The sequence below is a fragment of the Heptranchias perlo genome, chromosome 2 (assembly GCF_035084215.1).
Source record: "Heptranchias perlo isolate sHepPer1 chromosome 2, sHepPer1.hap1, whole genome shotgun sequence".
In the NCBI taxonomy this organism is placed as follows: domain Eukaryota; kingdom Metazoa; phylum Chordata; class Chondrichthyes; order Hexanchiformes; family Hexanchidae; genus Heptranchias; species Heptranchias perlo.
Window position 1 is genome coordinate 48633101 of NC_090326.1, and position 144179 is coordinate 48777279.

At 41.8% G+C, this 144179-nt stretch overlaps 2 protein-coding genes and 1 long non-coding RNA gene across 7 annotated transcripts in view; 2 read left to right on the top strand and 1 right to left on the bottom strand.

The window, feature by feature from the left end:
• The window catches only part of rnf152 (ring finger protein 152), a 6968-nt gene extending 5577 nt beyond the window's left edge, over positions 1-1391 (top strand). For all 3 annotated transcript variants that reach the window (XM_068001871.1, XM_068001872.1, XM_068001873.1), the window contains exon 2: positions 1-1391. This exon is cut by the window's left edge and continues 1696 nt beyond it. The gene's annotated coding sequence lies outside the window, so the exon portion shown is untranslated.
• Positions 1392-29467: 28076 nt separating this feature from the next.
• Positions 29468-83516, bottom strand: LOC137339123 (cadherin-20-like). Of its 3 annotated transcripts, XM_068001874.1 has the most exons (11): positions 83091-83516; positions 80736-81030; positions 76543-76662; positions 74550-74717; positions 63130-63317; positions 59159-59412; positions 44938-45074; positions 42912-43033; positions 38608-38725; positions 34197-34448; positions 29468-31588 (listed from the first exon to the last, which is right to left on the bottom strand). In XM_068001874.1, the coding sequence occupies exons 1-11, from the start codon at positions 83292-83294 to the stop codon at positions 31092-31094; spliced, it is 2355 nt and encodes a 784-aa protein (XP_067857975.1). In that variant the 5' UTR covers positions 83295-83516; the 3' UTR covers positions 29468-31091. The 3 variants fall into 3 exon arrangements, with proteins under 3 accessions (XP_067857975.1, XP_067857976.1, XP_067857977.1); XM_068001875.1 differs by lacking the exons at positions 63130-63317; positions 74550-74717; positions 76543-76662; positions 80736-81030; positions 83091-83516 and adding an exon at positions 60694-60875; XM_068001876.1 differs by lacking the exons at positions 59159-59412; positions 63130-63317; positions 74550-74717; ... (1 more) ...; positions 80736-81030; positions 83091-83516 and adding an exon at positions 58395-58494.
• Positions 38862-87588, top strand: LOC137339159 (uncharacterized). The gene is made up of 3 exons (XR_010966621.1): positions 38862-38986; positions 39181-39375; positions 87161-87588. It is a non-coding gene; the product is annotated as an uncharacterized lncRNA (long non-coding RNA).
• The last annotated feature ends 56591 nt before the right edge of the window (positions 87589-144179 follow it).

A 144179-nucleotide genomic window follows, 5' to 3' on the forward strand; every position in this document is an offset into this window, starting at 1 on the left:
TTTTTTGACAGTATGAAGCAGAACTATAAAAGTGGATTGTTTTCATTCCCAATTCACTATAGTTTAGCTCATCTATTTAGAAGGCATATTTGATATGTCCAATTGGATATCATTTTAGATAGAGATGACTCTCAAATGAATAGTTAACTTAGCAGCAAAGTCAGTTATCATTTTACTGTATCAAACATAGTATGTGACATAAGCTGATCTTGTATCTGGGGCTTTCAGGCTGCTTGGGGTTTTGTACCATTCTGCCAGATTTGTTAAAATCATTTATCTTTGAATGCATAACATTTTAAATTAGAAAAAAACCATGAATTAATTCACTATTGAAGTTGTAATTTGGTGTCCTGCTGTATAGTCCTAGTTGTTGGAAAATGCTGAATGGCATTGTTGGACATTTGTAAAGTGACTGCAGAGTGTGGCAAGTAATATTACAATAGCAATGTTTGGTGAGCCGGTTAATATAGGGAGAGAAGAATGATCTGTTATGACTTAAGATGACATGGCAGAAAAATGTAATGACAAATCATGGGTGGAGCTAGGATGAGGTTGTTAAAGGGGTATTGTCAGACTGTGTTCAGATGGTATAATTGTGCACTCTGTTTTAACTTAGATTTTGTAATCTTTCTTAACAGGAAGTCAAAATCCTATTGTCCAAAATTTTCTCCCTTCCAGTTTTGTAAATAGAAAGTTGATTGAGGTTTTGAGGATGAAAAGCTAGAATTTTCCTATAAACCATTTTAACCAATTATCAAGTTATATCTGTGGTGCCATTGTTCATTCCATTTATTTGGATATTTTAATGTACAGTTTTAATCTTGACCTCAGTGGGCAACTGGACCTCAGGCTTTACCAGGCCTATACCAGTTCAATAGACACAAGTGGTTAACATATCCTATTTCTTACAAAACTGGTTAATAGACCAGTAACATGCCTCAGCTAATAACCCACAATCACTGCTGCCTGTACATGTTATTAAATGGTTTAATCTTTTCACAGGTTATTTATTTTACAGACATGTCTTTGTGACTAAGCAAACTGTGGTATATGAGCTGCCCGTGTGTGCACATACTTGTGATAACCTGCCAAAAGTTGAGTTTGTAAGAGATGGCAAAGCTGCTGTTTATAGCTGCCGACTGTTGTATAGTCTTTGTGCTTACTCTTTTGTAGCAAAATAATGCATGAAGCTGCAATAGGGTTTTTTCCCACTGACTTATTTTTACGAGGCAGTGTTCTAAACCTGCCTCTTGTTTGTATAAGTGTTCATTTTAGTTTAATGATGATTGTAAGGAGCGCATTGATATAGTTTAAAATTGACCATTGTACTGTGATTCTGGTTGTATTGACAACATTACTCAACAGTTTATAATAAACTTCAATAAACATTATCCTAGTCATTTATTAAAGCAATACACACTTAAGAACCATTCCTGGAAAATATCAATTATTTAAATGATTGTCTAATTCTGCAAATGTACAAGAAAAAATGGCAGTGGAGATTTTTATTTTGTTTTAATTTTCTGCCACAATCCTGTGGAATAATGCTTCCTCTGAGGTTCTTCAGCAAAAAGAGAATTCTGAGGTACAAAATCTGCACCAATTACATTTTTTTTACAGGGCAAAATTATCATAATTGATCTGTATTTTATGTACAATACAAGATCACCCGGGCTAAATAGAGAGAAACTAAGTACTCACTAAAATGACTACCAGCTTGTATTCTTTATTTCTAACTAGACAATGAGTAATGCAGTCTTTAGGCCTGGAAACTTTGGATCATAACCTATTTTTGCCAGTATCTCTTACTATAAATCGAGTTGGAAGTTTTAACAACTTGGAATATCTATTCTGGTTGGAAGAAAAAAACATTGGGCCAGAAATTGCTCCTAAAATAACAGAGGAGCTCAACAGCGTTCTCAGTTTTTAGTGATGAATCGAAGGAGCATGTTCCTGTGATCGTACATGCACAGTAAAACACGGAAGTTGTGAACTTGCTCCTAGTGGTTTGCCAGTGATATGACAGCTTTGAATTAAAGGGACAGCGCAAGCTGCAATCAGAGAAATCATTGAAAAAGTGCAAACTTGCTAATCTGCCCAGCTGGAAAGTAACTAATTACACCACCAAACAGGTATGCGTAAAAATACCAGGTCTAAACTAAGTTGTAAAAGCATGGTTAGTTTTAATGGCTGCCAAACAACTAAAAATTAACTTTTAAAAATGTGGGGTCTCATATTACACCTTATTTGAATCGTTTTTGGTCATCAAAATTTTTTTTTTAAATTTAGGTTTTTTTTTTACTTTCCCCTTCTGTCTCTTTAATTTAATTCAATTATTTCTTTGGCTTTTTATTAAAAATTTTTTTATTATTTACAATGACATCCAGAATACTAACTTTAAATGAATGAAGTCTGCTTGCCTGCTTGAGCAATGCAGCCTGAATCTGTGGGCGTGTCTTCACTTCCTGACAGATTTTGTGGGCGTGTCTTCTCCTCACAGACTTTTCCAGCCGGGTGGCAACTCACACTGCTCAGAGGCTGGGTTGCTGGCGCACAATTTGTTGAAAGTTCAAATTCAAGCAATTGGACACCCAGAGCCCGCAGTAAGTATTTTCGTTAATTAAATTTGCAGGAGCTGCGGTGAGCATTGCCTCGCCATTCAGCATGATTTGCGGCCCATTGTTCAAAACAATTTTTTAACGGTGTACGGTAATTAGAAAAGTTCTGGTTCTTTTTTCCACATTTAATTGCGAGCGCTAATGAAGAATACCAATTTTGAGGTGGATCAACTGTTCACTAGCTGTGGGATTAAAGGTGGGGATGGAGAAATGATTACAGATAACCATTTCCTCCTTTGAGAAGAACAGGTCAGCAGGCAGCAAACTCCTCCAAACCTAGCACCAATGTGATTCAATAGATAGTATTGCAGGAGATGCTTCTTTTGGGTTGAAATGCATGACGTCTTCCTCATCTTCTTTGTTGTACATCAAATAACTTAGGTATAAACTGTTGACGTTTACCACAAATTAGTTGACAGGATAGTGCCCATCCTTGTCACTGAAGTCTTTTGTGAAATACTTGCAGTACACCTCACACTTGAATCGTGTGTGTGAGCAGCATTGGTCTAAGTGATTACTTGATGGTTGAGTAATGTGTTGTCATAACCGCTAACTTGGATTATCCAGAGCTGTGTTTGGCTCAATCACAGTCTATTGCTTTTAGAAATCCTGAGAAAAATTGGCCAACTATCAGAAGGCTTTGCTAGTGCTACTGCACCACTTAGCATCCAATCTAGTGTCATGAAGCAGTGCAGAAATTATGCTGCATTATATTTACAATAACACATACAGTATTAGCCAGTATTAAGTGTTACCTTGGATCAGTGGTAGCACTCTTGTTTGTGAGTCAGAAGGCTGTAGGTTCAAGCCAGGGTTTGAGCACTCCAGATCTTGAGTACTTAATCTAGGATGAGACTTTAGTGCAATTCTTTTTTTTGTGGGGGGAGGGGGTGTGGTGGTGGTGGCGGTGCTGCATTGTTAGAAGTGCTGTCATTCGGAGGAAGTGTTAAGCTGAGGTCATGCCTTCCTGTTCAGGTGGAAGTAAAAGATCTCATGGCAGCTTTTCAAAGGACAGTGGGGAGTTTTTGGCCAACATTCTCCCTCAACCAATACCAGAATAAATGATCATTCATCTCATTGCTTTCGTGGGACCTTGCTGTGTGTAAATTGGCAACCATGTTTGCCTACAAAAAACAACTGCGATTACACTTCAGATTCATTGGCTATGGAGCACTTTTGGATGTCCTAGGAATGTGAAAGATGCTATATAAATGCTAATCTTTCCTTTAATGCTCTCAGCCATTGGCCAAATATCTAGCCTCAGTGTTCAACCTCATGTTGGCCTCAAGCAGCATTATTTATGGGAATATCATTTTAATTTTGTGAACTATCCTAGTTCTATGCAGGTTACTGATCTTTTATTCTTTAAATCTATAATTCGTAGCAACTCTGAACATATCTACATTCTCAGTGGTGCTGTATGGCATCGTAACTCCAACACAGTGCTTCACAGTGCTCTTTTCACTTAACAGTAACTGACAAAGTAAGATTAGCTTCCTAAAAAAACAACTTGGATTGAAAAATCAAAAACAGAAAAAAGTTATTTTGTGAATAGAAGCAGTTGTAATAACAGCTTCCGACGTGACTGGCAAGCTGTTCCTCCCAAGGGAACAGAAGAACATGACAACATGCCACATCCATCCTAGATATCGCAATGTCATAATTATTTCTTGTCAAAGGGTCACCAAAAAACGTCTTCAAAAACAAGTCCTTAAAAATGTGGGCAATAGGAACGTCAGAATTGTATCACTTAGACTTTAAATAGGAAGGAGGCAAGGTCAAATCCCAGCCTTGACTATTGTTTAAGCTCCTGTGCTCTCATTGACCAGAGTTATAGCCTCAGCCTCGCTGCTGTGAGGTTTGTCTGATCATGGTAGAGCACTAATCTCAATAATGAGAAAAGAGCAAAGCTGCTATTCAAGTGGCATTGATAGCATTGCTGAAAACTCTGTCCTTCTGGCTATAAACAGCATGTGAGGAAAGAAAGTGTTACTAAAACATATAAATCCCTCTCTTGTCCTAAAAAATTATAGCTTGTCTTAACAAATTGCTAACTCAAAAGATGATGTATAGAAGCTAAGAAAGGAAATTGGTCAGGGAACTAAAAGCATAGTTTGAAAAACAGGCAAAAGTTCAATAAAGATTCATAGCCATGCTAGAGAAGATGTGAAAAAAAGTCTTTAGTGAATGCTTAGCCCATGAAATGGAAAAGACAAGCACTATCCCATTATCGTAAAAGAAATGGCAGTATTGAGGGGCCGAACATTCTGGAAAAGTTATGAAGAAAGGTAAATCAGATCCTCTAGTGACATGGTAAACATTATCAAAAGCTGAAGAGCTAAGTGTTCAATGTGGATTCAGTAGTTTAAAAGTAGTGAAGAACACCATTAAACATGAAAAAGGGCAAGGCTTCAGGGCTCAATGACATGACATGAGAGATGAAACAATTACTGATCTCGCCACAGGGCAACCACTAATCTTACAACATGAAGCAGATGCTCACAATGATGGAACAGTGGGTCAAGGACAGTGGCATGATGTTTGGCATTATATAAAAAAAGCTGGTGTGAGTGGGAAGGATGCAAGGGAAGATCTACAATTGAAGGATCTCTTTTGGCTGTCAGAAATACTCTGAAAGTCAGAGATCAATTGTTACAAGGTGTATTGCCTTTTAAGATGTGCAAAAATTGTCCAGGATAATTGGTTAGAATTTCAAAGATCACTGCTCCGGACTTCAGAAGCCTAAAATATCCATTTATTTAAAAAAATTGATTCTGGATTAAAATCACTTTAGGCAATAATAATATACAAAAATATTGTATTTATTTCTACACATTTTCTTGGATCATACATATGTTCCTGTCTTTCAATTTAAAAACATAATTTGATGGTTTTAGTTAAGATAATTGCATCAGCTATAATGGGGCAGAGGCTCGAGTGTTTTCAGGGTGGTTGGGGATCATGGTCTACAAAGTTCACCTTTAGTCTAGATAAACAATCATATAAATATGATCTTAATAAGTGTTTGTGATTCCCATCTAACATTATTTCCAAAGTTCAGTTGTCCTACTTCATAATTCCTTAGCTAAAACCAGATTATAATCTAGGAATACCGAAGTAGCATTCTACACTTATATATTCTTGGCTGCTGGTGTGAGTATGATCATTCAATATCAAATAACCTGAGTGGATACCTCTGCCTTTCTGCATTGTACCTATGGTGTTCAGACAGTAATTTTTTCTTCTTTAGTGATACTGTGAACTAGATAAACTCATATTTACTACAGTTGAGTAACGTCATAAAATCTCTGTGTTACTCTTATAGTTGAAACATGACTGTGTCAGATGTGGCTCAGTAGTAGCACTCTCGTCTCTGAGTCAGAAGGTTGTGGGTTGAAGTCCCACTCCAGGAACTTGAGCACATAATCTAGGCTGACAATTCAGAGCAGTACTGAGGGAGTGCTGCACTGTCAGAGGTGCCGTCTTTCAGATGAGATGTCTGCCCTCTCAGGTGCTTGTAAAAGATCCCATAGCACTATTTCGAAGAAGAGCAGGGGAATTCTCCCCCGTGTCCCGGCTGATATTTATCCCTCAACCAACACCACTAAAACAGATTATATGGTCATTATCACATTGCTGTTTGTGGGAGCTTGCTGTGTGCAAATTTGCTGCCGCGTTTCCTACATTACATAGGAAACATAGGAACAGGAGTAGGCCATTCAGCCCCTCATGCCTGCTCCGCCATTTGATAAGATCATGGCTGATCTGTGATCTAACTCCATATACCTGCCTTTGGCCCATATCCCTTAATACCTTACAACAGTGACTATACTTCAAAATTGTAAACAATTTTACAACACCAAGTTATAGTCCAGCAATTTTATTTTAAATTCACAAGCTTTCGGAGGCTACCTCCTTCCGCAGGTGAACGATGTGGAAAATTTTCCACATCGTTCACCTGAGGAAGGAGGTAGCCTCCGAAAGCTTGTGAATTTAAAATAAAATTGCTGGACTATAACTTGGTGTTGTAAAATTGTTTACAATTGTCAACCCCAGTCCATCACCGGCATCGCCACATCATATACTTCAAAAGTTAGCTGTAAAGCGCTTTGGGGTGCCTTGAGATCGTGAAAGGCACTATATAAATGCAAGTCTTTCTTTATTTTACTGGTGAGACCTGCTAACTTTCAAATATCTATTAGAGCCCAGTTTGTTCTCTGAGGTGACATCTGGCCAGCTTAATATAGTTTCTGTAATGTTAACGTGACCACTGTTTGTGGGATCTTTTCTTGCGCAAATTGGCTGCTGTATTTCCTACGTTACAATAGTGACTACATGTCTAAAGAACTTCATTGGCTGTAAAGTGCTTTGAAATGTCCTGAGGTTGTGAAAGGCGCTATATAAATGAAAATCTTTCTTTTTATGGTGTTCAGACAGCTTTTTTAATTCTTTAGTGATACTGTGAACTAGATGAACTCATATTTACAAATTTGAGTATCAAGTAACATCATCTAATCATTCTTCAAGAATGGTCTAAATGGAGTCGCCTTTTAAAATTCACAATATATGCAAATCTCTGTGTCACACTGTCTCCTCTTTGGCTCAGATATGAAAAAGATGGAATACTGAAATTTTACAGTTTGAAGCAAGATGGAGGTTTGCTTCTCTCACAGCAGCTATCTACTAAAGAATATGTTAGTCCAAGAAGAGATATTGGGATAGATTATCATCTTCGCTGCCTGGCTGGTAATCTGGCGGAGCAGATCACCTACCCGTTATAGAATCTGCCTGCTTTTTCAAATAAAAAGCAGGAGGGGTCTCCAACCGGCAGTTGATCCATCTCACCAGATTACCGCCCAGGCGGTGAAGGTGAAAATCTAGTCCAATGACTGGTTACAGCTAAGAAAGACAAGGCTATAATCCCTGTTAATCCACTGATAATGTTAGACATTAATTATAATAAATGCATTCTGTATCTAAGAAAGTGCTTCATACAGAATCATGACTGGATTAGGGTAGAAACATAAGTTAGAATCCCGATTCATAATTGCATTTTGTGTTGCACAAAATATGCAGAATACAGTCAAAACTGTTACTCAAAGGTGTTCTGACAGATAATGCAAAGATGTGAAAGTGGAAATTGCATTTTAATATGCATGATGATAAGAACAGAGTTGATACATCCATGGCAATTTCAATCCACATGATTCACTTGACATTCTGAAAGCTTCAAAGTCACTGTTGCAATTATTGAATACAAAGAAGTGCAAATTCTACAACAAGGTGTTAGGTGTCCTGGAAATCTGCCAGCTATTCAGCTATAACTACCTCAGATTATCCTAGCGCTGGTAATATGCCAACACAACCCCTAAATAAAATGGTTCATCATAGATTACAAACAAACCTCAATGTTCTCAAAGAGTCCAAAAAGGCCAGATAAGCATAGGCCACTAGAGAAGGACCACAAGGGGCACTGTATTCTAATACTGAGGCTGAAGATTGATTTCTCATAGCATCATCAACTCTACCTGTATACTTATGCCATTAAATCACATCTTGAAAGAATTCTTATTCTGGACAGATTGTTTAAGAGAGACATACGATGAATTGATTGTAAGGCAATTGGAAAGCTCAGTATCACATTTAGCCTACAGTTTCTATTGGGGTGACTGAGAAACAGCTATAATTACTTGCTCTGTGAACAGTGAAATGATCCTTTTAAGTATTCAATATAATATGGCTTATGCAAACATGTTTTGCCCCCTTCCCCCAATTCTGGGCATCTGAAATATGGACACAAGCAAAAAAGGACAACACTGCTATCACTTTGACATATATAGGCAAACCATTATTTCTAGCAGAGTTGGGCTCAGAAGTCCCCTTTTTTGCTCACCTTGGAGACTTCAGCTGATTGCATGTGTCTAACTGGTCCAAACAAGAAATTTGTAGATAAAGCACCTTTTCTTAGCCTTTTCTACAGCTGTTTATATTCTCTGTCAGATATTAAAGTGATATCAATGTTTTTGTTAAAGAACGAAAAGACTTGCATTTATATAACGCCTTTCACAACTTCAGGACGTCCCAAAGCACTTTACAGCCAATGAAGTATTTTTGAAATGTATTCACTGTTGTAATGTAGGAAATGTTACATTTGTAGATAATTGATTCGGGACTGGAGACTCCTGTAGCTCTACTTGCCATAGGTTACTGATAAGTGGGTCTACAGAGCTTTATGAAAATCCACCTGCAGACGATTAATATTGTGAAATGGAACTGCCCTTTCCCCACCTTAAAACAGATGTTTTGCCAAAATTCTGCAGCTGGAGAAATTTGCAGTGAGAAGATATTCTTGCATAATAGAATTGATTTCTGAAAAGGTTTCACGAAACCACAAAATCAGAGGGGTAATTTGACTTTGTGCTGCTGGCTTGGAGCCTTGGCCACCAGGAGCACATATTGGAAATTCAGGGTGTGTGCAGCTGTGCACAGTTTTCTGACCATTGTTTTAAAAGGTTGGGAAATCACGGCTAGTGAGCATCCAAATTTTCAAAATGCACTCCTGCCATCTGAGGCTTGCTACCAGTAGCAGCAAGTCAGAAAATTACTCCTCAGATCAGCAGATTAATATGGGCTGCACTTAAAAATAATCGAGTTGAAATATTTGTCCATTTTAATAATTCACTCCACAAACAAACCTAACTGTAAAATCTTGGTTAATACTCTACTGTTGTCTAAACTGTTAGGGTGTTAAATTTGATAACAATACTAAATGCTATGTGGTTTGATGCGGCTGGAATTCTACCCTTGGATCAAATTTACTTGAAATCATCTGTAATTTTTCCAGTGATCAAAATTTTTAATGGGTTTTGAGTATATTCAATGGTGCAGTCAATGCTGATGAGTTTCATGATTTTCCATTGTTTATTACTGCATCTCATGTTTATCAGAATTTTAGTAAAGAACCTTTCTGTGTTGGCTGAGAGCTGGCCAGCATTAAGTACTTGAACCAAATTGCTGGTATGAAATCGTAGTTTGCAATAATTAGCTGGAGAGGCATTAAGTGACTAATTAGCTGCATTTGAGACAGACATGAGATGCGTGTTCCCTCTTACTGTTTGCCTACTGAGAGAGGTAGATTAAGTACCTGAAGCTCAATCAGCTGACTAAACTCAATTGATTATACTGGCTTAGTAATTATGGCATGCTTTTGGAGTGTCTCGGAAAGCATTTTACATCAGTTTCCCTTGCAAGAATTAAATTGTTAATAATAGGTCAGCAGAAAATAATCCATTTTGCTCATGTTCACTTCCCTACATGCCGTTCCATGAGGTGTGCTTCAGTCGGCATTGGTAATGTGTGCATTTAAATTATCTTTTATCTTTAAATTGCTCAAACACAATGCTTAACCATGAGGGCACCTGGTTCAAAATAATGGCTGATTGATTATGCAGTGAGTTAGATTGTGGAACGGTCCAGGTCACTATTCTTCAACTCTAAAGGCAAAAGTTAAAAGCCAATTCATGGTGTGTATAAATGCATATGTCAGTTTGTGCTGTCTGTTGTGAAAGGTCAGACTATAGGTGAAATGAGTTTTTAGTAATATCATATTAGTTATAGAGGACAGAATTGTACAGCAAATCACTTTCTCCTGACTTATCAGTATTGCAGTGACCTGTAATTTCAATTCTGACAGCCTTTAACTATATACTTGTGCAGAAATTGAGAGCCAGTTGTAACTTAAATGTCTATTATTTCATTTGCATTTTAAATATAAATTTGAGTTATATACTCTTAATTGCACCAATTGAAGCAAACAATGATCAACATGTGGAGAAAAATGTGATCATGAGCTCCCAGTAAGGTCAAATCTTGAGCTTTCAATATGCTGGAAAGGGGAATGTCAAAATCTCTATATTTAATACACATTAGCTGGAGGTTCCAAGTTAAGTCACCCCCCTCCCTTTTAACACTTTAGTAAAAGTGGATCAATATTTCTGTTTGTGTCTTAGGTTAATAAAGATGTCCACTTTGGCTCGCTAGAGCTATCCTATATCAGTTTAATTAACATTATTTAAATCACTGTTTGTTCAATAGCAGCATTGGTAGAAATCCCCTTAATTCTTAGCTCACTAGTGGTATTAAGAACTTAACAGGACACAGAGATGTATCACTAACAACTACTTTATTTCGCTACTTCTACACATGCAAGAATAATATGAATGTTACAGTTCAGGATTTTTCTCAACACCTTTATTCATGCAGATAGCTAGATGACAATTTCCACAAGCAGACCAAGTGTAGCATAAGCTGAAACCTGTGTCATTATTCTCGGCCATATTTGGGTTAGTATAGCCCAGGACTAAAAATTAATCCCAATCATTGCAAATTGCTTACAGGAGATTGTGTATGATGCCTATTATACCCTCATGTCTCATTGGAGAATGAAATATATCACACCACTGGTTGTCAAGCTAAAATGATGCAGATGTATTTACAAATAAAATGATAAATTGAAGCAAAACACATTGGCAAGCTAATAAACAGCAAACTACTTATATGAGAGAACAGGATTTGGTTCACAATGAGTTAATATAGTCTGTTACATTAGTCCCTTGTCCTGTAACAGTTTTGGAACAAAACAGCTGACCTTTCTCTTTCCTTGGTGTTGTTCCCATGTGCCTGCTGCTCTTGTCCTTCTAGGTGGTAGAGGTCGCGGGTTTGGGAGGGGCTGTCGAAGAAGCCTTGGCGAGTTGCTGCAGTGCATCCTGTGGATGGTACACACTGCAGCCACTGTGCGCCAGTGGTGAAGGGAGTGAATGTTTAGTGTGGTGGATGGGGTGCCAATCAAGCGGGCTGCTTTATTTTGGATGGTGTCGAGCTTCTTGAGTGTTGTTGGAGCTGCACTCATCGAAGCAAGTGGAGAGTATTCCATCACACTCCTGACTTGTGCCTTGTAGATGGTGGAAAGGCTTTGGGGAGTCAGGAGATGAGTCACTCACCGCAGAATACCCAGCCTCTGACCTGCTCTCATAGCCACAGTATTTATATGGCTGGTCCAGTTAAGTTTCTGGTCAATGGTGACCCCCAGGATGTTGATGGTGGGGGATTCAGCGATGGTAATGCCGTTGAATGTCAAGGGGAGGTGGTTAGACTCTCTCTTGTTGGAGATGGTCATTGCCTGGTACTTAACTGGCGCGAATGTTACTTGCCACTTATGAGCCCAAGCCTGGATGTTGTCCAGGTCTTGCTGCATGCAGGCTCGGACTGCTTCATTATCTGAGGGGTTGCGAATGGAACTGAACACTGTGCAATCATCAGCGAACATCCCCATTTCTGACCTTATGATGGAGGGAAGTTCATTGATGAAGCAGCTGAAGATGGTTGGGCCTAGGACACTGCCCTGAGGAACTCCTGCAGCAATGTCCTGGGGCTGAGATGATTGGCCTCCAACAACCACTACCATCTTCCTTTGTGCTAGGTATTACTCCAGCCACTGGAGAGTTTTCCCTCTGATTCCCATTGACTTCAATTTTACTAGGGCTCCTTGGTGCCACACTCGGTCAAATGCTGCCTTGATGTCAAGGGCAGTCACTCTCTCCTCACCTCTGGAATTCAGCTCTTTTGTCCATGTTTGGACCAAGGCTGTAATGAGGTCTGGAGCCGAGTGGTCCTGGCGGAACCCAAACTGAGCATCGGTGAGCAGGTTATTGGTGAGTAAGTGCCGCTTGATAGCACTGTCGACGACACCTTTCATCACTTTGCTGATGATTGAGAGTGGACTGATTGGGCGGTAATTGGCCGGATTGGATTTGTCCTGCTTTTTGTGGACAGGACATACCTGGGCAATTTTCCACATTGTCGGGTAGATGCCAGTGTTCTAGCTGTACTGGAGCAGCTTGGCTAGAGGAGCAGCTAGTTCTGGAGCACAAGTCTTCAGCACTACAGCCGGGATGTTGTCAGGGCCCAAAGCATTTGCTGTATCCAGTGCACTCAGCCGTTTCTTGATATCACGTGGAGTGAATCGAATTGGTTGAAGACTGGCTTCTGTGATGGTGGGGATATCGGGAGGAGGCCGAGACGGATCATCCACTCGGCACTTCTGGCTGAAGATGGTTGCAAACGCTTCAGCCTTGTCTTTTGCACTCATGATATTTCCCATCCCCTCATTCCATCCGCATTGCTTTTGCACTGCCTGTCACTTCTATCACGTCCACATGCTTTCAGCTTCGCATGAACTCCTCACATTCCTATCACCTCAATGTTGCCAATGCTTCCTGTACCCCTTTGAAGTATGCGGTGAAACACTGTACCATCTTCTGCATTTCGTTTCACTGTTGCCTTCTGCACATCTTTCTCCTCCATCCACTACACCTGACATCCTATTTGACCCCCGATGTGTTATGTTCCCTGAGGGAAGGGGAGCTGAGGGGATCTCCATAAAGCTATTACCTCCTCCTATCCCACACATTTAAATCCGATGTCTGCACTCTCTATCTCTCCCATTCCCAATCCTACTCCTACATTACATGCTATCTGCCTACAGCAGCATGAGGAGAAAGCATGGGGCCTATTGTCAACCTCATGCCCTTGCTGTCTTGCCTGGCTGGTCCAAGTCCTCCTGCCATTTGCTCGGCCTCCCTAAGCTGCCATCAGTGCACCCTGTGCCGGAGGTTGAGAGCCGAGCCAGGGCAAAGACTGGGGCCTGAGGCAGAGCCAGGAGCAGGGCCAAAAATCAAGTGGGGGGAAAGTAATGGTGCTAAGGCAGGCAGAGCTGGAAGCAGGGCAGAAGTGGGAGGGAGGTCTTTCTTTTTGTAATAAAATTAACAGAGCAATAGGTAGGGAGTACAAGGAGTGGGGCCTTTTTGATAATTAAAATTGCTGCAAGAGGGCCAATTTTCAGAAATAATTTCTATAAAATGTAATGAGGACAGAGGGCGGAGCCAGAGGTAATAGCGCAGCAGAGCAGCAGGCGTGAACAACAGGGCCAAAGGCAGGCGGGGCCATAATAGGAGCATGGCAAAGCTGGGAGTGGGCAATTTTCAAGCAACAGGACGGATGGACCAGAGGCTGGCTGAGCTGGGAGGGGGAGGTGGAAGTGCAGTACAGACAGGAGCGAAGCCATTTCTAAATAAAACGGCCAGAAATATGGCCAAATCTAATTTTAATAGAGGCAGAGTGGGGAGTGGGCCAGAGTTAGGAGCAATTTTTAAAAATGAAGTTTAAGGAAGATAGGAACTGAGGGAGGCACATCAAGGAGCTGTTGGGCCAGAGGCAAGCAGAGAGTTGTGTCGCCAAACACAAAGTGGCAGGTGGACCTGGGCGACTGGTTACACGAAGATCCATCTCAAAAGATGGTGTCCACCTGTGTTGCTTGAGGTAAAGGCTGCTGATGTCAAATTTAAATGAATGCCATTTGCTGCCATCTTGTTTTGGCCACAGCCAGGCTGAACTCAGCCCACCTGCCCAGGCCACCAATGAGATTTTTGCATTGTGGGCCTACACAGTTGTGATTTTTGAACAAAAGTGTGTGCATAAGATTGCACGTGTTCAGTTGTTTCATGTTGCAAGCATTGCTCTGAAATCTACCGGCTGCAATGTAAATGGGGCAAGTTCCAGGACATTAGCCCTTGTTTAGTGACATTAATTGGCATTGTGCTGGCATTGCCATCCAGGATTGGGAAGCATGCTACTCCCGGCTCCCTGCAACACTAACCAGATAAAGAAGTCCCTGATGGATACTTGATCAAGCAGCTCTTTTTTTTTTCTAACTTACTAACTTTCCCTTTTTTTTTCCTATGCTTTTCTCCAGCTGAAGCTAGCAACTCATGCTGAGGCACAGATCTATGAATACTGGCAGTCCTATGGTACCTCAACTAAATGACCTGTAGTCTCAAACTCAGCCCAGGTCTTAGTGGCACCGGGTCCACAGCACAAAATTGCTTAGCACTTTGTGCTCATCCCGAGTGAGGCTCCAGAAAAGTTTACATTTGTGCTGCACTTGACTGTTCTTCTGGGGTTGGGTTAATGCATGCCAATAGGGAAGACGGGAAGGAGTTGACTCTGAATCTGGCCTCAGCTATACTTTCCCTGGCAGTAGTTAATGGCGACAATGGATGAGGCGCTTCGCTGGCAGCACGGACTCATAAAATTAGTCGAATAGAATGTCCAGAATAGAAAAATATTTCATTTCATTGAGTGCAAACACTTACTAAAAAAAAAATTAGGGTAAAGAAATAAAACTATTTTGCTGACACCTTTTAATCCCCCAGCTTTCAATGGTTAAAATAAAAGTTCTGTACAGGGTAAATTCAGCATTGCTGCTCTCCTGGACAACTGGGCAGGCTCTGCTACTGGTCCACAATCCTCCCTGCCTGAATTTACTCAATGTGCTGCGCCCAGGCCATGAAATATGCTTAAACATGATGACAGTAAAATCTGCCCCGTAACTCACTTCTCTATTTTTTTTTTGAGGTTATTGCTATTCTTAATGTATTTTCTTCCATTTATTGTGGAACATTAACTGAATAACAATGGTAAGTCAAAATAAAGTGCACAACCTAAAATTATTTTCAATAAAGATAAATGCCTGGGGGTTCTCCGGCATCTATAAATCACTAAAAACTAGTGCACAGGAACAAAAAGTAATCAAAGAGGCTAATGGAACATTGGCCTTTATCTCAAGGGGGTTGGAATACAAAATGCTTCAGTTATATAGAGCCTTAGTCAGACCCCATCTGGAGTATTGCGTTCAGTTTTGGGCATCATACCTCAGAAAGGATATACTGGCATTGGAGGTGGTGCAGTGCAGATTCACCAGAATGATAACAGGGCTAAAAGAGTTAAATTATGATGACAGGGTACATAAACTTGGTTTGTATTCCCTTGAGTTTAGAAGGTTGAAGGGTGATCTAATCGGGGTGTTTAAATGATAAAGGAATTCGATAGGCTAGATACAGAGAAACTATTTCCACTAGTAGGGGAATCCAGAACATGGCGGCATAGTCGTAAACTTAGAGCTAGGGATTTTAGGAGTGAAATCAGGAAGCACTTCTCCACTCAAAGGGTGATAAAATTCTGCAACTCTCTCCCCCAAAAAGCTGTTGAGGCTGGGTCAGTTGAAATTTTCATGGCTGAGATCGATAGATTTTTGTCAGGTAAGGCTATTAAGGGATATAGATCAAAGGCGGGTAAATGGAGTTGAGGTACAGATCAGACATGAACTAATTAAATGGCGGAACAGGCTTGAGGGGCCTACACCTGTTCCTATGTTCCATCTGAGATACCAGACAAGTGTATAAGAACATAAGAACATAAGAAATAGGAGCAGGAGTAGGCCAATCGGCCCCTCGAGCCTGCTCCGCCATTCAATAAGATCATGGCTGATCTGATCCTAACCTCAAATTTAAATTCATCTCCAATTTCCTGCCCGCTCCCTGCAACCCCTAATTCCCTTTACTTCTAGGAAACTGTCTATTTCTGTTTTAAATTTATTTAATGATGTAGCTTCCACAGCTTCCTGGGGCAGCAAATTCCACAGACCGACTACCCTCTGAGTGAAGAAGTTTCTCCTCATCTCAGTTTTGAAAGAGCAGCCCCTTATTCTAAGATTATGCCCCCTAGTTCTAGTTTCACCCATCCTTGGGAACATCCTTACTGCATCCACCTGATCAAGCCCCTTCATAATCTTATATGTTTCAATAAGATCGCCTCTCATTCTTCTGAACTCCAATGAGTAGAGTCCCAATCTACTCAACCTCTCCTCATATGTCCACGCCCTCATCCCCGGGATTAACTGAGTGAACCTTCTTTGTACTGCCTCGAGAGCAAGTATGTCTTTTCTTAAGTATGGACACCAAAACTGTATGCAGTATTCCAGGTGCGGTCTCACCAATACCTTATATAACTGCAGCAATACCTCCCTGTTTTTATATTCTATCCCCCTAGCAATAAAAGCCAACATTCCGTTGGCCTTCTTGATCACCTGCTGCACCTGCATACTAACTTTTTGATTTTCTTGCACTAGGACCCCCAGATCCTTTTGTACTGCAGTACTTTCCAGTTTCTCGCCATTAAGATAATAACTTGCTCTCTGATTTTTCCTGCCAAAGTGCATAACCTCACATTTTCCAATATTGTATTGCATCTGCCAAATCTCCGCCCACTCACCCAGCCTGTCTATATCCAGTTGTAGGTTTTTTATGTCCTCCTCACTACCTTCCCTCCCATCTTTGTATCATCTGCAAACTTTGATATGTTATACCCGGTCCCCTCTTCCAAATCGTTAATATAGATTGTAAAGATATGGGGACCCAGCACCGACCCCTGCGGAACACCACTGGCTACTGGTTTCCAGTCCGAGAATGAACCATTTATCCCAACTCTCTGCTTCCTGTTAGATAACCAATCCTCCACCCATGCCAGAATATTACCCCCAATCCAGTGATTCTTTATCTTGAGCAATAATCTTTTATGTGGCACCTTGTCGAATGCCTTCTGGAAGTCTAAATACACTACGTCCACTGGTTCCCCTTTATCCACCCTGTACGTTATGTACGTATGCCTGTTCATCTGTCACCAAAACTTCCAGTTCCACCCTCAAATGTTAGTCAGCTCTTAAACACTTTTCCTATCTTATAATACACACATAGGGGCAAAGGAAAAGTGGGAGAGGTGTACAACGGGTGAGCTAAAAGTGGCCATATACACCATTTTTCCGGGGTTTCTGCCAATCTTCTGTCGAAGTGACATCGGGAGATCAGGAGATCAGGAGAACCCCACAGAAAATCTCCCCAAAGAGAAACAACCATGTACAAGGGTTGAGGGAGTGTTGTAAACATCTTTATTTACAAGGACACAAGTTTTCCTTGTCTCGTACTATATTTTTCTGCTTGGAGTAGGCCAACAGCTAAAGTTATTTCATTGTGTTTTTTGTTATCTCAGGGCAGACTAATCAATGCAGGATTTTTCATATGTTAGGCCAGGAACCATTGATTTTTAAAAATTATTTCAGACAAAATTTATAAATATTTTTGCAACTCCCGTGTTGTATTGTTTGCAGGTACACTGGCCGATGGTTAAATGGGAACAGTGAGACCTGATTGTTAATGGATAACTACAGCATACATAAACCTTATTTTTTGATCTCTATGGTTTGTAGTTGTTCTGAAAATTCATATTTGCTATAAATTTACAGCAGAGTGGCAGCATTGGACGATTGTAAACAATGGGGACTTAAAATATTTACTCTGATTAAATGGCAGAGATTAAAACTTTCATCTTACTCCATTTCAGTGATTTGTGATCATGAAGCAGTCTCCAGTGTGAATGACTAATGTGAATCTGAGCACTTATTCAAGAGCCAATGTTGGGCAGGTAAGTTAATATCAGCCATTACATGAACCTAAGCCCCACAGTCCTCACAAAAAGACTTGAGCTTAAAACAGTGGGAATGCAACATGAAACCTGAGAGTGCATAAGAACTTGACTGAAGGGTAGGAAACAGTAGGTTTTAGGGAAGCTATGTTGGGGTGGGGGAAAAGTGCTGAGTGGGATGCCCCAGACATTGGTGTTGGGACACCTATTATTTCTAGTTTATATTCATGACTTGGATTCAGTAGCTCTTGGTCAGATTTGTAAAAGATATCAAACTGGGGGAGGGGGGAGTTAATCCGAGGAGGCAGCCAGATACTTACCAACTAATTTAAACAAAATATGTAAGTGGGCAGAATAGTGACAAATAACATTTAATATGGACAAGTTTAAAGTATTGCTCATAGGAAAAAAAAATGAGTGGCATACGCACTCCACAAATGATGTAGAAATAGTTAAGAGTGAAATTGGAAAGATGCAAGTGGAGTTACCATTTCAGACACTCGAGCACATAATCGAGGCTGACACTTCGGTGCATTACTGAAGGAGTGCTGCTGTCTTTTGGATGAAATGTTACAACAAAGGTTCTTTTTGCCCTCTCAGGTGGACATAAAAGATCCCATGACACTACTTGAAGAAGAGCAGGGGAGTTCTCCCATTGTTCTGGCCAACATTTATTCCTCAATCAGTATCATTGGAATAAATTATCTGGTCATTTACTACTTTTTTTGTGGCATCATGTTGTGCGCAAATTGGCTGCCATATTTCCCTACATTGCAACAGTGAGAGAAAATCATGCTTAAAGTGTACATAGCTCTGGTCAGACCAGTTTGGTTACCGAAATGCAAGAGAAAGCTCACAAGACTGATCCCTAATGGCACATGATTCAGTTTAATCTTGAGAGGAGGTGATTGAGTGAGGATGTGGATGATGGTAGGTGATTTAGAGAAGGTAAATCAAAAACAGTACTTTAAATTAAACTGTGAAACAGGACAAGGAAGCACAGTTTCTAAATCAAAATTAGGATAGGTGTCAGAAGTTCTTCTTCATTCAATAAGGGAGAACACTTCCACATAAGATGGTAGAGGCAAAAATTGTGGAATAATTTAAGGAGCGTATGCTTCGACGTTGTGAGGAGCGGATTGTATATTCTTTCTGGATGGATGAGATAGGGTTGGCCAAATAGTTTTCCTCATCTGTATCTACCTCCTGATCTTGTGACTTTCTATTCTTACACCAGCCAACTCATATGGCCTTTATAAGAATGCCAATTTAGCTCCAGATATTCTAAATTATGGACAATTTGTGCTGTGGATTGATGCCCAGTTAGTGGTTTAAGTCTTCTTAGGACGTTTACAGCAGTCAGACAAAAGAAGCTTTGATTCATCAATTTGGGCTGGATTTGAACACAGGTCTTAAGGTGAAAGTGCAGAGTTCAACTCAATATGCCACCTAGACCACCATTATTACAATATTTATACAATGGAGAATGCTCAAGACGAATGGTAATGAAATCAAATCCTTGTGGAGATAAACAGTTTGGGCTCAATTTTAATACGGAGCCAGGAAGGGGGCGGGAGGTCAATTTGAGGTCGGGAAACCCATTAGTACAGGTTTCCCGGACGTCCTTACAATTTTGACGTAAGGACGTCTTTTATTTATTTTTGTCAGTTTCCCGTCCGATTGACCAGCTGATTGACAGGCTGGTCTCTGTCAGATGGGATACCAGCCAGGGAGAGGACGTCTTCAGGTAAGGCTTTGTTTGTATGGATGGGGGGGGCACGGGGGGGCATGGGTGGGCACAGGGTCAAGGGTGGGCAAGGGGCATGGGTGGGCAAGGGGTATGGGTGGGCATAGGTGGGCACGGGTGGCATAGATGAGCATGGGGGCCTCAAGTCATGGGGGATGGGATCGGGAGTCAGTCACGGGGTGGGCGGGTGGGATCAGGGGTCATTGCGAGAGTCCACGATTGTTGAGGGGGAGAATCAGGGTCGGAGGATCAGGGTTGGAAGATCGGGGTCGGGATATCAGGGTTGGGGATCGGGGGTTGGAGGGGGAGGGTCAGGGTCGGGGGTCTGCGATCGGGAGGGTTAGTCCGCAATTGGGGTGGGGGTCAGTGCAGGTAGGCTTATTGGGCCTGGGGGAAGCACTCCTGCTCCTCTGGGCCACAAGCTGTGCCTTTCTAGGCACCCACCTGTTAGTCTCGGGCCTTCTCGCCTCCTTTCACGAGGCGTAAATCAGAAGGCCCAGGAATCCTGACCCCCCGGGGGTTGAAATCGTGAATTAGTGAAAAATGGAGGCCTGAAGCCTTCTTGAAACGTTTTAAGGCCCGACCCGCATCCTGGGAGCAGGTTGGTCACCCACCCCTCATCCCGCCCCCGTGAAAACCGGAAATGGGCGGGTTGGAGGCGGGTTGGGGACGGGTCTGGAATGGTGGCAATTTTCAATGCCCCCCCGCCTCCAACCCATCCGTTTTTTACTTTTAAAATTGAGCCCTTTGTGTGTCCTAATCTATTGTGCTTGATGTATTTTCATACTCCAGAGATCACATTTGTTAAAATCAGTCCTTTTCTTTAGCAATGTTAAGTTGATTTAATCAAAGCTCCATCAATTAATACCTTAATTTACACTTTTTTGTTTTATTTTCATTTTACTGCCCACCCATGCACAGACACTCTCTTCAAAATTGCAGGGATAGCTAACTAGAACATAATGGTTTCCACCCCTGCCAAAGTCACAAATGACATCATCTAGGGCTGTGGTGCACTGTCCCTCCTCATCCTGTTTGACTTTTCTGCAGCCTTTGACATGGTTGACCACACCATCCTACTCCAACCCCTCTCCTGTGTTGTCCAGCTCAGTGCGACTGTACTCATTTGATGCCACTCTTATCTATTCAATCATAGCCAGTGATCTCCAGCAATGGCTTCTCTTCCCATTATCTCTGGGGCACCCCAAGGATTTATCTTTGGCCTCTCCCTCTTCCTCATCTACATGCTGCTCCTTGGCACTATCAACTGCAGACCTGGGACTAGCTTTCACAATGACACCTAGCACTATGTTTCCAGTACCTCTCCACTTCCTCTGTGCTGAACGACTACTTTTCTGACATCCAGTTTTGAGTGAGCTGCAATTTCCTCTAGCTAAGTTAGGGAAGACCAAAGCCATTGTCTTTGGGCCCCACCACAAACTCTGTACCTTCACCACTGACTCCATCCCCTCCCTGGCCACTGTGTCAGGCTGAAGCAGACTGTTCACAACCTCATCATGCTATTCGGCCCTGAGCAGATTATCTATCCTATATCCTTTTCGTCACAAAGACCACCTGCTTTCACCTTTGTAGAATCGCTTGCCTCCGCCCCCATCTCAGCCTAGCTATCACTGAAACCCTCATCCATTCCTTTGTTACCTCTATACTTGACTATTCCAATGCTCTCCTGGCCAGCCTTCCAGCCTCCTCTTTTGTAAAGTTCCACTCATCCAAAACTCTGCTGCCTATCCTATCTTGAACTAAGTTCCACTCACCCATCACCCCTGTGGTTGCTGACCTACATTAGCTCCTGGTCCTCCAACGCCTCAAATTTAAAACTCTCATCCTTGTGTTTAACCCCCTTCATGGTCTCGTCCCTTTCTATCGCCTCCAGCCCTATAATACCCCCACTCCAGAGCTCTCCATTCCTCTTATTCTGGCCTCTTTTACATATCCCGCTTCATCTGCTCAACCATTGGCGGCTGTAGCATCAGCTCCCTAAGCCCCATGCTCTGGAATTTTCTCTCCATACCCTCCACGTTTCCATCTCCCATTCCTCCTTTAAGGACCTCTTTTAAAATCCACCTCTTTGGCCAAGATTTTGGTCACCCTTCCTAATATTTCCTCCTTTGGCTTAGCATCCATTTTTTTTATTGCCCCTCTGTGAAGCGCTTTGGGACGTTTTGTTATGTTAAAGGCACTATATCAATACAAGTTGTTGTAGTGATAGTGCTTCCATGACTTCCTGTACTATTGTTATTCCATCTCCAAACTGCCATAGGAAGTGTCCCCATTGTAAGATATGTTTATGTTTTATTTTTTAACCCACAAAAGAGATATGCCTCATTCCCTGAGAAACAGCATCTCACCTTGTGACTCAGCTGAGAACTGATAAGTTAACTCCACTCTAGTACCAGGGATTTTTATAATTGGATTAATATTCCTCACCCCTTACATTCCATTTTGCATGTCAGCCTGACAATTGGTTTGTGTTCTTTAAGACTATCAGGATTATGCTGTTTCCGTGCTTCAGGAGGGAGGATTGCTATTGCACCCGAGAAAAATGGAATACCCCAAGCTGTTGCTCATGGGCTGGTTTTATCATAATCTCTGAAGCCTCACACAGACTGCGGTTGACAGGGTACTTTGCAGAGGACCTTATAGAGTAGAATCAATCCTAGCAGAAACAGTCAGTTATTCTAAAAATGGAAATAGAAGTATGAAGGCAGAAGATTAAATAAGAAATATGTAACATGAAAGATGAAATGTAGGAAGTACTGACAGAATAGATTATGAGAAGATATGAAAAAAGCAGACATATCAAAGATTATCTGGGGAGCGCTCTAACAGAAGGTATAGAAAGACCTCATGATTAACACCTATAAGGGCTGATAATGTGGTCCTCAGCACAATAGTACTGCTGTGCTTTGGACACTTGAACCTCATATTAATAGGCGCTGAGGCCTAATCAGAGAGCAATTCACAGTGTACGCAGCAGTGCACCAGAATTACTTGCAGCCTGTGCAAGAAGGCTCACCAGACCATTAAAATTTATGTAAAATATGTAAATAATGCACCTGAAGCACTTGAGATGCTGAGCGACCATGTGAAATAGATGGTTGAAGAATGTCTCATTCCTGCGTGGTAGTGGTTGCCCCATTCAATTACTGGCAGATCCTGCTGTAAGAAAAGACATTTCGCTTGAAACTGTTTAGCTGCTTTGGGACAAAGGAGCTGCATACAGTCAGCTTCTTAAAGCTCCATTCCATCTGCTACACCTGGTTGTTTCCTCTGTAATATTTCATAGTGTTTGCATATTTGGGTATCCCTCTCTATTTTCAGGATTTGGAATAAGAGGAGGAGGTTTAGAGGAAGCATGGCAGACAAGTGTATTTGTATCTAAGTCAACAACAACAGCTTGCATTTATATAGTGCCTTTAACGTAGTAAAACGCCCTAAGGCACTTCACAGGAGCTTAATCAGACAAAAATTGACACCGAGTCAGGGAGGGAGATATTAGGACAGGTGACTAAAAGCTTGGGCAAAGAGGTGGATTTTAAGGAGCATCTTAAAGGAGGACGGAGAGGTAGAGAGGCGGAGAGGTTTGGGGAGGAAAATCCAGAGCTTAGGGCCTAGACGATTGATTGCGCGGCCTCCAATGGTGGGGTGAAGGGAGTGGGGGATGCACAAGAAGCCAGAGTTGGAGGTACGCAGTGTTCTCAGCGGGTTGTAGGGCTGGAAGAGGTTACAGAGAGAGAGAAGAGGGTGAAGCCATGGAGGGATTTGAAGACGAGGATGAGAATTTTAAAATCGAGGCGTTGATGTACTGGGAGCCAATGTAGGTCAGCGAGCATTTGGGTGATGGGTGAAAGGGACTTGGTGTGAGTTAGGATACGAGCAGCAGAAATTTTGGATGAGCTCGTTTATTGAGGGTGGAAGATGGGTTGCCAACCAGGAGAGCATTCGAATAGTCGAGTCTGGAGGATTAGGGTTTCAATAGCAGATGGGCTGAGGCTGGGGAGGAGACGGGTGCTATTATCTGATTAGAATTAAGGAACAGTAGAGGAGCTATTAGGCTACTGGGTGTATACTCTTGGCTACCAAATAGTGGGAAGGGGATAAAGGAGCAAATTGGCAACCAAATTACAGAAAGATGCAAGAACTATAGAGTAGTAATAATGGGGGACTTCAATTATCCCAATATAGACTGGGACAGTAACAGTGTAAAGGACAAAGGGCGGGAAGGAATTCCTGAAATGTTTTCATGAGAACTTTCTGGAACAGTGTGTATCCAACCCAACCAGGAAGGTAACAGTGCTGGATCTAGTTCTGGGGAATTAAATGGGGCAGGTGGAGCGTGTTCCAGTGGGGGAGCATTTGGGGAACAGTGATCATAATATCATTAAGTTTAGAATAGTTATGGAAAAGGACAAGGAACAATCAAATGTGAAAATGTTTAACTGGAGGAGAGCTAACTTCATTGAGTTAAAAAGGGATCTTGTCCTGGTGGATTGGAATCAAAAATTGGTAGGCAAAATAGTAATTGAACATGGGAGGCCTTCAAGGAGGAGTTGGTTCGGGTACAGAGTAGACACATTCATACGAAGGGGAAAGGAAGGGCATCCAAAGCTAGGGCTCCCTGGAATACTGAAGACATAGAGATTAAAATGAAACAGAAAAAGGAGGCTTATGATGAATGTAAGGTTCATAATACAGTAGAGAACCAAGCTGAATACAGAAAGTACAGAGGAGGTCCAAAAAAGGGAATAAGAGGAGCAAAGAGAGAGTATGAGAATAGATTAGCACCAAACATAAAAGGGAACACAAAAGTCTTTTATAAACATATAAATAGTAAAAAGGTAGTCAAAGGAAGGGTGGGACCGATTAGGGACAAAAAAGGAGATCTTCTTGTGGGGGCAGAGGGTATGGCTGAGGTACTAAATGAATATTTCGCATCGGTCTTCACTAGAGAAGAGGATGCTGCCATTGTAGCAGTAAAGGAGGAGGTAGTAGCGATATTGGATAGGATAAAAATAGATAAAGAGGAGGTACTTAAAAGATTGGCAGTACTCAAAGTAGAAAAGTCACCCGGTCCAGATGGAATGCATCCTAAGTTACTGAGGAAAGTAAAGATGGAAATTGTGGAGGCTCTGGCCACAATCTTCCAATCCTCCTTAGATATGGGGATAGTGCTGAAGTTTATAAGATATTAAGGGGAACAGATAGGGTGGATAGAGAGAAACTATTTCCACTGGTTGGGGATTCTAGGTGTAGGGGGCACAGTCTAAAAATTAGAGCCAGACCTTTCAGGAACGAGATTAGAAAACATTTCTACACACAAAGGGTTGTAGAAGTTTGGAACTCTCTTCCGCAAACGGCAATTGATACTAGCTCAATTGCTAAATTTGAATCTGAGATAGATAGCTTTTTGGCAACCAAAGGTATTAAGGGATATGGGCCAGAGGCAGGTATATGGAGTTAGATCACAGATCAGCCATGATCTTATCAAATGGCGGAGCAGGCACGAGGGGCTGAATGGCCTACTCCTGTTCCTATGTTCCTATGTTCCTACTGGAGGAGTGCAAATGTTACACCCCTATTCAAAAACGGGGAGAGGGATATACCCGGCAATTACAGGCCAGTCACCTAATGTCCGTGGTGGGGAAACTTTTAGAGACAATAATCTGGGACAAAATTTATTGGCACTTGGAAAAGTGTGGGCTAATAAATGAAAGTCAGCACAAATTTGTTAAAGGAAAATCGTATTTGACTAACTTGCTTGAGTTCTTTGATGAAGTAACGGAAAGGGTTGATGAGGGTAGTGCGGTTGATGTTGTGTATATGGACTTCCAAAAGGCATTTGACAAAATACCACATAATAGACTTGTTAGCAAAATTAAAGCTCATGGGATTAAAGTGACAGTGGCAATGTGGATACAAAATTGGCTAGGGGACAGAAAGCAGAGAGTAGCGGTGAACGGTTATTTTTCAGACTGGAGGGACGTATACAGTGGTGTTCCCCAGGGGTCAGTATTAGGACCACTGCTCTTTTTGATATATATTAATAACCTGGACTTGGATATAGAGGATATAATTTCAAAGTCTGCAGATGATATGAAACTTGGAAATGTAATAAAAAATGTGGAGGATAGTTACAGACTTCAGGAGGACATAGACTGATGAAATGGGCAGACACAGGGCAGATGAAATTGAACACAGAGAAGTGTGAAGTGATACATTTTGGTAGGAAGAATGAGGAGATGTAATATAAACTAAATGGTACAATTTTAAAGGAGGTGCAGGAACAGAGAGACCTGGGGGTGCACATGCACAAATCTTTGAAGGTGGCAGGACAAGTTGAGAATGTTGTTAAAAAGGTATATAGGCCCTGGGATTTATTAATAGAGGCATCGAGTACAAAAGCAATGAAGTTATGCTAAACCTTTATAAAACACTGGTTCAGCCTCAGCTGGAGTATTGTATTCAATTCTGGGCACCACACTTTAGGAAGGATGTCAAGGCCTTAGAGAGTGTGCAGAAGAGATTTACTAGAATGGTACCAGGGATGAGGGACCTCAGTTATGTGGAGAGACTGGAGGAGCTGGGGTTGTTCTCCTTAGAACAGAGAAGGTTAATTGGAGATTTGATAGAGGTGTTCAAAATCATGAATGATTTTGACAGAGTAAATAAGGAGAAACTGTTTCCAGTGGCAGAAGGGTCGGTAACCAGAGGATACAGATTTAAGGTGATTGGCAAAAGAGCCAGAGACGACATGAGGAAGCATTTTTTTACGCAGCGAGTTGTAATGATCTGGAATGCACTGCCTGAATGGGTGGTGGAAGCAGATTTAATAGTAACTTTCAAAAGGGAATTGGATAAATACTTGAAGGGAAAAAATTTACAGGACTATGGGGAAAGAACAGGGGGCATTCTGCTTGGCCTCCCCAGAGACTGATTTTAACTCCTGGGACTCTTTTTTTTAATTCATTCATGGGATGTGGGCGTCGCTGGCAAGGCCAGCATTTATGGCCCATCCCTAATTGCCCTTGAGAAGGAGGTGGTGAGCTGCCTTTTTGAACTGCTGCAGTCCGAGTGGTGAAGTTACTCCCACAGTGCTGTTAGGAAGGGAGTTCCAGGATTTTGACACAGCGACGATGAAGGAACGGCAATATATTTCCAAGTCAGGATGGTGTGTGACTTGGAGGGGAACGTGCAGGTGGTGTTGTTCCCATGTGCCTGCTGCCCTTGTCCTTCTAGGTGGTAGATATCATGGGTTTGGGAGGTGCTGTCGAAGAAGCCTTGGCGAGTTGCTGCAGTGCATTCTGTGAATGGTACACACTGCAGCCACAGTTTGCCTGCGGCGAAGGGAGTGAATGTTTAGGGTGGTGGATGAGGTGCCAATCAAGCAGGCCGCTTTGTCCTGGATGGTGTTGAGCTTCTTGAGTGTTGTTGGAGCTGCACTCATCCAGGCAAGTGGAGAGTACTCCATCACAGTTAAGTTTCTGTCAATGGTGACCCCCAGGATGTTGATGGTGGGAGATTCGGCAATGGTAATGTCGTTGAATGTCAAGGGGAGGTGGTTGGACTCTCTCGTTGGAGATGGTCATTGCCTGGCACTTATCTGGCGCAAATGTTACTTGCCACTTATCGGCCCAAGCCTGGATGTTATCCAGGTCTTGCTGCATGCGGGCACGGACTGCTTCATTATCTGAGGGGTTGCGAATGGAACTGAACACTGTGCAATCATCAGCAAACATCCCCATTTCTGACCTTATGACAGCCTTTGCATGGCCCAGCACTGATTCCCACCCAAAGTCGGTAGGAATGATGTCAATACTGGCTGGTGGGAGTGGAAAGTTGCGGTGTTCAGGCTGCCACCAGGGATCCATGGAAATGGCCAGACAAGGTAAGTGAGGAAGGATCGCAATCGGGGAGGGGGAGAAACCCGGGGCAAGGGAGTCCCAATGTATCATTGAGAGGACAGGAGACCAGGCGGGAGGAGGGGAGGGTTGTGGAGTTAAAATGGAGTGGGGGAATTAGTCACTCCATTCCCGCCCCAATCTGCCCAACTGCAATTTTAAATTGCCAGCGGCAAGGACATCTGCCCCAAGCTGGCAGGGACATCTCTGGTGCACGATTTGCTATTTTAACTTGAAGCCTGAACGAAGGAGCAGTGGTGGCTTCCCTGCCAGGTCAAACCTCCCGGGAACAGGACCCAAGCCAACAGAGGGCAGCAAGGTAAGTTTTTAATATTTCGTTTTGGTTCTTTGTGGGCCAGGAGGAACAGGAAACCTTGGGCCTCCCTTGCCCATGGGACATCACCCCCCGCCACCCCCCCCCCCACATACCCTGACCTGGGTCCCCTCCTGGAGCACTTACCTTGTGCCGGGGACCGTTGCCTTGGGTCTCCGAGGCTGTCGCCTGAGCTTAACGACCAGGCAGCCACTTCACGTCAACTTCCCGACCATTTTGGTCCGGATGTCAGCAAGTGGCATGTTAATGAGGCCCGGCTGTTGAAATAGGCCGAGTCTCCCCGCCCGGGAGTTGTAATTGAGCCCCAGGTGTCATGAATTTTGCCTGGACTTGTATGCTGTGCAACATATCTATAGTAATTAGAGCAGAGTGGCTGGATATCAGAACTGATTTTATGAGTCCAGGCAGCTGGTGAGGAGTTTCACTGGCTGGCAACCAATAGGCCCTTGCCACCCATCATTGTCCTTGTAGTTACGGAGGCACAGGACTGGTGTGGCTTGGAAAACAGAGTAAGGAAAAAACAAAGTTATGTGCCCTGCATTATCGGGTAAAAATACTCAAGACAAGGTGAAGAAAATAAATATGTCAAATAGTGGATGTCTGGGAGTGGATAGAGCAACCTCACTGAGGAGCTCAGAGGACATCTTAAACTATGAGAGTAACGTTTGGATAACTTACATTTATCATCTTAAACTATGAGAGTAACGTTTGGATAACTTACATTTATCATCTTAAACTGTACGGTGAGATTTTCTTCTCCCGTCACAGAGCACATGCGAAGTACACACTGCCTGACTTGAACCCTCCTGTATTTCTGGGTTCAGGACATTTTAATTGGTCTGATTTACCTCAGGCACAGTCCCACCCCTGGGCAGGGGTTTGTGCCTGGAAACTGGGTTGAAAATCCAGGTGCTGCTGTAAGCCACAGGCTTCAATGCCTTCTGGCTGCTGTCCACAAACACTCCCAGCCCAAACTCTTTCTGCTGGCCTTGTATAATAAAGCTGACAAATGAACACACCCAGGAATCACGTGTGTATCTCCCTCTGGAGACTAATGGCAGACACAACACTTTTTTTTAAAGGTGCAACAGTGGTGTGTCATTTCGAGGAAATTCTTGACCTATTAGCGAATAATTAAAGGTCACATTGACCTCTTTAGATGAACAGCTAATGGATTCATATTTATGAAAATTAAAATGGAAATGATTAACCGCAGTGTGTGCGCAGACTGCAAAACTATTGTTTAAACAAAGGAATTACCCCACACATTATACACATTATAGAACAGGCTTCTGTTGAAATGAATGGAGTGTATCGGAGAGGAGATGTGGAGAGTGAATGGGGTGGGGCGCTGATTTAAACAGGGCACACGTTTCAGCTGTTTGACATTTAACTGGAGGAGATTGTTGCCTTTCATTCAGAGAATATATGAAGTGTTGACAAAATCGCTCATGTTTTACTTTTATTAAAACAACTGCTAATGTACTGACAATCAGTACATTAATATTAATTTTTTAAGAAATTAACAAATGTACAAAAAATTTCCATAAACAAGAAAATACACTTTTTGTTGTTTGAAGATGCACGTGTTCTCCATTTTATCTTTTGCACCAGAAAGCCTTTTTCAAATCCGATGGTCATCATACGGATAAAACGTGGCTCGTGATAAAACTGTCTCTATGCAGCAGTACGGGAAAAGCAAAGGCAGCAGTCTCTGAAGAATGCTCTTCTCTTAAATCTTGTGTGTACTATAAATCCAGGCTAAATTCAGATTGGGCTGATCCATTTGTTTCAAAATGTCTCCTGGACTAGTGAGATTGATCAGGTAAATAGCTATTTTCAAAGCCAGTTGTGCATCCCATAGCACTGGGGAGAGTGGAATCTGTAATTTAAATAAGCGTTGCTCATCTATTTACAGTTATTTGATTCCAAAATCATTTCAGCTGCATGCACAGTCAGGGAAAATGAGGTTTGCATTTTTCACTCTGATTTAAATGTCATTATTTTTGTGCCCTGTGTGTGTGTGTTTAAATATACATTTTTTGTTCCATTTTAAAATTCACCTTTGTTTGATCCCCCCCCCTGCCATCCACCATTTCATTCGGCTGAGATGGTAGGACAGTGTGAGTCTTGAATGCAGTGGCATCCAGTAAGCTGTTGTTTAACAAACATCTGGTGCACACGTAGCTTCTCCTCCTCTATGTCCTCTCTCATGACAATGAATGGTTTAGGATTAGGATATAGAGAAATGTGGCTGAGAACGATTTGACTACTGAAGGAAATCAGGCTCTAAAAAATGTCCAGACTTGCTTCACGTGCACGTTCAAACTTGGGGCCCTCTGGACGGGGTTGCGCCTGGAAGCTACTAACTCGCCTGTGTATTCAGTCTGGAATCTACAAAGCTGGAGCTTGCATGTAGATGGGCTTTTAGACGGAAAGGCATACATCTATATCATCGGTTTGTGTGATTCTTTCACGTACAGGGGACTTTTTTTAAACAAGTTGTAATTAAACCGAGCAGAAAAGCAGGAGTCTTGTTCGAAGCTCAACAGTCTGCAGAGTCACAACAGTATGGAGCTGTATGGATTTCCAAATTAAAAAAAGGCTGTTTGTAGTGTGACTGAAGCAGTGGCCGGATTAATAAGTGCTGCACTTGCGCACATATTTACAATGAGCTTTAAAAACGAAAAAGCAAATCTCAAATGTAGGTCAATCCCATTCCAATTGAAGAATGTATCTGTGTGTGAGGTGGCGGAGGCGGGGAGGGGGGATGTGAGATCTCGTTGCTCAGTGTTATAATTGTTTTCAGTGTAACCATTTTTATTTTCAGACACTGAGCTACCTTAATGTGTTTTATTTTCTGTTCTTTTTCCCTACAGGTGAATAATGATTTCAGCAAAACAGGTTATTTTACGTTCTTTGTGTCTCACATGTTTGCATGACTGTGTTGTCAAGGCTGCAGTTTCAGTATTTCTTACATGGTGTGTTGAAACCAATAGAAATCCAAAGGAGCTTCAGCTTGACTGTGGGTCTTTTGACCAAAATGGAAACAGTTCCACATTCACAGGTCTGGCGCAGTTCAAGAAGCTTCCACTCGCTGGCTACAACGAGTCTTCGTTATTCTCAGGACCTCCGTACATGTCTGCCAGCTTTTTGAACCGGGGTCCCCAGTCAGTGAGATAATCGTAATTTGGGTCTGCCTCAGTTGTGGCTGACTCTAAGGAGCTCAGAGATTCTGCTACAGAGCCATTCCCTTCAAAGGCATATGTCTGCAAGGAATCGAAAGGGGGAGCACTGGGGTCTGTGTTGGCGTCGTGCAACTTCGTCAAAATGTAGTTGTGAACATTGTCATCCCCTACTCTGGATTGTGACACATATCTGGAGAGACTTTCGATTTCTGGCAGCATATCCCTCCTGGATTTCGTCACCTGAACTTCTCTGGGATTCCACAAGGCAGCAATGTCAAAGGCCTCGGTGTCTTCTTCTCCCCCGCCTTCATCATCGTATCGCACAATATTTTCGTGGACATTTTCCTCATCATCAATGATTAGGGACTGTTTCTTGTGTTTTCTTATTGTTAAAATAAACAATATCAATACTGAAAGGAAAGCATAACAAATGGTATAAGTTTACTGAGATTGGGCCAATGCTCTTTTGTTACCTAAAAAAAGACAGTTGAGAGTTCCATTGGACCCAAAAAAATAGGGGGGGAGGGGGGAAGTCACTTTAACTTTGGGCGATAGTGTAAAATAAATGATATCGAATTAGCTGCCCATTATATACCACACCCGATTTTCCTTACCATTGAAGTCAATTCGATATTGTCTATTTTACACTTTCACCCAAAGTTAAAGTGACCCCCTAGGAATCCTGTCAGACTCCAGCTTTCTGAGTCCAATTACAATGGATTTGAAGAGCAAAAGTGGAGACAGTGCTGGTGCAGTAATGATGTCCTGCCCCATTTTTGTTTTATGATATGATCCAATACTTACTAAATGTGCTAATGAAACCTAGTCCCAGAACATCAGCAATGCAACGACCTTTCAGATATTCTTATTATATTGATTGGAGTCAAGTTGCTCACAATGGATATCCTCTCCATAATGACTAATTGGAAAGTCAGCCATGCGTTATACTGTTAGACATGTGACTAGATGTAACACAGGTTCCACCTAATTGCCACGATAATGCTGGCGTCTGATACATCTTTGAGCATTTAGTGTTTCGTCATCCTTTTGGTAAAACTGCTCCATTTATACTGTATGATGGTATCATGCAAAGGAGGGAGAAAAATGGCACAAACAGCAAAATAAGCAAAAAGAGCATGGCTGCCATCACCCTTCTGCTTCTGTTCTGACCTTTGTTCTTATGGTTTCTACTTGCCTCACTTGTTACTCTGCTTTTCTTGTTATTCATAGAATCTTACAGCACAAAAGGAGGCCATTTAGATCATCGTGCCTATGCCGGCTCTTTGAAAGAGCTGAGCAATTTAGTCCCACACCCTAGCTTTTTCCCCATAACCCTGCACATTAGTCCTCTTCAAGTACATGTCCAATTACATTTTGAAAATTCCTATAGAATCTGCTTCCACCACCCTTTCAGGTCATGCATTCCAAATCTTAATAACCCTCGGTGTGAAAAAATTTCTCCTCATTTCCCCTCTAGTTCTTTTGCCAATTATTTTAAATCTATGACCTTTGGTTACTGACCCACTTGCCAGAAGAAACAGTTTCTCCCTATTTTCTCTATCAAAACCCCTCATTATTTTGAACACCTCTATCAGGTCTCTCCTTAACCTTCTCTGCTGTAAGGAGAACAACCCCAGCTTCTCCAATCTTTCCACATAACTGAAGTCCCTCAACCCTGGTATCATCCTGCTGAACCTCCTCTGTACCCTCTCCGAGGCCTTAACATCCTTCCTAAAGTGTGGTGCTCAGAATTGAACACAATACCCCAGCTAAGGCCCAACCAGTGATTTGTAAAGGTTTGGCATGACTTTCTTGTTTTTGTATTCAATGCCCCTTTTTACAAAGCCAAGTATCCTATACGCTTTCTTAACCGCCTTATCAACTTGTCCTGCCACCTTCAAAGATTAGGAACAGGTCTGAAGAGAAAAAAAAGTGCAGATAAAATAAACTACACCCAGAAACACAAGGCAGGATGGAGGTGTGATGGCCATGTTACTTCACCACTGAAAACATCAGTGTTTGTAGCAGCAGTAACTTTGCTGTTACAAAAATGTGGATAAATTAAACCACCCTCTAATAAGTTTTTAAATGTACCAGGGATCTGAAATAACCAATTTTTCTTCTGCTGTTTTGGCACTCATTTCCTACTGCACAGAAAGTCTAAGTGGAACAAGTATTATGTTCTGATAAGTGACTTTGTATCCAAGGTGTGTAGTCAGGGAGCTGGTAAATAAAGGTGCCAATTTAAAAATGTCTTAGAAGGCGTAGTCCCACCCTTAGGTAACAGTTTCAAATGTATAATCTTCATGTGGAATTTTATCTGTGATAGCGCCTCTCCAAAACTATGCTGTTGCATTATCTGTGCCTGACGCACAGGTCTGTCGTGATCATTGATTTCTTTAGACTGTATGTTGCTTTGTATACTGAAAGTTCTGGAGTTCTAAACTGATTTTGATGCAGTAGAAGTGGAAATCCATGATAAATCTGCAGCCCATTATCTCATTCTATATAATGTGGTAATGCTATGATCTGGTGCTCCCAGGTCATATATTAATTTTGATGAATGGAAAATCATGGGGAATAATCAGTTTTCCCAATATGCACTCCCGGGGGGTGAAGCTCCCTGCCAGGAGCACAACCTCTTAAATTTGGCCTTTACTGTTCATCATACATCTTTGCAGAATTAGTGAACATCATTCAACTCTCGTATGCCCTGGCAAACAAAAATTATCTGCTGAGAAATTTATTAAGAATCAAAAGATAAGTTAACATGTCCAGAATAAAGAATAGGCTGAATTTTAGGCTGTTTGGGTTTTGAACGGTCCTTGTGTTGCAAGGTACAAAGGAAAACCCTGATAATCTCTGTGAATTTGGCTCTCGGCCCAATGTTATGGATTTAAATACAATAAAGGGATAAGTGGCACTGAATATTGATCAGTGGTATCTGGGAGTCAGCTGTTCAAATGTATTTATAGGTTTGGGCCAATGAGAGAACTAAGTATAAAGCCATTAGCTTACCCAGCAGTATGAAGATGCAGCCGAGAATTGCGATAAGTGCACCTCTGCTCAGGCTGACTGGAAGACTGTAGGCCTCGACATTACAGGACCTAACATTCCCATCAGTGTCACAGCCACATACTCTGATTGTCAGAGTGCTGGTACTGCTTTGCATAGGAAGCCCACCATCTGTGATGAGAATGGCCAGGTAATAGGTGCCCTGCTCTTGATGTTTGAACCCACCTCTTCTGGTCAGGATCCAGGCAGTATTATCTAAAAGAAAAACACAGGGCAGAATTTCTAACAGATTTTATATATATAAGTATAATGCACAGTTTGCAATTGTTCGGTTTATTTTTGAAATGCATTCCAGTTTTTTTTTTGTGTAATTTTTGTGCTCATCAATATGAACATTGTTAGCTCTTTCCCCGGTTTCAGCATCGAGTACTCCCAGGTCAGGTATAGCAGAGAGGTAAGAATGGAATTAAACTCTCAATGTGGCTCAGCCCCAATTTCAAAAGAATAAACCCTGCTGCAGCAGTGTGACATTTTCTATTTCCAACATCAGCCGTCCTTGTTGTCTCTCGATGAAATTACCAATTTAGTGTCAAATTAGAGGCAGTTTTATGCTGTGGACCCACACATCCTAGTGACTGGGTGAGTCTGTCCAAATTGTTTTCATTGTTTGTAGCCAACAATGAGTGGAAATTCAGCCCATCACACTGGGCTGGATTCAAACCTAGGTACCAGAGAGGAGGCTCCCATTCTAATTTTTTGCCTATAGTACACTCATTATTTCACATAATACGTTAAATATGCTAATCTCCCACTCTCGCATTTGCAAAATTAGCACACAAAAAAGAATGCTTGCTAAATAATGACTGCTTGTTGCTTTTTAAAGAGCATTCAAGACATACTCATTCAAGTTTGCTCAGGGTGGGTGTAAGAAAAGCACCAAACAAGCTTTCTTCAATATTGTAAACCTAAGCTGCATTAATATAAATCTTATGTTAAAGTAAAATACATGTTAAGTCAGCTGTGAACAAAAGGCTTGCTGTCTGTATCAAAACAAGTTTCTCACAACCTTGAGAGAAAGCCTTTTGGTTAATTAACACCTGGGCCATCTTAACGGCGGTATCATTGAAGGAATGCAAAAGGGAGTTAGGATAGGACTGTGAGAATTAATGTTGGGAGTATGGGAGTGGGACTGAGAATCCCTTTTTAGACAGAGGAGATGATTGATGGGAAGCTCAGACATACAGAGTTGTTTGTCTTTAAAACATATATAAGTGAGATGCTTTTCAATAACTAGCCAGAACATTCCCGGGGGCACGGCTGGACTGCCCATTGATTAGAACTCAGGGAGTGCACACTCCGAGGTCCTTGTTTCGTGAAAAATCAGCCAGGTTGAATCAATCTAACCAGCATACTTAATTGTACTATTGTATTTTAAACATCTTTGCTACTTGTTATAACTTCTTTATAAAGCTATTATACTTTGGCACCAACAGCCTCATGGCCTTTATCCAAGGACAAGAACAGTATAAGTAAAAGGCATAATGGTATATATATTTTTACTTACAGTGGGATACATACAAAAATTGCAGGTATTATTCACAATGATGCCTGTGAGTCAGTTTTACAAATAAATGGCAAAAGGTAAAAGTTTAAACAGAGCACTGACAGAAGCAATGGCAGATTGAAGAGTGATGTTACAGCATCTCTTATTAACCCAACTTAATCTAGATGGCCTGATCTACACCCCACCCACTGGAAGAACCATCCTGACTAGTTCGGGGCTGCCTCCAGGAGTCGGGTTGGGTCAGGACAGCCACTGGGGTTGGGTCAGAGGATCATGGATTGTAATCAAGCATTCTAATAGGACCACCACCAGGCAGCTAAAATCAGCCAACTCAGCACAATATGAGGGACCCACATCTGAAATCTTTCAGGTCTGTATTGCTCAGTACACAATATGTGATGCATTTATCCACTTCTCCATCAGGGAGTCCCTAATCATTAGTCATCTCATGGAATAAGGTGGGTATGTAACTTTGTGGTGGACCCTGCAAAGGGTATAGCATAAGCGATAGCTTTACACAGTGGCTGGTATTTTCTGCTTTTGCAGAATTCCAGTCCATCATAGTCGTGGCAGAAGCTGTGGGGGCACCCTTGACCCCAGCCGATTTTCTGAGATCGGGCTATCTTGCATCATTTTGGTGGGCTCCCTGGCCCCCCTCCGAGACCCCACCTGGGAGCAGCCAGAGGGCGGCCGAGGCCTTGGGGCTACGCTCAAACTAAAAACAATACGTTTTTGTTTTAAAAAACACCTAAGCCTATGAAGTTGATTGCCCTAAGGTGAACCGCATAGGCTTTCTGGCCCTTTAATTTTCAAACGTCCCTATCCGCATAGCAACGCTGGATGGCAGGAACGCACTGGCATTGCTTGTGCCTAGCATTGCTAAAGTGCAAATAACGGGAAATACGTTTTGTGATGTGTTCCCATCTTTAGCCTCTAATTATAATATGTTTGCTCATATTTGAGAAAAGTGTTAAGGGTGGAGCTTGCACAGTGGCTCCTGGAGAATGTTCTGGTGCTTTCTGCTAGAGTTACACTGGAGACCTGGTGTAATTGCATTGAAAAATCTCCCCTCACATTCATTCATTTGTATTGGAGGAAAAAAAACATAAGTACATGAAACCCTGAAGAGGAAATCCAAACGTTGAAGGCACAAAACTGGTGGTCCATTTCTTATGACCCTGTTCCTGACTCCCCCTTTAACAGTTCATGCTAAAACACTCCCTACAGCTAAAACCGGCACTCTTTTTACACCCCTTCCTAAAGCAATGCTTTCAGCTACTGGCTCCTTTCTTCATTACCACCTATTTCCTCCTCCCTTTCATTGTCTTGCCATCCACTTCTCCCCCTTTCACTAAAATCCATTAAATTCCTAAATTCCTTCCTCCCACTGCTACTGGAGTCTGTTGGCTGATCCACCACAACAGGCCCCTCTGTCCTCTCAGTGCCACTGAGCTAATGGCAGGAATTGCAGTCTGTGGATGGGAACTTCTGTTTTGTGAGAGTTCTTGTCTACAGTATACAGAGGCTGCAATCTCTGCCATTAAATTGGGAGTGCCTCTAAGAGTACAGGAGAACCTCTTTTGGTGCATTAGCCACTGGACCTGGGGAGGGGCAAGATGGTGGGGGGAAGGGGCGGTGGGGAGAGGGTTTTTGCTAACTTTTGTGAGCCAACACTGACCAGGCTCCCAAACTTGTCATTGAGAAAACACTTGTTTTGTATGAAACTGGTGCAGAGCCTTCTAAAACATTTATCTGACACCTGTCCAAGCTCATTGGCATAAATAAAACTAGTACAGGATCTTATAGAGCATTGTTATCTAAATTAGAGGATCACGGGTAAGAAGAACTGTCATTTAGACTTGTTTAAATTGGTTTAAGCTTTGGGTCAAGACCTAACTTCAGAGAAGTTACATTTCTGACGCTGAACACATTCCCTTCACTGTTTTCCCTAGTAACAGTGAAATTTCTTTCTCTGACTACAGGGTGATTATCATTGAATCAGTAATACAAATGTTTGTGCTTTTTACTGGGTAGATTATTGAAATGATCTAATCCAGTAGACCAAGAATGTGAACATTAATGCAAAGTAAAAACATACAAGCCTAAAGCAAACATACTACACAGAACATTTTCATGCTGCATTTCTAAGAACTCATATTAAAGCTGTTTATTCATTGTTATATGAATATCCCAGTGTTTTTCATTTCATAATTGAAACACCCATGACTTGTTTAAAGTACAAGATGCTCGGTCACTTATGGCAACATTAAAGATGGTGTAATATTGATTCTAAGTGTGTTGTGAAATTCTGTGGTCAGCAAACAATACAGATTGTGAAACCCAACAAGCATCATAATGAGAGTGATTTAACACCACTGTGTAAAACGAAGAATGTGTGCCTGGTACTGAGATAAAGAATGCGTGCCTGGCACTGCTTTGGTATTATATAAAATACCAACGTTTTCCTTTGGGGTAATTCTAATGCTCCCAACGTTCACTTTGTTTAAAGCAAGCTACTCTTTTGAAGCTGCTAATGTTTTGCCACAGTTCCAGAACAATGGGCTGCTTTGAATCTCCATCTCTGAAAATTCAGATTATCGTGAGGAAAATGTCATATAAAAATATTACAGCACCATAATTCCCCACAGAATAAAAATACTCCTCCTCACCTCCCCAAACAACAAATATCGACATAAACCAGAAAGCTAAATCAAATACAGAGATCAATCTCAAAAGGAACTTTACAAAAAATGTTATTGTGCTCTCTTGAGTACATCTCTCACTGAATCGTTAACCCTAAGGAAAGCTGCGATGTGGTATGAATGAGCTATGCAGGTAATCTCGATTTACCTTGATTATCACGCACAGTGAAGTTTGGATTATTGGCTGCCTCAGGAGCCAGGCTGTAGTAGAAGTGATGACCTCCCTGAGGGTTATCTTGGTCCACCGCACTGACAATCTGAATCAGCTGTTGAAAAGAAGCAAATTGAAACTACTCACAAAAGCCATTCTTGTGCCAACGTGCAGCCACAATACCTCATTCTGTGTAATTTTTTATTCCCAATGGAATGATGCATATTCACTCCAAACAATTACACATCTCAGGCATGACTGGTTTGTCTGCCTCTGAACCTGTACATGCAACACAGTTATCTGTTATTGTAACTAACAGAGGTTGGTTTAGTGTGATATCGCTGTAAATCAGAATTTTATACCATTCTTCCTGAAGGTAAAACTATATCATCCAACCTTGTCACATATCTAGCTGTAGGCTGGTCCCACTGCAGTTGGACATGTGACATTCCACTGTATCGTGCAGAAATGGCAGTCTCTACTTAAAAATTAGCATTGATGTCACACAGCTCATTTTGTTCCAAGTAATGGAGTGTGATTAACTTACTACACTCTGTGTTTCTTTTACAGAGAGCGTATTCTGCACAAATATGATGACAATGCCATCTAGCATCAAGCTATGGACTGCAAAAGGAATTACACCAAGCTGAACTTTAAAAAAAATGTGGGTGAAGTGGAAGTGAATTTCTGAGAGGAATATCTGTGCTTTTTCAACTTTTGTTAACAGCTTCAGTCTTAAGTACTCCCAGATCAGATACAACGCAGGTATGATGTTTCTGTCCTAACAAAGTTTATTAATTCCAAGCATATAAAGCTCTATTTCCCAAACTTTACAACCTCTCGGAGTGCTGAATTAAGGGTTGCGCTGTTTTGTCAACACAATACAGGTTGGCATGGGCCAAACCCATTCCACGTTGGACTATTTCCAGTGGCAGAATGGGGAAGCTCTGTGATGTTCAAACCCATTACCAAATATGTGTAAGGAGTACAGGTTTTGAAGGGTGTGAGTGTCCTGTTGCGTTACTTCATTATTTAGTCCTCATTGACCTCTGCAGTTATTCCTTGTTTTTTTCCCAAATTTTGGCTCTGAATTACTACTGCTTGCCATTTACGAAGAAAGAAGAGAGGAGGGCAGAACATTTCAAATTCAGAAGTAGTAACAATCATTTTTTCCTTCTCTCCTGACTACAGTTCTGCTGGCACTTCTGTTGAGTATCTTGCCCAAACGACTATTCTGCATACATCTTGCTGTACTTAATTGCTTTTATTGGTAGTTTTCTCCCTTGTTCCCCTGAATGCATTCACTCTTGTTGGGATATTACTCCACAAGGACGAGTTGCTTTCCACTGCCTTGCCTAAATAGCGACCATTCGTCATGTGAGTGTACATAAAGATTGTTGATTGACAAAAAAACACAGAGGAAATCAGAACTGAGCTTGATATTATCCAGATCCAATGTCCACACATGCATTTTCAAGCAGGGGATCACTGCATGGCGATCAGCTCCTGATTAATGTTCTTCCTTTTATGGCCCAGGGGCATTAAAGCCAATTGTAACATTCATCTGCTGCGCTGGTTATGATCAACTAACTTAGAACAGGCCTGGAACTGAACTTGCAATCTTCTGATATGTATCGCTTTGTACCACACCACACCATGTGATGTATTTACCTCTGAATTATCTTTTATGTTTTAGAATGCCAAGCGCATGGCTAAAAATTCCTCCAAAAGTCAGCAGTTTTTTAAACATTAAATGTTTGTCTAAAAGGATTAAATTTCTCTATTAATCAAAAATGGCAAAATACCTGTTTTCTTCATGATTAATGACCTAATAAATTGCATGTTTGAAAGCTGTGCATTCCTGCAATTTCGTTAGCGGAATAAAGCAAGCATTGTATTTCTTGTTGAAAGAGAAATTTCAAACCCCTCAGGCATCTCTTTAAAGGTAGAGCAACATTTAATAGCTTTCAACAAAGGTGGATGATGCTGAGAGACCAAATCTGATCTTACCAAAAAAACAAGTTGAACATGGATTATCTTTATGTCAGTGTTGGACAAACACTTTTTTGTTCAGAAGAGCCAGAACAGCTGTGCATTAGTTTTGTGATAACATCACATGCACTATGATGCAATAATATGTTTCACTGGGCCAGATTTTGCTATAGCAGGGCATCTAACGGCATCTGCCGTTAGTTAGACTTGGCCCTGCACCCTTCCGCTCAAAACATTTTGCCCACTACATTGCTGAAAGTGCGAACTGATAATGGTGTAGTGAGGGATACAGGGCATCTGGAACCTGAGTGAACAGGGCAAGCAACTGTGTATCTCCTTAAACAATCAGATTGAAGGATTGAGAAATAAACAGCGGAAGGACTGAAAAGGAAGTGTGAGTAGAGTGGGTGAATAAAATGTCAAATCAGGCACAGGAAAAGAAATAAAGAGAGGGAAAGAAGGATTGGATTAAGAGAGGGAAAGAAGGATTGGATTAAGAGAGGGAAAGAAGGATTGGATTAAGAGAGAGTGAAAAAAGAGATAGAAAGGAAAAGTAAATTTAAAAAAAAATGTTAAATTTGACATTTTTAAAATCTCCAACAACAATGAATTCCTGAAGGAATGAGACTCCACACTTGTAATAGTTAATTTTCAGTGCCAGAGAGGTTGGCTGGCAGTAATTAACACTTATCTTGTCATTAAAAGAGTACTTATGCTTGTAATGATAAGACTTAACTTTCTGTGGCGAGTTTAGTTCGTATTTACCATGCAAATGCAGCAACTTCATGCTATTCAATGCATGTCAACAGTGAAACAGTCAGTGAAATGCCATTTTCGCGAAGCTAACAGCACAACTTAGTCAGCAATTTTTGAATACTGACATTTAGTGAGCATCTGCTCCTCGCCTGAAGTTGCTTTTCCATTTATGCATAAATAATGGTGAACGCCATTAGCCTCACCTTTATTTTGACAGCAAAATCTGGCCCGATGTGATTTACGTAATTGTTCTTTTAAACAGATGAGAAAAAACGTTTGCCATTTTTAATCAATATATGGTGTCCATTTAACTTTAGATAAAAAATTAGATCGTGGGACGATTTTCAGAAGAAAAACTCAAGAATATGCATTGTAGGACCTCATCCAGGAGTATGAGGTAATCCAGGTAATGCATTTGGGGAGGGCAAACAAGTACACAATAAATGGGAGGATACTGAGAGGCGTAGAGGAACAAAGGGACCTTGGAATGCATGCCCACAGATCCCTGAAGGTAGCAAGGCAGGTAGATAAGGTGGTTAAAAAGGCATTCGGGATACGTTCCTTTGTTAGCTGAGGCAAAGAATATAAGAGCAGGGAGGTTATGCTGGAACTGTACAAAACATTGGTTAGGCCACAGCTTGAGTACTGAGTACAGTCTGGTCACCACATTACAGGAAAGATGTGATTGCACTAGAGAGGGTACAGAGGGGATTTACGAGGATGTTGCCAGGGCTGGAGAATGTTAGCTACGAAAAAAGATTGAAAAGGCTGGGGTTGCTTTCTTCGGAACAAAGGAGGCTGAGGGGAGATTTAATTGAGGTATATAAAATTATGACAGGACTAGATAGAATGGATAGGGAGGACCTATTTCCCTTAGCAGTGAGGTGAGTGACCTGGGAGCATAGATTTAAAGTAATTGGTAGAAGGATTAGAGGGGAGCTGAGGAGAAATTTTTTCACCCAGAGGGTGGTGGGGGTCTGGAACTCACGGCCTGAAAGGGTGGTAGAGACAGAAACCCTCAACTCATTTAAAAAGTACTTGGATATGCATTTGAAGTGCCGTAACCTACAAGGCTATGGACCAAGTGCTGGAAAGTGGGATTAAGCTGGATAGCACTTTCTCGGCTGGCATGGACACGATGGGCCGATTGGTCTCCTTCTGAGCCATAACTTTCTATGATTCTATGAGATATGAAGGATTTTCTGACTGCATTCCCAACAGGCAAAGGGTGCGCACATTGGGAAATCGCGAGCATACAAACAAAAATTCTCTGTTCATTGACAAAGTGCCTGTCTGTACGCAGTTTCTGGATATGCACTCCTGGGACAAAAGGCTTTTTGCACCAGGAATGAAAAGTCAGAAAGTTTATCCTACATATAAAAAAAACTGCAGGCTATTTTTCATAGTCATATTCTCTGCATTAATCAAAATATTAGGTTATCTTGTGAATATCTTGCAGAAGTACTGTAGTCAGGTTAATACACCTGCTTGAAGTTAAAGAATTCTAATTGCACTAAGGTTGGTAAAATGATACAAACAGTTTCTTCTCTTACCTGACCAGGTTTAGCATTTTCACAGATGTAGGCTTCGTGGTCCTTCACAAACTCTGGTGGATTGTCATTTATGTCGAGGACTTTAATAATGACTGAAATGCTCCCAATTTGTGTGGGGTTCTCTGAAATGAAATGAACTTTTACTAATGGGCCATCTACGCTGCTAACTTGGTCAATGTCTGTCATCTATCATTATACAAAATACTGTGGTGCATAGCAGTTCAATCCAAAACTTGTGTTATTCAATGCCACATTTTTTATTTTACACTGCAGTCTCATTTCAGGGTTAAATCAGTTCAAACTTTGCCAAAAGTAGTTTTATTCTGGTGTGTAAAAAAAAACTTGCATTTCTATAGCGCCTTTCACAACCTCAGGACATCCCAAAACACTTCACAGCCAATGAAGTACTTTAGAAGTGTAGTTATAACGTAGGGAAACACGGCAGCCAATTTTTGTACAGCAAGTTCCCACAAACAGCAATGAGATAATGACTAGATAATCTGTTGTTTTAGTGATGTTGGTTGAGGGATAAATATTAGTTGGGAGAACTCCCCCGGCTCTTCTTTGAAATAGTGCCATGGGATCATTTACATTCACCTGCAAAGGCAGACGGGACCTCGATCTAATGACTTATCAGTAAGACGGCACCTCAGACATTGCAGCACTCCCTCAGTACTGCACTGAAGTGTCGGCCTTGATTATGGGCTCAAGTCTCTGGAGTGGCACTTCAAACCATGATCTCCTGACTCAAAGACAAGAGCGCTACCAACTGAGCCAAGGTTGCAACCTTGTAATTGGTGCACAGCAAATAGATTAACTTGTCCCAAGAGTCAAAACAACTTTTACATCTGCATGCTAGTGTGTTACCAATTTGGCCCTGATGCGATACACAAATAAGCTCCCCCCTCCCCCAGCACGCAGCGGAAATCCACATGCACTTTGCCCGTGATTTCCTGCTCACTGCCTCGCCCGCCATCAGCGTATATCAGAAAATTATAGGTATGCTACCCGCAATTTCCTGAGATGTGCTGGTGACAGGTGGGCTTCATTGCCCTCCCAATACATACTCAGAAAATTAGGCCATAAAACCACTGCACACTATTCATCTTGATCATTTGATAGCTGAACAGAAGTGTTTTATACATCATGCAGCAGGAAGGGAGAGAATTTCTGACTCTTATGGGTTTTCAACATAGGTAAATACATAAGGGCAGGGTTTACAAATTAATGCTCCCAACACAGAGCTTTGCATTTCATAATGTATGGAAAGTCTTTTGGGGTGAGGGGCTGACCTCCACGCCCAAATTCCCGATATGTATTCCCGTCATGTGATGCTGTATGCCAGAAACACTATTTTGTAATAGTGGGACTTCAAACCACAATCTTCTGACTCAGAGGCAACAGTGATAGCAACTGAGCCAAGGTTGCAACTTTGTATTTGGTGTACAGTAAATAGATTAACTTGTCCCAAGAATTAAAACAGCTTTTACATCTGCAGGTTGGTGTTACAAATTTGGCCCTGATGCTATACAAAAATAAGCTCCCCCCAACCCCCCAGAAGCTTGAGCCCATTGTTTCTAGAACATAGCAGAATTTTCCATATAGGAAATTAATATTTTTTAAATGTTATATAATATTCCCATTCAAAGGCTTCTTTTCCTTTCCTCTGAAGGGGCACGTGACCCTGAAAGTATATTAGCTTTTACTTCCAGTACAGCAAGAGTGAATCCTCTTCGCCAGCTATTAATCAAAAAGTACTCCACTCATTACAAAACTTTATTAATGCAAGAAAAATGGTTTCATACGAGATAGAAACTAAACTATTGACAACTTGAAAGGCTCCTTGAAAATTGAGCTGATTTTCCCCTCCCTCCAGACAGAACACATTTTCCGCACCGTCTCCCTCTGTTGATTCTTCTGGCATTTGGCTGCAATATCTAATCAAACTGAATTAAAGCAAACAAAACTTAAACACAAAAAGGCATATTGTTTTTAATCAAATATTGAACAGTCTCCAGACACTTACTCATTTCCATTGCTAAGATTGTGATATTGTGCCAAGAGAGTTGTTCTCGGTCCAATGATTTTGCAGTCATTAAAGCCCCTGATGCTATGTCAATGTAAAAGAATCTTGTAGGATCGGTGGTCCGGTCAATTGAATATCTTGCAAAAAGGGAAAAAAAGGGAGGAAAATACACTTTTAATAATTCTCATAATTTTCCTGCATCTGCAGAAAGCAATCAGAAGTAATTTAGGATCAACCCAAGTTTCACAGGTAATTACTTTTCTTTTTAAACTTCACTGGCCAAGTATTATTACATGAGATTTTAAATGTAGTGAGCTCTTCATCCTTGAATGTCACATAAGGCCATGGAAAGAACAGAACTCGTGTCCATGCAAGTCTCGTTTCTGCGCTCACTAGACTCAATAAAATGGGAAATGCACGACCTGATTATAATACAATTAGGTGATATTCAACTCCTGGTAACCTGAGGAAAGGCACAATCGCAGGGCATTTCTAAATTACCAACATGAGAATTGCATAGAGTATAATGTACTTAGAGCATTAAATGTTGACTTGGTTTATGAACCATTAAAGAAAGAAATGAACAGCTTCTACAGAGAGTGGAGAGAATGATAAAGGCTTGGCTACAGGGCAGGATGAAGATTTATCTTCTCTCCTAAGCTAAAGAACACCATCATTCTGATGGTTGGTGGTACAAATAAGTTATTAGCCTCTTCACATAGGTGAAAGAATACCTGGAATCACTTAACATTTATGGGGGTCAGCCAAGTATCTGAGACAACTGGAAACCTGTCATCATGCTTAAGGAAAACTGTTGAGAAATATTCCAATGTAGAGTTAGTGGGGTTGATTTTAACCCTCAGCAGTTTTTGAGTGGGTGGGCTGGGGGCGGGGTGCTGGTGCTGGGGTTGGGGGTGGTGAGTGCAAAACACATTCGCCGGTCTAAGTTTAAGGTCTGGGACATTGTAACTCCTGGGTCTCATCTACATGCTACCTTCATCTGCACGCCCGAAATGGGTGGAAAGCAGCTAGCCGGTGGGTGGGACAGGAGGTTCGGGCTGGCACTAAAGGAAGGTTTGTCGCCAAGCAGGTAAGTGTTGGGTGGGTCTCGCGGGAAGGAAGGTGGGTGGAGGGAGGGGATTCCGGGACAGGGAAGGCCTCAATTTTGTTTGCGAGGCCCAGAAGAGCACTCCTGCTCCTCCTGGCCCCACAAAGGAAAGTTTTCTACTTACCTTGTAGGCATCTTCTGTCTACAGACCTGCTATAGACCGGAGAGAAAGATACAGTGGCTGCTCCGCTCAAGCCCAGGTGAAAATGCAATTGGGGCCCTATTGACGTAATAAGACCCTGCTTTGCATAAATTCATGAGGTCCTTGCCTGCTTTAGGCACGCACCTCATCCACCTGCAGATTAGCATCGGCAATGTAGGGACCGAGTCGAGTTATGAACGGGTAAGTACCCCCCATCATTTTTAATTGTCCATCCACCCAGCTTCTGCTGGGCAGGTAGGGTTAAAATTAACCCCAGTGTTTCCCTGATATAGAGTGCATACCCTCTCCCGTAAGGACACTTACCTACATTCAGAGAACTTAGGCACAGGTTGGCAAGAATGCAGGCTTGGGACTCCCAAGTGTGAGTAAGGATATTGATGGAGTTTAATTGGCTAAAACCACACAGCTTATATCAGCACAGAGTCAAAAGGAGCCTGAATTAAGAAACAAATTGGGAAACAGACATGGGATCTTACAGGCTCAAAACATCTTGGAGTTTAAAATCAGTTTATTGTTTCATTTTCCCCCAACAAAAGCTAACCAGTATCTGATAACATGCACCACTTATACTGACGGTCAGGTGGTTAATGACTAATGGTTGGTGGTGCCAATTTACAGACCTCACACAAGGTATAGTAGAATAAATTTTTCAAAGCCCTTTGTATGGAGCCAACGTATTGCCTGTGATTTTCCATCCACTGATTTAATATGGAGCCTTGCAAAATTTGCCCTAGTATGCCAAAGTCTGAAGGACCAATGGAAGGAATGTGGTAAGATGCACCGTTGCAGTCCCTAACATTTGCTGCAAGAAGATACTATAAAATTTACACATTCTTAATAGTTTCATCAAATAGAATCATGGGGGCCGACTTTCCTGGCTCTCTGCTGCCTGGGTGCTGCACGGTGTGCCTGAAGGACCCTGAAGCCCTTCAGAATGAGTGGGGGTGGGTGGAGGGCCGTGGCACAAGGGCAGCCTCGGGCTTCTTGGGGCACCCCTATGTTTTGGTGCCCCGGGCCGCAAACACTGGAAATTGAGGCAGGAAGACTGGGAATGAACTCCCAATCTTGCCATCAATGGAACATTGGACCTGCCTCTATTGCAGCTTCAAGCTCTATTTCAACCCTCTGGGATGTGCCCAGAAATGCCATGGCAACGCCAAGGGGGCAGAGACCTAGTGTAACGGATCTGTGCCTACTCTTTCCTAACATTTGTGCACATGGAACAGGCATTCCCCAACGGCAATTATCATGAAAAATTCATTGGGTCCATGGAACGTTACTAGACAGAAACAGACCATTTGGCCCATCAAATCTGCACCAATTTTTTTCTCCGCGGGTTCCAGCAAGTCTAATCCTATGCTCCTGATCACTCCTGATACCCTTTAATATTCCTCTTTTTCAAACAACTATTGAATTATCATTTTAAATAATTTGTGGATGTGCTTCAACAGTGTTTTTTTGGCAGAGTTTTCAAAATTCTAAGCACTGTCTGTGTAAGAACAATTTTTTGAACCTCCCCTATGATTCTAACGTATTGCTAATGGTAGAACTCAAATCACTCAGCAAGACTGCACTTACTTTGTACAAATCAACACAAAAACAACATTAGAAAGTATGGAATGAGAAAAGGTCATTCAGCCCATTATATTATGGATGTGATAACCTGCAATTATTTCATGGTTTGGTTTGCCCTAACTGGCTGAGTATGTCTGATTATGCATCCAGTGGTGGGAAAATAAAATCATTTTAGTTCTAGAGTAGTCATGAATTCTTAATAAATTGCACACCAGAGAAAAGGACAAGATTTCTACAGCTTAGTACTGTGACCTAGAAATTTGGTTGCAGCATACCTGTTTTTCGGGTGCTAAACGGCCTCCTAACCCTCCAATATGGCGGGGAGGAAATGCATGCTCATTATGAGCCAGAAGTGTGTCACCTGCCATATTGGTGAAAGTGAAAAAAATCGGCGTGCAGTGCCCACGCCCGAAACAGGCATTAGGCCGTTTGCATATGCAGATAAGGGACCTATTGCGTGTTTCAGACTTCTACTGCAAGATTGGTTTTCCCTGAGGCACTCAGGAAAACCAAGCCTGCATCTGGCCTAACAAGCAGTCCTTAAAGGGCCTCTGATTGCAGCCGCTCTGTTCCCCCCACCCCCGATCACCACCGCTCCTTCTTCACCTGGTCGTGCCCCTACCTGGTTGCCCCCTTCCTCACTTACCTGACGGCTGCTGTGATGCCAGCAGTGGCCTGATCTTCAATCGCGCTTCGCCGACGACCTGCCTGCTACTTTTTACAGCTCGCCCGCTTGATGGAAATGAGGCCCATGGCCCAATATCGGGGACGCCTTGGGCCTCACCATTCAGGTGCAGGGTCCCTGCACCTTCCGTGTGCCCAAAGATGGGTGTGCCTGAATTCCTAGGCCTGTGTCTTTTGGAATGGGAAACCAGAATGGTAGTACAAACCAAAAGGATTTCTGAATGGGACGAATCAAGGCAGCACTTAGCCATTGACTGTTGGAACAATGGCCCAAAGCAAAGTGCATTAATGACACTAATATCAGTATGTCCCAGTGAGAACAAAAGCTTATATCTGTACTGTTAAAAACATTTGATGACAACAAGGACAAGTTATTAGATGCGTTGAAATGTCCACGATCAGTTCATCACAGACTGACATTGTAAATGTTTGCCAGTAAATTCTGGGGGGAGGGTTTTAACTGCCAGCGGGTTTTTGGCACTCAGGTGATTGTAGGGACCCGGGTTCCGGGGGACAGGTGAGGGTTGTCTCCTGCTCCTCCTGACCCCATAAAGGAAAGTAAAAAACTTGCCTTGACTGGTCTCTTATACTTCCAAACCTCTCCTCACTTGTCTTTACCTGGCGGGAAAGCCACAGCAACTTCCTTGCTCAGGTCAGAGTTAAAATAGCAGTCACGATGATGTCATCCGACCCCGATCTGCATATTTAAAGAAGGACCCCACTGGCTCTAGGTGGAAAACTTTACCACCTGCTCAGAAGAGCAGGTTAAAATTGAAGATGTTGGGATCCAGGTGGGACATCGGCGGGTAACTCACCCGGTGGATTTCAACTGCCTACCAGCCCAGTTTCTGCCAAGCAGGTAAGGTTAAAATCGATCCCCCTGTTTTGCTACAGGAAAGTGGGAAAGAGTGAATTTGTTGCAGATTATATCACAGCACTGAAGCAGCTGTAAATTTGGTGGATTTTTCAATGAAGTGCCAGTTGACAGGTAAGTGTATGGTTTAAGGAAGAATAACATTGATGAAATTGCTGTCAGAACATAATTTAACATTCTAGACAGCGTGGGAGTTGAACTCTCATGAAATATAGGCACCCACAGCTATCTGTCAACAGGTGCCAGTGGACAGATATAAAGTGAAATACGAAAGAGTGTACCATTCAATAACCTGTTATCGATGAGGTGGGAACACTTGCCAGTTCATTGTTGCTCTTGGGCGAAGCATTTCTGAAGGTCAGACAAATGGTTTACTGTCAGCAAGAATTAGAAGAAGAGTTTGGCAATGAGTCAATTATTTGAGGTAGTCTCTTTGGGGTTGATTTTGAGTGGCCTTGCCTGGTGTTATCGGGGCAGTAACAGCCTCAAATTGGGGTCGCTAGCCTTACCGCCACATTAACACCGGCGATGCGGCTGGCAGCATTTTAAAAGGGGCTTATTGCCGGGTGTCCAAAGTGCCCCCTGATTCAGGTGATAGACCATTTTTAACATGGAAATCGGGGTCCTACGATGAAACAGGACCCTGATTGCCATTTTAGGTAGGAACTGGTCTGAGCTTGTGCAGCACAGGCTCCGATCAATTCCATGGGCGACAGAAGAGAAGAGGCCCAGCAAAGGTTAAGTCTTGAATTAGTTTTGTGGACCTCGGAGGAGCAGGAGTGTACCTTCGGGTCCCACAAAAATAATCTGGATTGCTACCGTCATGGGGCCCCACTCTCCATGATCGCGATCCCCCCTCCCCATAACTTACTTTACCGGCGGCAGCTCCGGCATGTTTTCCTGTGCTGAATCTGGCGAGCTGTGTTGGAACGCTTGTTTGGTGCCTTGCAACATGCCTGCCGAATGTAAATGAAGCCAGAGCCTGAAAATTACGTGGGCCACTTCACCACCAGAATGGGCAGCTGACCAGCGCGCTCCTCCTCCTCGGCTGCCCAAAGGTCAAAATCTACCCCCTTGTGTCAATGGCCATTAGAGTGGATAAGGGTTTTAATGTGAAAATGAATCTTGCCAGAATGTTTGTAACAATGCTGACAGAAACCTTAAACAAAGATTGTTCAACCCAACTATCTCTATGTGGGGCACTGAAATGAAGTTAAAAGCATATTCCAGCAATAAAATATTACTACATTTGGTGATGGTTGTGCCACAACATTTATGGAACAATATACAGATGCTGCCTGATTTGCTGAGTATTTCCAGCATTTTCTGTTTTTATTATAAACTAAATGGTACAATTCTAAAGGGGGTGCAGGAACAGAGAGACCTGGGGGTGTATGTGCACAAATCTTTGAAGTGGCAGGATAGGTTGAGAAAGTGGGATCCTGGGCTTTATAAATAGAGGCACAGAGTACAAAAGCAAGGAAGTTATGTTGAACCTTTAGAAAACACTGGTTTGGCCACAGCTGGAGTACTGTGTTCAATTCTGGGCACCGCAATTTAGGAAGGATATGAAGGCCTTAGGGAGGCTGCAAAAAAGATTTACTAGAATGGCTCCAGGGGTGATGGACTTCAGTTACGTGGATAGACTGGAGAAGCTAGGGTTGTTCTCCTTAGAGCAGAGAAGGTTAAGAGGAGATTTGATATAGTGTTCAAAATCATAATGTGTTTAGATAAAGTAAATAAAGAGAAACTGTTCCCATTGGCGGAAGGGTTGAGAACCAGAGGACACAGATTTAAGGTGATTGGCAAAAGAACCAAAGGCGACATGAGGAAAAACATTTTTATGCAGCGAGTAGTTATTATCTGGAATGAGCTGCCTGAAAGGGTGGTGGATGCAGATTCAATCGGGGCTTTCAAAAAGGAATTAGATAAATACATGAAGGGAAAAATTTGCAAGGCTATGGGGAAAGAGCAGGGGAATGGGACTAACTGGATTGTTTTTGCAAAGAGCTGGCACGGGCTGAATGGCCTCATTCTGTGCTGTAACCATTCTATGATTCTATATCCCATCTTGCAGGAAACTTTGTTTGTAATGCTGGCTGGGGAGAATTATTCACTAAGTTAAATCTGTCACAGGTCAACCATCTGTTGAAGTTGAGTATTAATTCAGAACAATACCTAACCAGAAACATCCATAGAGGGTGATATCAATATAGTCAATTGGACTAGAGTGACTTCAGTTCCCCAACTATCCTCAAAGAAGCTAAAAATCAGAATCTGTAAAGACTGGAACATTTGCTTTTTAGATAACATCTAAACTCCTCAAAACTAGAGGGGAGAAACTTGAAAACATTGTACAGCGTGCCAGAAGAAACTGCTGGGCACTGTATAACATTAGAAACCTTTACAACTATATTTATGGTTGCTAATTTTACCCTGAGACGGTTTTATCTAGTGATAACTGAAATTAGGACCAAAGTCTGTGGCATCTATGCTATTTCTGGCCATACTGGGATATTGAGACTCCAAGCACACGTTTACAACAGAGAACTGTTGGTTAGAAATGCATGGCAAATCCGATGCACTGTCTTGGCCAATATGAAAGAAGACAAAGACAAGGAAAGAAAGGTAAATATTTTACTCCTCATATCTTTATGAGTTTCTTGTTTGTACTTGCAACATAAAACGCCAATTGTAAGGACTCACCTTGAGTTAGGAATTTTGCCCGTGTGGAGGGTAAACACAGATATGGACAGTTGGGTCGAAAAACCTGATTCCATGTTGTAACTTCTATGTATTAACTTTGAAGGAATAAGCCTTATGTCAAGGAAGAGGAACCCTGTTCTTACTTTAGACATTAAGATCATTTATCCCTTGCTCTTGGTTGTGTATTATGGGGACTCCATGTGATAATGCCTCTAGGCTACTGGGAGTAGCTTGTAAATTATCTCAATGAAGACCATCTAAATGTCTGCAGAATGAAGGCACCCACAAGACATTGCTATTAGTAGCCCAATTTGGACAGGAAAGTTTAAGCAAGTGTTTAGTTGTGGACTTTGTATATGTCCATCCAAAATGTATCACCTGAGGCATTGATTAGCCCAATACAGTGGCTATCACAAATATGACAGAGGTTCCACATTGATTTTGTACAGAACTATGAATTCCTGGTCATGATTTTTAGCCAAAGTTTTTTGAAATTTCCACTATAGGGTAGAGCTTTCAAGTCTTGACTTGTAATGATATATCTCGCCCTTTGCAAGTGTGTAACACCGGCAGAGCAAAAACAATTGTATCGCTATCAGATAAAAGTCCGGAGCCTGTCTCAGTTAAGGTTAGGCTTTTTGTGAAAAACAGTGCAAAATACTCGTGACTTATCTTGCATCGAATAGAATTCCAGGATGATCAGTAAAAGCTGCTAAACAGGCCTGACAGAAGCACTGGGTAGGAATCATGAAGGCCAAATTCATCACACCATGTGGTAAATTTTCTAATAACGTACAAAAATATGCCCTATGTAGTTTTTGGTTGTTCACTTGCTTAGTTGTTCCTCACGCTCCATCCATATCCTTAGATCGAATATGTCCAAATCAGTGAAAGAAAACAGGAGCAACAAAAGAGAACATCATGATGGAGGTCATACCATGATAAGTGGCCTGATAAGTGATAGAAGTGGATGTTGGAGGAGGAATGGAAAAGTGACTACTATTGACTGAAGGTTGGGTTTATTAACTACCTGATAAGTGTTGTTTCAAGGTGCATTACATGGACATTGATCATGTAATTATAGCTGGTGAAAATAACAAGGTCATTCTGGAAATGAGCAATGAGCCTTTATACCTTCTAACTCAAGTTGGCATGTCATTAGAATCGTTATATTACCCATGCCAGGTGTGGAAGAATGAGATATGTCCCATGGCTGGGAATTTCCTCTATATAGTGCCCCTCATGTAGAAAACACTTTGGATTTGTTTGCAATGGGGTATGGAGGATTAAGGGGAGGAATGAAAACAAAGGCACTGTTGAAGAGATAGATCTTAAGGCTTTTAAAGGAAGGGATGGATGTTGTTTTTGGAGAGACTCCCAAAAAGCAGGGTTGTATTGATTGGTCAGTTTCAAATGCAAAGTAGTTCAGTTATATGGAGAATGGACCACACATTATAGCACTAGTTTGGAAACACTCTCGGAGCAGTAAATTCTGATGCCGAATCAGAATATATCTTAAGAACTGTCACCTTATTTTGTGGAAAGCAATGGAGGGGTGTGGCATTGTTTGATAGTCTGACCAGTTAATCCATGTCCATTGCTTGATTGTACATGTGTTGAGAGTGTGAGTAGTGGCAAATGAAGAAAATAGGTTCAGGCCAGTTCAGACATTGCTGGGACTGTGTATTTATTTATATCGACCTTTGATATAGTGCAATGGTCTCGATCCATCTAATTTCCTGCGAGAGCTGACTAGTCACAGGTAAAGCTTTTGTACAGATAAAGCTGTGTGAAATTTCTCCCTGACCCCCAAAGGAAAGCTAGCAAAAGTCCACCTTATATTACAACCTACATGATTTAACTCTGACTAGCTGCATTCTATTGATGTTTCCAAAGTCGCATTTACACTGGAACCATCATGTTCCATGTAGTATTTGATCATCTATGTTTATATTTATCTTTATAACATTCAACCCTGTTATTCAGCTTGTTAGCAGCTTGGGGCCAGAGAAAGAAAATCTGTTAAATTGGCTGGATTGTGCTGATGATGAAATCCAGCATGTAGTAGCCCGAATCCCTAAACTCCTCGCTGGTAAGGAAAGAAGGTGACTGGACTGTTTGCTTATTTGCACAATACTATGGATATTCCTCACCACCCGACCGTTAAATATCCTTAGGTTTTCAATATAAAAAGGTTGATATTAACCCCCTAACAATGGGCAGGCGAGGGTCGGGAGGGGGGTAGGGTTAAAAATTAAAAATCACAATATGCGACCCCAACCACTGGGTATGCGCCTGCCGCCATTTTTACAGCGGTAGGTTGCAAGCCTTGTCTGTGTCCCACTTTCGAGAGGTGGGACATCTCATTATAATATTTAAACTGGGCTCCCACAGTGCAATTGGGAGCCTGATTTAAATTTAATGCTGGCCGGCTGGGTTTCCCAGGGCTTGGGAAACCTGACAGCTAAATGGAGGTGGGAGCAGCTGGCTGTGGAAGGTAAGTGCTTTTTACAGCACTGCTTGTGAGCCAGGAGGAGCAGGAGTGCTCCCCCGGCCGCTGAAGCAAACCTTCTGCTGGTTGCGGCCTCTCCTCGTCCCACATGGTCCCCGGCTGTGGTCTTATACCGCTGCCTTTTCCTGCCCGGCAGCTGGCAGCCAGGGATTTCCGCGTTCCTCCCATGCAAACACGCTTCCTTGCTCCCTCTCCGCCTCCCTGTAAATATCGGGGCCAAAGTTTCTGAAAATAAGTTACAGACAGTTGTTTCTGTACAAGCCCAATGTGACCCATTTCTGTACTGAACCTCAAAATGGTTCAGACTCCAGTGTTTGCGTATCCGATAAACAGCTACCACTGTGACCATGTTCGGGCTCATGTCTATGTTTTCCATCTTTATATCCTTGCAGCGAGACACCAAAATAACCTTTGTGGATATTTTCTAAAGGTTTGGTAAAAATGCAATAAAAATATAAAACATCTAAACTTTTGTTTCTTTTGTAAATTTTGAATTGTACTTTTTTTGCTTGAAAGAACAATCCCAAATAAAGCTGTGAAGTGCAAACTGGGACCATAGTATTTATTTTTTGGTTTCCCAGGAATCTGGAATGCTGCAGAACTATAGCTGGGAAGCAGGGGAGCCCAACACTCCCACATAGTTGCTGATTTATATGTGAACTAATTCCACCATTTTAAAACACATTCTTAAGAGCACAAGAATTAAATTTATGTGGCATCACAAAACCGAGTTTATACGATTACTCAAGAAAGGGATCACAATTAAGTTAATACTAAAACATAATACTGTGCTTACATTTTACAACCATGTAAAATGCTTTTGACAGTGTCTCTAAAATAGTGAGGTATATTTATGTGGAAAGTAAAACGAAAATTTCTTTATAGAACTTATTGTTAGAAACCAATTCCAGTTTAATAAAATTATCGAGGCCAGAAATTGCGACCAGGGAGCTGCATCGCCCGGCTGTCTACTCCAGCGATGATTTTGTCCCAAATCCTGGGAACAGGGTCGCTTCTATAATACAAGCAGGCACCTGTGTCATTTACAGCCCTGCAGGGATAATGGGATTTGGGAGGAGCACTGCTCTGGCTTAAGTGTCCAAACATAAAGACTTTACATGCTGGCTGCTCCATTGTTATGCCACTTCCCTAATGGCAATTGATCTCATCATGAGTACCACTGGGATATGGCATTGTGGGCCCCACTTACCAATGTTGTACAGTGAGTACACCTGCTTCATGCAGATATACTTACCGTTGGCTGTACATTAGTTGGAACTTGTGAGATTCCTGGGGGAGCCTCCAAATGTTACATCTGACAGGGGGCTGAGTGGAAAAAACACCCGCTCCGCATCTCCCTCAGAATTTCTCAGACTGGCCAGAAAGGGGTTCCGTCCAAATTCCTGCCCCAGATTACACTAATTCCATGTCCAAAAGAGACTGGAATTTCCAACTTTTTTTTAACTTTACTTACAGAGGAAGATATACCTCAGTGTTATCATTGTGAATTGTCTTCTGGAGAGTGCATAGTCATATTTGTCAGTGTTAATTTATTATATACTAGTCGATCTCCCATGGCATTGCACACAGGGAGTCAAGTGAAGTGGGGTTAGAGGGCGGAGATATTTGTATCAGGGAATGCATAATTCGGTCCCCATTTTAAACTCATGGATTCTATTCTTATTTTTATCTAATACTTTAATTTTACATTATTGTTTATAATTAAATAGCAAAACTTGGGAAGCAGAAAAGTACAGTTGGTTGGATCACAGAAGTTCCTCTGCAGTAAAGGCTGAGAAACAAAACAGAGGTGCTGCAGTGCTATCAATGGTTGGACGGTGTAATTACAGCATGACAAATTTATATAGGCAGTTTCTATTATAAATGTGGACATAGGAATCGATCATGAAACAAGCTGACAGAAAAGTGCGACAAGATCGTAACAACAGGATGTAAGGTTTGTAGACAGGACATGCGTACAGGCATAAAATTTATTATATAAATTATTTTCAATGTTGATTTTAATAAAAAGATTGAAAATCTGAAAAGTGCATTCTGCAAGTTGGCACTGCAGCTGTTATAGGGTCTGCTGCAGCTCAAATTTGCCATGATGCCTGACATGCCAGCTCTGCGATACAGTTTTCACAAGAGCAGGAGATGAGCCTGTCAAACGCTTTTGTACAATGAGTACTCACCAGTCAAAAGAATGAGTACTGCTTTAGAAAAATTGTGCAGAAAAGTGGGAAAAAAATGAATGAAAATCAGCAGGTGGAACATAAGATAAGAAATAGGAGCAGGAGTAGGCCAATCGGCCCCTCGAGCCTGCTCCGCCATTCAATAAGATCATGGCTGATCTGATCCTAACCTCAAATCTAAAGAACACAAGAAGTAGGAGCAGGACCCGGCCACTCAGCCCCTGGGCCCGCTCCGCCACCCACAGGGCCTTGACCGATCCGAACTCAGCTTCATGTCCAATTTCCTGCCCGCTCCTCGTAACCCCTAATTCCCTTTACTTTGAGGAAACTGTCTATTTCTGTTTTAAATTTATTTAATGATGTAGCTTCCTGGGGCAGCAAATTCCACAGACCTACTACCCTCTGAGTGAAGAAGTTTCTCCTCATCTCAGTTTTGAAAGAGCAGCCCTTTATTCTAAGATTATGCCCCCTAGTTCTAGTTTCACCCATCCTTGGGAACATCCTTACTGCAACGATCTGAAATATGAGGGCAGTGATTTTTCTTTGTCACCCTTACAGTGCTGGCATTTTGAAATTAACATTTACCTGTTTACAGTGCATAATAGTAAAAGGGAATGACTCAAGTGTCTGCTGGAATTTGTGAGTATATGGTGAGTCTGGTCAGTAGTATTTGCTTTGGTATCATTCCTAGTATGTAGGGTTTATGAGGGCAATTTTAACTTTTGGCAATAATGTAAACATTTGAGGGTGGAACTGGAAGTTTTGGCGACAGCTGAACAGGCATACACTTGTCTGGCACCTCAGATGGAACATAGGACAGGAGTAGGCCATTCAGCAGCTGAATAAAATGGTATAGGTTTCCTGTGAATTCAATGTGTTACACTAGCGGAAGTGTGCATATGTGAACCATTGTCAGTTTCAGTGCTGAAGGGCAAAGCATGCATAGTAAATTGGAGATGTAAAAGCTGCTGCAACTTTAGTCAAGTATTGGTTCATGCAACAATAAACCAGGACTGGAAAATGATGGAAATTTTAGGGATGCCATCTGTAAACCAGTTGCTATAGCTCCTTATGACACACCTTTCATGGTACAATAGGTGTGTTTATCCCCCACTTTCCATTCAGTTTTGATGTTTTAGGGTAATCGTGCCGCTCATCATGGAAAGTTTATAGTGGTAACAAAAGTAACATGAGGTATGTTGAAAAAAATAAGAGAGGGTATTCAAAACTGACATGAAAGGATGGTGACAATAAAGAACACCATCCTGCTTCCCAGCTGAAACTGTCTGCGCCAAGGACCAGAAGCTGCTGTAAGACCAGAAATTAGCTAGCACTTTACTAAGAAAAAGTATGTGGTTTTCAAGAATCATTTGCAATTATCTGGGATTGTTAACACAACCTTTTTTTCTTGATGTTTCTAATTTTGATGGCCGTGGGAACAAAGTACTCGCACTGGTTTTACTAAATATAGATAAGGAGACATGTCTAAACAGATCTCTTCAGCTTTCATTGTCCTAAATCAATTTGTTTTCTTTTCCTTTGGGAGTAGTCACCTACATTCCTTTATATCCCTTCCCTCTCATTGGGCCAGCTGCTTCTACCAGGTTACTTTTGTTTTAAAGTAAAACTTAGAATCTTACCAATGTCTTGACTTGTTGACCAGTTACGTTTCCCTCTTTGGTTGGGTACGTAAAGAATGATAAGTAAATCCTGGCTTTATTTGTGTTAAATTAATTCACAAGGACATGGCAGTTTAAAAAAAACCACACAAATAGAAAACTCAAACTGGAGCAGGTTATCTAGAGAAGAATGTGTTGGGCAATTGCCAGATGCTTCTCTGCTTGAAGCACTGTGGTACGTGCTCTAGGAAGTGATTGCAGAGCAGCACTGATGAAGGTGTTGGAGTAGATAATTATTCACGCCCTCTGTGCTATGCAGCATGGGAGAACATAGAGGGAGGAAGGAAATTGCAGCAAAAATATCCATGCAATATAAATTATGAAGGACCTGGAGATGTGCAGCGGGAACTGTGTTCACATCATATATAATCTGAGTCAGACAATATGCAACCAAACTTTCTTACCATAACACTTTGTGCATTGATCAAACTAATGATTTTTTAACTGTGCGGCTAGCCGAAAAAATGGGAAATGCACTAGTTCATAAATTGCACTCCCAGGCTATAAAAACTACATGAAGCTCTGGTTTATGCACTGGATTTATGGTACTAAACAGCTATCAAGGATCACCAAGGCTCTGTGCACCAGTTATTAGAGAAAATCTAGCTGTTGGGATGTTAGTGTTGATTCAATGGTGATCTTCAATACGAAACGGGAACATTAGATAAGACTTTTATGTCTTTAGGGTTTGGATACTGAGGCTGGTTGACAAAGTTATTTCATACCTGATCGAGTTATTAGTTGCATCTGGATCTTTTGCTGAAACCGTTTGGATAGTGGTGCCGACTGCAACATCTTCATACACCTCCACCAGGTAGAAGGCCGTGTCAAACTGTGGCGGTTCATCAACATCCTCGACAGCCAGGTGCACCCTGGCTGTATCTCGGAACGGACCAAAGTTTAAAAACCGCAGGTCCAGATGGGTGTTCGTGCCCTCCACTGTCAACGCGTAGCTGTTTTTAGTTTCAAAATCTAATGGCTAGAGAGGATGGAACCGAGGAATAAATAATCACACATTAGGAATTTATTTTATTAGAAAAATAGAATCGTGCGGCACAGAAGGAGGCCACTCAGCCCATCGTGCCTGTGCTGGCTCTTTGAAAGAGCTATCGGATTAGTCCCACTCCCTTGCTCTTTCCCCGTAGCCCTGCAACTTTTTCCCCTTCAAGTATTTATCTAATTCCCTTTTGAAAGTTACTATTGAATCTGCTTCCATCACCCTTTTAGGTGGTCCACTCCAGATCGTAACAACATGTTGCGTAAAAAAAATTCTCCTCATCTCCCCTCTGGCTCTTTTGACAATTACCTTAAATCTGTGTCCTCTGGTTACTGACCCTCCTGCCACTGGAAATAGTTTCTCCTTATTTAATCTATCGAAACCCTTCATGATTTTGAACACCTTTATTAAATCTCTCCTTAACCTTCTCTGCTCTAAGGAGAACAACCCCAGCTTCTCTAGTCTCTTCACATAAATGAAGTCCCTCATCCCTGGTATCATTCCAGTAAATCTCCTCTGCACCCTATCTAAGGCCTTGACATCCTTCCTAAAATGTGGTGCCCAGAATCGGACCCAATACCCCAGCTGGGGCCTAATCTATTATGATAGATTCAGATTAAATAAAAATCAAAAATCTTAAACATGTGGGGAAAACACCCCCATCTCCCGCACGTGACAAGTGTTTTTGGATGAACGACTCCCAAGCGCAGCTGTCACCGAGGATCAGGTTGTTTTTATTACCAGAACGGAGAAGGCCAGTTCCTCCGTGTCTCCATTTATTTCCTCGAGGCTTCTGCTGCTCTGCTGCCGTAAATGGGCTTTCCGCCAGTGGCGGAGCGGGAGGAGGCCTGAGGAAATCCCCAGGTCTAAGTCAGAAAAAGACTCTCAGCATAAATCAAGTGGTGATTTACATTTCTAATAAGCCCAACAGACGTCGCAAACTCGTGAAAGTTAATTGTTTCAGAACCTGTGTGTGCTGCAAAGCTACTTCCCTTGAAGAGATTAACAAAGAGCAAAACATGCCGCAATTCAGCTGGAAAATAACAGGCCAGTCTTTCCAGCAGGTTCAAGGTCCACACAGTGCTGCCACTATTGAAAAGTTTTATAGCCCTCAATACCTGATAGTGCGAAACATATCAGCTCAGTGTTTACACAGCTCTTAATAACTTGCTTGTTTTGAAAAGCATTTCAGCAGTTTAAGTTGTAAAAAGGCCTCCAAATATCTTTACATTTGCTGTAAATCATACTGATAGCTTCATATACCTCTTTACTTGACTTCATCCATCTCTTTCTCTCGAAATGTTTTCTTTCTCTCCTGGAGGCACTCATAAGAACAAGTTGTCACTCACTGGAGGAGGTGGGACATTGTCAAACCCACTGTACAAGATACTCAATAAATAATGGAGTGATGTCAAGGTGCACACTTCACAAGCAGTGCAGGTCTGAGTGGGTTATGTCGCCTGATGCCGTGACAGGTTCAAAGTTCATAACTGACAGTGTGACATGCATCAACCAATCATTCTGAAAACAGTGCAGTGTGCTCAGTGGATGTGAAAAAGCTCACAGAGGATGATCAATGGGGGAAGAGTTTATGCAGAAGCTGCAAGTGAAAAGAGAATTTAAGGGCTGATTCAGCATCAATGTGCACTGTTAGTCAGGTGAGCAGGCCAGAGTGTACCATTCACAAGGCTCTATTTTAGATTGGCCTGTGGTATATGCAAAACCCCTGACGCCTGCTTCAGGCATGGGCCCTGGAAGACTATTTTTTTCCTTCACCAATATGGCTGGCAGCGTACTTCCGGTGGCCAGAAATGTGCGCGTGCTTCCTGCCCGCCATACTAGTGACTTAGTAGGCCAGATAGCGCCTAAAAAATGAGCGCTGCATGGCCGACTTTATAGTCCAGTACGTTTTGCAACGCTCAAATGGTTTGAGGGTCCTGTCTCATATTATGACCTTAAGAGTACAAGACTCATATGTCTGAAGGACCAGGTTAGATTCTGACACTATTGGGTAGAAATTCCTTCCTGTGTTCTTTTTGGTGAAGCGGTTAATGATTTCAGTGAAATTCCTTTGATTTTTTTAAAATCAAAACCATTAACCCATTTACTGAATTTCTCACTTCATGAACAGACGGGATTGCAAGGCGTTATGTATTCAGTGGGTTTTGGGAGTAAGAGCTAGAAAACATAATGGGCAAGATTTTGTGTTCAAGTCATACCAGGTTGCTGATGGCAAATGATGCTAATACATCATACAATATATTTCTTATCATTTGCACAGATACGTTTGTGACATCTAGCATTGCTATGGGTGATGGAGAGGAGATATGAAATCCAAAGATGCATTGAGATGCCACAAAATTGGAAAAAACAGCCAAGATTTTTAAGTGATGCTCTGGGCCCTAATGCTTCAATGGGCCAAAATTTGCTGTAGCAGGGCATCAAACGGCATCTGTCATGAGTTACACTTGTCCTTGCATGTTTAAGTTTTAAAATTTTTTTGGGTGGTAAGTTGCTGAAAGTGTGAGCTGTTAACGGGGCAGCGAGGGAAACCGGGTATCTGGGACCTGAGTGAACAGGGCAAGCAACAGGATATCTCCTTAAACAATAGATTGAAGGATTGTGAAATAAACAACACAAGGAATGAGAAGGAAGTGTAAATTAGAGTGGGTGAATTTAATGTCAAATCAGGTACAGAAAAAGAAATAAAGAGAGTGAAAGAATGATTGGATTAAGAGAGAGAGAAAAAAGAGACAGAAAGAAAAAGTAAAAAAAAATTAAATTTAAAATTTAATATTCTTAAAATCTCCAACAACAATTAAAACCTGAAGGAATGAAACTCCACATTTGTAATTAATTTTCAGTACCAGAGAGGCTGAATGGCAGTAATTAACACTTATCACACCATTAAAAGGGTACTTAGACTTGAAATGAATTGACTTATCTTTCTGTGGTGAGTTTAGTTCATGTCTACTGCGTAAATACAGCAACTTCATGGCATTTAAAGCATTTCAATGGTGAGGCAGTCAGCCAGATGCCGTTTTCGCAAAGCTAATGGTGGAGTGGTGCAACTCGGACAACAACTGTTGGATATCTGCATTTAACCACGCATCTGCCCCTCGCCTGAAGTTGCTGTACCATTTGCGCATAAATAACAGTGAGCGCCATTAGCCTCACATTATTTTGACAGTAAAATCTGGGTCAATATCACAGAAATAACTTGTTGAAAGAAATTATTAAAAAAAAAAATAAACCAATGGTCCATACTTTACCCAGTGGAATCAATGTGTATTCGATTCAATTGGACTGAACCAGTACAAACATGGAAAGCAGATCTTGTGGTTACTCTCTTTATGTGTATGTTCTTTTCAAATGGTTATCAAGATCCCAAAAATCTGTTTTTGTTCCCTTTTGAAGACAGTCTCCCTCTTATTAGCTCTCCTTTTTCCAGAAGAGAGAGCATGCCTCTGGCAATACTACTCATTTTATTTATTTATTCATTTCCCCATCCTCCCTGAGAAGAAGTGCTTAGCCTCTGCCTGGATCTCCTGCTGATAGCATGACGAGATCAGAAAGCCACTGAAAAGAGGATCACAGACATGAACTCTTGTTCTGTCAGGCCATGACACAGCAGAGTGGTGCTCCGGACTCGGCCACCACATTGTGCATTACAATAGCTCTACTTTAGAAAGTTCTTACCTCCTTTAAGGTGATGATCCCAACTTGGTTGTGTTTATCTGTGACAATGTCAAATATGTTCAACCCATCACCATCGATGAAGCTATAGCTCATTTCGGCGTTTAACCCCTCATCTGCGTCTTTAGCTAAAATTCTTCCCACTGCTGAGCCGACCATCGCAGACTCCATCACACTCATCTGATACACATCTGAGGGGAAAGAAACACACATAAACTATTACTGTGAAAGGTTTGCTATTTAAACAGACAACTATTAAACTTTACAATCCTGTCAGGGTGCTCTGCTTCACCTTGTCGTTTGAAGAAGAGGTCTGAGCCAAAATTTGGATTTCTTACCTCAAGAGAAAGTACTCATTCAATTAATGGACCCTTAAAACTTGGCACTAAATAGTGAGATGTAATCCTGTTTTATTTATGGATCGACTTTTTGCCCCTCTCCTGAATAAGTACCAGAAAGCCTACATTAATGTTAGAATTGAGAGCTGGTTAAGGAAACAAGCGGTTGGACTTCTAGAGTGAGCAACGGCAGCAGGTTTCCCCCTGGTGGTGCTGCAGCAAAACTCTAAGATCAGTAAAATCTGTTATTTTTCCCTTAGAAGGGTAGCTAAAAATTAATGAAACATGTAAAAGTCCAAGTAATGCCCTTACAATGGTGCCATGATTTTTTTTACTGCTGCCAATATATAGCGAGGAGACAGCTAAGTTCAGATTGTTCAACTCCTCTGTAAAGCACTTTGGGATGTTTTCCTATTTTAAAGACACTATATAAATGCAAGTTGTTATTTTTAAGTGACTATTTTCCAACTATATAAGAACAAGAAGATGCTGCCAGAGTCTCAGTAAAGGAAGATTTGTTGAGATACTGGATGGGCTAAAAATTGATAAAGAGGAGGTACTAGTAAGGCTAGCTGTACTTAAAGTAGATAAGTCTTCCGGTGCGGATGGGATGCTTCCTAGGTTGCTGAGGGAAGAAATTATGGAGGTACTGACCATAATCTTCCAAACATCCTTAGATACGGGGATGGTGCCAGAGGATTGGAGAATTGCAAATGTTACACCCTTGTTCAAAAAAGGGTATAAGGATAAACCCAGCAACTACAGGCCAGTCAGTTTAACCTTGGTGGTGGGGAAACTTTTAGAAATGATAATCCGGGACAGAATTAGTGGTCACTTGGACAAGTGTGGATTGATTAGGGAAAGCCAGCACGGATTTGTTAAAGGCAAATCGTGTTTCACTAATTTGATAGAGTTTTTTGATGAGGTAACAGAGAGGGTAGATGAGGGCAACGCGGTTGATGTGGTGTACATGGACTTTCAAATGGTGTTTGATAAAGTGCTGCATAATAGGCTTGTCATCAAGATTGAAGCCCATGGAATAAAGGGGGCAGTAGCAGCATGGATACAGAATTGGCTAAGTAACAGAATGTGGAGAGTAGTGGTGAATGGTTGTTTATCAGACTGGAGGGAGGTGTACAGTGGTGTTCCCCAGGGGTCGTACTGGGACCATTGCTTTTCTTAATATATATTAATGACTTGGACTTGGGTCTACAGGGCACAATTTCCAAATCTGCAGATGAGACAAAACTTGGAAGTATAGTGAACAGTGAGGAGGATAGTGATAGACTTCAAGAGGATATAGACAGGTATGGGCAGACACGTGGCAAATGAAAGTTAACGCAGAAAAATGCGAAGTGATACATTTCGGTAGGAAGAATAAAGAGAGGCAATATAAACTAAAGGGCACAATTCTAAAAGGGGTACAGGAACAGAGAGATCTGGGGATATATGTGCACAAATCATTGAACGTGACATGGCAGGTCGAGAAAACGGTTAAAAAAGCATAAGGGATCCTGGGCTTTATAAATAGAGGCATGGAGTACAAAAGCAAGGAAGTCATAATGAACCTTTATAAAATGCTGGTTCAACCACAACTGGAGTATTGTGTCCAGTTCTAGGCACTGCAATTTAGGAAGGATGTGAAGGCCTTAGAGAGGGTACAGAAGAGATTTACTAGAATGATTCCAGGGTTGAGGGACTTTAGTTACCTGGATAGACTGGAGAAGCTGGGGTTGTTCTCCTTGGAACAGGGAAGGTTGAGAGGAGATTTGTTAGACGTATTTAAAATCATGAAGGGTCTAGACAGAATAGATAGAAAGAAACTGTTCCCATTGGCGGAAAGGTCAAGAACCAGAGGACACAGATTTAAGGTGATTGGCAAAAGGACAAAAGGTGACATGAGGAAAAACGTTTTTATACAGCGAGTGGTTAGGATCTGGAATGCACTGCCTGAGGGAGTGGTGGTGGAGGCAGATTCAATCATGGCCTTCAAAAGGGAACTGGATAAGCACTTGAAAGGAAAAAAATTGCAAGGCTATGGGGATAGGGTGGGGGAGTGGGACTAGCTGGATTGCTCTTGCATAGAACTGGCATGGACTCGATGGGTTGAATGGCCTCCTTCCGTACTGTAACCTTTCTATGGTTCTAATTATGGTCTAGAAATTACCTTTTGTGGCAATTAGCTGGCAAATGCTTTCATATGACATTCCTTTGTCTGCTATTTTATTGGAGGTGTTAACCTTTTTAAATAAAGCGTTTAAGACTTGTATTAAAATAGCAGACAAAGGGACATCATACAGATGTATTAAGTGTCTATTGGGCAATGATTGCTGGCGTCAGGAGTATGAGAAATGAGGACAGACTAGAAACATTCAGGCTTTTCAATCTGGAAAGGTGGCACCTAAGTGGTGATCCTATAGAGATTTATAAAATCGTAAATGCTATAGAAAAGGTAAATTGGAATACTACTTTAAATTTTGCGAGTAGGACAAGGGGACATTAGCTCAAACTAGTAAAAGGTAACTTTAGGAAATTCTTCTTCATGTAAAGAGTGACGAACTCTTGGAATGGACTCCCGGGCAGAATGGTGAAGGTGAAAACACTGGATGCATTTAAGAAACAATTAGGGACTGCAATAGGAGGAGTGTAGGATGTTTCTGGATGGATGAACTAATATTGGCCAAATAGTCTTATTTATCAGTAATATAGTGGGTTATATTACTGAAACTAGTAATCCAGTGGGCTGGACTAATAATCCAGAGAATGTGAGTTCAAATCCTATCTTTTTTTTATTTGTTCATGGGATGTGGGCGTCGCTGGCAAAGCCAGCATTTATTGTCCATTCCTAATTGCCCTTGAGAAGGTGGTGGTGAGCCGTCTTCTTGAACCGCTGCAGTCCGTGTGGTGAAGGTTCTTCCACAGTGCTGTTAGGAAGGGAGTTCCAGGATTTTGACCCAGAGACGATGAAGGGATGGTGTGTGACTTGGAGGGGAACGTGCAGGTAGGTGGTGTTGTTCCCATGTGCCTGCTGTCCTTGTCCTTCTAGGTGATAGAGGTCATGGGTTTGGGAGGTGCTGTCCAAGAAGCCTTGGTGAGTTGCTGCAGTGCATCCTGTGGATGGTACACACTGTAGCCATTGTGCGCTGGTGGTGGAGGGAGTGAATGTTTAGGGTGGTGGATGGGGTGCCAATCAAGCAGGCTGCTTTGTCCTAGATGGTGTCGAGCTTCTTGAGTGTTGTTGGAGCTGCACTCATCCAGGCAAGTGGACAGTATTCCATCTCACTCTTGACTTATGCCTTGTAGATGGTGGAAAGGCTTTGGGGAGTCAGGAGGTGAGTCACTCGCCGCAGAATACCCAGCCTCTGACCTGCTCTTGTAGCCACAGTATTTATATGGCTGGTACAGTTAAGTTTCTGGTCAATGGTGACCCCCCCAGAATGTTGATGGTGGGGGATTCGGCGAAGGTAATGCTGTTGAATGTCAAGGGGAGGTGGTTAGACTCTCTCTTGTTGGAGATGATCATTGCCTGGCACTTATCTGGCGCGAATGTTACTTGCCACTTATCAGCCCAAGCCTGGATGTTATCCAGGTCTTGCTGCATGCGGGCACAGACTGCTTCATTATCTGAGGGGTTGCGAATGGAACTGAATACTGTGCAATCATCAGTGAACATCCCCATTTCTGACCTTATGATGGAGGGAAGGTCATTGATGAAGCAGCTGAAAATGGTTGGGCCGAGGACACGGCTCTGAGGAACTCCTGTAGCAATGTCCTGGGGCTGAGGTGATTGGCCTCCAACAACCACTACCATCTTCCTTTGTGCTAAGTATGACTCCAGCCACTGGAGCGTTTTACCCCGATTCCCATTGACTTCAATTTTACTAGGGCTCCTTGGTGCCACACTTGGTCAAATGATGCCTTGATGTCAAGAGCAGTTACTCTCATGTCACCTCTGGAATTCAGCTCTTTTGTCCATGTTTGGACCAAGGCTGTAATGAGGTCTGGAGCGGAATGGTCCTGGCAGAACCCAAACTGGGCATCGGTGAGCAGGTTATTGGTGAGTAAGTGCCACTTGATAGCACTGTTGACGATACCTTCCATCACTTTGCTGATGATTGAGAGTAGACTGATGGGGTGGTAATTGGCCGGATTGGTTTTGTCCTGCTTTTTGTGTACAGGTCATACCTGGGCAATTTTCCACATTGTCGGGTAGATTCCAGTGTTGTAGCTGTACTGGAACAGTTTGGCTAAAGGCGTGGCTAGTTCTGGAGCACAAGTCTTCAGCACTACAGCCGGGATGTTGTCGGGGCCCATAGCCTTTGCTGTATCCAGTGCACTCAGCCATTTCTTGATATCACGTGGAGTGAATCGAATTGGCTGAAGACTGGCTTCTGTGATGGTGGGGATATCGGGAGGAGGCCGAGATGGATCGTCCACTCGGCACTTCTGGCTGAAGATGGTGCTTCATCATGGCAGTTTGAGACTAAATTAAGTTTTTAAAAAAATCTGGAAATAAAAAGCTGGTATCAATAAAAGTGAACATGAAGGTCTCAGATTGTTGTAAAAACCCAAATGGTTCACTAATGTCCTTTAGGGATGGAAACCTGCTGTCCTTACCCATTCTGGCCTGTATGTAACTCCAGTCCCACACCAACGGGGTTGACTTTAAGTATCCAAACACTACAACTTACAGTGGTTCAAGAAGGCGGCCCGCTATCACCTTCTCAGGGCAACTAGGGAGAGGCAATAAATGCCGGCCTTGCCAGCGACACCCACATCCTGAGAATGAATTTTTAAAAATCTCTAGTTATCTAGTGATCTTTGATGGAGTGAGAAGGCAAGTAGGTGGGATCAAAGGTCAATCGAAAGGGACAGTCTTGTAGAGCCGAAGGGTATTTTCTTGTTTCTAAAATGTCTAGTGTTCTTAAGTCAGATTCCCTTGAGTTTTGAGTCGGAAAGTTGTACGCAATTGAAGTGTAAATAAAATTAGATTTTTATATGATTTTTAATTCCCTGCCAGCCTGTGGGATGCTGTACAATGCATAGGGCAGATTAAGAGCAGCTGTGCTAAACCTGCAACACTGCAATTAGTGCACCAGTTAGGCTCATTACAGCAGGAACATTACAAGTTTTACTGATATTGCTAAGGTGCTTGGTATTCAGAGTGCTTTAGAAATGACTGCTGTGTGGTCACTGAATGCAAACTGCCAGGAGAACATTATTACCATTCAAGATTTATAGGCTCCCTTTTGGCAAGTGCAAGCTGTGTGACCAATGAAACATCGTCAATTATTATTTCTCCATGTGAGTCAATAGGGGAACAGACCTGTCCCACAACTCATGGCCAGTATCACCTCCATATCACTTAGGAATCCATCACAGAGCTATGAAGGAATCATCTGGATGCATTTTTTCTTTTAGCCTGTTTTTTTTAAAAAGATCTTTGTTGGTGGATGGGAGGGCGGTGTGATGGACAATTGAAACATCTGCGTAGCATTTCATTGTGATGGTGTTGCATACAAATAACAATTATGTGCACTGTTACAAGTTATATAAATCGTGTCAACAAAGGTACTGCCGCTTGAAAGATAAGAAACAATCCAAAAGATTGCTTCAATATTGACATTAAATTATAGATTTATTTAATTCAATAGATGCAACAATTTATTTCCAAGCTAGTCCCAGGGTTGCATTTAATAAAATCCCTCGCTCACAAATTTGGGCTTTTATGGAACCGTCTTCTTAATCAATAATGATTAATTTTGCCTCCTGTGATCTGGAAGTCCTATGTTTTCATAATGTGCCTTTAGCAGAGATTTATACCTGAGCATTAGCAGATATCCTACTTGTGGTAATTTGCCCACTGGATTTAATGTAGTCTCATTTCAGAATGGTGGATATTGCACACAGACTCAAGACTTACACTTATATATTCATTTACAACTAAATACTAATATAAAGCATTAAAAATTGGTGAATGCTAAAAGCACAACATGGCCGAAGACCGGCGCACTCCTGGGAGCATAGGAACAGGTGTAGGCCATTCAGCCCCTCGAGCCTGCTCCGTCATTCAATTAGATCATGGCTGATCTGTACCTCAACTCCATTTACCTGCCTTTTAGCTCCAGATCCCTTCCTACCCTTACCTAACAAAAATCTATCTATCTCAGTCTTTAAAGCACCAATTGACTCAGCATCCACAGCCTTTTGGGAGAGAGAGTTCCAGATTTCCACTACCCTTTGTGTAAAAGAGTGCTTCCTGATTTCACTCCTAAATGACCTAGCTCTAATTTTAAGATATGCCATCTTGTTCTGGATTCCCCCACCAGAAGAAATAGTTTATCTGTATCGACTGTATCGAATCCCTTAATCATTTTAAACACCTTGATTAGATTACCCTCAACCTTCAAAGCGCAACCTTCCAACTACAAACCAAGTTTATGCAACTTGTTCCCATAATTTAACCCTTTAAGCCGTAGTATTATTCTGGTAAATCTGCAGCCTTCTCCAGCAGTTTCTGTGGGGCCTTGTTGGGTCAAAACTCCCATCCACCCCAAACAAGGTCACCAGTCTAAGAGGGGACGTGGCCAGGGGAAGTAAGGGAGTTTCTTCACTATCAGCTTGTCGGAATAACAGCAGCTGGTATGCCCAGTGAAAGTTGGCATACTCGCTGCCGCAGCGACACAAGTGGGGGACACAGGGAGGCTAGGCCTGGGTCGTGGCCTAGACCCCTTAAGAATTTTTTAAAGGATCATTTTTTTGGGGGTGCCAATGGGCAGCAATATAGAATGATTCCATGGCACCTCCACCACCACCCCCCCACCCCACCAATATGGGAAATCTCTGCCAGATTTTTGCAGCCTCCCCCATATGGCAGGTCACCAAGATGTGCCCTGAATGACCAGGATTATTAAAATAAGGGAACCTCGCCCCCCTGAGATCTCAAAGTCTGGTGGGGTTCCCGCCAGTCTGATCCTGGGGTCAAGGGGCTAATGGATTTTCAGCCCCGATACATGTAAACGTAGCTACAATGAGCAAATCGGTAATGGATCAATTAACCTTTGTAAGACTGACTTTGATTTCACAATGGTGGTGGGGGGTGGTGAAGGTGCATGCGGCAAACCCGCATAAACAAAACTTATCGTTTCCCACGCGATCGCATATTGATTGATGATGATTAACGTCCTCTCTGGGTTTCGCACCCGGCAGCCAGCCTGATTGACAGACTGCCTGCCGTCAGGAGCTGCAACGTGAGGTGGGGTGGGGGGGGAGGGTGAGAAAGAGAGAGAACGAAATGGCATCTGGTGCTGGACTGGAAGATCAGGGTTGGGGGTGGGGGGGAGAATGGAAGATCGGGGAGGGAGAGGGGAAGATCGGGGGGGGGAGAGGGGAAGATCAGGAGGGAGAGGGGAAGATCGGGGGGGGAGAGGGGAAGATCGGGGGGGGAGAGGGGAAGATCGGGGGGGAGAGGGGAAGATCGGGGGGGAGAGGGGAAGATCGGGGGGGGAGAGGGGAAGATCGAGGGGGGAGAGGGGAAGATCGGGAGGGAGAGGGTAAGATCGCGGGGGGGGGAGAGAGGGTAAGATCGGGGTGGGGAGAGAGGGTAAGATCGGGGGGGGGGAGAGGGGAAGATCGGGGGCGGGGAGAGAGGGTAAGATCGGGGGGGAGAGAGGGTAAGATCGGGGGGGGAGAGGGGAAGATCGGGGGGGAGAGGGGAAGATCGGGGGGGAGAGGGGAAGATCAGGAGGGAGAGGGGAAGATCGGGGGGGGGAGAGAGGGTAAGATCAGGGGGAGAGGGTAAGATCGGGGGGGGGGAAGAGGGTAAGATCGGGGGTGGGGGAGAGAGGGTAAGATCGGGGGAGGGGGAGAGAGGGTAAGATCGGGGGAGGGGGAGAGAGGGTAAGATCGGGGGAGGGGAGAGAGGGTAAGATCGGGGGAGGGGAGAGAGGGTAAGATCGGGGGAGGGGAGAGAGGGTAAGATCGGGGAAGGGGAGAGGGTAAGATCGGGAGAGGGGGGGAGAGGGTAAGATCGGGGGAGGGGGGAGAGGGTAAGATCGGGAGGTCATCGGGGGACGATCGGGAGGACACCGGGGGAAGGTCGGGGGATGAAGAGAGGGACATCGGGGGGGGGGGGGGGGGGGGGGTGGCGGTTGAAGAGGGAGAAATCGGACATCGTAGCAGGTTGCAAAGGTTGGTTCATTTAGTGTTTTCACTTACTTCCATGGTTTTTTATTACATTTATTTAGTTTCTTATTCCCTGATCCGGCCCTTCACACCTGGTTTCATCAGGTTTCACCAAGCTGCCCAGGTAAGTTAAAAATCTTTCCAAGTATTTAACCTGTCACAGGTAAAGTGCCTTAAGAACCTCAATGAGGAACATTTGGCTCTTTAACTGTCATCCCACCGGCTTTAGTTGCCGGCAGGACTTCCGTTTCTGGGTCACCAGCGAACACACAGGTGGGTCCCTGGGAAACTTGAAAGTCGGTGGTTTGGAGCCGGCTTCCGACCCCGAACGGGATTTCTGCAATTTTCGGAGCCCCCCTGCCCCCAACGCACCTGCAATTGCCTCCTAAAATGATCCCCATATAGTCTGTGATAAATGCTGAATGAAGTTCTATTACTGTAATTCACATACCATCTTTCATGTTGAAGTCTTTAAGTGCTTTACACCATTACTCTTTGTTGTTGATTTGCGTACAAATACAGCAGCCATTCTGCAACCATGAGATGAATGGCCAGTTAATCTGTTTTTAATAGTGTTCATTGAGGAAGGAATGTTGATCTACTTTGAATAATGTCATAGGATTTTTAACTTCCACCTGAACAGGTAGAAATAAGTTCAGTTTCTAAATTGCAATTTCAGTTGGTTTTGACTTCTTGTAAAACTTTCTGTATTAAAACAGAGAGAACAGAGCCTGATCGCTGACTAGAGTTTGGAAAGAACTCCATCCTATTTCAAACTTCAACCTTTAACTTAGTACGTCTCAAAATGCCACTCTTCTGTTAATTCTTCTGAAGCATAATTTTCAGACAACTTTGACGATACACATTATCGAATATATTATGCCAATGCGGACCTAAACAGAATTCACACAATTCTATAGAGCATCACACAAATCTATCTGCGGAGATACAAAACAATTCACTGTGTCTTTTAATCAAACAATTGATCAATTAAAGAAACTATTTTGATCTATTGACCAACATATTGACCAGCATTTGACCGAGTGTGGCACCAAGGAGCCCTAGTAAAATTGAAGTCAATGGGAATCAGGGGGAAAATTCTCCAGTGGCTGGAGTCATACCTAGCACAAAGGAAGATGGTAGTGGTTGTTGGAGGCCAATCATCTCAGCCCCAGGACATTGCTGCAGGAGTTCCTCAGGGCAGTGTCCTAGGCCCAACCATTTTCAGCTGCTTCAGCAATGACCTTCCCTCCATCATAAGGTCAGAAATGGGGATGTTCGCTAATGATTGCACAGTGTTCAGTTCCATTCGCAACCCCTCAGATAATGAAGCAGTCCGAGCCCGCATGCAGCAAGACCTGGACAACATCCAGACTTGGGCTGATAAGTGGCAAGTAACATTTGCACCAGACAAGTGCCAGGCAATGACCATCTCCAACAAGAGAGGGTCTAACCAACTCCCCTTGACATTCAACGGCATTACCATCGCCGAATCCCCCACCATCAACATACTGGGGGTCACCATTGACCAGAAACTTAACTGGACCAGCCATATAAATACTGTGGCTACAAGAGCAGGTCAGAGGTTGTGTATTCTGTGGTGAGTGACTCACCTCCTGACTCCCCAAAGCCTTTCCACCATCTACAAGGCACAAGTCAGGAGTGTGATGGAATACTCTCCACTTGGCTGGATGAGTGCAGCTCCAACAACACTCAAGAAGCTCGACACCATCCAGGACAAAGCAGCCTGCTTGATTGGCACCCCACCCACCACCCTAAACATTTACTCCCTTCACCACCGGCGCACTGTGGCTGCAGTGTGTACCATCCACAGGATGCACTGCAGCAGCTCGCCAAGGCTTCTTCGACAGCACCTCCCAAACCCGCGGCCTCTACCACCTAGAAGGACAAAAGCAGCAGGCGCATAGGAACAACACCACCTGCACGTTCCCCTCCAAGTCACACACCATCCCGACTTGGAAATATATCGCCGTTCCTTCATCGTCGCTGGGTCAAAATGCTGGAACTCCCTTCCTAACAGCACTGTGGGAGAACCTTTACCACATGGACTGCAGCGGTTCAAGTAGGCGGCTCACCACCACCTTCTCAAGGGCAATTAGGGATGGGCAATAAATGCCGGCCTCGCCAGCGACGTCCACATCCCATGAACGAATAAAAAAAAATACACTCTCTGCTCTTTCATTAAATGAACCAAACAATTCAAACTTTGTATTGGATAAATTCTCATTTCCTCGAGAAATCACAGATCTTCAGTCTTAATTTGCTGTAATTATGAACAGAATGCAAATGTTTCTACAAAATTTACTTTCTGCTGCCATATACCACCAGTTCATTTTCTAAGCCCTGGATTCTAGGATGCTTTTGAAGTGCATTAGTGAGAAGTGGTTTGTATGCAATAACATGGCTTATTCTGTTGAGAGGACTATGATGGACATAGCATATGTGCCAAATTGCTGCAGATCAGTATTCTCCAGAGGGGATGGAAAAGATCACTCAGATTGCCAAAGCTAAGATGTCAATGGAAGAGTGACAACAGGTAGATAACTGTAAGAACTGCCAGAGGGATGATTGCAATGGCCAGCCTGATTGTGACAACTGATTGATTGAATGCTATCTAATGTCATTTACTAAAGAAGATTTAAGGGGATGCTAGATAAGTACATGAGGGAGAAAGGAATAGAAGGATATGTTGATAGGGTGAGATGAAGTTAGGTGGGAAGAGACTTGTGTGGAGCATAAACACCGGCATCGACCTGTTGGGCCGAATGGCCTGTTTCTGCGCTATTCTATTCTATGTAATTCTATGTAACACCTCTTAACATTAAGCATATTGCTATTGATTACTATTGAACCAATTGATCCAGTGACATAGTTACTCACTTTGAGGGAATCTGGGAGGATTGTCATTGACATCTGTGAGGGTGATGTTTACAGTCGTTGTCCCTGATAATCCTCCCATTTGTCCACCCATGTCCTTGGCTTGCACAACTACTTGATATCCATCCTTAACCTCTCTGTCCATGTTTGATAAAGCTGTCCTGATGATACCTGCGGAAAAAAATTAGACTTATTTATTGTTGCCACAGCAAAAGTGTGCTTTGACAAATAATCAGCAGGGGGCACCAATACTACTGTTAGAATCTGTTTCAACAACAAAAAAAGATTAGCAGCAAAGCAGATTGCACAAAGACTAAATTAATTTTATCTTAGGGTAAAGCTCCTCTGGGACTAACCCTGAGAATAGTCACCAAAAAATTATCAGTAAAGTTGTAATTTAAAGTAAGGCTACTTGATAAATTCTAGGTTTTATTGAAGTGTTAAAATTAAAATAATCAGAAAATAAGCAGCTTCTAGTGATAGCTCATTAAATTATTGAACAAGTGAGCTGACTGTGTTGGATTGACTTGTGACTTGAATATAATTATCACTTCATAGTCTACTGTTGCTGCCATCCATTCAAACAGCTCCAGGATAGTCCTGTCATATTCATTAGGCCCCAGAGCTAATTTCTTGGGATGAATTTAGACTTTCAATGTAACCCTCTTTTTCATAAAAAAGTAAAGCCGGAACACTTATCAAGTCACAAGTTCTAGATTTGCTTTACTAATATATTTGAATCCTTACAATTAATTTGACATTGAGAGTTAGATTTCTGTCTTGTTATTTGGGTGGCCGTGGGGCAGGGCTTCTGCCTGCTGCTTTGACCCCGCTGTAACCCTGACCCATTTTCCTGGGTCAGGTCTCATTAGGCATGCTGGGTGGACTCCAGGCAGGATCCCTGTCACCAAAATGGAGTCCGCCGCTACCATGGTGAAAAACTCCGGCAGTGCTGCAGCGACACCACTGCTGCAGCACCCGAAGAAGCAGCAAGGATTTGAAGGGAGTAGAAGTGTCCTGGAAGACAGGCGTAATTGTTTTTAATAGGCCTTAGCCAAGACCGAGGCCTAAAACAGTAAGTCTATCGGTCCTCATAAGGAGGGAGAGGAGGTGACTATTAGGCCCTCTTCCTCCAGACAGTGCAACTGCTACTCTAGGGATTACCAGTTCCCTTTCTCTTGGTGGTCTCTGGAGTTGGTGGAGCAATGGTGATAAGCGGGGAAATAGAGTGGCTTGCCAACCCTTGCCTCCCTGCCTATATTTACATACGGTGGGTGGGGAGAGGGCAGGGGAGGAAGATTGAGATTGGGGCTAGAATACGGCTGTGGGCCTCACTGTCTGATTTCCCCATCTTTTCTGCCACTACTGTGCACTGTTTCAGATGGGATAGTGAAGGATTATCTAGAACTTAAATATTATAAACAGATCAGGATTTCTTTAGACTTCAAATAACAATGCTAAATTTGATTTAATTATTATTTTTGATGGAATCATAGAATATATAGATGAAGGGAGTGTAATGGATGTTTTATTATACACAGATTTTCAGAAAGCATTTAATAAGGTGCCACGTGACAGACTTATTACAAAATTAAAGCATATGATTTTAAAGGGAATGCAGTTGAATAGATAGAGGGCATAGCACTGGTATAAAAAGCAAAGAATAGAGGATAATAGATTTTTTTGTGTTGGTGGGATGTGGGTAGTGGTATGCCCAGAGATGAGTGCTGGGACCTCCTTTAATTTCCACTTATTCAAATGGAAAAGAATGATCTTGAAGTTTGATGATGCAAAGAAATCCATGAGCTCCTCACACTTGTTAGTAATAAGGCTGGAAGAGGCAGGAGAGAGGAGTTTATGGAAATGGTTGGTAGTGGAGAAAAGAAACTGGGGGTTATATTTAATAGGTCATAAATCCACCAGTAAAGCAAATATCCAATTAGCAGCCCACAACTCCTCCGAGCATGAAACCCAAGATGAAAAAGTTATTGCGTACCTGTCCTCGCTTCCACTGAAAAGTATGGCTGTCCCTGCAGGATACTGTATACCACCCGGGCACTGTTTCCGTATGTGGGATCATCAGCGTCACTAGCTGTGAGCTGTATTACAGAGGTACCTGCATAGAGATGAGATACACACATGGCTTTGTCACATTGGAAATTGCAGTTTTTGAAGAGTTTGTACAGTGGGATATTTATCAGTTTTGCAAATTTAAAGAAACCCGCTGAGGGTGATTTTATCCTTGTGTCTCAGTGTAAAACGGGTGATAGGGAATCGGCAGCCTGTTTTACATCTCTCACGATTTTTATTTCCATTGACTTCACTATCACACAAAGTCCAAATTAGCCCCACTTTGTGTAGATCTTGTACACATTGGAAAAGTTGCATATTTTGAAAAGCTGTTGGAAGTTTAGTGGCCCGACCGAGTTAATTGCAAGATGTTAAGTCATGGTAAAAGTAGTTGTAGAAGCAGTGTAATATTTATGGTGTGTGAAAATCATTTACAGACTATTACCACTGATATTGATCATTAGAGGTGAACAGAAGGGTTTTTGATTACAGTAGTTTACATTGGCTATATTTCTTTTAAGGTACATTTATCCCTGGCAGGATATTTGGGATGTTTCCTCACCGTTCATGCAATCAATCATATGTATTTCAGACAATTTATTTCTTCACACAAATATAAAGCTGTAGCAGATATATAGAAAATGTGTTTTTTGAGTAGGGACATTCTACTTTTAGATTTTGTTTTACTGAAGGTAACTAAATAATCACGGCCACTGATGGAGACTAAATAAGTCATATTCTATTTTTGTTACATAGGCATTGGGGGGCTGCATTCTGTGATACCATCTGTTTGTGCACGAAAGTGGAAAATCCTCATACTCATGAGTGAGGCAGTCATGATTGATTTGTGTGGATCATCGTGAGTTATATAGGATAACACAAAGGACAGAGTGTGTTACAGGGCCTTTCATTGGCCCAGGTGATGTTGTATATCATGAAAGCAATGCGAGCAATTGTACCACTCGCCTAATGTCCACCTGAAGTTAAAATCGCCCTCCTGATCTCAAGACCAGTGATATAATGGAAACACACCCTAGCCTCTGATTTTCTATGTAACAAATGCCATGGGGTTTGTTGAGGGATGCATTTTAATTTCATTTTTGCTATTTTCTTTTGACGGGTGGCTATCATTTGGGGTGAACTGATGCTGAACTATGTGATTTAAACTGTTTTGTTTTACTGCACGTGGCAGAACAGCAGACTTATTATAAGGTGGGATTATATGGCCTCGCCCCCATACTGTATTTAATATATGCCTCAGATTTATTTACTTATATTGTTGGTAACGTTGTATTGTAATTCTTTCGGTGTGGATATTGAGCTTGCTTTGTTCATCAGACGATAGAGTGGAGAGGGCTTCCCAAAGTTCAGCAACTCAAAGTAATGGGATTTTAACTGGATGCCGAAATAAGCTCTAAAAATATCTGTTTTAAGGACATAAGAACATAATAGGAGCAGGAGTAGGCCATACAGCCCCTTGAGGCTGTGCCACAATCCAATAAGATCATGGCTGATGTTCGAACTCAAATCCACTTTCCCGCCCGATCCCCATATCCCTTGATTCCCTTAGATTCCAAAAATCCATCGATCTCAGTCTTGAATATATTCAACAACTGAGCATCCACAGCCCTCTGAGGTAGAGAATTCCAAATATTCACAACCTTCTGAGTGAAGAAATTCCTCCTCATCTCAATCCTAAATGTTTGACCCCTTATACAGAGACTATGTCCTCTAGTTTTAGACTCTCCAGCCAGGGGAAACATCCTGTCAGCATCTATCCTGTCCAGCCCTTTTAGAATCTTACATGTTTCAATGAGATCACCTCTCATTCTTCTAAACTCCAGAGAGTGTAGGCCCAATCTCTCCTCATAGGATAACCCTTTCATCCCAGGAACTAATTTAGTGAACCTTCATTGCACCACCTCTAAGATAAGTATATCCTTCCTTAGATATGGAGACCAAAACTGTACACTCTACTCCAGGTGTCCTCACCAAAGCCCTGTACATTTACAGCAAGACTTCCTTACTCTTGTACTCCAACCCCATTGCAATAAAGGCCAACATGCCATTTGCCTTCCTAATTGCTTGCTGTACCTGCATGTTAAATTTCTGTGTTTCATGTACAAGGACACCCAAATCTCTTTGAGCACCAACATTTAATAGTTTCTCACCATTTAAAAAATATTCTGTTTTTCTATTTTTCCTACCAAAATGAATAACCTCACATTTCCCCACATTATACTCCATCTGCCACCTTCTTGTCCACTCACTTAACCTGTCGATATCCCATTGCATACTCTGCATCCTCCTCACAGCTTACTTTCCCACCTAGCTTTGTATCGTCAGCAAACTTGGATACACTACAATCGGTTCCTTCATCTAAGTCAGCGTTTCCCAAACTGTGGGACGGAGGGCTGTAAAAGGTTTCAAAGGGGGGCGCGAAGAGGTTGGAAAAATAAAATAATTACAGAAAAAAATGATGTTGAGGTGTGCCCCAAAGTGAACACTTTTGCTGTGCTCCCTACACCCTACACATGTAGCGGTTTGGGACACTGCCTTAGATTGCAACAATCCACTCACGTGACCGGGGAAGTCCCAAGAAATGACAATGATGTCGCTCCGGCAAATGGCCAATGGGTTGTGTGTGTGGGAGGCACATGTGTAGGGTGTAGGGAGCACGGCAAAAGTGTTCACTTTGGGACACACCTCAACATCGTTTCTTCTGAAAATATTTTATTTTTCCAACCTTTTCTCGCCCCACAGTTTGGGAAACGCTGCTTTACAGTAAAGACCTGTAGGTTAGGAACCAGCACCACTAGGAAAACAGTATGTTTTATTTTTATACTTGTGATTTATTGAACTTTGTTTTATGTTTTGTCAGTTATCAACAAATATCTAATGTTTACATTTATAGGGGGACACGAGAGTGCTCTCCTTCAGTCACTCCCTTATTATGAGGTCAGGGAATTTTAGATGAAACGCTATTGTAGTTGGGATAGTGTTACCCACAAGTGTGCAGAAAGTCAGAGGACTATCAAGGATAGACAATAGTAGGCAAATAGGCATGTCAAATTTTAAATCAAAAGCAAAATACTGCAGATGCTGGAAATCTGAAACCAAAAACAGAAAATGCTGGAAATTCCAGTACTTTCTGTTTTTATGTTAAATTTTAATGTTTTTCTCATTGCTACAGATCATAAACCATTGTATTTCTCTTAAAGTGGAAGGAAAGTCTTGGGCAGTACTTTTGGTTCAAAATACTTTTTTTATTAACAATTGTGCCAGTAGTTTTTAAGACTTTTAAAAAAAAAAGTCAATTTTATCACTGACATGGAGACACTTGACTAGGGTTCCTGCTTGGCTGCTCCTGTGACATCAATTACAGAAATTCCCCCATGTGTCCTGGAGTGGGGGGAGAGAGGAACACCAGATCAGCCTGATGGCACCTTTGAAGCTGCTTGGGAAACCTTGCTAAAGGCCAGTCGGAAGTCCCTTCCCTTGTTGTTTGTAATGGAGCTACTTCAGGACATAAGGGGTGTTCCCATCATTGATGTCATTGAGAGTGATAAAAAGTATGCTTTAAAAAAGTTTCTTATTTTCTGCTATTAAAAGGAAGATTACTTTTCATTCAAAGACTTTCTTTGGCCTTTAAGCACCATCACCATATCAACGAGAAGGCAGATTAGAAAAAACACAGATATCAATGGAAGAGCCATTATTGTCAAACCATTCCATTGTCATTTTTTAAATGTTGTTTTGACATATTTAATATTTATAATAAAACATTTTGTAAGTTGTGCAATACCATAAAATCTGATAGACAGTAGTTGCTGATTTGTTAAAAATCACCATTGTGTATTTCTATTTATTGAATTTTTCCAAAATAACCAGCAGTGTTTTTTTGGTAATAAAAGCTTGTAAACAGGCTTCTATGAGCAGCTGTGATTCAGTTAAAAGGAGAAGCCTAACTTGTCCTCACTCTTATACTTGCAATGTCCACAAAGCGAATTGAATGTGTGACTTGTGTGCTGGATTTTATGATTATAATAGTAATCATATGCAGGAATGTTCTCGAATTACCATTTTCTTTGAAGAAGCTATCACAAGGTTGATTCTTACCCATAGGGGACATTTCAGGAACACTGGCTAAATAAGGTCCATCTAGAAACTTTGGTTCGTTATCATTGATATCCTGAATCTTGATGATGAATTCGGACTCTGGCTCCATTGGTCTCCCAGTCCATCTGTCCAAGGCCTGTGCACGCAGGGTGTAGTGAGTTTTCTCCTCCCGATCTAGTCTCTGTACAGCGTGAATATCTCCAGTGCTGTCATCGATAGTGAAAACAGTGCCAGCTCCATCACCTGAGAGGATGTATCTGACAGAACCTTCTCCTTTGTCCATGTCTGAATGAAGCTATAATTACAGAATCATGAGCTGGTTTTATTATAATTGATTTTTCCACCTCCACATTTATCTCTTCAAATATTCTATGTTTCTGCCTCCTGCTACCTTACTTTCTCTTTCAGTGGGAATGTCAGAGGAGTATGGGCCAAGGAGTTTCTTACAAATTTACATTTGTAATTATTTTCTCTTTCGATGCCCACCCTTGTTGCTGTGGAATGCTCGGTCTTGTGATACTGTTGAGAACTTGTACAAAGGGCTGTGGGGGTAATTTTCAACTTCGATGACTGGGCAGTAATCTGGATAGAGGCGATCACCCGCCCTTTATAGAACCTGCCTGATTTTCGTTCCATTGATTTCCACTCAAGTGACAAAGTTAAAAATGATCCCTATTGAGTCTTAAAAATATTAGTGTTAATTTTCCTCTTTCCTGCTCCCAAAGAGCACCCAAAAATGGGTGCAATGCAAAGGGAAAATGGGTACTAATCTTTTACTCCCATTTTGCTCCTAAATAGCATTGTGAATGAGCTTACTGTATAGCTTTTCTGGCGTCTGTGCCTAAGTGGGTGCAGCAAAGTAAATTTCATGCAAATGAAGGTCAGAGACCTCTGCACTTAAATTTCCTTTAATAGCACTGGGTGCAGTTCAGGGATATATTGCTCCCCCAAAAAAACCCATGTTACTGATTCTAGAGATTCTAATTATGTTCCAACCTGATTCGATACATTATTACGATGATTGTTTGGGTGGTCTCTCAGCAATTTGCTTGAGGGGGGAGCTAAGTCATTCAATTTAAATACAAACATGCTGTGTGATTTGTTCAGATATGTACCTAGTTAACAGCTTTTTGAATCTATCAGACAGGTACTTAAATTCATGAAGCTCCAGTTACAGTTTTGAATGGATGTATCAGTCTGCTTTGTTCCTATCAATGAGTTTGATCCAGAGCCTTCAAAGGGAGGTGGTTTGACTGGAACCCCTTTATGGAAGTTACCTGTCTTAGCTAATTCTACATTGGGTGAGGAAAAGAAATGGGAATCACCACAGAAAAAAAGTAACTGGAACACATAAGAGTTGCAAAGTAGTACTTTCCACTATTCAAGCAGTCAGCAAAGTTTAACAGATACTGTAAAAATATGATTTATTATTGCTACTATTCGCTTGTTCCATTATGATTTAATAATTTTATTTGGCAGTTAAAACCTTAACTGTGTTGTGTTACTCTGTCACCTTCAGAAGACAAGGAGGATCCTGTGGAGTTATGGATAGAACCAGTAGCAGAAGTAATCTAAAAAAAGGTTCTCTATTCATTATTCTAGGCACGTTATTTTACTTAGATATCAGGGAAAATGAAAACACTCTTGAGGATGTAATTGCTTACCAATGCAAGTAGTCTGAAACACAGAAGCCAAAAATATCTAGAATAAAATGTGTAAAGGAATCCAAAAACATAACAAGTAACAACTCACTTGCTACAGGCCATGAAAATGGGGATATTTGGAGAGGAGCGGGAAAATGGCTATATACATACATATTTTGTCCATCTGTCAATGGAATTTGCTATTTATGTTTGAAAAAAACAGCCCATTTACTTTTGTAAACAATGGCTAAGCGAAACAAAATGTTAAAATTGGGTATCTGGTGATTTGAACTGCTGCCCCTAATTATTAGCATCTGATGTCTAATCCGTCAATTGCTGGGAGCTCAAAGATTTGGGGAGAGATGTTCCACCTCTCCATCCACTTAAAAAATTTCCTCAAAACCCATCTCTTCAACCAGGCTTTTGGTCACCCTTCCAAAGTTCTCCCTTCCTGACTCAGTGTCAGTTTTCCTTAGGTCTAGTTGCGAGGCACCTGAGCATGTTTCTTTATATTAAAAACACTATGTAAATACAAGCTATTCTAGTTGTTTTGTCCATGCAGAGTGAGAGCCTTGTTTGTCCACAGCTGATCCAATGTTAGTTAAATATCTATCTGGATGGCAAGTGTAGGAACATAATGGGCTCAAAAAAAGCTGGTAATGAGTTTAACATCACTATCCTTTTGAATCTGACTTTTCTTTTCTGTTCATACCTTGCCAACATATAATGGCTCTGTTCCAGTGTATTCTTCCAACACAAAAAACTGGTTCCAGACCCAACCTCTCTTCACACGACGATGTAACATCTTATCAAGTTGGCTGTTCTCCGCTGCTGTTACTGGCTGGACTTTGAATACTTGTACCAAATCAACTAGACACAGAAAAAGGCATGCCCCCAGTAAATATCTATTACCCATTATACTGTAAATCCACACGGTCAATTGTTACAGGAAGTGTAGGTGAAGATTAGAAGAAAGGGGCTGAGGCTTTGCAAACTCTTTTTTGGAAACTTGGCGTGACAGTCTTTGGTCAAATGATATCTTTATCAAACATAAGGGTGTGATGGTACTCCTCACTTTGTTGCCAGCAAAGCTTAAAGCCTTTTTTCCAACTGAATCCTGCAAAACATCATCAGTGCTTGACCTGCAACGAAAACACAAGAGGGCTTTCAATAATGTATGGTGAATTTAAAGAAAAGCAAACGCATTTCAGAATCTATCACAAAACCATACATCACATGTACAGTGGAGCCTTTTGATATGCAATAGGCTGATATGAACAGAAAGCTTACTTGCAACCAGGTTTACTTATAATAAAAATGGCTATGTTGGGGAAAACCATGGGACTTGCTAACACCAGGAAGTGCTTTCTGCATATGTTTGTCCAGGTGAGTTTGTTGAGGTGAGTTTGACTGTTTAATCTTTCACTAAACATACAACAGAACACCATGAGATTTAGTAATACTGATACTTATTTCTTGACTCTTTCAGTTAGATAGTTATAAGAATAACATCTTGATGGCCTATGTTTTGCATTCTTCAGGCTGTCTATTTGTTGTTCAATCTATCTGTTTTTCTGTCTTTCTACCTGATTCTTACACTGAGAAAGAAAATATTTCATTTTGATGTTCTGACAGTCTTTTACAAGTGTGGCACACCCACAATTCAAAAACCGTTCAGGCATGAGTGAGTGATGATGGCCTTTTACATTGATAAAAAATGAAATGAAAAGAATGCCTGCAACTCATCTTTGGTAAAATAGTCCATTTATTCTGTGGGTGCTTATACTGGAACCTACAAAAGGAAGTCTCACTATCAGGATCCTTTTTACGAAAGAAGCAGTTTCAAAGATTTATGATTGTGTTAATATTTTTGTTTAACCAGCAGGAATAGATGAATACTGCTTGATATGTATTACTTGAGGTCGGATGGAGCTTAATTAACATACAAAGTTAATAATACTGAACCATCTCGAGATTAATGACTGTATCTTTGCTAATGTTCTTTCAGTTCCCACATGCTGTTGGGGTCAGTAATCTCTTCAAGCCAGCGTTCCAGTGATGTCACTATTTAAGGAAAGAATATTTATGGCACTGTTTATGACTGTAGTGCCTCTGATTATCTTTTTTCTGATTAATTAAGTATTTGTGCTTTTTCTGCTTTCTAATTGGTTATTTTCTCCTTTCTGAATATTCTGATTCACCAATTACATCCTACAACCAAAACAAGCAAATGACCAATCAAATTTCAGTGACCAGTTGCAGTTCATTCTATCAGTTATACAGGACGACAGACTACCATTACCTTGGAAACTGCTACCACAGGATACCTCAGTGGAAGAGCTGGGAGACCAACGGTCCTGAGTCACAGTCCCCACTGCATGTCCCCAAGCAATTCACAGGCCCCATTCACTCTCCCTCGCAGAGTCATTCTCCGACCCCTCCCAATTAACAACCTGTTCTCAATATAAGCCTAAACCTGGCCTGGCCTCCTGCCTTCTCCCAGACCTATTGCCCCACACTCAGCCTCACCAAACCATCAGTCCTGCCTTAGGAGTGGGGGAATGCCTTGGTTTTTTAAAAAATGAGAGCAATTAATAGAACAAAACGAATGGAGGTTAATGCTAATCAGAATTCTTTGAGAGTATTTGCTTTTTTTGATGGGTTCTGATGGCACACTTCAAGCACCTCCTCAGAATAATCTCAGAACACTGCATGTTATTTCTGACTGCTAAGTTTATTGAAGAAATGTTTAAACCATCCCACTTCAGAACACAGCTTTGAGTGCAACATTTCAACAAAATCTCTTTCACTGATGTGTTACAAAGTAAAAATTGCACACTATTTAAATACCATTTCAAATGCACATTTAAAATAGGATCTAAACTTATGGGCTTGGGTTTTCTGCTTCTGCGTTTGCCTGGCCAAGATTTCCTGCTCATTCACTTTTTTCCGGCCATCCACCTTTTAATGAGTGGAAATTTACAGGCTGGTGATCACAAAAGTAGAAAACCCTGGCTAACTATGGAACCAAATGGTTTTGAAAATTTGAACTTACAATAACAGTTCTAGATAGATGTAAGGAGTCTTACAACACCAGGTTATAGTCCAACAGCTTTATTTAAAATCACAAGCTTTCGGAGGCTTCCTCCTTCGTCAGGTGAGTGTGGGATTCCATAAAAGGTACAGCATATATAGTCAGAGAACAATGCCTGGTGATTACAGATAATCTTTCCAACTGCCCGTTATCAAGGCAATCAAAAGAGTTGAATAGTGTTCAGACAGAGAAACATTACATACAAGACTACTGAATACACAATGGTCAGAACACAAAGACAGAAAGAGAGAGAGAGAAACATCCGAAAGGCAGAGAAAGAGAGAGAATGACCAGTTGTATTAAAAACAGATAACTTTTTTTCGCTGGTGGGGTTACATGTAGCGTGACATGAACCCAAGATCCCGGTTGAGGGGCTATAACCTGGTGTTGTAAGACTCCTTACATTTGTCCACCCCAGTCCATCACCGGCATCTCCACATCAAGTTCTAGATAGATTCGGTGCTTATAAAACTTTGAGGTAGTGACACATGGAGGAAACAATTTAAAATTCTAAAATCAATCTTGAATGAGTAATTCAACAGTTTTGCAACATTAATAGTTAATCACAGCATTATGGGGTTGAGTTTCTGTCAGTAATATCAGAGCAATTCATGCGGAATCGGCCGAACCAGCGCAAAAGATCGGGAAATTTTAAACATGAGTTACGCCCAAAACCACTTACTCTCGTGTTTTCCGCAATCTTTTATGCTATGAAGAATCAGGACCTGCACACAGACCTGGCCACGCCCCCAGGTTGACATTGAGAGATTCCACCGATTGTGCTGGTTTGGGAAGACTCTTCAAATTGCACCCATTTTCTTAGGCACACAGACACTAGTCGGCACATTTTAAAAGTTTTTTCATATCAAAAATAATTAATTTGCTGAGAAACTGACAAGTGTACACCAACTAAACTATTAAATGATTCAGTATAACTTTTTAAAAATCATTTTCAGTGATTTGAAATCAGTTTACTCACAGGAACACTCTTATTAAAATGTTTATTTTGGTGATAAATCCATTTTGAGCTGTATAATGGGGTTCAAAACCTCTTTAACAAAAGACATTTGAAGGAAAGGGTTAACGTTACCCCTTTTAAACAAAGACATTTGAAAACCTGCAAACACAGTAATGGGTAAACTGTGTTCTCACAAATCCTGTTTTTCCTTCACTGACGCTGATGGTATTGGAGAAGTATGAGTTTCGGGATTGAAGACATTGTACTGTGAATAGATATCTAAATTATTAAATAAATAAGCTAGATGGATAATATTGAACTTGAAGCGTTGTCAGGCTTTTGGAAGCACAAGCTTTTCAACACAGCAGGGGGTAATATAAGAAAAGGCAACAAGGACATACATCAAAGGCTTCGGATCAGGAAAGCAATGATAGGTGTGAAAAAAAGCATGGGCCTCTCATTCCTATCTGGTAATTTGTTCAAAAGAACTGGGATTTGTAAAACGTCAAATAGTATTACATCCAGCATATAGTATTACATCCAGGTGAAGTGGTATAAGGAATGGATCTGAAGCCAATGAAGCAATCAAAATTGGAGACGTAAGGACCATTAAAAATGTCTGGGTGTAGAAACGTAAGGGGCTATCTCTACATGAAAGGCCATAAACAGAGACAGTAAAGGGGCCTTTTACAACCCATTGTTTGAGCGCACGATCTTTTCTCTCTCAAAGGGTCTCCAGTCACATAATCAAAACCTAAACTATCAATCATTGAAGTATGTTACTAATGAAGTGCAGCAACAGGGAGTGATTGGACAAGAAGAATGACCCTCCCCAATCCTCCGTTCTATTGGTAAAAACAATATAAAAAGACGACTTTGAGAGAAGAACAGGCTCTTCACCACCCGGCAATCACAAGGAACGCACACTGCAGTCGAACATCACGCAAGAAGAAGAGGACCTCGAGTACTGAAGAGCTGATCAACCTTCAGGCCTGATGAGCAAAATCCTAGATTTAAATATTGTAAAAGTATTAATGATTTGCCTGATGTGTGTATGAATTGTTAAGTCACTACATAATAACGTTGCAAATTATTAAGTGTATAGTGGGATTTTATAGAGGAAAGTCATTTGTATCGTTTGATTTTGCTTCATGAATGCTCGTATGAATGATAATATCATTAAACAATTACTTTTGATTAATGAAACTACCGTGAGTGAGGGTGACTTTCTCTGCTTGACTATTCGTCCAGTGTCCAAGAATCACATAAATAAGGAATTTCCTACAGTATTAATAAAACTGTACCGGGTTACCACTCTTTAAAAAAAATCAAGGAATACTTTTTAATGGAAAAAAGTGCTTATGTCCTACTACGCTGCCCGATTGCGCTGGTTCATGGAAAATTTAACGCTTGTGATTATGCAAATGAATTTTAGCGGAAACTTGAGGCGTAACCTAACCAGAGCAATTTCAAGCGCATTTTGGATGCAATTTCCTGATTGTGCCCAAAGCGGAAACTTTACCCTGTGTATTTTGATATCTCAAGTGATTTTTTTTAGTTATAATTCTGACAAGCAGTGTGAATTGATCTCATGGACAAAAATCATGCTGAGTTTAATATCTCTCTATAAAAGCTTTGCATCTAATGCAGGTTTTGTCTACCGCACACTAGGGGGCTAATTTTGACTTTGGGTGATAGTGTAAAATGGGCGATATCGGATTAACCGCCCGTTACACATCTTTCCTGGTTTTAAGTGGATCGGCTGCCCGTTATTCACCCCTGACTTCAATAGAAAGGAATATTGGCTAGGGTGTATAGCGGGTGGTTGATCCACTACTGCCTGTTTTCCACCTTTGCCGAAAGTTAAAATTGACCCCTTAGACTTTACTTCCTCCTTGTCCTCGGTGCTTAGCAACCCTGGACATCTGTTTCAAATAGGAGTGATTACTATTGAGCGCAAATGAGGTGGTAATGAAGGAAGGAGGAACGGCTGACATTACCTCATTGTTGCTGTGCCTCAGTTTAATGCAACGGCTTCTGCCATCAGCTGTAAATCATGGTGGAAAGTTGAGTGAGTTCAAAATTGGGTGGGGATCCGGTGTAATGGATCCCTGCTCTGCTGAGTATAGCCCCAAAATCAGCCAGTATTCAACACAAGCTCTAGGCCAGATTGTGTTTAGGTAGAGAAGGTGAATTTCTTTTAAGTATTTGAATGTTTTACAGTTAGTTATTTAAAAAAACACATTGTTGGACAGCCTTCAATACCATGAAGAATGCCAACTTTACTGTTCCCTTTGAATAATCTACACTGATACTTGGGAGAAAGTTCATGAACCTGATACACTTTCATGAGTATAGCTTGTGATTTAACTGGATCTCATGAAATAAAGAGTAGTAATTTAAAATAGGGACCTGAAAGCAAATTATAGTACTTAAGAAGGTATATATAATAATAGGTTTATCAGATAATTAAACCTATCTTATGTCCAGAGCCTGATAAAATCAGAGTGACGTTATACAGAGGCAATGTGTTCCTGAAAAAATGTTTGGCAAACCTTTCTTTGAAAGGGTAAAGAGCATTTTTGTTAATGGGGCATTATGCAGAAGTGACGTGATGCATTTCAATTTGATATAGTGATTGCACTGTGTTTGTAAACAAACAAGAAAAGGTTTAACAAATTCTTTTTCATGAAAACAATGTGCTTTAAAGTACAAAATAGAGGGAGAATTCACTATTTTCTTTTATGAAAGTTGTGACAATATATCGTAATCGCTAAATAATTTAGGACCTCAGCACGTCGGTAGTGTGAAAATTAACATATTTTTCCTTTAGAGTCTCTCTAACCTGACAGCAATGCTGATCTCCAGCAGAACATTTTCTCAGTAGTTAAGGGTCTTTTGTTGAGATCAATTCAAATTAGCCTGAGACCCCAGCTAGTTCAGGCACGATTTTTCTTCTATTTTTTTGTTGTTGTATTCAATGAACCCTATTATTCATTCAGCATACACAAAACGTTCTCTATCTGCATGGCTATGGGTTTGAATAGCTTCTGTACGAACATCTCACAGTCGGGTCAATTGGCGATTGCTGACTGTGTAAGGACAGGGACCCGCATGATGAGGCATAAGTTGCAAAATAAACGAAGGCAAAAAAATACAGAAACATCACCCTTGATTTATATATTGCAAAGAGCTTTATTTTTCTCTTTACTGATGAACGTGGATTAAACCATGACTACTTTGTCAAGGGATAATATGATTAGAATAGACTATTCACTGGCTTGGCGTCATCTAAACACTACTTCAAGATTTACGTCATCTTTTTATTTTTTCAGCCTGCATTATGGGTTTGACCTCTCACCTAGGTTTCTCAATTAAAAGAAAGGATTTCTCTAAACTAGAGATAAGAAATAACCTATAAAGGAAACTTTGTGCTACACGTCAGTTAATTGTCCAGCAATTCAATCTAAACCGAAGCAACAGAAGACACCTGACACAACCACATAGCTCATACTGGAATGATGAGACTGCTAATGGGTACTGCTTTCTGCAGCTGAACTATGACTATCCTGAGAGTGCTGAGCGCTCAGAAGCAGATACGTGAGGAATCATTTTAAGCTTGGCATCAGGTTTTTTTTTAATAAAGCATTATTCTTTCAGCAAGGTTCTCACCTCCTCTCCTGAAGGTACTGAATTGTATGGGTGTACAGTTCTACGTGTGCCAAAAGTCTTCCAATATTTCACCAAAGTGGTCACACGTCACATTTGAGCTTAGGCAGTAAATGTTGACTGGCTTTTCTGTCAATGGAGGGCCTTACATCTGAGCTCATGTGACAGCCACACAAATACAATTTCCAGCAAGGAGCAATGGATTTTGCCCCCCACAGGGGGTGCTGTGCCCAATTAAAGGGCCCTACTGTTACCTTGGCCAAGAACAGAGAACGTAGCACAGAGCAGGGATTGGACTGTAGATCTTCCTGGTCTCTATAGCTCAGCTCAACACTGGGCAGTGCACTTACCAACTGAGCCACTGGAGATGGTTTGGGGACCAGATTTGTATATTTAGGTGTTTTACTATGATCGGAAATTCTATAGCATGGGAGTGATTGAGAAGTAGTTTGGAACAGTGGAATTCTCTTCACCTGGAGCTGGTCTCTGGGTTTGAGTATTATTATTGTGACAGAGTGGGTCTCTCAGAAGTCACAGGCGCATGCAGATCAGAACAAACATAATTACACAATGTTCTTAATTTTTTTTAAAAAGTTGACAACGTTGAATTAAAATAAGATTTTATTTTAACATTTTATTTTAAATCATTTAAATAAGAGCACAATATCAGAGGTAAGCTTTTTACTATTATAAGCCTAGAAATAACCGCTGTTGCTATTAGTGAGTGAACTCCTTAACGTGTTCATATTGCTTTATCCGCTATTTTAATGGAGGTGTTTATTCATTTAACACAAACAGATTAATGGCTGCATTAAAATAATGAACAGAAGAATGTCATACGAATGTGTTCAGTGCATCAGCAACAGTAATTTCCAGCTGTAGTGATTTTTTTTTTAAACAGTGCTTATATCAAGTTAAGTAAGGTTGCGAATGCCAGCTGCTACAGATAGCTTACCTGCACTTATTCAACACAAGGGGGTGCCATTTTGCCTTTCTTTTTAAACATAAATCTTGTAAAAAGGTATTTATTGGGTTTCTTCACAAATTGCTCTTATGCCTGGCTATCACAATATCTGGCTGGTTTCTTCGGATGTGGAAATTCTGATTTTTCCTTTCTTTTTCATGTTTGGGGTCTTAGTTAGTTTTCATCAATTGGTGTTTTTGAAATAAAGGGCCTCAAAAATTGGAGAATTTTTGGAATCGTCAAATTTTGGAACATTTTGTTGACAAGAATTTTATGACATTTAAGATTGCACAAAAAAAAATTGTTACAACATTATTCTCTGTCTTTCTTCTGGGTAAAATTCTGAAAGAGAGATGACAATATCCCCACTTTGTCTTCACCCCCACAACCACCAACCAACTGGGGAAGGAAGTGGTACATTCAAGGCAAACGGTGATTTGTTGTAATTAATGGCTGGATTACCCTTTTCTATAGTCAGTGTGTTGTCAGAGATTTTGTTGCAATCAAGTGAAATAGAAGTTTTAATGAGTTAGTTTAAAGGGCACAATCAGCATGGGAAAAAAATGTTTTTTAATTTCTTTGCAAACACATCAAGTGTGTGATCATCATGTCATTGTACTTGTTGAGGGAATGATGTTGGGATGAAGGGGGGAATACCGAGCGGAGCATCCCAGCTTCTAGATTGGCGCTGGAGCTCCTCCTGTTTCTAATCTATTATACCTTGGATTCAGAAACTCAATGTAAACTGAACTAATTTGCACAGACTAAATAGAAGGGGGCAGTTGAGTGAGGAAGCAGTTAAAGAACTATAGAAGGGTTAGATAAAATTTCTAAATTTGCAAATCAGTGACAAATGAAATTCAATACAAACAACTGCAAGTTACTATACATTGGAAGGTACAGCATGGATGATGTAGAAATAGCTAAACGTGAAGAGGAAAGAGATCTGGAGGTGATAGATTCAGTGCTTAAAATGTCAAATTACTGTAGAGCAGCAATAAACAAAGCAAACAAAATTCTAAATCATACTACTAGATTAATATGAGCATAAGTCAAGAGTATATTATACTAATACTGTACATAAATATTCAAGTCATGGAGGTGGTACAAAGAAGATTGACACCAAAAGGATGAACACATGTGACACTCAGATTGGTTAACAGAATTAAGGAGATTCCTTTGAAAATTAAGGATATACAAGATGGTGTTTTGACACTAAAGTTTGGTCTTCACTCTTATGTCTTCAATTCTTAGTTTTCAATTTGCTTCTAGTTATTGTAATAGTCTTTGCAATAGAAAGTGTAGAAGGGTGCCTCTGTAAAATTGGAAAATGCATCTCCCACGGAGAGAGAAAGGTTGCAGAGGTTAAGATTGTACGGCTTTACCTGCCAGATACAGGCAGATGTAAGTGTGTCACTTAGATGTACAAGTTTCCCAGAGATCAAGGGATGTGTAATTTAAGCCAGCTAGTCCAGATGCAGCTAACAGAAGGTGATGTTACCCAGGAGCAGAGAATCCAGGAGGAACGGATGGCACTTCTACAGATGGAGATTCATCACTCCGACATCTCAGAAGGCTAACACCATCCTCCCAGAGGAAGGTGAGACAAGCGATTCATCCACAACAGCTCATAAGGACGAGGTTGTGTAAGTTCTGGAAACATTTCTGGCTATAAGCATGTAGACTTTAGTCTATTCCATGGACTGGCTATATAATGCTACTGACTTTTCAACTTTCAAGGCAATCCAATCCTAAATTAACCTGACCAATTTATATCAGAAACCAGTCTCAACTGTAAATTAATAATCAGATAGCAGTTAATGCTGAATTACTATGACATAACTGAACTACTTGTTATTTATTTAGTCAATTAAACCTATCTACTAATTATTTGCATACTCAATGTTTAAGTTTAGTTGTTGCTAACTATGATTCCAAGCTTAATAAACAATTGTTAGTTCATGACTTTGTTGTCTGACTTCTTTGATAACTGGAAAGAAAGGGTTAATTTATTCACTCAAGAGCTTGTGCAGTTCCTGATAGGAGGATGGCAGTGTAAAAGCTAACATAATCCAAACTGGTTGATGTAAGACAGTTCAGCGAGCCAAATTTAGGCATCATTAACTCCTAGGCACAAACTGGGTGGTAAACCACAGAGACTCCCTTGATGAGAAGTTATGGGGAAGAAGTTAAGAATTCATCTAGTGCCCTTGATGAATACTCTTGCCAATGTTCTTGCAACTCCCTACATACCCAAAAGAGTTTTGAACAGAAAACCCGTCTTTAGATTGTGTTAGCTACTAGTTCTATCCTGTGCATGCACAGAATTCTTCTTGCCTTCAAGAAGGGGTAGAATGATACTTCGCTAAATCTTGTTTTAGGTTTTAACTGCCAAACAAGTGTACTGAACAGTACATGAACTAACAATATAAAGCAGAAATGTTTCACAGTAGTTGTTCAACTCCTTATATAGTACAAAATAATAAATAGTTCACAACTCTGCTAAACTAATTGTAATCAATCTTCTAATGTTGTTATTCTTGTCCCCTTTCTCATCAGTTACAGACATTATCTATTTTAGCTAATATTCTCAGAGACAGGGGTAATTTTAACTTTTGGCGATAATGTAAAAGGGGTGATATCGGATTGACGTCAATGGAAATAAAAATTGGGAGAGATGTAAAACGAGCTGCCAATTTGCTATCATCCATTTTACACTGTTGCACAAAGTCAAAATGACCCCCATTGGGGTCAATTTTAACTGTTCCCATTGGGCAGGAAATGGGCGGCAGTGGGTCAGCCACCCGTTTTATACCCCATCCAATTTGCCTTTCAATTGAAGTCCTTTTCAGCGTATCTATGGCTAGGCGACGGATAGAAATGAAGAAAGGATCCAAAATGAATGCATGGCTTCACTCAATATGCAAACATTTTCATTGGTCTCAGTCCAAGCAGTTGCTCTGAAGTCACCTGAATCACAGGCAAGAGTTGAAAATGTAAATATTTGAATTAAATAAGCAAAACTAGACATATCCATCAGCTAATGACAGAGGCTCCTGTCCAAATGATGGATGAGTCTCAGTTGTTGTGGGTTCACTGATGGGAGAAGAGCCCAATCCTGGACGCACGTATATGGCCACATTGGAAGCCAGATGAGGCGGATGGATGAGTTGCTTTGTGTGCCAAGCGCTTGGCAGCCATCATCTAATGGCAACAAACACAAAGGCATCTGTGTACCAAAATACAAAGGTCCGCTTTAATGCTTAGCATGATTTGCAAGGATGTTAAGGGACTGGGGAGGCAAAGAAGGATCCCAAGTACCTCAAGGCATATTTGATATTTGTGTCCTGGAGGTTTGTTGACCCTATTGACAGAGCTCTTATGGTATAGGGACAGTCACGAATGCGGCAAAACACATGATAAACACAAACCTCCTCACATATTGCTTATAGAAAGATTATGGTCGGTTAACAATTGTTGCAAGACCCATGATAGGTGAATGGTAATGTTCTGTCTCTCAAGCTTTATTAAAAAAAATTATTCCACATCAGAGTGTCACTGTGGGTCCAACATGCAATGGCAGAGCAAAATCCACGATAAACAAAGTTACCTGCAGTGTCAGATCAAGGTAGTCTTTTAAAAATTAGACATTATCATGAACTCAGCCTGAGTTGCAACACCGAAACATTAAAACTCTTTAAGGTCCAAAGTAAAATCAAAATTAAATATTTTTGTTTGAAAATAATTCTTATGTTTAGAAAGTGTTCTATAGCCCCTTAGATTTCACCAGTTCTGGATTATATTATTATTAATGAGAAATAACAATTTTGTAGATGTTAAATGAAAAATGTTGTCATTTTGAAAGCAAAGGCCTTTCAGTAGTGAACGGGTTACAGATTGTTGCAGGGTTCTTAGCATGGGTATCTTATGAATACTTTATATGAATATTTAATAAGAGCACAGAATAAAGAGATAAAATACTGACATTCAAAAATTGCAAACACCTACATAAATCACAAGTGATGGAGCCCTATTCTGGTCTTTTATACAACTAAGAGATCTATTGCACTTTGCAACGTCCAGTGTGACAGTTTGCTATTTCTATACACGAGGCATCAATTAAAGAAAAGTACTTCTGCAAATCTAACCTTTATACATAATTGCTTTGTGCAAAATATTCTAACACTATTTCAATTCAATGTGAAATAACTATAATAGTCTCCAGTTAATTTTCAATTAATTACACAGCATTTGCATTGTTAACAGCACTTAAAGGTTTTTACATTTCATCACTGATTCTATAAAGCAATTAAACCAGTGTATAAACCTTTTCTCTCTCTCTCCCCTAAATGCAGTACATATCAGTGCTCCCTGAGCACACACCACTAAGTTCTTTCTCACCAGCATTTTTATGACAATTGTCTTGTTAGCATTTACATTACCTAGGCTGCTTACTGCCAGATTATTCTCAGCAGTGTTCTAATCGTTTCCAGTTAGTGGCTATGAATGCAGCTTTTGGATGCCTTTAGTACCCACAAAGCTGGCCTCCTTCATCCTCCCACAGTGATCTCAGTGACCACCATGAAAATACAAAGCCACTCAATGCACTGCAGTCAATTGCTTTGTAGGTCAAACATTTAACCCCCACTCCCTTGTGAAGAGATGTTGACAAAAGGGACATCATATTAGAATAAATAACCTTTTATCATATCAGCCTTTATAATACTATCATTGTGCTTAAAGTATATACTTTATCTTATTCTAGATTATGTCAATATATGTATGAGGATAAATAATAAAATAAAACATTTGTATTAACAGTACTGTCTCACAGATGGGTAAGTCCTGGGTACACTTTCAAACAAGGGTGAAATGTTTCTGCAGAATATTTCCCCCAGTGTTTTGATAACAGGCCATGTCCTGTAATTTCTCTACTCATTTTTCTTTAATACTGTTTTATTACATGTGGTGTGTTAGTTGTTACTTGTGAAATCTAATAGCCATCTACCTACACGAATAGAAATTCACAATATCTACCTTACTGCCAAATAGGAAAGTCATAAAGTATTTACAGCATTATATATGTTTCTATTTGTAAAACGTCATTCCTAATCAATGAAAAAAATTCAATAATAATTAGTATGAAATGATTGTCATTCTGAAAGATGTTTTCATTGTCCACTTTAGGAATATCTCCCCATAATAAAAAAATAAATCTAACACAGACATGCAAATTATTGCCTCATGGATAGCAGCCGCAGGCAGCATTCTAGAGTTAGTGTAGAACAGACAATCTCTCAACAGCGTTGGTGAGTTATGAGTATTCCATCCCTCACACAAAATATCATCCTTCTGATGGCTAGCTGATCTCAGTTGGAATGATGGTAGGGTGCTACAATTGGTCTAATGTCTACGCAGTAGGGAACATGCACATGTGAGCATTGAGTGGATGAAATCCAATTTAGCTGTAATGCTCTGCAGTCAAACTGAGTGCCAGCACTAAAAGTGCCTACGTGGAGAGTGGCCATTTGGGTAATCCTATTGAACTGTACCCCAACAATAACCACCATATTCAGGAAAATAGGGAGATAGAAATATTGTTATAACTCAGTTATGAGGTATGAAAATTTCACAACCCTGAAAGAACACCATTAACTTGCTGTCACTGGTGAAGATTTTCTCTCTTAAATCCAGTAGGCTCCTCTCAACAGCCCCAATCCATTCCCTGAGCACTCTATCATTTCATGAGAAGGGTTACATAAAAACAATGTTTTGCTTATCATGAGAGGGTTTGCATCAAAGTTCCTACTATACATATAATTCGCAGGTAAATTTTTATTTGCTTTACGTGACAGCAAAAGTTCGTTTGGGTCATGTTTTGCGCCAAGCTATGCACATAATCCACCTCATCTTCTCTCATTTGTTGCTTCACATTTCTTTTGAGGTGTGCCATTAAGGAGAGGACGGGATTCATGTTAAAGCGGCTAATGGAATTTTGATAATATCCTTTTTTAAACATTTTCTTATTTTAAATTGTCCCCCATTATTAGTCTGACACCTTTGCTGCTGAGAGGGAGCGTCCTGGTGACTCGGTCCCATGTTGCCACCCATGTCTATAGTAGTATCTAAGTGCAGGGAGATGCTAATGCATGACTTCCCTCCGCAGCTTTCACTTGGCACTTCCCCAGTTGACATGGCTCAGATTGGGAAATGAATGAAGTGGGGATTGATTTTAAGTTTGTCCCTCACACTGTGGCTCTTACCATGAGTGATGTAACACACAGTGTCAATGCACCGTTTAATTTTATGCATTTTAATGTGGTATACCAACCTCAAGTACCGTGCCACATAATACTTCAGGGAGAAGTGGGATATTTATGACACATATGACAAAAATAAAACACAAAATAATTACTTGGACCTGACCCATCAACAACAACAATAAATTGCATTGATAAAGTGCCTTCAACATGGCAAAATATCCCAAGGTTTTTTCACAGAGACGCAGTGTGACAAAAATGAATGCTGAGCCAAAGAAGGAGATATTAGAAATAATGACCAGAGTCGGAGGAATGGACTTTGGGTGGGGTAGGGGATGTAGGGTTGGAGAACGTTATGGGGAGGGGCGAGGCCATGAAGCGATTTAAACACAAGGATGAGAATTTTAAATTGAAAGCGCTGTAGGACTGGGAACTATTGTAGGTCAGCGAGAATAGGGTGATGGATGAATAGGAATGGGTGCTTGATAGGATACAGGTGGCAGAGTTTTGGATGAGCAGAAGCTTATGGAGGATGAAGAATGGAAGGCCGGCCAGAAAAGCATTGGTATAGTCAAGTCTGGCATGGGCGAGGGTTTAATCAGCAGTTGGACTGAGGCAGGGACAGAAGTAGGGGATGTTACAACAACAACAACTTGCATTTATATAGCGCCTATTGTGGAGTAAAATGTCCCAAGATGCTTCACAGGATTGTTATAAAATAAAATTTGACACTGAACCACATAAGGAAATATTTGGACTGGTGACCAAAAGCTTGGTCAACGAAATAGATTCTAAGGAGCATCTTAAAGGAGGAGAGAGAGGTAGAGAGGCGTAAAGATTTAGGGAGGGAATTCCAGAGCTTAGGGCCTAAGCAGCTGAAGGCATGGCCGCTAATGGTGGAGTGATTAAATTCGGGGATGCGCAAGAGGCAATAATTGGATGAGTGTGGAGATCTCAGATGATTGTAGGGCTGGAGGAGGTTACAGAGATAGGGAGGGGCGAGGCCATGGAGGGATTTGAAAACAAGGATGAGAATTTTAAAATCGAAATGTTCCCAGACCGGGAGCCAATGTAGGTCAGTGAGTACAGGGGTGATGAGTGAACGGGACTTGGTGCGAGGTATAGTAGAAGTTGGTGATTTGTGTCACTTGTGACTTTGATTAGGGCTGCTTCAATGTTGTGGTGGGGTGGATAGCTGATTGGAGAGACTCAAACATGGAATTGCTGGAAAGATGAGCACCGATTTAGGAGGTGACAACACACTCCAGGACTTTGAAGAGGATAGGGAGGTTGGAGGTGAGGTGGTAATTTGCAAGGACAGAGGGGTCGAAGGTGGTTATCTGAGGGGCTGGTGATGATGGCGGTTAGGAAAGAGAGGTGGAATAGTACCCGAGGATAGGGAACCATTTACAATGTCAGCTAGCATGGCGGTGAAATTAGGTGATTAGCTGATTAGTGTGTATAGGGTCAAGGAAGCAGGAGGTGGGTCTCATGGACAAGATGAGTTTGGAGAGAGCATGAGGAGAAATAGGTGAGATACGAGAGAAAGTCGCGCTACTTTTGTTCAAAATAGTGCCCACACTTCTTTTCCTTTTTATTACGCCTCTTCTTGCCTTCCATCCGAGGAAGCATGCGGCTTCTGAATTTGTCATTTAATATCTTTCTCCCTGACAGCCATATGGAATTTTTCCACGTCGCAAAGATTTGCCATAAGAGGTCTGATTAATATGAAACATTGAAAATAGGTGAAACAGTGCCTTGAGGCAGTGTGTCACTATGGATTCTGATACATTAGGAAAGAATAAAATTCAATCCTGATGTACAATGTCTTTGGTCAGGTCTGCAGAACGTCAAGTGCAGGAGTTGATTTTACCTGCACTGTTTTGATTAGATATATTCATATTACTGCGAGACATCTTAAAATGAGCTGTCTTATATGTTTTACCAATCACGTGATGCTGCTGCTCAGAACATCCATCAAGACCTCCCATGCCTATCTCAATGAACACCAAAACCAAACTGACACCACTTCCTTAGGAAACATCACCTAACTTAATTATTGGGCTTTTTACCAATCCAGCAGCAAATCTTGAATTATTTATTTTGAAATATTTAGAAATGGAATCTAGAAAACCTTTGACAAGGTACTATGCAGGAGACTATTGGATAAAATTAAGGGATACAGAATTAGGTCTGTAGCAAATTGGATTAGAAGCTGGTTAGATGGGAAGAAACAGAGAAAAGGAGTTAAGGCAGTTTCTGAGAGTGATTGGAAGTGGGTAGCAGTGTCCCATAGGGTCCCGTTCTGGGACCACTTCTATTTAATATGTACATCAATGATTTGGATATAGGGCTAGAGGGAGTGGTGACCAAATTTGCAGATAACACTAAAATAGGGGGCATAGTAAATAATTCTCAGGACCAAAGGAAGCTGCAAGGGGATATTGATAAGATGGTGAAATGGTACAAAAAATTGAAAGTAGTAATTATACTTTGAATGGGGGGGGGGGGGGTGGGTGCGGAAGCTTTGCCGATAGGGAAGACCAAAGGGATTTGGGGGTTCAGGTTCACAGAACAGTAAAAGCAGAATCTCAACTGGATAAGGCCATAAAAAAGATAATGAAATACTGGACTATATGGCAGGAGGTATAGACTGTAAAAGTCAAGATATAATGGTGAACCTAAATAAAACCTTAGTAAGAACCCAGTTGGAGTATTGTGTGCAGTTTTGGGCTGCACACTATAGTGAAGATATTGAGGCAAGAGAAGAGGATGCAGCCCAGATTCATTAGGATGTGGCCTTGTATGAGGAAATACAAATATAAAGAAAAGCTTGGAAATTTGGAGCTGTTTTCATTAGAACAGAGGAAATTAAGGGGTGAATTGATACAGGTGTCTAAAATTCTGAAGGGATGGGACTGAATAGATAGGAACTGACTGTTTCCAGTGAATGAGGGGTCTAGAATGAGAAGACATATAAGGTTAAATGTAAGAGATTTAGGACAGAGAGCAGGAGAAACTTTTTTTACACAGAGGGCTGTGAGACTGTGGACTGCACTCCATGGGCAGCGGGGGGGTTCCTGCTCGTCTGCCGTAACTTCAGACGAAAAGTTGCAGAAACCCTAGGAAAAATGGTGTAAACATGGGATTTTTGCGGCTCTTCCGCTGAAGTTACAGTAGCAATCGGGAGAATCCCTGTGGAAATTCACCCCCAGTATTGTTAAGTGAGTACTTTGTATCCGTTTTCAAAGTGGAGGAAGAAGACAAAATACCAGCAGTAGAAGGGAACAAGGCTGACAATGGAATTATTGTGCATTGTGATTTATTGCAGATGACGGAAGGATGCAGGAAAGATTAATAATGGGAATGGTTCATGGGGAAATTAGGAGAAAATGTCCTGTATAAAGGTCTGCTGAATGTCTGTTGCAGCTGCCAAAGATGCTGGCATTGGGGCCTCCTCTCATTCCTCAGGCTACACAGCAATGTCCTCCAGCTGTCCTTCGGAAGACTATTGTTTGAGCTGCTCCATGAGGATGGCTCTTTGAATTGTGATATTATGGAGAATCCACGATGCTCTGGCTGAAGGATTATACCGAAGGACACCTCTCAGCCTATCAAGGCATTGGAAACGCTGCTTTAGCACGCCTATGGTGTACTTGATAATGGATCTGGCAGAAGAAGGCACTTCATTGTATCAGTGCTCTGTTGATATGCAGAGGAGTCAAAGCAGCAGTGAGTATCCTTGATATCTCATGATGCAACCCATAATTTGCTGCAAATATAATGTTACCATAAACTTATGCATTATTAGTGCTGCCGTGGAATCTGGCATTCAACTGTAGTACCTGGTGCAGAAAATCACACATGAGCTGAACATTAATGGAATAAAAGCCCTTGTGGTTCATGCACTCCAGTGTGCAGGAGCATATAGAGCTATATGGGTGCCAATTTTGACATCCTGGACTTTTAGGAATCCTACAACTAAAAAAGAAACAGGGATCTGTGCTGTTGCTCCCTGTCGTCCATGGGGAAAGTGATGTACTTGCTTGCACTGACAAACGATGCATCAATCACCTGTTTTATGCAACAATGCACTGCAGATGGTCTGATGTTACTAATATTCCTACTATCAGCCCAGAAAGAGACTGATGCAAAACAATTTAGAGCAGCTGTTATCTTCATTGTCTCTGGCAGGGCTATGCCTGCCTTGGAATTGGGTGCAGGTTCTCTTGTAGCATTTTGAACAACTCTGGCACTGCCTCCGCGGTGAATCGAAGACATTGAAATTCTGTCAGTTCCAGATATATTCAGTTGGCAGAGTAACAGGCAAGTAGAAGCTCTCCTCCAGAGAGAATGTTGCATTGCCCTGGCATCTAAAACTCCTTCCTGGTCCTTCTCCTCCTCTTCTTCCAAGTAGCAACTATACAACATGATTCCAAATGGGATGCCCATCATGCTAAAGGGAGCCAGAAACTGTGTGTAACTCCCCAGCTCGCTTTAAAAGCCCTTAGACACAATGCAACCCTATCACAGTGACAAACTTTTTAACTGTGGTTTTTTAACTGCCCTAAAGTCAATTAATCAGTCACAAAACAAGTTGGTGCCTGTCTCTTCAAGTATGTGTTGATTTCAGACACACGCTGGGAGCTGAGAATACTCAGTTTATATTGCGTTAGCAGCACCTAACCTGTGACCAGTGTGGGGGTGGGGATAGATCCGAAGGCCAGAAAGCCACCATTTTCAAGCCTTTTACATGCCATTTAAATCAGCACCTATTTCAGAAGGGGAATCTCTGCCACTTTTCCCTCTACATGACACTCTTAAAACAGGCATACACAGGGTGCTATGCAGAGGAAATTGGCACATGATAGGTAATTTTGCCATCTTGCTATGGTTTATGGGGACATAATAAACTTCATAAATTAGTGCTTATGCAAATTGTTGAAAGTACTCTGTTTTTGCTGAGAATGTGTACAAATTTTGAAAAATTGAGTTTGTCTCAAGATTGGCAAGAAAGGTCAGAAGGGAAAGGTATCATCTCCAACAAGAGAAAGCTCTCCCATGTCCTACAATGGCATTACCATTGCCAAGTCCCCCACTATCACTATTGACCACAAGCCTAACTGGACCAGCCTTATCAACATCATGGCTACAAGAGGAAGACAGAGTCTTGTTACTCTGCAATGAGTGGCGCATCTCTTGATCTCTCAAAGCATCTCCATCGTCAAGACACAAGTCAGGAATGTGATTGAATACTGACCACTCACCTGGATGAGTGCAGGAGTCAGAGAAGGAAAATTGGAGAGGAGTTCCCCATCACCTGATGCCTAATTTCTCAGGATGCATCAGTACTGTTCAGCCACTGTACTAATTGAATAATTCTACTGAGCTGAGCTGTTAATGGGTAAACCTACAGACAAACAGTGGGAAGTATTTAAAGAAGTATTTGATACAATACAAAGCCAGTACATACCCCTAAAAGACAAAAGCTCCACTTGTATAATTAAACAATCACAGTATCAAGATAAAAGAAAATACTTACACAAATGCAAGGAAAAATAGAAATCCAGTGGACTCAGAGAGCTATAAAAAGCAACAAGTACCCAAACCATCAACTAATAGAAGAAAGCGGACTAGCATGGGAGAGGGAAAATTGCAGCCAAAGTGATTCATCCATATACAGGCAAGCACCATGAGCTCAACTAACGTTCCCAAACTCTTGCTTGTTAAAGTGCTTTATTATACAGTTGTTTTATAGGGTAATTTCCAGATGGTGTGCTCCTTGCATAAAGCTTTGCCAGACCGGGAGCGTATTTGGAAGATTTGCACACGCAGGGCACATCATTTGAAAAATCATGTGCACTTGGCCCCCATATCATGTTCTCCAATTTAAAAGAACTCCAGGGAGCAAGAACAAACAAATTGTTTCAACCCTTAAATTGCATGACTCCCAGCAAAAAGACAGTCGCAATGTATTAATGTAGCCCCCCCCCCCCCACAAGCACCATGTTATAAAAAGTACAAAAGCTGCACAAAATATGCATGTGAATGTAAATTTGTGAAACTATAGTACACTAAGATAAGTACAAAATGAATAAACATAAATAAAGGTTAATTTTCTGACTCTTTGCTCCAGGCTGGGAACCTTGCCCAATGGCAGCACATATAAGAAAGTTGGACAGATGCAGCACATTTTCCAAATTATGTGCCGTGCGTGTCCAAATCTCCAAAATGCGCACCCGGTCTGGCAAGTCTTCCTGATAGGAGCACATAGTCGGAAAATTACCCCTATAAAAAAAACTGTATACTAAGGCACTTTAACAAACAAGAGTTTGAAAACATGATTAATTAATAACATTGCATGAAACAGGTTCACTCTGTGCATTATTGAATAGATTTCTTACAGAAAATTGACATACTGCAAAATATAAGTACAATTAACTGGCCGCTGCAGATGTAATCGTTGCAACAATCATGCTCTAAGAGCATGACAAGTGAGCAGTCAGGGTACATTATATTGGTGTATCAAAGATACAAGTTTACACTTGCGATTTCCCAAAGGCCTGAGATCACCACTGTCAAAGAAAGGAAAGTGGAGGAAAGTCTCTTCCCCATAGGGAGAAAGAATAAATTAAAGAGCAAGACAAGGAAGTTTGCTCTTGTGCACCTTCTTGCAGCTGTGTGGTGAGAAAATGGTGCTTTATATAGGTAAAGGGAGAATCAAAAGAGGGAGAAAAAAAAATGGGAGGAGGAAAATGCCTTTAATTAAATGTAACACTAAACATTTGTAGAAAAACATTGTAATAAGAGATGATAACTAATCTCTCCTCTTCATCTCAATTACTCTCCATTTTTCTCCACTTTCCCATATCTCCATCTTTCTAGTCATTCTCTTTATCCTTTTGTCTCTCTCTATCTCTGTCCGACATCTGCTCTTTATTTCTGGCTTTCCACCTCTCTCTACCTCTCCATTTCTCTTCTAATCTGTGAGGATGCTGTAAAAGTCTGAACAGTTACCAAGCAGTTTATAGTTGCAATTCCCCATTCTCAATAATATATTTGTCATTTGCAATTTTTTATGTACCCCAGAAACAGAAATACGATAGTCAACTCGCGGATGACTAGAATAAAATAAGTGAGAACAAAATCATTACAATACTTCCATCAGGGAATCTTCATATATTTATTCTGGTGAAGTCTTCACTAAAAGATGACATAGAAGCCAAGAAAGGAAATCATGCAACCTTGAAACCTTATTCTTGAGGAATGAAGACAATCAGTGCAGCTTCTCTTATTACATTTTGTTATTAATGTAAAAAAAAGGAAGCACCAATTCTTACCTCATGGAATATTAGCTGATGGAGATCTTTAATATGTCCGTTTTGGCTTAAATTAGGAAACCTAGATTTTAGCACTAAACTGGCAAATACACATGCCCCTTTGCCTGGAGCATGCCCTGTATCTCAGGGCACTGATGCTCTGGCTGCAGCAATGGCAGTCACCCTGAGCACTCAGCTCAGCAGCTCCTTAACTCAGCTGCCTCCAAAATAATTTCCAGCCATTTGACAATCAAGTAGACTTTCTTTGACAAAAGTTCCCTGAAGAAAAGCCAATCAGAGCAAACCATATTTTTAAAGTTGGTGAGAGGGAGGGGGTGGAGGGGGTGGAGGGAGGCAGTGTAAAGTTAGGATACAAATTACATTCAGAAATACACGAACCACAGCTAGAAAGGCAGACACTAAACAAATGGTGATGCAAAACAAGCAGCATGGGAGGACAGAAAGAACAAAGGGACCTATTTCATGTTTAAGTATTTGCAAGTCAAGTGAAGGAAGCATCCGTTATCTTGGTTCTTATGTCTATAGGACTCAAAGATGGGAAAAACCAGCCCTGCAACCTGTCACGTTTTCAAACATTTGTCACAAGTGCCTTTCAATTTTCAAACCATCTTTTCTAAAAGTCCTTTCATTATTTTTTCTTTATTTGTCCATTCAGCACACAAATGTCATCACTGAGAAATGATGAGAGTTACTTCAGCATTTACAGTGTTTCATTAGTAGTAAATAAAACAAAAGAACTATTATGTATAACTAGTCATTATAAATGAAAAGTTGTTCTGAAAAGATGATCATTAGGGGAAGAAATTGCTTTTAAGATCTTAAGTATTGATTTTGTAGCAATCTTGTCAAAACTGTTCCCTCTTTGAACTGCTAGACAGGACAATTCCCTTTTCCAAGATGATGGGTCCTCTATTCTTAAAGTCATTTTAGCTGTACAAAAGAGCAATTTGATGTGTCAGATAAGTCAAAGTATAGATAATGGTCTCCAAATGTAGTATAATCAGACAATGACAGTTGGTCAAAAGCTTTAATTTTTTTTAACTTTCCTTTAATGATCAAACATTTTCCTTTGAACAACTTTTCTCATTTTTGTGGCCTTTTCTTTCTTTGCTGTTTTTCAATAAGTATCAAGCAGTTTTGTGGCCCAGTCAATCTGTTTCCACATGCCTGACTGAATCATCAGAAAAGGTTTGTGTCCCTTTGTCCACCTCCCCCTCCCTCTCCCCCCCCCCCCCACCCAACCACGCAGTATGGTTGGGTGGCCTTCCGCACCAGCAGGCTTGGCTTTCTTTGCAGTTGAAGCAAACCAATAATTGCCAGAACAAATTGAATAGGAGCTTATCCTAGACTTCTCTTGTCACCATGAAAATGGAGGGAACCTAGGAACAAGACCAACTGTGGCTACCTACAATGCAGCGTAGAAATAGATTTGATACAGTCACCATGCAGACATGTACAAGGGCACACAAAACAAAATCCGGACATGTTTACATCTGAAAACTAGGACAGGACAGAAGATGATAGGGAGGGCACAAATCTAGGCCAGAATCCCAAAATTTAGAAAGAATGCTTTGTTTTATTAGGTGGAGTAAGTGAAATTTCTTGGTGGAATTGATCACTTTTAGGCCAATTTGAGGTCTGAGCAGAGGAAAGAGAGCATGCACAGTACCGAGCTTGCTCTTGTATTATTGATTTGGTTGGAGATTTCTGAAGTTGGAACTGGGCTCTGAGATTTGGGTCTGTTCTGTTACTGAGCTCTCTTTTACCTGACGAAGGAGGAAGCCTCCGAAAGCTTGTGAATTTAAAATAAAATTGCTGGACTATAACTTGGTGTTGTAAAATTGTTTACAATTGAGGCCTCTTAATGTGAGTGAAGCCATTTTATTACCATGTAGAACAATTTCACTTGCATTAGCATGGTTAAGAAACAATCCGTAATTAACGTTTGAGTTTGCCATTAACACCTGGCATCTTAGTGACAAGTTGGTCAGATCCGGGCTGGTCAGATATATCACCTGAGAGCCCCATTTCTCTTCCTAGGGAGCAGATGGTTTTAATGTGTCTGGTGGAGCGATACATCATATTGAAAGCAATTTCTTTCCAAAGTGGCATTTTCCTTAAATGATGGCTGAAACATACCTGCTTGCTTTCTCTGAAACTGAAGTTTCTGCTTTAACCTCTTAGTCCTGGCTACACAGATCACAGGGAAAATGCCAAATGATTGGTTTGTTCTCCACGTGGAGTTATGATACAGTTTGGAGAAATTTATTCCAGTTTTATTCTTTGATTCTACTGCACAGAGGTGTTTTGGGGAATTTGTGACACCTGTGCCCGATCAATCACACACATTACTGGTAGCCATATTGAAAATAAGCTAAGCAGGACTTTAGGTCGAAGTGATTTTTGTTGTTTGGGGCCCAAATATTGGTTATGGGTTGGTGACAGAGTTATTGAAAACTTTTGTCGCTATGACTGAAAAGCGACTCATAACTGTAAAAATATTTATCAAAGGTCAGCACCGTACGTTGCTCTGATTTGAGAACATTCGGCAACTGGTCCAACATTCTCTGCAAATGATGATAATCACTGGCACTGATGGAAACCATAAAGGCAACCCTTGGTAACCATTGCATCATTTCAGGTGTGGTCCAGAAAGTGGATGGAGATAATTGAAATCAATCACATCAATATGCGAGATCTGACTGCCAAGCGCCTGGCATCGTTCCGCCTCACCTGGCTTCCAATGTGATATGTACAGTCATATGTGCATGTTCAGGATTGGGCTCTTCTCTCACCAGCGCACCCACAACAACTGAGACTCATCGTCGTTTCAACGGGAGACTCCATCCCATCGATATATTTTTGTCTCTTTTGTGATGTCTTTATTTTAAAAAGTACAGCAGACTTGTAATTCCACCCCTTATTTTTGATTATTTGATTTGGCTGTTTTCAACTAGCTGCTTTAATTTTGTACCATGCCACAGGGTAGTGGGATGTTGCACCCACGCCCTTCATGTATTGAGCTGTCAGTTGCACCTGGGCTGTTAGAGGGAGGTTGGTGAACAGAGGCAAAAAACATTTCCCCTTTGGAAGGCAAAAAGCGATTAACTGGGGAGTTGCTTTGAACTGACATCACTCTTAGAGCCTGTTTACAGAGCAGGAAAAAGGCCTTCGATTATAGAACACAGCCTGGGAGGAGGGGGATGGTGGTACCTAAAGGAGGGGATAAAGTAACTTTTATAATGGAGGTAAAATCTTTCTTAAGATTATTTTCAATATGGCCAATGGGCATATATGTGGGTGAAAGGCCAAAGGAATGGTTTTATATACAGTGCAGTAAAACCACAAACTAAAATAATAAAGCTTCAAAACCAACTGGATTCTTCCAATGTGGTCACAGCCAAGGATTCCTCTGGAATTTCAATGGCCATTTCTCTTAATTTGCCACAAACGTGTCATCTAAGGTGTACACTTAAAAGGTACACATACGTAATGGACACCAGGGCAGAAAAATGCTGTGAACTTTATGACAGTGTAAATAAAAAAACTCAGAGGTGCTTCCTTAAATTGTGTTTATCAAACTTTCTTTTCTTTATTTACAGGCACATGATGCAATAGTGTCAATCATTTTGAAATGCATTATCAGCCACTCATGCAAGATATCATTCAGAAGAAAATGACACACCCTGAATCTGAACAAACAAGACACAGGGGCCAAAATTTCTGGAATGGGGAGGATGCAACTTGGGCCCACGGAGTGCCAAGAATTTGGGACAGAACCTAGACCTGCTGGGCTTCTGTCCTGTTCAAGATGTGTGCCAAGGAGATGGACGAATCTTCTGCCTGCCCTCCAAGTCTACTGCCAGCTTTGAGGGCAAGTCTGTGGACATTCCCAGGCATCCCTGGGAATTTTGCCCAGTACGCCAATTGATAGGCCCAGCGGGAACGACAGCTGCTTTAAGAAGACCCCATATTCACCAGAGGGACAGATTTTTCTCCCTGAGGAGCAAAACAAAAGTGGAGCATGTCCCGCTCTCAGGCTGCATTTACAACAACTGAGCATTTGGCCCTTCATAGGCCTCGGGACCACCTGGTGCAGGGTGCTGCTCTGACTTCCACCCCCTCATTGGGGAAGGTGCTCCAGTTAAGCTTCTGTAGGTGCGGGCTGCTCACCCTCACTATTTAAATGACCCTATCCACACAATGTGGAACGGGGCCAAATACAATACACAGTGGTGATTGAAAGTCCCATCCCCTTGTACTGCCGGTGATGGAGTCCACAATGTTTGCCAAAAGCTTTGTCATGAGGACAGTGCCCATTTAAAAGTATGGCATTTACACCCATTAGACCCTGGTATTTAGAGAATAATGAAGTATTGAACTAATACACTTAGATGAACAATTAACGGACTGACAGTTGCAAAGGTTAAAACTGGACCAGTAAGGGAGCGTTGTGTATGATGAACTACAAACCTGCACATTGAAATAATCCTTAACATTATACACAAAACAGACAGCTGATGCGAAATTAATCGGCAGGAGTGCTGGCCTTGAAATAACTACTGGACAAAAAAAGGGATCCAATTAGCAGGAGTGCACCAAGCTGCAAGCTGCAGTTAAGCGAACCACATGTGAGGTGATCTATCACTAAAATGACCTCCCCAATTTCCAGCTCAAAAACTGGAAAACTACCCAATGATTCACATATAAGATGCTCCATCAATCACTGCAACTTCCCAGAGAGCAGGAAATTTGTTTTTAACGTGTGCTGCCTGTATCATGTTGATACTTCTACACACAGACAGGGAGCAGGAGACTGGAGAGTCTGAGACTGCATTTACAATATAATTGCTGCATCAGTGCAAAGTGATTTCGCTTTGTATCAGTGCTAAGAATTCATTGCGTAAAGTTGGAGTTGGGTCCCCACCTGACTCCACAGTGAAGCAAAGTAAGACTCCCTCCTCCAGAAAATTTCACTTTGCTTCACTCTGGAGTTAAGTGGGCCCTGGTTCCAGAATTATACTATGGCCCCGGATTTCCTGCTGTAACTTTTCTTTTAGCGTTTTACGCTGTTTCTCTGTGGGGTTCTGCCAATCTTCCATCAGAGACCCACCCACAGAAATTCCAGTCATACAATTTCAGTGTCAATGTGAAGTGAAACAATTTTGCACCAATGGTTACTTTTTGTCAATGCAGCCTGAGAGAGGGAAGTGAGAGACCAAACTCTTACTTGGTGTCTGGTTTCCTCGTTACAAAGTGCATTGGGACATTTTGTAACATTAAAGGAACTTTATAAGTGCAAGTTATTGTTGTTGTATACTGGCATATAAGAATAGAGGGAGCTGGAGACATACAAGTGGGTTCTGGAAGCTTGAGAGAGATGAATGGCATTGGAGAGTCCAGAATAGGACTCTCCCAAATTATTTCTTCCCTGTCCTCTGTTTATGAAAAGACATGTCTCTCCTAATCTTTACCACACCTATGTAACCTGAATTTCCTGTGTCTCTTTGCATGTGCATTTTGGTTGCCACTCCAGACTCGAGCCCATTACTTCTGACTCCCTTTTTTTTCTCGTGGCCCCTTTCGGGCCTTTCTTTCCTGACTCCACCCTATCCTGTCGCCCAGTCTTGCCACCTTTTATTTCTCCTCTTAATCCCCACCCAAACCATTATTACTCTACCTTCCTACTCTCCTGCTGCCATCCCAGCCTTGGATAATCCTACAGCTACCCTCTGTGCCTCTCTAAATATTCTCTGAAGGACCCATTGAGGGTCTCCTCAATGTCTCCTTACAAGCAGCAACCTCAACTGCCCCATTCTCCTCTCCCGCCAACCTTTCCACCCAGTGTACATGCTGAGGGCAAACCTTGCCAACCTTACCAGCCACTGCCCCCTCAGACCCTGCCAGCAACATCAACAATCACCACCCCTGGTGAGCATGGGGGCACTGGTGGGCATTGGGGTCACGGTGGGGGGGGGAAGTCAGTCATGGCTGTCGGGTTCAGGGGTCATCATGGGGCTCCGCAATCTTTTGGGGGGGATTGGAGGTCATCGCGGGGCTTCACAATCGTTGGGGGGGGGGGGGGGGGATCGGGGGTCATCCTGAGTGATCGTAGGGTGGGGGGGGGCGTAGACCGGGGGGTGGGGGGGGTGTGTTAGGGGGTGTCCGCGATCATTGTGGGGGGTCACTGCAGATAGCCCTGTTCGGCCCGGGGAAGCAATCCTGCTCCTCTGGGCCCACAGGCTGTGCCAGAAAGGTACTTACCTGTCAGTTTCGGGCCTTCTCGCCTCCTTTCTTGTGTCATGAAGGAGAAGGCCCAGGAATCCTGGCCCCCAGGGGTTAAAATTGGAAACTCTGCAAAAATAGAGGCTTGTAACCTCCTTGAAAGGTTTTAATCACCAACCCACCTCCTGTGAGCGGGTTGGTTGACCGCCTCTCATCCCGCCTCCGTGAAAACCGGAAGTGGGCGGGTTGGAGATGGGGTGGGGGCTGGTCTAAAGTGGTTGCGATTTTGAATGCCACCCCCGCCCCCAACCCACCCAATGTTAAAATCGTGCCCATTGTCTTTGGACCCAAGCACAAACTCCATTCCCCTGCGATCGATTCCATCCCTGTCCACAGCCACAGTCTCAGGTTGAACCAGAGTTTTCATAACCTCGGTGTCCTATTTGACTACAAGCTGAGCTTCCGACTGTTTATCATGTCCATCGCAAAGACCACCTACTTCAAACCTCCATAACATCTGTCCGCTCTACCTATACTTCAGCCCACCTGCTGCTGAACCCATCATCCATGCCGTTGTCATCTCCAGATTTGACTATTCCAATGATCTCCTAGCCGCCCTCTGTCCGTAAACTTCAGCTCATCCAAACCTCTGATGCCCATATCCTAATCCCACAAGTTCTGCAGAACCATCACCCCTGCCCTCGCTGACCTACATTGGCTCCTGGTCCCTCTATGTCTCCAATTTAAAATTCTCATCCTTGTGTTTAAATCCCTTCATAGCCTCATTCCTCCCTATCTCTGTAATCTGCTACAGCCTTACAACCCCCCAAATCTCTGCGTTCCTCCGATTCTGGTCTCTTGTGCATCTCTCTTCCCTTCATATGATCAATGGCAGCTGTCCCTTCAGTCGTCTAGGTCCTTAGCTCTAAAAACTCCTCCCTAAACCTCTCTGCCTCTCCATCTCACTTTCCTTCTTTAAGACCCTACCTATAACACACCTTTTTGACCAAGGTGTTGGTCACCCCTTCTAATATATCGTTCTTTAGCTGGACATCCATTTTTTGTCTGATTACACCTCTGTGAAGCGTCTTGGTATGTTTTTCTGGGTTAAAGGGATGATACAAATGCAAATTGCTGATGTAAACCTTTATATTTCTGACTATACTAGTAAATTGCCCATGGTTTCAGTCATGGTTAGGTGAATATATATTTTTTTATATACAAGATGACAATTGAGTTTGGAGAGAGACTTCAGAAATTCACTGCACAGCGCCACCTAGTGGCCAGACAGCCACTACATTGTAATGATTGACAACAAAATTGAATGGAAAGTGTTGACATAGCAATTTACAATGGTAAATATTGTTAGAAAAGCATGACCAAAAATCATGACAACAGGAAGTAAGGTGCGTCGACCTTATCCAAATTCCTTTCCATGCCCTGGTGTGCTGCTAAGGAACTTACAGCTATGGCTCTCTTTGCTGGTGAGATCCAGAACATTAAGTTTAGCATGGAAGAGGACACTCCTCTGCTTTTTTTGAGCTACATATTATTACTTATAACATTCTTTAAAAGATAAGCATTTTGTAAATAATAAGAAAGCTTCTTGTTTATTTAAATCATTATTATAAATGACTTAACCACTAAGGCTATCAGTGTTGAAGAAGCCTCATTTCATACTTTATATAGAGCAGTCAAAACCTCTCACACCTTTGAACTTCCACTCCTTTTCTGATCTTTGGAGTCCATCCCTGACTTGTCTCACAATGTGGAATGAAAAGATGGACCATGAAACCATCAGTGCCACTGGTTAGACTATCAAGTAATAAAGCTACAATCCCACCCATGTAAAAGAACTTGCATTTATATAGCGCCTTTCATGACCTCAGAACATCCCAAGTGCTTTCCATTGCTGCATCCAATTGGCTCTTAAATGATTCTGGGTTTTGCCTCTACTCTTCTATCTGAAATCCATTCCATATACAGATCACTTTTATTGTGAAGAAGAACTATCTGGTATCAGTCCTAAATTTGCCTTTTACTAATTTGACCCTTCTACTAATCCAACTCATTCTGTAATTTCTGAGCTGCCTCCTCTGATTCCACCCTCCCTCTTAGTTTGGTATCATCGACAAATTTGACCAATTTGCATTGGGTTTTTGAGTCCAGCTCATTGATGTAAATTAGAAACACCAACCCCTGGATCACTTCACTTAGTACTTCCTCCCATACTGCATAACTCCTTTAACAAGTACCCATTGTTTTCCATCTTCCAGCAAATTTATTATCCATACTCAAGGTTTACCCTGAATCCCCACAGCTTTGAGCTTAAATAATAGTTTTTTGTGTGGAACTTTGTCAAACATTGTAGGGCTTATCACAATCCATTTAGGATATCACTTCCTCAAAGAAGTCAAGGAAGGTTGGCTGGTGTTTCCTCAAGTTTACTTCTGATAATTGATTCCATTAATTTCCACAGGACTGAAGTAAGACTAATGAGTCTGTAATTGTGTCTGATTTGTTGATCTTTCCAGGGGTTAACTAATGTTTCTTGGAAGTGTTCTTACCTGCTCATTAACTCCACAATATTGATGTTTTCAACTGCATGGGGGAATCATGTGATCTTCTGCCCACACAATCCACTGGCCAATGAAGTGTCGGGACTGATTGGACTGTTCAGCAGTATTTAAATGGATTAAGCTAGCACTTAAAACCCCTACATTTGCACAAGGAGGAGCAGGTCAGGGGTTAGTGCTACAATATTTACTGCTAAATGAAGGCAACCAGAGTTAGATCTACTAGATCTGATGACCAAGGGCTGGAAATCCTCAACTGTGAAGTGCAGAAAAGCAGGACTCTCCTGTACAGGACAGAAATATACTCTCCACATAAAGATTGGTTCAGCAAGTGTGGGAGCAGATTGTACACAGAGTCAATGCTGTTTTCAGGATCCAACAGACCTGGAGACAAGTCAGGAAGAAGCTGAACAAAGTTGCTAAGGCATCTCTCCCTGTTAAGTCCCTGCCTCAGGTATGCATGGTTTAACTGTACAGTCCCTTGTATGCTGTAACTCATTTTGTGTTGACTCAGCCTGAGAATTCATAAAAGCTTATCCTGTGCCGTCCTGTCATGATTGAAATATCTCAGTCAATGCTTACCATCGGTGCCCATTCAGCAGCATGAGACAAATGCAAGCAACAACTTACAACTCAAACAGTAGTCTGACAGAAATGTTAAAGAGTCTTGATAAAGGAGGTCTTTTTTGTGAGACAACCTAATTACATGATATGTGTTTATTTAGGGTCAGACAAGATGTGTTGCAGGATGAGCAGCTGCACATCACAATAGGTACTCCATAACTAGAAAAATCTGAAGTTAAGTGGTTGCAGGACAAGATCATAGAACCATAGTATGATACAGTACAGTATGAGGCCATTTGGCCCAGCGTGCCTGTCCTGACTCTTTGGGCGAGCTATCCAATTAGTCCCACACACTGCTCTTTCCCCATAGCCCTGTAAATCTTTCCCCTTCAAGTATTTATCCAATTCTCTCTTGAAAGTTGCTATTGCATCTGACTCCACTACCCTTTCAGACAGTGTATTCCAGATCATAACAACTCGCTGTGTAAATTTTTTTTCCTCATGTCGCCTCTGGTTCTTTTGCCAATTACCTTAAATCTGTGTCCTCTGGTTACCAACCCTTCTACCACTACAAACAGTTTCTCCTCATTTACACTATTAAAACTCTTTATGATTTTGAATACGTCTTTTAAATCTCCCCTCAATCTTCGCACAACCCTAGATTCTAAGACGAACAACCCCAGCTTCTCCAGTCTCTCATCATAACTGAAGTCTCTCATCCCTGGTACCACTCTAGTAAACCTGCTCTGCACCTTCTCTAAGGCCTTGACAACCTTCCTAAAGTGTGGTGCCCAGAATTAAACATGATACTCCAGCTGAGGCCTAACCAGTGTTTTATAAAGGTTTAGCATAACTTGCTTGCTTTTATACTCAATGTGTCTATTTATAAAACCAAGGATCCCGTAGGCTTTTTTTTAACAGCCTTCTCAACTTGTCCTTTCACCTTTAGAGTTTTTTGTACATACATCCCCGGGTCTCTGTTCCTGCACCCTCTTTAAAATTGTACCATTTAGCTTATATTGCCTCTCCTCTTTCTTCCTACCAAAATGTATCACTTCACACTTCACTGCATTAAATTTCATCTGCCATGCGTCTGCCCATTTCAACAATCTGTCTATGTTCTCCTGAAGTCTATCACTATCCTCCTTATTGTTCTCCACATTTCCAAGTTTTGTGTCATCAGCAAACATTGAAATTTTACCCTCTATACCCAAGTCCAGGTCATTAATATTTATCAAAAAAAGCAATGATCCCAATATCGACCCCTGGGGAACACTACTGTATACCTCCATTCCAGTCTGAAAAACAACCGTTCACCACTACTCTCAACTTGCTGTCCCTTAGTCAATTTTGTATCCATGCTGCCACTGTCTCTAATCCTGTGGGCTTCAATTTTGCTAACAAGTCTATTATGTGGTACTTTATCAAACGCCTTTTGAAAATCCATATACACAATATCAACCACACTACCCTCCTCAACCCTCTCCGTTACGTCATCAAAGAACTCAATCAAGTTAGTCAAACATGATTTTCCTTTAACAAATCCGTGCTGACTTTCATTTATTAGCCCATTTTGTCCCAGATTATTGTCTCTAAAAGTTTCCCCACCACTGAAGTTCGGCAACTGGCCTGTAATTACTGGATTTATCCCCCTCCCCTTTTTTTGAACAGGGGTGTAACATTTGCAATCCTCCTGTCCTCTGGCACCACCCCCATATCTACAGAGGATTATTAGATTGTGACCAGAGCCACCTCAATTTCCACCCTTACATCCCTCAGTAACCTACGATGCATCCCATCTGGACAGGTGACTTTTCTACTTTGAGTACCTCCTCTTTATCTATTTTTATCCTATTCGATATCGCTACTACCTCCTCCTTTACTGCTACATTGGCAGCATCCTCTTCTCTAGTGAAGACAGATGCAAAGTACTGACTTAGTACCTCAGCCTTCATGAGAAGATCTCCTTTTTGGTCCCTAATTGGTCCCACCTTTCCTTTGTCAACCCTTGACTATTTGTGTTTATAAAACACTTCTGGGTTCCCTTTTATGTTACTAGCCAGTAATAATGAATTGCTGCAGGTGTAATATTTTATTCTGACAGCAACTTCTAGGTCAACATGTCTAATCTACCGCTATTCCTTCTTGCAACACTAGGGCTGTGCTGCCATGGAGAGTGAGGGACTACAAAACTGGATTGACCAGCTCTTAAAACTCTGCAGCAAATCTGTCATGGTGGAAGTTGTTGTAAGTTTGTGCTGCATTAATTGGCTTACCTGTTGCAGTGCAAATTTTTTCAATCCACAGTTGTGTCACGATTGGTAATATGATGATATTATCATCACTGTTCTCTCCTCTTCCTCTACATTATAACATACTTTATAAAATGCCTAGCAAAGTTTTGTGCCATGGGTGACACTGCCTCTTTAGCAAATGAATCTTCCTGAATTTTTTAGTGTCTTCTAGCAATCGTTCCTAAAGAGCAAACTCTTGCCTTTTTTTCCCCGTTGACTACTTGAAGCAGAAATCTCACTCTCAATCAACTCTTGCGCCCAAGTTTAAATATGAATGAGAGATTGGGAAAACATAATCTGAAGTGTGCCACTAATTAGTGCTTAACTATTCAAATTGAGTGCCATAGATCCCTCAGATGCAATGCCAGTGCTAACATCAACCTTGAAATGTCAGCACTTGAAAATTACACTAGGGAGTGCAAACCCATTTGAATTTCTGTCACACTATGTTACTTTGCATCATAAATAGTAATTGTCCCGAGGAATGAAACATTGATTCCCATAATAAGTGTGCAACACAGTGTGCATTTCTGTTATGAATATTCATCACAAAATGTTTACATTCAATTGAAGTGCTCAAAAAGTATTTGTTGCACACATTCTCTCAATATTAATAGGCCTTAAACCCTACCAGCAACTTTTATTGCCACATGAATCTTAAGGGACCTTGGTATTAAAAAGTATTTTAACAACCACCAGACCTCTCAATGCAATGGCTCAATCACGATACTGTAATCTCCTCCATGTCCTTCATTTGGGCAATAAACATCTTAGGGCAGATTTTTCTTGATAACTCTAGCGGGTGGGGATGGAAAACCAGGTGGGGAGCTGCTCTACCAGCTCCCTGCAGCCTGCTACCACTTCAAGGAATAGCGGCTGTTGAATACGTCCAACCACGAACAGCCGGGTGTATCCAAATGATGTGTTGAAAGTGGGAAAACAACATTAGATGTATTTTCCATCAATAATGCCATAGCCTCGCTAAGTGCTAGGATTGCCGGTGTGCTTATGGTGCACAGTGTTCTTATCGTGTTTGGAGGATTTCAAATTTAAATCCCACCCCCCAGGGTGCGTAACTGATTAAAATAAAAAAGAAAATAAATGTCTTCGAGCTGCCCAGAAAGTAGACTCTGAAGTTGCCCAAGGCCTGCAGCAGCCACTTCCCACCTTCCCCGAGGCAGACCTCCCAGTGCTACTGGGAGCTAAGTTAGAAGTATTTAAATAAAGCTGGAAAATCACCCAGGGTCAGCGGTGGGATGATCTGAAGTCCCAGCCCACCAAAACTGAAGCAGCTCTGCAGCGATGAAAGAAAATCCAGCCCCTTTTCTTCTTCCTTTCAATTCTTCAAAGACACAAGGGATGATTCCCTGATGTTGCGCTTATGGATGGTCTCTTTGCAGACAACAAGCGTACAGTGTGGGATCGGAAGGTAGGCCCATATGCTGGCAGCGCTGCATTCCGATCCGGTCGGCAAGGAAGTGGGAAGTTTTTCTGAGGCTGCTCTGTTCACGTGCATGGGTCTAGTTCCAGTCCTGGAATTAATGCAAGTTCATTTAAATATGTCCCACAATGAATTTCCTGGGTTTACCCTCCATTCAACCCCTTCCCCTCTCCCCTCCCTTTAAAGGTGGCATTTGGTAGCTTCTATGTTGTATTTGGCAGAATGTCCATTCTTAAAGCTGGGACTAACCATTTCTTGGGACTCTGGCATTTGCTGCTTTTTTGACAAGCAGTACTGCCTTATCTGCACTATTGCATGTGCAATAAATTTTCTTCTGTTGCTTACTGCTGTTGTTTGCAATTATCCCAATATAGACTGGGATAGTAACAGTATAAAGGGCAAAGAAGGGGAGGAATTCCTGAAATGTATACAAGAGAACTTTCTTGATCAGTGTGTTGAGAGCTCAATAAGGAATGAAGCAGTGCTGGATCTAGTTCTGGGGAATGAAGTGGGGCAAGTAGAGCATGTTCCAGTGGGGGAGCATTTGGGGAACAGTGATCATAATATCATTAAGTTTAGAATAATAATGGAAAAGGACAAGGAACAATCAAATATGAAAATGCTTAACTGGAGGAGGGCAAATTGGAATCAAAAATTGGTCGGCAAAACATTAATTGAATATTGGGAGACCATCAAGGAGGAGTTGGTTTGGGTACAGAGTAGACACATTCCTACGAGGGGGAAAGTAAGGGCATCCAAAGCTGGAGCTCCCTGGATGACTAAAGATATAGAGATTAAAATGAAACAGAAAAAGGAGGCTAATGACAAATGTAAGATTCATAATACAGTAGAGAACCAGGCTAAATACAGAAAGTACAGGGAAGATCTAAAAAATTGAATAAGAGGGGCAAAGAGAGAATACGAGAATAGATTAGCGGCTAACAAAAGGGAACCCAGAAGTCTTTTATAAACATATAAACAGTAAAAGTGTAGACAAAGGAAGGGTGGGACCGATTAGGGACAAAAAAGATCTTCTTTTGCAGGCAGAGGGCATAGTTAAGGTATTAAATGAATATTTCACATCCATCTTCACTAGAGAAGAGGATGCTGCCACTGTAGCAGTAAAGGAGGAGGTAGTAGCGATATTGGATAGGATAAAAATAAATAAAGAGGAAGCACTTAAAGATTGGCAGTACTCAAAGTAGAAAAATCAACTAAACTAAATGGTACAATTTTAAAGGGGGTGCAGGAACAGAGAGACCTAGGGGTGCACATACACAAATCTTTGAAGGTGGCAGGACAAGTTGAGAAGGCTGTTAAAAAAGCATTTGGGATCCTGGGCTTTATAAATAGTAGAATAGAGTGCAAAAGCAAGGAAGTTATGCTAAATCTTTATAAAACACTGGTTAGGTCTCAGCTGGAGTATTGTGTTCAATTCTGGGCACCACACTTTAGGAAGGACGTCAAGGCCTTAGAGAAGGTGCAGAAGAAATTTACTCAAATGGTATCAAAGATGAGGGACTTCAGTTATGTGGAGAGATTGGAGAAGCTGGGGTTATTCTCCATAGAACAGAGAAGGTTAAGAGGAGATTTGATAAAGTTGTTCAAAATCACGAAGGGTTTTGACAAAGTAAACAAGGAGAAACTGTTTCCAGTGGCAAACGGGTCGGTAATCAGAGGACATGGATTTAAGGGGATAGGCAAAAGGGCCAGAGGCAACATGAGGTAACATTTTTTTATCCAGCGAGTTGTAATGATCTGGAATGCATTGCCTGGAAAGGTGGTGAAAGCAAATTCAAAAGTAACTTTCAAAAGGGAATTGGATAAATACTTGAAGGAAAAAAAATTACGGGGCTATGGGGAAAGAGCAGGGGAATGGGACTATTTGGCTAGCTCTTTCAAAGAGATGGCACAGGCACGATAGGCCAAATGGCCTCCTCCTGTGCTGTACCTACTATGATACTGTGATACTCAAAGTAGAAAAGTCACCCGGTCCAGATGTGATGCATCCCAGGTTTCTGAGGGAAGTAAGCGTAGAAACTGCGGAGGCTCTGGCCACAATTTTCCAATCCTGCTTCGATATGGGGGTGGTGCCAGAGGACTGGAGGATTTCAAATGTTACACTCCTGTTCAAAAAAGGGGAGAGGGATTAACCTGGCAAATATAGGCCAGTCAGCATAACGTCAGTGATGGGGAAACTTTTAGAGGCAATAATCCGGGACAAAATTAATTGCCACTTGGAAGAGTATGGGCTAATAAATGAAAGTCAGCACGGATTTGTTAAAGGAAAATCATGTTTGACTAACTTGATTGAGTTCTTTGATGACGTAACGGAGAGGTTTGATGAGCGTAGTGCGGTTGATGTTGTGTATATGGACTTTCAAAAAGCATTTGATAAAGTACCACATAATAGACTTGTTAGCAAAGTTAAGGCCCATGGGATTAAAAGGACAGTGGCAGCGTGGATACAAAATTGGCTTGGAGACAGAAAGCAGAGAGTAGTGGTGAACGGAGGACATAGACTGGTGAAATGGGCAGACACATGGCAGATGAAATTTAATGCAGAGAAGTGTGAAGTGATATATTTTGGTATGAAGAATGTGGAGAGGCAATATAAACTAAATGGTACAATTTTAAAGGGGGTGCGGGAACAGAGAAACCTGTGGGTGTATGTACACAAATCTTTGAAGGTGACAGGACAAGTTGTGGAGGCCGTTAAACAAGGATATGGGATCCTGGGCTTTATAAATAGAGCCCATAGAGTATAAAAGCAAGGCAGTAATGCCAAACCTTCATGAAAAACTGGTTAGGCCTCAGCTGGAATATTGTGCTCAATTCTGGACACCACACTTTAGGAAGGATGTCAAAGCCTTAGAGGGGGTGTAGAAAAGATTTACTAGAATGATACAAGGGATGAGCAACTTCTGTTATTTGGATAGACTGGAGAAGCTGGGGTCGTTCTCCTTAGAGCAGAGAAGGTTGAGAGGAGATTTAATGGAGGTGTTCAAAATCATGAATGGTTCTGATAGAGTAAATAAGGAGAAACTGTTCCAGTGGCAAAAGGGTCGGTAACCAAAGGACACAGATTTGACATGATTGGCAAAAGAACCAGAGGCGACAAGAGGAAACATTTTTTTTACATAGTGAGTTGTTATGATCTGGAATACATTGCCTGAAGGGATGATCGAAGCTGATTCAATAATAACTTTCAAAAGGGAATTTGATAAACACTTGAAGGGAAAAAATTACAGGGATATGGGGAAAGAGCAGGGGAGTGGGACTAATTGGTAGCTCTACCAAAGAGATGGCACAGGCACAATGAGTCGAATGGTCTCCTTCGGTGCCGTATGACACTATGATACTATAATACTATGTGACGCCATTAGCATAGACCTCCAGACATTATTACAATCCCCTGCTACTAGCCTCAGCTCTGATTCCAGTGCTCGGTATTGGCTTTGCAAATGGCGATCATGTATTTGGAGGAGGAACAGTTCAGGCAGAGGGAAGAAAGGCAGATGTTTTTGCACCTCAGGTGTTTGGCACCCATTTGGACTTGCTATAGGAACTATGTTTTCAGATCTTGGCACACCTACTTGGCCATATCTGAAGAGATCTACCTTTGCTACCTCTGATTCATGAGGAACACAGTGGCAAAGTTATGTCACCTACTGGAGCCTGACCTACATACAGAATCTTGCACAGTAATAGCCCTTCCCATTGCAGTGTAAGTCACCACAGCATTGAACTTTTATGCCATGAAATCCTTTCAAGCCATGTGTTTAAATCCTTTCATGGCCTCACCCCTCCCTATCTCTGTCACCTCCTCCCCCCTGAATCCACTGACTCTGGCCTTTTGTGCATCCCCCATCCCTTCGGCCCACCATTGACTGCCAGGCCTTTACATTTCAGCCAAATGCCCCGTACTATGGAATATCCTCCCTAAACATCTCTACTCCCTCTCCTCCTTTAAGACCCTCCTTAAAAACCCACTTCTTCAACCAAGCCTTTGGTCACCCCTCCTGATATCTCTTTATTTGGCTCAGCGTACATTTTCTCCCCTTATTGCACTATGAAGCGTCTTGGGATTTTTTCTTTACATTAAATGTGCTATATAAGTGCAAGTTATTGTGATCGTGGAATCGGAGAGGTAAAATGTATTTCTTTACCTACCTACTTTCCTCCAGTGGTAAAGAAAACATTATTTAGTTATGTTTGAAGAAATAAACACTAACTCATTAAATAAACTTCCTGAGCCATCAAGGAGCCCTGTCGGCTGTCCATTTGATCAATATCTCTACAGTCAGTGCTCCTCTGAACTTTTCTCTCTCCTTTCCTTCAAAGCTCTAAGTACACCCATCTACATGCTCTTCCTCTTCTCACACCCTCACTGTGTTGAAATCAAAATGCAATTGTCTACTCTAACTCATTCTTCACCTCAGATATTTTTGAGGTGAAACCTGGATCATTGCTTTGGGGCAAAGAAGCAAGAAGCTGGGAACAACACTTTGGTGGTGAAAAGGCTAAGAGCAGCACTTGGGGGAAGGGAAGCTTGGAGCAGTGCTTTAGGGGAGGGGAGGAAGAGCAACCAGGGAAACGCTGGGAGCAGCACTTTGGAGGGGAGAGAGAAAAAGATAGAAAGAACAAATGCGGGCAGACGGGGGGGTGGGGGGGGGGGGGTGGGAGAGCTGGGAGCAGCATTCAGAGGAGATGGAAGGCCTGGAAGCCAAGGGAGTGAAGAAAGAGGAGATGTTAGGCGAGCAGGGAGAGGGGAGAAGCGAAACCTGTCGCAGTGCTTTGAGATTTGGGGCAGAAGCCGGGAACAGCACTTGGAGATGAAAGGAAGCTAGGAACAACGTTGGTGGGCAGGAGGAAGGCTAAGAGCAGCACTTGGGGAAAGGGGAGCTTGTAGCAATGCTTTGGAGAAGGGGGAGGAAGAGAGACCTAGAAAGTAAACCTTGCACTTTCAATACTTATATCCCCTTTCAGGCTTTCATGTGCTTAAAGCAAAAAAATGTTGGGTATAATCACACTTTTAAGTTATAAGCCCATTTCTCACTGCATTTTCACATGTTGTAGACTTTTATTCAGGGCTTGAGTTGTCGCCGTTTTTTGGAGCCTGTTGGTCAACTTTTGTTAGTTTTCTAGGTTGGCATGTTATGCATGTTGGACTGCAACGGTTCAAGAAGGCGGCTCACCACCACCTTCTCAAGGACAATTAGGGATGGGCAATAAATGCTGGCCTCGCCAGCGACGCCCACATCCCATGAATGAATAAAAAAAATGTGTGCACCAAGGTTGTGTTCTTTTTACTGAAAGGGCAGATTCAGAAGATCCTTCAGAATAAAAGCCGACTCCAGAATCACCTCTTTTTATTTAATTAAAGGTACTTCAAAAGAATAATGTTGCAATCACTTCCCTAAAACCATTGCACCAGTTAATCTGTCACCGACTCAAAGAGGTCCTATCATATGTTTTAAACTAATGGAATGTTCCCCACCATTACAATCATGGTTACATTTGAAAAGTACTTCATTGGCTGTGAAGCACTTTGGGACAGCCTGAGGTCATGAAAAGCACTATAATCTTTTTTTAATGCCTTCCAAGCTGTAGACTGAAGATTGCAAGCCTTTGACTGATACTTCTAGATGTGGACCATAAATATTGCAATTTTTTCATTGGCATGGGCATACGCATATGTAATGTAATAAAACTGTTATTAGCAGTATATTGTCCTGTCTTCTTCAATCCTTGATATCTCTGAGGTGAGCTAAGAGTTAAATAGTATTTTTCACAGTGCTGTAGATTACTCAGGCTGATGGTTGGACTGTGGCTATAACAGTTCTTTTAATTGAATCAGTTTATGAAAGAATCATAACTTTAGGAATCATCTCAGCCAACCTGATATTATTTCTTTTTTTTTCTCTCTCTTGGTCCAATCTTACTTGCCCTCTATTTATTTCTCTTTCTGTACCTCATTTGACTCTAATTCACCCTTTTTCCTTCTCGGTCACTCCTCAGTTTCTTTCTCAATCCTTAAATCTCATTGGTTAAGGAGATGGTCTGTTGGTCCCATCGTTCACCAAGTTCCCAGATGTCCCGTTGCCCTTGTCGCGCTGTTATCAGCTCGCACTTCCAGCAAGTTACAGGGCAAAAATTTTTCAAGCTGAAGGATGAAAGAAAAAGTCTAACTAAAGGATGCCCATTTATGGCTCCACCATAAATTGGGGCCGACCTAAATATCCATTCCTAGCTACCGGCATGGGTACATTTGTATTTCCTTTTTCAATGAGAAACAATCAAGAGTTAAGGTAAATGGGAAGGCGAGTGTAGACTTACCCTCACAATGAAAAGGGCACAATTGAGTTCACTTGTTACTGAGAAATATTTTGCAATCAATGGTTCACAGTGCTTGTAAACAAAATGCTTTACGGAAGGTTAACCATTACAATGAATTAATGAAAAGGCTGCCAGTGAGCCGCTGGGATTGTTTTTATTGATTTCTGTTTATAAAGCTGTCTTAAAATAAGAATTTCTGTAGGTTGCATCTCAGTCTCTGCTGAAACACTTTTCAATTGTTCCAGTATGAATAACAGTGCAGTATTTTGTTTTATGGCTAAATAGCTGAAGTAATTCTAGCATCTTCACTTTAGGAAAGATGTGAAGGCCTTAGAAAGGGTGCAGAAGAGATTTACTAGAATGATTCCAGGGATGAGGGACTTTAGTTACGTGGATAGACTGGAGAAGCTGGGGTTGTTCTCCTTGGAACAGAAACGGTTGCGAGGAGATTTGATAGAGGTATTCAAAATCATGAAGGGTCTAGACAAAGTAGATAGAGAGAAACTGTTCCCATTGGCGGAAAGGTCAAGGATCAGAGGGCATAGATTTAAGGTGATTGGCAAAAGAACCAAAGGAAAAACTTTTTTACACAGCGAGTGGTTAGGATTTGGAATGCACTGCCCGAGGGGGTGGTGGAAGCAGATTCAATCATTGCCTTCAGAAGGGAACTGGATAAGTACTTGAAAGGAAAAAATTTGCAGGGCTGCGGGGATAGGGTGGGGGAGTGGGACTAGCTGGATTGCTCTTGCATAGAGCCGGCATGGACTCGATGGGCCGAAAGGCCTCCTTCCGTGCTGTAACCTTTCTATGATTCTATGATTCACATCGGTCCTTAAAACAAGACAAATTGGCAAAAAGTCAAGGCAATGCACGGCCCACTAGTTACAGCAGAGGGCATTTTGGGAGCAGGCATTCTATTGTTTCTGCACCTGGTAACAGCCTCGGTTAGAAGCACCTGCTTTTAAAATCATGAAAAGGCCTTATTTAAAATGTGCAAAATTTAATTAAAATGAACAAAAGGTCTCATGCATACAATTAGCCCTTTTTTGGTGGGGGTATGAAAAGCATTCAAAACAGGCAGGAGGAATTCTATGCTGATTTAAACCATATAAATAAGGTTCTGGATGAGATGCCCAATGCAGAATTGAAAGGCAAGCAGAATCTGAACTTCAATTAAAAACTGATTATAGTGTATTTGCAATGTCTCAAAAGAAAATGAAAGGTGAATATCCATTTTTTTGGATATGAACCAATTGATTCAATGGTTGCCTCATTAGCTGGTGAGAAGCTTGACACGCTGATTTATATTTGGAGAAATAACGAAGCATTGACCATCCACCCATTACTAATGGTTAGATTTCACTCTATCATGGGACCCAAAGGTACCATTTCAAATTCAAGTTAGCTTTAAACAGTAAACCCTATGTAATGGCATGGACTACCCAACTCACCAAATAAGGCTTATCAGGTATCATCTTACCTGGACTATTTTTTAAATTTATTCTCAGGATGTAAGCATCACTGGCAAGGCCAGCATTTATTTCCCATCCCTAGTTGCCCTTGAGAAGATGGTGGTGAGCTTTCCCTTGAACCGTTGCAGTCGGTGTGGTGAAGGTACTCCCACAGTGCTGTTAGGTAGGAAGTTTCAGGGTTTTGACCCAGCGACGATGGAGGAAGGGCAATATATATCCAAGTCAGGATGGTGTGCCCTTGTCCTTCTAGGTGCTGGCAGTTGTGGCTTTGAGAGGAGCTGGCGCAGAAGCCTTGGCGAGTTGCTGCAATGCATCCTTTAGAAAGTACACACTACAGCCACGGTACAATGGTGGTGAAGGGGGTAGACATTTAGACTAGTTCAAGAGAACTGCTTTGTATTGGATGGTGGCGAGCTTCTTGAATGTTGTTGCAGCTGCACCCATCCAGGCAAGTGGAGAGTATTCCATCACGCTCCTGACTTGTGCCTTGCAGGTGGTGGAAAGGCTTTGAGGAGTCAGGAGGTGAGTCACTTGCTGCAGAATACCCAGCTTCTGACCTGCTCTAGTAGCCAGTAGAGATTCTGGTCAATGGTAATCCCGGGGATGTTGATGGTGGGGGACTTTGAAAGTCAAGGGGAGGTGGTTAGGCTCTCTCTTGTTGGAGATGATCGTTGTCTGGCACTTGTGTGGTGCGAATGTTATCTGTCACTTATCAGCCCAAGCCTGGAAGTTGTCTAGGTCTTATTGCATGTGGGCATGACTGCTTCATTATTTGAACACTGTAATCATCAGCGAACAGCCCCACTTCTGACACTATGGAGGGAAGGCCATTAATGAAGCAGCTGAGGATAGCTGGGCCTAGGGCATTGACTTGAGGAACTCCTGCAGTGATGTCCTGGGGCTGAGATGGTTGGCCCCCGACAACCAGAAACATCTTCCTTTGTGTAAAGTATGATGTGGAGATGCCGGTGATGGACTGGGGTTGACAATTGTAAACAATTGTCATCCGAAAGCTTGTGAATTTAAAATAAAATTGCTAGACTATAACTTGGTGTTGTAAAATTGTTTACATGTGTTAAGTATGACTCCATCCATTGGAGAGTTTTCCCGTGATCCCCATTGACTTCAGTTTCACTAGGTGCTGCTAGGGACACTTGGTAGTATGCTGCCTTGTTGTTAACAACAGACACGTTCTCCTCACCTGTGGAATTCAGCTCTTGGGTCCATGTTTGAACCAAGGCCACAATGAGGTCTGGAGCTGAGTGGTCCTGGTGGAACCCAAAATGAGCATCGGTGAGCAGGTTATTGGTGAGTAATTGTCGCTTGGTAGCACTGTCGATGACACCTTCCATCACTTTGCTGATGAGTGGGAATAGACTGATAGGGCGATAATTGGGCGGATTGGATTTGTCCTGCAATATGAACCAATGTAAACTTAACTTCTCACTGCCGTTTTCAGTTCTCCCCGGGCTGTACTGAAATCATGAATTACTCCAAATGTTTCTATGACAACCACAGCCACCAATGGCCTCTGTGCTTTAATGGCACTAATTTGAACCTACATTAAATCAGATCGCTATTTCTCTTTGAATGTGTGTTGGCTAATTTTTTAAATTTCAACCCACTTTTTAATATATACTCCTCTGTGGATAAATATGGCAGAACACTGATTAAGGGTCCCACTTGCAGCAGCTATCTTTGTCTTTCAGTTGCTAACTAACTTGCTATGCATTTTCAGCAATTTCTACTTTTAGTGCAGTCCGTTGGGCATTATGATGTCGGATCTTCCTGTCGGATAAAATATTGTATGCAGCAGCTTCTCAATGTTTCATGTGGAATCTATCATCAGAACCTTGTTTCTCTTTTAGATGCTGAGTGACCTGCAACTTAGTGACTTCCAGCATTTTCTGATTTTATTTCAGATTTGCAACATTTGTGATTATTGTTTTTTTTATTTTATTAGGTTGGTTTATCAAACTGAATAAATATCGTATCCAATAGGCATAGGTGCTCGATATTTAACTTATATTTATCTGATGACTTCTTACATTTTCTTCCAGTGAGAACTATTTGGTGTTCTATATATGCCTACTTGTTTTTTTTCCCTTGGATTTTTTTTTATTATTCTAACTGCAATTGAACAGTGCTAATTCAAAACATTTTATTCACTGTATTACAATAGAGTCTCTGATAATGGCTTGCCTGGGAGTCTGATATCACAAGAAGTCAAACAACATACAGTATATTTTTACAGAATTCCAAAGTAAATCTGTAATATGTCCAACATTGCATACATTTTTTTGCAGTAGGAAGTAAAAATCCCTCTTTTCAAGGTAATTTCTTCCCTCCCCCTCTCTTGGGTCAAATTAAAACATTGCCAAAAAAACCTTGAATTTTATTTGTGCATTGATTAAACTCTCCAAGCACAAGGGTTGTTTATAAAGAGGAGTGCCCTTTGTTTCTCTTTCCCTTGTTTCTGCTTTTCATAGAAGAGGCTGTGATTTGTGTGCAAAACCTTTGGTTGCTAAGTTCAAAAGGAAATGCCCAAAAATCTCTGAAAAGGATTATAATTAAAAGATGGTACTTGCCGAACAAAATATTTTAATTCTCCCAGAGGCTAAATGGAAATGAAAATCTGGAGAGATGTATAACGGGCGGCTGAATCAATATAGTCTGTTTAACACTATCATCCAAAGTCAAAATTACATGCACAGTTTGTAAATCTCTCAGTTCGAATCAGAGCTGCTGTTGGAAAGCCAGAAGAAATGCAAATAGCTAATGGAAATAAATTAAAATATATTTAAAAATGTACACCCATAATCTAATGGTACTAATGAATTGAAAGGGGTCTATTTAGGATTCCACACACTTATCTTAGGACTTGATTTCTTCCCATGTCCAAGCAGTGTATTTAACCTGCAGTTAATATGCAACTTCTACCTCATTATCATCTAATCTAATTCCAGATTTTGAACATTCATAACACAAAGCAAATAATGAAACTTGAAATCTTATAAACATGAACAATGCTATTGTTCCAGTATGGATGCGCATATATTGCTGCAGGGATAAACGGGGTCATTTTTGCTTTTGTTGACGCCTTAGGCTAGTTTTTCTGCATTTTTCACCCTTGGCTATGAGAAATGTTGAGATCAACAGCAGTGTCATTGGAAATGATCCAAAATTCATGTGCATGCGCCTCAGTCTGTCGCGTTGGGAGGCAGGACTATCTGGCAGGTTCTAGCTAGGAATTAACAACCGTTCATATAACGTGGAGTCCTTTCCCCCCCTTGTTTTATTTGTTTAGATGTTGCTGATGAGACTGAATCTCTCCTGCACTGTGTGACACAGCTGTACTCCTGACATAGCATCATAGTATCATAGTAGGTACAGCACAGAAGGCCATTCAGCCCATCGTGCCTGTGCCGGCTCTTTGAAAGAGCTATCTAAATTAGCCTCATTCCCCTGCTCTTTCCCCATAGCCCTGTAAATTTTTTCCCTTCAAGTATTTATCCAATTCCCTTTTGAAAGTTACTATTGAATCTGCTTCCACCACCCTTTCAGGCAGTGCATTCCAGATCATTACAACTCGCTGCGTAAAATAATGTTTCCTCATGTCGCCTCTGGCTGTTTTGCTGATCACCTTAAATCTGTGTCCTCTGGTTACCGACCCTTCTGCCACTGGAAACAGTTTCTCCTTATTTACTCTGTCAAAATCGTTCATGATTTTGAACACCTCTATCAAATCTCCTCTTAACCGTCTCTGTTCTAAGGAGAATAACCCCAGCTTCTCCAGTCTCTCCACATAACTAAAGTCCCTCATCCCTGGTACCATTCTAGTAAATCTCTTCTGCATCTTCTCTAAGGCCTCGACATCCTTCCTAAAGTGTGGTGCCCAGAATTGAATACAATACTCCAGCTGAGGCTAACCAGTATTTTATGAAGGTTTAGCATAACTTCATTGCTTTTGTACTCTATGCCTGTATTAATAAAGCCTAGGATCCCATATGCTTTTTTAACAACCTTCTCAACCTGTCCTGCCACCTTCAAAAGTTTGTGCATATATACCCCCAGGTCTCTCTGTTTCTACACCTCCTTTAAAATTGTATCATTTAGTTTACATTGCCTCTCCTCATTCTTCCTACCAAATGTATCACTACAGACTCCTCTGAATTAAATTTTATCTGCCATGTGTCTGCCCATTTCACCAGTCTGTTTATGTCCTCCTGAAGTCTGTTACTATCCTCCTCATTGTTTACTACATTTCCGAGTTTCGTGTCATCTGCAAACTTTGAAATTATATCCTCTATATCCAAGTCCAGGTCATTAATATATACAAAAAAGGCAGTGGTCCCAATATCAACCCCTGGGGAACACCACTGTCTACCCCACTCCAGTCTGAAAAACAACTGCTCACCATTACTCTCTGCTTTCTATCATTTAGCCAATTTTGTATCCACACTGCCACTGTCCCTTTAATCACATGGGCTTCAATTTTGCTAACAAGTCTATTATGTGGTACTTTATCAGACGCCTTTTGAAAGTCCATATACACAACATCAATCGCACCACCCTCATCAACCCTCTCCGTTACTTCAACAAGTTAGTCAAACACGATTTTCCTTTAACAAATCCGTGCTGACTTTCATTTCTTAGCCCATTCTTTTCCAAGTGCCAATTAATTTTTCTGACACTTCTGGTTCATTTGTATCAGCTTTTGGCTTTCACAGGAATTGAACAATTTTCAAAGTGAACTTGACTTTATTAGCATATTTGGAACTTTAAAATTCCACTTCAGTTTTATTTTTGCCTTCATTTGTTAAAAATATCAAGATAAGGTTAGGATTAGAACAAGGTTTGTCTATGGATGAGAATCATTGGGGGTAATTGTAACTTTTATCACCAGATTGAAAACGGACGATAGCAAATTGGCTGCCTGCTTCGCACCCTGGCTGATTTTCTTTTCCATCGCAGTCAATGGAAATCAAAATCGAGCGGGGCTTAAAATGGGCAACTGATTCACTATCGCCCGTTTTTTACCTGGCAATTGAAGTTACAATTACCCCCATGAGTTATGCAAGAACATTTACACAGTTGTTTTTATATCGACCATGGAGGAAGGCAGAGCCTAATGTAACCAATCACTGAAGACGTGATACCTTAATACAGATTATCATTTTCTAATTGAACCATAAATGAGAACCCATCTAGTGGTCTTGAAGGCATCAGAAAAATTGCAAGTCACGTTAGGTTTTGATACCAAACACCAGGCCTGCTTAGGTTAGGCCAACACACAGGAGATTTTTTTTGGACTTTATGAACCATGACAAGTGCTGGGTCAACAGTGTAATCTGGGTTTCCATGGAAGCCATAGACCACACCCACTGAAATGTTTCTGCCCCTTCCATGGGGTGTCACATTACCTCATCTGCCCCTTCCATGGGGGGCCTCATTACCTCATCTGCCCCTTCCATGGGGTGTCACATTACCTCATCTGCCCCTTCCATGGGGTGTCACATTACATCATCTGCCCCGTCCATGGGGTGCCTCATTACCTCATCTGCTCCTTCCATGGGGTGTCACATTACCTCATCTGCCCCTTCCATGGGGTGTCACATTACCTCATCTGCCCCTTCCATGGGGTGCCTCATTACCTCATCTGCCCCTTCCATGGGGTGTCACATCACCTCATCTACCCTTTCCATGGGGTGTCACATTATCTCATCTACCCTTTCCATGGGGTGTCACATTACCTCATCTGCCCCTTCCATGGGGTGTCACATTATCTCATCTACCCTTTCCATGGGGTGTCACATTACCTCATCTACCCCTTCCATGGGGTGTCACATCACCTCATCTACCCTTTCCATGGGGTGTCACATTATCTCATCTACCCTTTCCATGGGGTGTCACATTACCTCATCTGCCCTTTCCATGGGGTGTCACATTATCTCATCTACCCTTTCCATGGGGTGTCACATTATCTCATCTACCCTTTCCATGGGGTGCCTCATTACCTCATCTACCCCTTCCATGGGGTGTCACATTACCTCATCTACCCCGTCCATGGGGTGCCTCATTACCTCATCTACCCTTTCCATGGGGTGTCACATTATCTCATCTACCCTTTCCATGGGGTATTACATTACCTCATCTACCCCGTCCATGGGGTGCCTCATTACCTCATCTACCCCTTCCATGGGGTGCCTCATTACCTCATCTACCCCTTCCATGGGGTGTCACATTACATAATCTGCACCTTCCATGGGGTGTCACATTACCTCATCTGCCCCTTCCATGGGGTGTCGCATTGCTCATCTGCCCCTTCCATGGGGTGCCTCATTACCTCATCTGCCCCTTCCATGGGGTGTCACATTACCTCATCTGCCCCTTCCATGGGGTGTCACATTACATCATCTGCACCTTCCATGGGGTGCCTCATTACCTCATCTACCCCTTCCATGGGGTGTCACATTACCTCATCTACCCCTTCCATGGGGTGTCACATTACCTCATCTGCCCCTTCCATGGGGTGTCACATTACCTCATCTGCCCCTTCCATGGGGTGTCACATTACCTCATCTTCCCCATCTCAAGTGAGGACAATTACGGGTTCTGAAATTTCTGCAGCAGATATAAATAGTGCTGTATTACTGTTTAGTAGAAAGGAATAGGACCAGTTAGCTTTTGGCAGTTCTGTTCCCTCGGCCTGAAATGCAACGGTTCAGGACTGCATCATGGTTCCCTGGTGGTGAAATGGTAGAACTCAGCGAACCAAGGTAAGGGGTATGAGTTATGATGCCTATTGTAAAATGAAAACGTGCAACTTAGAAAAAGTTGCAGGTGTACAACTGCAGCTGCCCAAATGAATGGCTCTCTTCACCTATTCACACTCTTGTAAATACTTCCTTTTTCTGCTTATGCATACGATTCAATTGCCTGAAATGCAACAGATTAGTTGTAAACTCAAATACCTGCTCATAGGTAATGTATTGACACAGTGCACTGGTGATCCATAATGCTGTGCCACAAAATGATAAGATGTATGTTGTGCTAGATGGTGAATCCCCAATCTCAGCCTTGTCACTGAGGAGGAGAACTGAATAGAGCTGTTTTTCTACATAAATGGAAAGAAAATCAAACTGTTGTGAACTTCCCAGTAGTCAGCTCAAGCATGGGCAGAGGACAGAGAGCAAAAGATCAGAGAGAGAAAATGTCACCGAGCAATCAAAGCAGAGGGAGGGGAAATAAATTAGAAGCAATCATTGCTTTAAACAAGGAGATTTATCTGTTTTGTGTGTAACTGATGCATGTGCAGAAGGAACAACTGGAATGATTCTACGTGAGATTGTTTAAACACTATTGGTTGGATTTGCCTCCATCATCCCACCTAAAATTGGGCAGAATAGCGACAGTAAATGAGGCAAAATTGGTTGGTGAAGCCTACTACCACCTCCCCACCCAAACCTTAATTTCATTCCCCCACCCCCACTAGGACCACTGCTGGCTTTCCTTTCCCCGCCTGCTACATGTAAATATTGGCAGGGAGGCAAGGTCCAGATGCTCCTGTTATTGTCACTCTCCAGGAGTACCAGGAAAAGCCTGGTTGGAAGTACATAGGGTAGGAGCTGGAAGGCCCTGAAGTGTCAGGATGGAGGGAGAGGTACCAGTGGTGGACTCCATCCCTCCACTTCCCTTTAAAGGCTTTGGTCTCGACTGAGGTCTAAAAAAAACTGGTCTGGTAACATAGCCACTATATTACCATAACCATATATAGGGTGGAAATTGCGGAGGTACTGGCGAAAATCTTCCAAACATCTGTAGATACAATGGTGGTGCCAGAGGACTGGAGAATTGCAAATGTTACACCCTTGTTCAAAAAAGGATGTAAGGATAAACCCAACAACTACAGGCCAGTCAGTTTAACCCCGGTAGTGCGGAAACTTTCAGAAATGATAATCCAGGACAGAATTAGCAGTCACTTGGACAGTGTGGATTGATTAGGGAAAGCCAGCATGGATTTGTTAAAGGCAAATCTTGTTTAACTAACTTGATAGAGTTTTCTGATGAGGTAACAGAGAGGGTAAATGAGAGCAATGCAGTTGATGTGGTGTATATGGACTTTCAAAAGTCGTTTGATAAAATGCCGCATAATAGGCTTGTCATCAAGTTTGAAGTCATGGAATAGAGGGGGCAGTTGCAGCATGGATACAAAATTGGCTAAGTAACAGGAAGCAGAGTTGTTTTTTGGACTGGAGGTAGGTGTATAGTGGTGTTCCCCAGGGGTCGGTACTAGGACCACTGCTTTCTTGATATGTATTAATGACTCGGACTTGGGTGTACAGGGCACAATTTCCAAATTTGCAGATGACACAAAACTTGGAAGTGTAGTGAACAGTGAGGAGGATAGTGATAGGTTTCAAGAGGATATAGACATGCTGGTGAAATGGGCGGATACGTGGCAGAAAAATGCGAAGTGATACATTTCAGTAGGAAGAATGAGGAGAGGCATTATAAACTAGAGGGCACAATTCTAAAAGGAGTACAGGAACAGAGAGATCTGGGGGGTACATGTGCACAAATCGTTGAAGGTGGCAGAGCAGGTTGAGAAAGCAGTTAAGAAAGCATACGGGATCCTGTGCTTTATGAATAGAGGCATAGAGTACAAAAGCAAGGAAGTCATGATGAACCTTTATAAAACACTGGTTTGACCATAACTGGAGTATTGTGTCCAGTTCTGGGCACCGCACTTTAGGAAAGATGTGAAGGTCTTAGAGAGGGTGCAGAAAAAATTTACTAGAATGACTCCAGGGATGAGGAACTTTAGTTATGTGGATAGACTGGAGAAGCTGGGGTTGTTCTCCTTGGAACAGAGAAGATTGAGAGTAGATTTGATAGAGGTATTTAAAATCATGAAGGGTCTAGACAGAGTAGATAGAGAGAAACTGTTCCCATTGGCAGAAGGGTCAAGGACCAGAGGACATAGATTTAAGGTGATCGGCAAAAGAACCAAAAGTGACACGAGGAAAAACTTTTTTACACAGCGAGTGGTTAGGATCTGGAATGCACTGCCTGAGCGGGTGGTTGAGGCAGATTCAATCGTGGCTTTCAAAAGGGAACTGGACAAGTACATGAAGGAAAAACAATTGCAGGGCTACGGGGAAAGGGCGGGGGAGTGGGACTAGCTGGACTGCTCTTGCATAGAGCCAGCACGGACTCGATGGGCCAAATGGCCTCCTTCCGTGCTGTAACCTTTCTACGATTCTATGATAACACCTTTCACAACTTCAGAATGTACTAAAGTGCTCCATAGCCATTTAAGTACTTTTGAAATGTAGTCACTGTTGTAATGTAGGGAAATGCGGCAGCCAATTTCCACAAGTTCCCTACGGAGCGGAACTGGAAGTTAAACCTTAGAGGGGAAGGGAAAGCAAACCTGAGACCCGGCCACTGAATGACCAGAAGCAGGTAGGAAGGATTTTGTGGGGCCAGGCGCTGCCTGTGAAGTGCATGCTTCGCTCATCTGTACCTGAAAATTGCGACGTAGGACTCTGATTTAAATGTTAAAATAAAGCACCCGCCTGTTTTGAGCCAGAACGCTGGCCGCCTATTTTGAGACCCACTCCGAAATGGAGTCGAGCGAGCCTTGGGTGGCCAGTGGAGGGTAGGATTTTAAAAAAATTTCCATCTACCTACCACCACATTTAAGACACATGAAAATCGCCCCGTCCTGTCTTCACACAAACCCTTTTTGTTTGGAGAAGGAGAAGAGCTACAATATGATGACATATTTGCACAAGTAACCGTGTGCTTCAATGTGATTGACATCAATTGCTGTATCGTTTTGAACAAAAGGACAGAGAATTGCCAAACACGGGTCGGGGGAGGCACTAAATTTCCTTGGAACGTCTCCTGTTCCGCTGTGGTAACTTCAACAGAGCACAAGTGTAAATGGAGTTTCCTCCGCACTTACGCCCATGAGTTATGGCAGAGACATGGGAGGAAATCTCTCTCCCCCTCCCCCCCCCCCCCCCCCCCACTGTCCTCAAAATAACAACCCTTTAAGATTGCATTTATCACAGGGCTTGTAATTCTGCATCCTACCACAGGGGAAATTCTCAATAGTACTGAGAGTTGCTATTTGCATTGCACTGAAAATACATCACTGAAAGAGTTGCACGATATTGTGAATGCTCACAATAACACTCACTGATATGTCGTAGCATCTATCATAACCCTCTATCATAATCCTCTATCATAATCACATAAAGCACATCATTCATGGCTCCCTGATAACAAAAAAAAATAAAATGTCCTCAGTAGACAGTGCCTCTCACTGTACCTTGGTCTTTGTGTCTCTCCTGAAGAGATTGTTATATGGAGAGATTACTGTAATAGTCCAGCTCTCACTAGAATTAAAGACTACCTCAGTGAAATCACTTTTGAATTATGGGATTATTAGAGTTTGCTAAAGTTTCAAGTTCTATTACCAGAGATGTCAACATATGAAGTATCAAAAGCAGGTAACCTCAGGCTAATTATTCAGAAAATAGACAGTTGTGATAAAGCTGAATGAATACAGGCGAGTTTTAATATTAAAATGCAAGACTAATCCATGACTCACAGGCCTGTTGGCATTTCTGTGCGACCTTATTATGTTTGTGTGTTGAGATTCCAGTGAAACTCCCTGGAAATGTTAATCTAGTGGACAGCAGTTCACAATTTTTTTCAACTAACCAAATGAAGTAAGTTGGAGATGCCTGAAAAAGCTTCTTTCAATATTAATAATTTATTGCAAGAAGAAAGATTAATTGGACTGTTTTCATCGGCAATCATTCCAGGCTTAATCTCAATCTTTCGCATAAGCAGCCTCTCATCATAAAGACTCATTTCTGGGCCCGTGCGATGTGACATTCTGAGAAGGTATTAAAAAAAATACTCCAAAAACTGTCAGTTTCATTCCTGCAAAGTGATGAGAGAGCTAAATCACTTCATTAACAGGGAAATCACTCGACAAAGCCGTTCCAAGGATGTTATTGTTTCTCATTTGAAGAATGAAACGCTGGTAATTAGAGGCAATATCCTCAATTTTCCCGGATGATCTGGCCAGGGATATCTGAACCCGTCTCTGCTTGGGCCGACAGTATGCTTTCTGATGGTGACAACACGTTAATCAAAAGCCTCTAATCTAATGAACCACTGGAGATTGGAAAATAAAAATAAACTTTAATCAGTTTTATGCCATTCAGTGACTTTTCAGTGACAATGACGATTGTAGTGAAGGCACGCTATGAATTTCTGAGCTCCCAGAAAATCTCTTTTGTTTTTCTAGATTTAATTTAGTCACTTTAATAGAGTGTCATTTATTTCATTCAACACATTATAAAGTGCTGTTTAACATGATTGGATTGATATTCCATAGCGACGAAACCAGACACTCACGTATTCCTGTCACCCACAAACCGCAGAGCTGCCAACATTCACTTTTCAAGGACGTTCGGTGCATGGGACAATGTTAATGTTAGCGGGGTGGGGAGGGAATGGGGACATCACTGACCTCAGAATGTGTCTTATTTTTCATGGACTCTAACTGAATTAGTGTCTATTATTTCAAGGTGTATCACTGTTTATTTATGTTGTAACTCAGTGACTATTCATGCAGGAAAAGAAGACAATCAAAAATGGGACACAGGACGAATTGCGCAAAAAGGCAAAGCTGCAGCCAAGCAAGAAAGGGACCCTGAACAAGTGTTGAAATGGTAAGAATAGACTTGGATGACTTTGAAGACAGAACACTAGAATCAAAAAAAATGTCCTTTCACTATCTCACTCATCACTTTGAGTTTCTTTTTTTTTGCTCACATAATAAGAGTCACTGGACTTCAGAGCAATTCATTGTATGTGAAATGTGCTAAATAAAAACAAGCCTTTTTTAAAATTATTGTGTACCCCGGTTGCAGGTTAAAGATAGGGATGGACAAAAGCATTGCTTATATCCAGACTCTAGTTGCATGGGACTGGCTGTACCGATATATACCAACATGAGGAGCAAATTAGGACTTGGAAACAATTTGCACATAATAAGGATTTGCTTAACAAGATGGTGAATAATCTGACACAACAGGGCAGATTGTGGTTCAGTAAAATTGCCCCTTCCTCACATGGAAGGAGGTCACACATTTTAAAATTCCTTGGAGAATGTTATTTTTCATGTTGTAAATCAAAATTCATCAGGATCCCTTCAATTGAATTACAGTCCTAGAATTTCCTCCCAGTTAATTACACTACAGTGTGTTCTTTCTCCCTTTTCCTTTTCTGGTCATTCACCACCATATATTCTCTCCCAGGTAAAAGGCAAGCACAGGTCGCAACAGGTTTTTCCATGGACAGATAACAGGCACGTGGACTGAATTTAAAAATGACAGTTATACAGTTTAACTCTCTCTCTTCACATTTCCTAGATAGAATGGCTCTGTGACGGAGACAGTGCACTGTCATGCAAAATTTCTCTATATCTTCTTCATATAAAACTTTATATGGGCCAATATACAGAGGAGGCAATTTTCAACTACCGGCTGCCCATTTCTCGCATGAAAATCCGGAGGGGCGGCAATTTAAAATCAGGGGATCACCTTGGCCCAAGGCTAACCAATGCAATTTTGAGGGGGGCCTGTAAATGGGCGAGCAATATGCAAATTCAGGTCCAATGCCGATTATAAGACCCCAGCTACAATTTTCTGGTACAAATGGGCGTGCACCATGCACACTTCACCTCTCTGTACCAGGCAAAGAACAGCCTAACCAATGGTCCTTAAAGGGACCACTGGAGGCTGCACACAAAATGGCCCAGGAAACTTTTAGGAAGTGATTATTAACCTCTAGCGGGTTTCCGATGAGAACCTGCTAGTTTCAGTTGCATTCCCCTAGCGCAGAATAAGGCCACTGCGATTTTAACCCCTTGGCCTCATTAACATGCCCCCCCCCCCCCACCATGATTACCTGCCTGGAACGCATGGTAAGGGACAGGAACCGGCTGCTAACCTGTGGAAATTCAGACGGCCTTTGGGCTTCCACCAGCACTCGGGTATGTGTCGGAGCCAGGGCCCGGGGTGGGGTGTGGTCGGGTGACCTCGCATTAGGAAAGGAGGGGGATCCATGGTATGGGAGGCCTAAACTTTCTTTGCGGGTCTTAGAGAAGAACTCCTGTTCTTGTTGGCCCCAGAAAGGAAGGTAAAAAAAACTTACTTTTCAGGGCCTCTTCCGCTACTGATCCTTTTCCGATTTGAGATGGCCTGGCGGGAAAGCCAAAGTGGACTTTGCATATTTAACAAAGTACCCCGCCAGCTTCATGCGCATGCCTTTCCGCCTGCTTAGAAGAGCAGTTAAATGGGTTCCCAGCTGTGTATCACCTGGTCACCTGGTCAATTTTAACTGCCTACCCACCTGATTTCCGCCAAGTGATTAGGGTTAAAATGGTGGGTCCAGGAGGAGCAGGTGCACCGGCGGCAGTCAAAATGGCTTGGCCCTCCCGTTGCCAGCATCAGGCTGGCGTGCGGCGCTGCGCGGCTCCTCCGCCGACTTTGCGCCCGCCTCGGGTGGAAGTTAAAGACCGTCCCCAGTGTATTTTAAATTAACTTGTTTTTAGCTGCATTTTTATAAGATTTCCTTTGTCTTTTTGGGGGAAAAGACAATACACAAAAGTGCCTACATTTCTTTCTGGGCCAGCTGCTATCTAGAAGGGAAGCTCATTAAGCTCATTGTATCTGTAGCATGAAGACAACAATTGGATTCTCTGGACCGAAGGTCCGGTAGCCTTTGAACACATGCCAATCAAATGTTTGATCCTTTGAAGAATTGACATTTTATTTATAGAATCCAATCGGACAGGGGAATTGTATCGATTGCTGACATGCACCAAAAGATGCAAGCTTATAGATAGATTTGACCCATCAGGGCTCACCTTGAAAGGAATATAGTGATTAGCTCAAGTTTAACACCTGTGATATGAAAGGCTTCATTTACATCAAGGCACTGAATTACTAGTCAATCTCAGTTCTGAGGTCAAATTCAGAGTCCAGCTTTCAACTCTGTTTCAGTTTCTGTAATTAATACTTGAGTCTTGGGAGGCGGAGCAAAACGGGTGAGAACGAATCAGCAGTCATTTTACAACGCGCCCGATTTTGAAGTCAATGGAAAAGAAGATTGGTCGGGTATAAAACGGGTGTCTGATTCATTATTGCCCATTTTGCGCTACTACCGTAGACCAATTTCACCCTCTTGGATTTTATGCAGTAGGCAGGAATACTGTCTGATCAACCTACAGATATCATGGCTCGGAGTTTCCTCCTTGGGTGCAACCTGGAAATTCGACCCAAAAATGTGCCCAATGTCACCCTCATTTTACCAATGTCAAGTTACACCCAAGTGTACTCCCAAACTTAAAATGGGCAGAAATCAGCACAAACAATCAGAGCCCAAGGAAACGCCGAACCCACACCAGTATATTTCTTTTTTGTGTCTTAAAAGTCATGTTTCAACTCATTTAACTGTCATTCATGCACATCAGGCACAGCATGGTTAAGAACCTTCATCGTCACTGGGTCAAAATCCTGGGACCCTACCTAACAGCACTGTGGGAGAACCTTCACCACAGCGGTTCAAGAAGGCGGCTCATCACCACCTTCTCAAGGGCAATTAGGGATGGGTAATAAATGCTGGCCTCGCCAGTGATGCCCACATCCCATGAATGGATTAAAAAAAACCCTGCATTCGTGGAAGCTTTTCAATTTTTAATGTGATTTATATTTATGCCATAAAAATCTATTCAAAGAAACAGAATATACAATGCATGTCTCAGTGAGCACAACTTTTTTAAAAAGCTCAAAAAATTGCAATTTAAAGATTACTAAAATGACTGTTTCCTGCTGTGCCTGAAAATCTGGTCGCAATGTTGAGACCTTCCCCCCCCCCTCCCACCCCGGAACAAGAACAATTGGAGGATTTGAGTCGGGGGCGTGGCCAGTTTTGTGGGTGGAGATTCATTTGGAGGGTTTGATGGACGGATATAAAAGATCGAGGAGACTTGATATTGTCGTTATGCAGGTAGCTCACTTACGTCCAGAATTCCGTGATCTTTTAAGCCATGTAATTGGTTAGTGCCCAGATGTGTTAGAAATACATACTGGAGAAGATATTTAATGTGTCCTGATTTGATTCAATCATTGTTATTGTAAAAGTATTTGTACTGTCAGTATCTTGCTATAATTCTTTTGGTTCTGTGCAATTATAATTCTTGTAGGTAAACTTGATTAGTAGTTTTAACTTAAATGAAACTGTCTTACAGTGTGGTGTTTTCCAACTATCCAAGTGGACAGTATTGCAAGATGAGATGTCCATGCAATATCTAGTGTGAAATTTCACAGTAAAAAGGTAATTGTTAATCTTGTGATGCTACTCAACATTCAAGGCAAGCACAAGGTTTTATGTTTCAGTTCATAGGAGGTGTGGGTCTGATTGTGGTAGCTACTTTTTGCTGTGAACATGAATAAAGAGAATTGGGACAGAGGCAGCATTGTAACAGGCTCGGTTCCATCATTGGTGCTCCAACTGTAAAGACTCACCCGGATGCGGTGAAGGTATTTGAGTGACAGACAGTGCTGTGATTCAGGTTTGTGAGCCACCTTCTGGTTGCTACTGAACCTCTGGAGCTTCTTGGTTACCATTCACCATTCCTGTTTACCAGAAGGGACATCACTGTCAGTTATTGAAGGGGGTTAATTGGCATTGGCTCTATCTTTATTTTGTTTAATAAAAAAATTCAATTCAGGCTACTGAATAATAGCATAATAAAGTAACAACCTGGTCGTCTTTAGCCTTTTCCTTTTCAACATTCTCTTCCAAGGTCTGCGCACCAGTGTAGTGCATTTGAAACCAAGGAAAGTTAAAGCTTAGACGGAGAATTGAAATGTCAGTGATAAAGATTGGGTACTAAAATATCAATTGAGATGTATAAAAATCTAATGTAGCATGGCTGTTTTGTGTGTCAGGAACCATCAGCTACATCTTATGGGTAGCCAATCAGATTTGAAAATGTTAGTTTGATTGCTGGTTTTAGTGCTTGGCCTTTGGCATCCATAGTTTTTCAATCCATGTTTGCCATTGAAGAATGTTGCTCCTATATATTGTTTCTATATACTGAATGTCCAGCTATTTTGTTTTATTTGCCAAATTTACTCTGCATGAAAAACAACACAAATTTGTCACAAGTTGTGTTACGGAACAATTTCCCTCGCGCATAGTTCTGTAATTTAATCGCGGTATGAACATGGTACGGCCTGTAACAGCCCTACTACCACTAACTCCATCTAACTACCTCAAGACAATATCTACCATTTCAATTTGCAAATCCAAAATACATCCCACCTTTAATAATCTCTGAATAATGGCTGCAGCTAGTTACAGTCCTCAGTTGCTATTCACTCGCAGTTCTTGGCTCTTTCCCTGGTACAGTGAGATGGATGCCGCACTAGATTCAGAGTTGGGTGGGCAGTGGCAGATCAGGAAGTGGGACCCATACAGCAGGTCAGCAGTTGAGACTGAGGAGAGGGCAAGTTAGGAGGAATCAAGTCGAGATTTGGGGATGTGGTGGTAGATTGTTTTGGCCCACTTTAACTGTTGCATTGGAAAAACACTATAATTACATTGCATTCGATTTCTAAATGAGTGCATCCAAGTGGCAAAATCACAGCCAGAATAAGGATCTTGTAAAATGATGCAATCTTGTTCACAAGATCATACACCCAATGTATCTTTCTTAAGTCTGGCATTTTTAAAGTTCAACAAAGGCTGCAGTTATACTGCAAACCACAGGCCCCAGAATACTATCCGTGAAGTGCAATGTGCAGTCAGCAGATCCAAGTTACACTGCATGTTGTGGGTCACACAGAGGGCAGTGACAAAGGAGCTTCACTTGGAAGCATGCGCAGAGCTCTACTTCCTGGTTAACTAATTTTTAATATTACTAGTTGATCTCTTGTGGCATTGTGCATGGTTAAAGTTGGAGAAATGGTCTCTCTCTTACGCGTCTCTGTTGTCATCGTGTTGCTGTTTCTCTCTTTCTCTCCTCCTTCGTTCGTATTCCTCTCTCACCAACTGTTTGCTTCTCTCTCTGTCCCCTTCTGTTTCTCTCTGCCTTTTTCTTGTTTTTTCCTTTTGGGTGCAATGTAGAGGCTGGCATAGCATGGTGTGGAAGGGATAGGAGCCACCATCAGCTGCAGGCAATATGTGGAGCGAGGGGTTGCAGGAAAAATGGGTCCTTCAGTGGCTCCATTGCCATCCCTCCCCCTATCATTTGTGCTTACCCCACCCCTCGCACCCATTGCATCTACTACCTCTTCAATTTCCCTGTCCTTCCTATCACCCCTCACTCCCATTACTAATCCTACCGCTTCTCCTTTGAACTACTCGCTCAACCTGTATCGACCCTCCCCCTCATTCTGCTGTCACTGACCACTGGGTTTCCTCGCCACTCCTACTCACTCTCCTGAAGAGTAGGCAGCAAGAGGCTCCCTCACGCTGGGGGGATGATTTTGAAGGTTGGGCAACTGACCGGTGGAGCGCGGCGCTCGTCCGCCTGTCCCAGCGGCAAACAGGCCGCTGTGATTTTGAGGATCCAGCCTCGCTTAAATTTGGCAGGCGAACTGTAGGGTGCCATTTAACAGGTGTCCTGATGAAGCTCGCTGGATTGTGGGACTGCTGTTCCAGGGCCAACAAAAATAATTCGAAACTTACCTTCCATTCCATCATCTGTGGAACTGGTCGGAGTGTGCACTGTCCATCCTATTTATGTCATAGGACCCTGATTTCCATATTAATAAGGGCCTATCGCCTGAAACAGGCGGGCGCTTTGGACACTCTGCGGTAGGCCCCTTTTAAAATGGAGCTGGCCGCATTGGCAGAGTTAATAGGGCAACAAGACTACTGACCATATTTTGAGGCTGTTATTGCCCTGTTAACGCCAGGCGATGACAATGAAAATCGATATGTTCCCATCCTTCCTTTCCCCTCTGCTACCTTTCCTTCCTATTCACTTTCCCCAAAGAGGTTTTGTTTGCTATTAAAATTTGAGGAAAAACATTCGGGGTTTTGAATCAGATTGTTGACCCGATGCCCAAGTTATTCTGACACTTCTGAGTGGATGCACACGTAAACCTGCTTTGCATTGACATGAAAATGGAGGGGGAGTGGGACTAGCTGGATTGCTCTTGCATAGAGTCGGCGCGGATTCGATGGGCTGAATGACCTCCTTCTGTGCTGTAACCTTTCTATGATTCCATATTACTGCATTTAAAGGTAACAACTAAAGGAACTTCCATCTCAACAATATACTTCAGGTATAAAATGAATTGGGCAAAGTACTTCCTTCCATTTCAGAACTTTGCCTTTTCTTATTGAAGGTCCTTGTTAAATTGGTCTTTTCTGGCTGTGCAAAGACCATGAAATTTGACCAAAAAACCCTGTGAAAATGTACATGCACATCATGAAGAACTGTATTGGGTACTGCTTAATGACAGGACATTGTCCTTTCATACCTAGGACTGAGATGT

Excerpts from the sequence above, each read along its gene's own strand:
- LOC137339123 (XM_068001874.1), bottom strand. The coding sequence starts at position 83,294 with ATGGGTAATAGATATTTACTGGGGGCATGCCTTTTTCTGTGTCTAGTT. Across the intron at positions 45,075-59,158 it reads GCAACTAATAACTCGATCAG|ATATTCAATTGACCGGACCA; the intron begins GTATGAAATAAC and ends CCTTTTTGCAAG. Across the intron at positions 38,726-42,911 it reads AAAATGCTAAACCTGGTCAG|CTGATTCAGATTGTCAGTGC; the intron begins GTAAGAGAAGAA and ends TCTTTTCAACAG.